The sequence below is a fragment of the Chelmon rostratus genome, chromosome 20 (assembly GCF_017976325.1).
Source record: "Chelmon rostratus isolate fCheRos1 chromosome 20, fCheRos1.pri, whole genome shotgun sequence".
NCBI lineage: Eukaryota > Metazoa > Chordata > Actinopteri > Chaetodontiformes > Chaetodontidae > Chelmon > Chelmon rostratus.
This window is the reverse complement of record NC_055677.1, coordinates 22,276,260-22,420,438: the sequence shown is the minus strand read 5'-3', so window position 1 is coordinate 22,420,438 and position 144,179 is coordinate 22,276,260. Positions and strand designations below refer to the sequence as shown.

Sequence of the window (144,179 nt, the reverse complement as noted above, 5' to 3'; positions counted from 1 at the left end):
GATCATCCCAACAGTGTACCTTGTTCCATAGCAAGTGACAGTGTTAGCTAACTGCACAGAAGACAGAAGCGGTGATTTTTCTCTTAAAGCTTCCTGTATGTCTGAATGCACCGATTAATAAAAATGTTACTCGAGTACAATTTAATTGTGAAACTAAATGCAGTAACTTTAAATAAAACTCCTAAGTTGATACTCACCACTGAGAGAAAGGTTTGTCCCTCCATCACAGTGTCGGCGCATGTTAGCTAGCTTGTTATGGTGGGGGAGGGGGAACTTGGGCTGAGGCCAGGAAACTAAGTTAAATAAAATACTAGCTTGTATTTTACGGCCATTAAGTAACGGTATTATATTATACTTGGGAAAGTCACATTAAATTGTGACATTGAGACTACCTTTTCAATCTTTGCAATGCTTTTAGTCGAATCAAAGGCAACGCAGACTGACTTTGAATCACTAACACTATAACTTCATTTTGCCTTATAATGCAGTAAAGTTGGCATGTGTGTTAATTTGCAGTAACGCAAAACAATGTTTAACTGATACAGATATACAGAATTGCTTGTCAACTAAGAACAATTAAACAGGTCTTACCTGCAAATGGTAGTCCGAGAGACGTGTGGGAGGCTTGATGTCCATGTGATGAAAAATGCCTTGGGCAGGAGGTGGTTAAAATTAGGACCTCCCAATGAGTAAAATTTATCAATTTTCTGCACTTTTGACTTTCCTGATGAACATAATCAAATTCTACTCAGTTTTTCTCAGCTGATTTTATTTAAAAAAAAAACTAAGTAAAATGCAATGAATAAATTATTCAAATTTGGTGAATTCAGCTCAGTGTGATTTGAAACTGCACACAGTCTTTTTTATTATGTATAGTTTACTCTTATTTATTTAGCAAATATTAATTAATCCTGATCACAGTTTTTACAGTGAACTTCTTGTCAGGGATGTGGGGTTTTTAAGGGAACTAAGGTTGAACCCAAATGCAGACACAAGGGGGCGCTGGTTCAATTTAACAAATTTAACTAAAGGAAACTAGAAACCAAAACTCAGGGAACTATGAAAAAACACTTAGGGTAAAGGGTCTTAAGACAGGGAAACACGAAACAAACACAACAAATGTGGCATGGAATGGACAAAGACGACACTAGAAAAACACTAACATGGACTGTGGCATGGCTTAAGACAAAAGCATTAGGAAACACAGTAAGTAAACAAAGCAAGCAAACAAAGAAACATAACATGAACCTTCAAAATAAAACAGGACGTGACAAAAACAGACTATGATAACACAAGGGAAGAATCTTCAACATAAATCGGACGTGACAAGCACGGACCAAAACACTTCTACCCAAAACCAAATGTCTCCAATGTATGAAAAGATAGCTGTGGTAAAAAGATAGCTTGTCTAGTCATAGTCTAATAAAAAAAAAATATGTCGAATCGGGACCTTAAAATCCAAAGTGAAATGGAATTGTGGATTTGTAAAAACATTACATCCCTATCAGACATCATCCAAGCAGCATGATCACAATATCCAGTAACATCTCATCCTGGATGCTTGAAACACAACAGCTGTTGAACACCTGCATGTGAATATGGGAATGACAAATAATCAATGATCAATATATTTCTTACATCCCCCCCTTATTCTCATCTTAAGATCAAGTGTGCACTACCTGGAGTGGAGCTCCTAAGACATCATCAGTATATTTTAAGCAAATAATGAAGGCGTCATCATTATCACAATCAGAGTACGATGATGTACGGAAAAACTTGTGAGGACGGTTTAGATTGAATTAAGTCAGGATAAGTCAAAAGTTATTAATATTCATTCCATTTAATAGCTGTTGAGATATTCCACTCCAGACCAAACTTGTTTATCTACTGACCCGACACAATGCTGTGGTTAACTTCCTGTTCGCAGCTTCGGTTTCGTTAGTTAAGGGAAACTTTGCACCACTACAACAGGGGTCAGGGGCAGATGCATAGAACTCCGCATAAACTGTAGATTAATGACTAAAAATGTGTGTATGCACAAAGAAGAAGATATGCATATGCATTCTGTATGGCTCCTGGTGTATCTTAAAAAAGCCTATATTTACTCCAAACCTTGACTTTATTAATGAGTAGACTCCACCAGTGTTTATTTAAGGAAAAACCTAAAAGGGAGACTTCTGGATGTCTAAATCAGTTGTTACCAACCTTTTTATCACCGCGGACCATTCAACGCTTGACAATATTACCACGGCCTGGGAGGGAGGGGTTGTATGTAGATTGTTTTTTTATTGTATAATAACATAAATCACTGTGTACTCGTATGCAAATTTATTAGCTTCCTCGTAACATTGCGCCAACAACATAACATGAGTATAACATCATAGTCTCTGGTAACATCCTCTCTGCCCCCTAAATCAATTAAAAAAAAATTGTGGAAAAATAAATAAATGACAAGAACCAGCAATTCCACATGCTCTCAGTGCAGTCCCATTTATTGATGTGGTGGCCCTCAGTATTTTCTTCTGTCCTTCGTGTTCCTGGTTTTTTTTTTTTTTTTTCAAAATACTCTGGGGGCTTGTCTTTTAATCCAGGGTGCTTGGTCTCCAAGTGGAGTTTTGAAGACTTCATTGCCTCATTAGAGAGCTGGTCGCCGCATATGATGCAGAGCGGGCTCACTGTGTGGGAATCACCTGTCGCGACAAATCCATAATTCCAGCAGGACTCCTGGTGTTGTCTGTTAAAAGCTTTCTTTTTCTTGGAAGTCGTCGCTCTTCTTCTGTCTCTTCACTGGGACGTCTGTCTTTTACTCATTTTGCTAGCTTGTGGGTTAAATTTGAGCGCTCAAGTGACCGAAATGTAACCGAGAGAATCCGGTCATTTTTCAAAATAAAAGATTTTTTAAAATTAAAAATCATTCAGACTCAGATAATAAATAAAGCAGAAATAATTAATTATTTCTTGTGCGGCCCGGTACCTGGGGGTTGGGAACCACTGTTCCAAATGAAAAACCACTATACTGCACCTACACTTGTCAAATCTGGTCTAGATTAACCCACAGAAGCTAAGCGCAAATATCTAACTGGATGATGTAAGGCCACTTCTTGAGGACTGGAATACAGCAAATTTTTTTCACAGTTGCAACCCTGACTCCCCACTCTCTACTGCTGACCCATGAGAAGGTAGGAAAGTGCTCTGCAAAGGTAGCAAGTGATGGAACAGTCCCCTCTCCCCTGACACAATCATGCCCTGCCCCTCGCAGCGGCATCAGCAGCATGTTTTCACAATCAGATGAAAATTTGCCTTCCATTCACTCCTACATGGAACAGGGCCAGAACAGGAACAGCAACAGGGTCTGACACTAACTTATGATTTGAGTTTTCAGTATCTTTGCTTGAATTACCATCACATACAAATGTTCTGCATTTGTGACTACAGCTGTACTGAATAATGCCATTGAACTTAATGCCTGAATCATTTTTCATTTTATTTAAATATGCTCTGTGGATGCAGTACAGGAATGGAGCCAGATTAGGTAAATCAGAGAGTTACTGTGTGTTTGTGTGAGCGTGTGTGTGTGTGTGTGTACGTGTGTGTGTGTGTAGTTTTCCACACAGCTGTACTTGGCTCCTGCTTCCTTCCAGAGTCTGACCACTAATTTTGGACTCAGTGCCCTCCAGGCCCAGCAAAAACAACAGTGCTTCCAATTAGAGAGGACCAAATGTTAAAGGTGAAGCCAGACTGGGAGCAGAGTTAGCCCTCTGTGGCTGAGTTACATATGCATGGACTTTTCACTGGCATCTATGCTAATGGGATCTAACCAGTACCAGTCTGACCACAGCGTCAGACTTCCTCTGCTTATTTTTTTTTTTCCATATTTTCCATTTGACTTTAGCATGCAAACAAATATCATGACATTCCTGCTTTTTCACACTGCATTTATGTGGTGACTCTTCTGTACTGTTCAATACAGTGTCTGCATTTAAATGCATGGATATATAGAGTAACTGACTCCAGTGCAGAGCTCCTTCTGGGTACAGTGTTTTAAGGACCAAAGGATCTCTTAATGCAGCTCAATTGTCTATGAAGATATGTTTGAAGGTGACTTAACAGAGGGGAGGTACCTAATAATAGCCAACAAGAGCAGTAGAGCTTTGATATCGACATTATGGAGTGCTGCATTTTCATTCATAGCATTTGCTGCTGATGTTTGCATACATGGATGGAGCAGATCATGCTTTTGACTGGAAAATGTTCAGTGAACAATCAAAACAGAAGGCAATATACAGTGTTGGGCAGGATACTTAGAAAATGTAGTGAACAAAGCTACCAGTGACTCTACATTAAATGAGGCCTCACTGAACTGAACCAATCCCCGAGAGCAAAGTAACAAACTAAGCTGCAGCAACAGGACATGAGCAGTGTATCTAAGCTACTTAAAAAAAAAAGAACTCCAAGTGAAGATCAATACGATGTTAAGGTCAGTTGCTTATTAAGATAAGAAAAAATAATTTTTAAATGTATTAATCCCATGGCAGGGAAATTACGATAAGAATGAAAGAGATACAAGAAGCTGTGCTGTCTGCTCTCACTGCTCATTCAAGCACTTGAGCACATAATTTGTCTCTGAGTTTTACTGATATGCATGTATATCTAGACTCCCTGTTATTCAAATTCTCTCCATCCTCACTCTCTGTCATGTTTCCATTGAGTAATCTCAAGCTCACGTGTCTGTATTCCCCTGCAGCAGAGACGTTGTAAGCACGAGCTCGAGGATCGGTACGTGATGTCATTGTCATATGGAAGTGCTTCTTTGCTACGTCTGTGTATGGCTGTGGCAGGTTGGGAACAGTTTTATATCAAACTGCAGCAGAAAGCTCCCCTGTGTTTGCTTGGGAAACTGGGGTTTGTGTGGACACTACCACACTACTTGCTCAATAGAAGAGCTAAGCTACTGAAAACAGCGATGCCACCGTCACCAACACTGGCAATATAACAAAATAACACCAACAACATCATGCTAACAGCATGGAGTAGTGTTAAGGTTTGGAAGGAAGGGTGCATATAAAGGGTGCATGTTTCATAAAATAATACTTGTAATTTTTTGATACACGTTGGAGAATTCATTGTTTGCCCTTGGCACAGCAAATTTAAGATTTTTGCGATTTTCATCTTGTACGATGTTGCATGATACCATGTTGAACAATGCAGTAAAACTTGACTATCAGAGACACATAGCACAGTCAGCACTGAGTCATCCTCACCTAAAAGTGTTCTTTATCAAAACAGTGCTGGTTTCCCTCATAGTCATCACACAGTATATTAGTGGCTGTGCTATCTTAAACCTCACAGGTGGTACTTAATGCAGTGATATTCAACACCTCCTCTGGTGGAAGCCCATTCAGGAGAGTTTGTGGTGAAGCAGACTCTGAAGAGAGGGGAGTAAATTTGATCCTTTGGCTTTTCCACTGGGGATAAGTCATCACCATTGAAGCTTATTTGCTTGTGTAGTTCTCTGTGCGTTTTCCTTTACCTGTCCTAGTTTCTCAGTCGAAGCAAATAGTTATGGCAGTCTGCCTGTGAAAAACCTCAAGCCGTAACCTTATTTACACAATATGGCCAAAAGCAGATGCATGAAATCCAACACATAGCCATGACATCTCCATAGAGAAACTTTTAGAATTTAAAAATGGTTCACAGACCTCTGCAACTTTACGTGTGGCACTGTCAGAGAATGTCACCTTTGCCTCAAGTCAGTTTGTGAAATTTCTGCCCTGCTAAATCTGCCTGAGGCAACTGGAAGTGCTATCATTGTGAAGTGGAAGCGAGCTGTTAAAGCGTAAGAACAGTTTTGTTTAACCGAAACAGCTGTGATACGGCTTATCACCGTCTCTAGACTGGTTGAAATAAACACTTAATTCATCATATTGGGAGAGGAGCGAGAGAGGCGGTGGACATCAGAAAGGCAGCCAAAATGTTGTGTAGAGCCTGCTATTATGACAGGAGAGACACCTAGATAAGCTAGGAGAGACAGGACAGGAGAGATGTGTTGCATGTTGGATTCAGCAGATTTTCCTGGTGCTGCTTTTTGTTCAACCATATTTATTTTCACAATTGTATGTATGGATTTTTTTTTACAATTGGAATATAAATTTGAGTTTAGAATATTCCTTGATAGCCCTACCTCCTACCAGAATGCATACTGCCTGCTGTTAAGTTTGGAGAGATAATGGTGTAATGCTGTTTTTCAGGCCTTGGGCTAGCCTGCTTAGTTCCAGTGAAGGTTCCTCTTGCAGGATATTCTTGATACAGGATATGAAGTCATTTTAGCCAACTGGGCGTTTCTAGCATTGTGGCAAGAGTTTGGGGAAGGCCCTTTGCTGTTCATGCATGACTGTGCCCCTGTGCACAAAGTGAGGTACATTTAAGACATGGTTAGACGAGTTTGGTGTGAAGGAACTCAATCAGCTTGCACAGAGCCCTGACAACAACAACCTCACTGAACACCTTTGGAAGGAATCAGACTGCTGATTGTAGCCAGTCCTCCTTGTGCAGCATCAGTGCTAAACCTCACAGATGCTCTTGTGGCTGAGTGGGCACAAATTCCCACAGACACACTGCAAAATTTTGTGGAAAGCTTTCCCAGAAATATCTGCAAAGGGGACACCAACTCCATATTAATGCCCATGGTTTTTAGAATTACATGTCCAACAAGCTTATCTCGGTGTGATGCTCAAATATCCAGGGACTTTTGTCCTTATAGTGTGTGCACCCCTGGTGATGTCATTTCTATGACTGACCAGCTATTAAAATTATCATCTCCACATATTCACTACAGACCTGTATACAGTAACAGTGCTGTGTTGAAATGTTTTTTTCTGTACACAGTTTGTGCCAGTAACAAACCTAACACATCTGAAAAGCTTATATGGTCACCAGGAGATCGCCTGATGGCCAGTCCAGGCCTGCCTCCCAAGAAAAATGACAGTGTCAGGCATTTCAGCAAATGCTCCAAAATGACGTGTCTACGTTAGTTTAGTAATTGTGTGTAGAGTTTCATCGTTGTCCAAGAACTATTGCATGAACACATGCACGCATAATTTATTTTGGCTCAATCCTGCATATGCCTTCATGTTGCAGCACTTTTTTTTGTGTGGCGGGAGATATCGCCATATTCTTTCAGCATGGTATATGTAACGGTAACGGTATACATCACTGCACAGTAATTGTGTCAGGCCGGGACTCAAATGAGGACTCTGGTGCAGATTTATTTCACAATAACCAAAGACCTCTTCGACAGGCGTGAAAACAATGGCTATAAAATTACTCTATAACTATGTCTCACTAGACAAGCTAGCGGTCAAAACACAAAAGGAAAAAAAACTTTAAATAACACAAAACGCTCAGATAGGAGGAAGCAGGGCTATAAAACTGACCAAAATGAACCAACAAAAGAAATTCACTATAAAGATATCCAAATAAACTCAATAATAATCGTAGTATATAAATAGAAAAGAAAACACTCACAAGGAGGATAATAAATTGGCTACCAAATATTTAAGAAAGAAAACAAAGGATCAGAACTAGACTATGAAATGTTAACAACAATAAACTCTCACAAGGAGGACTATGATTCAGTGATGAAAATAACAAAGGAATACAAAAACCCAGAACTAGAATATTAAATTCAAACAAACAGAAAACGCTCACAAAGAGGATCAAAGGCTTACTATGACAGTAGATCTGTGGCTGTGGAGCTATGACGGGCATGGGTGAAACGACCTTAGGACAAGACAAGGGAGACGCAGACTATTTAAACACGTGGAGGGTAACAGGTAACAGGTGGAGACAACAGGTAATCAGGCTGACACACCGGTGACACATGAGGAAGGGCAAGTGCTCTGAAACGAGAGAAGAGTTAGACTTTCAAAATAAAACAGGAAATGACAAGACAAATAAAACCCAAGACACTCATTTCACACGCACACTTTTCCACATGTAACATATTTGTCTGTGTCAGGCACGTTTTTGAGGCGAGGGGTGGCACCTGGGTAGAGCATGCAGGAAGAGGAGTACTGCATTTTTCCAATGCACCTACACTGTCAGTGAAAGAGTAGAAAGCAATATACAGACCAACAGAAATGAGTACGAAGCAACTACACTCAGTGCAGTGTCATCAACTGCTGCCCTTAGTGAGCTACACTCACTCACTGTGTAGCAGGGCAGCAGTGCTACACTGTGAATAAATATGGCTTCAGGGATTGCTCCTGCCGTGGAAACGGTATTGCCAAGTCTCTTCCGGTGGACATTTTTATACTGTGTACGTACCTGTTTGTGTGAGTGTGAGCCAGGGCTTTACTGTAGGACTGGCCAACCAAAATTCTTCCAGCAGCTGAGAATAGAGAGGAAGAGAAAGGGTCGGAAGGTAGACGAGCATCATGGAAAGGGGAGAGCCAAAGAAAGCATTCATCACACAGGAAAATGAAATGAGCCAGAGGGAGCGTAATGACTGACTTCTTTTTTGAGACCTGTGGTTTCTCTGCCTGGTCATTAGGTTTCTCTGGCCCTCCAGGCCCAACACAACAGATTTGTCTGTGTGTAAGAGAAAGACAGAGAGACACACAGAGAGAATAACTGGGAACAAGCATAACATGATTCCTTTACGTTATTTTGACAACAAGACTTTTCTGAGGACGATCCTGTCCACTGACTCCACTGACAGATCAGACGGGGGGGTCATTTCTCATGGTTTTGGAGGAACATAGAATTCTACACCATGTTAATGAGCTTTGCTCCACTGGCTCTCAGCTTGAGAGGTGCTTATCCCCTCACCACCCAGTTTCTCCTGACAGTGTCTCATACTCACTGTCAGCCATCATTAGAGCTCAGACCACACAGTCTGATCTGTTCAGAGAGCATGCAGACCAGCAGTCCCCACACCAGACGCCTCTGTCCTCTGATGTTGGCCAAGGATGTTTTAAACACTTTTGTCCCAGGTCAGGTGGACCTCAATCTGCAATCACATACAGCGCCCCAGGGCAGAGCTTGAGTGTCAATATACGTACATATATAAATGTATATTATATAAAAGGGACGTCTACTTTCTCCAAGCCTCTGAATGTAGAAGAGGAGCAACAGGTGCCCACCCATTCTCACACACACACACACACACACAGACAGGGACTCAGAGGGTGGCCTGTGTGACTTTAGGCTCTCAGTCTTACCTTTCCTTTTATTACAAGCCCTGATCAATTTTCTGGTTAAATGTAATAACATCACAACATGTTCCAGCATGTAACAGTGTCATTATCTACTCGAAACACTAAGTTACAATAATTGGAGTGATGACATGATGACACTATCATGTGCCATATGGCATGTTTGACAACATCAGTTTGGAATATTCTTTGAAATACGTTATTAGAGTTGAAGCAGGGGCTTTCACTAATGAAACTGTTTCCCCAAATCAACAATGTCACTAAAAATAGGTTTGTGTCAATTTCAACAAAATGGTGATCTGTGCTTTATAAAAATATCATATACTTAAGATCTTCACATAAGGAAACAGTTCCTGTTTGTTCAGGGGGGTTTATTGCCCCGCCTCCAAAGTTGGCATGTTAAAACTAAACTTTATACTTTACTGTTATGTGAATAATGAAACACACATATCAGTTGATGTACATTTAGTTCTGTGTAGGACAGTCTAATTCTTTGTCCTTTGTTCCCTGTGTGAGTCCTTGATGAAGTCCAGGTCATGAATATTGGCTGTGATCAGTGTAGAGCTGCTCTGTGACTCTGACCCACTGATTTCCTCCAGTGTCCCTCTCATCAATAATTCAGTTTGAGGAAGTAAAGCACATTGTTAAGTGGCCACTTGCAGTGAATGGAATTGGGAGAAAAGTGGAGGGGCTCTTTGCACAAGCAGCGACGCTCCTTTAGGTTCACAGAGTTGGCTGGGCCTCAGCAATGCTTGTTGTGCAAATGAAGGAGCGGATGCATGATGATGTCTCCCATGAGTGTTGGTTACCCAGGAGATATGGAGGGCCCTGTCACGGATCAGGTTCAGAGGCCCAAACGCGGACAAAGACACAGCAGACAGTAGCGTCCAAATGAAAATATTTATTTACAATCAAAATGTTAACACAGGGAGTGGTGGTCAAAACTACAAAACAAAGCTACCTGTGCTCACTAGCAACTAGGCGAAAAACTGCCAGAAAACAAAACTAAAATGGAGAACTGAACAGGTTAACAAGGCTAACAAACTAAGGATCCTATAAAGGCTGAACTGAAACAATCAACAAGAGATCAGAGCTTACTGACAGACAGAAATGGGGAATGAGAGGGAGTACACCCAGGGCTGGGTGGCGTGGCAGTGTGGCTGTTGCTGGCTTGTAATTGAAGGTGAGTGAAGGCAGTTTCCAGGCAGGTCAGCCAGAGGCAGATGAGTGTGGCAGGAGGGATCTTCAGGCGGCAGAGAGGGTCGGAACTAGGCAGAGAGAAAACAGGGTTACCAAACAGAATTTTCAGAACGCGAGTCAAAATTACCAACAGAGCCAGGGTGCACTGACTGGAGGTTGTTTACGGACTGGCGTCGAGTAGTGGTCTGCTGGAGTCTTTTATACAGGCTGGGATGAGCTGCACCTGCCCTCCACCAGCGTGGCAGTCATGCTCACACTGCCAGGGAAAGAAGGGAGGGAGAGGTACTGGCACTAGATGGTGCCAGAGGTGGAGGGCATGACAGTACCCCCCCCCCTCCCCCACGTGCACCTCCTGGCGCACGTTGGAATCGATCAGGCCGTCGTCTCCGTAGGTCCCGAATGAGACCAGGGTCCAGAATCTGACGTCTGGGAATCCAGCTTCTTTCTTCGGGTCCATATCCTTCCCAGTCGACTAGAAACTGGAGGCTGCGACCCCTGCGGCGTACATCTAATAGGCGGCTGTAAAGGCTGGAGCATCGTCCACCATTCTGGGAGGTGGAGGGGGCTGGACAGGGGGGGCAAGAGCAGAGTTCTTAACAGGTTTGACCTGTGAGACATGAAAGGTGGGGTGAATTTTCATGGTGGAAGGAAGTTTCAACCGAACTGCACTAGGGTTCACAATCTTTTCTATAGAAAAAGGACCCACAAATCGAGGAGCCAGCTTCCTAGATTCAACCTTAAGAGGAAGATCTTTAGTCTTTAACCAAACCTCTTGTCCCACAGAGTAAATAGGGGCAGGGGCACGGCAACGGTTGGCCTGGTGCTCCATCCTCAGGTTAGAGTGAAGTAGTGCTGCTCGAGCCTGTGTCCAGGTTCTTTTGCTTTGCCTGATGAAGGCTTCCACAGAGGGGACAGAGATGTCTTGCTCCTGTGAGGGAAACAGTGGGGGTTGATAACCCAGGGAACATTGGAAAGGGGATAGACCAGAAGAAGAATTAACCAACGAGTTATGTGCATATTCCACCCAGGATAATTGGTCACTCCAGACTGAGGGGTTTTCAGAGACTAGGCACCTGAGGAAAGTTTCAAGAGACTGGTTAGTGCGCTCAGTTTGACCATTAGACTGGGGATGAAAACCAGATGTTAGACTCACAGTAGCTCCCATAGCTGAACAGAAGGATTTCCAAACCTGAGAGGTGAACTGAGGTCCTCTGTCAGAGACAATATCTGAGGGAATTCCATGCAGCCTGAACACATGATGGATCAACAGGTCTGCAGTCTCTTTGGCTGATGGGAGCTTCGGCAGGGCAATGAAGTGGGCAGCCTTAGAAAAACGATCCACAATGGTTAAGATAGTGGTTTTACCTTTAGAGGCTGGGAGTCCATTGACGAAGTCCACAGCGATGTGGGACCAGGGCTGTGAGGGAACTAGCAAGGGCTGCAAAAAACCAGCACTAGGTTGGTTAGAGGTTTTGTTCCGGGCACAGGTGGGGCATGCAGCTACGCACTCCCGAGTGTCTTGCTCCAATGTGGGCCACCAGAATCTTTGTTTCAGAACATCCAGGGTCCGGGAGGCACCTGGATGGCAGGTGAGACGGGAGGCATGGGCCCATTGGAGGACCTGGGAACGGACAGAATCTGGAACAAACAGAGCATTATTAGGACCATTACCAGGATCAGGGTGTTGGTCTTGGCGAACCTTGTTCTCTATCTCCCATGTTAGGGAGGCAACCAGACAGGTTGGGGGCAGGATGGGTTCTGGGTCTCTGGAGAGTTCGTCACTAGAGAACTGGCGAGAAAGAGCATCAGGTTTAATATTACGTGAGCCCGGGCGGTATGTTAGTGTGAATCTGAATCTACCAAAGAACAAAGTCCACCAGGCCTGTCTGGTCTGTCCATACAATGAATGGTTGCTCTGCTCCCTCAAGCCAGTGACGCCATTCCTCTGAAGCTAGTTTTACAGCTAATAATTCTCGGTTTCCCACATCATAATTTTGTTCAGCCGGTGATAGGCGGCGGGAAAAGAAAGCGCAGGGATGAAGCTTATTGGCTGTGGGGGATTTCTGCGAGAGTACTGCTCCCACTCCTGTGTCAGAAGCATCTACCTCAACCACAAACTGAAGATGGGGATCTGGCTGAATCAGGATGGGGGCTGTGGTGAACCGCCCCTTAAGGGAGAGAAAGGCCTGGTTGGCTTCAGGAGTCCACTGGAAAGGACAGGATGTGGAAGTCAAGGCTGTGAGGGGAGCTGCGACCTTACTGTAGTCTCTGTTGAACCGGCGATAAAAGTTAGCGAAGCCCAAGAACCGTTGCAGCTGTTTCCGTGTCTCGGGTTGAGGCCATTCAGAGACGGCTGACAGCTTAGCAGGATCCATCTTGATTTGCCCCTGAGAGATGATGAATCCTAGAAAAGACACAGTGGACGCATGAAACTCACATTTCTCGGCCTTCACAAAAAGGCGGTTCTTAAGGAGGCGTTCCAAAACCTGATGGACATGTTGAACATGCTCCTCTTGATTCCTTGAATAGATTAGGATATCATCCAAGTACACAAACACAAAGCGGTTTATCATGTCTCAGAGTACATCGTTGATTAGGCTCTGAAAAACAGCAGGGGCATTAGTGAGTCCAAATGGCATGACAAGATGGGGTATTAAACGCAGTTTTCCACTCATCTCCCTCTTTGATCCGAATGAGATGGTAGGCATTTCTTAGGTCCAATTTGGAAAAAATGGTGGCACCGTGCAAAGATGTGAAAGCAGAGTTTATGAGAGGAAGTGGATAAGTGTTCTTTACCGTTATGTCGTTCAGTCCCCGGAAGTCGATACATGGCCGAAGAGTCTTATCCTTCTTGTCTACAAAAAAGAAACCGGCTCCAACAGGTAATGGGGATGGACGGATAATTCCTGCTGCTAGAGAGTCTTTAATGTAGGTTTCCATGGTGGCCTGTTCAGGTTTTGACAGATTATAGAGTTTACTACTTGGCAGAGTAGCTCCTGGTAATAATTCTATTGCACAATCGTAAGGTCGATGGGGGGGCAAGGATAAGGCATCTTCTCTGCTGAACACAGCAGCAAGATCATGATAAACATTCGGAACATTAGTCAGGTCAGTTGGTTGGGGAGGAGGTTTTGGGTTTTCAGAGGCTGGAGTTAGTGCAGAACGGAGGCAGTTAGCATGACAAAATGGACTCCAGGATTTAACCTCTGCTTTGCACCAGTCAATAGAGGGGTTGTGCTTAACTAGCCAAGGATAACCCACAACTACAAGAGGATGAGTATTTAAGCAAATGAAAAGAAAGTGTCTCTTGGTGATTACCTTCCATTACAAGATTGACTGGAACCGTCCTCCTCCGAACCATGGCTAGGGACAAACCGTTCAGAGACCGAGCCTCCAGAGGTGTCTCCAGGGGAACAGAAGGAATCTGAAGTTGTCTGGCAAGCTTGCAGTCTAAAAAGTTCTCCTCGGCCCCAGAATCAACCAAGACAGATACAGGAACAGAGTGGGCCTGAAAACAGAGAGAAGCAGCGAGTTGCAGCCGTTGAGGGGAGGTTGTAGAGGTTTGGCTCACCTGTATGCTCCCCGTTACAGGTGAGCCGGGTCTTTTACTGTCTTCTTGGGGCAGGAAGAGATGTAATGTCCCGCTGCTCCGCAGTAGAGACAGGAATTTGTGGCTCTCCTCTGGTCTCTCTCCTGCTGCGTAAGCCGTGCTCTGCCGATCTCCATGGGTTTAGGGGTGGACTCGGGTGGTTGCAGGACCAGGGGTTGCAAAGAGGTGGGACTGGGACGGCGAACTGGGGCTGGATCTGTTCGCTGGATGCGCTCCCGTCGTCTCTCCCTCAGACGATTATCCAGACAGATAGCTAGGGAGATCAGTTCATCCAGATCCTTTACCTCATCACAACTGGCGAGTTCATCTTTTAAAGTTTATGTTAACCCTCTGTAGAACGTTCCTTGGAGGGCTGTGTCGTTCCACCCACTCTCCGCCGCCAGGGTCCGGAACTCAACGGACTACTCCGCCACACTCCGTGCTCCCTGTTTCAGAGAGGTCAGACGATTCCCTGCATCACGTCCGCGAATTGGGTGGTCGAAAACCTTCTTCATCTCTGAGATGAACCGAGGATAGGCAGCACAAACGTCACCTTGTTTCTCCCACATAGCAGTGCCCCAATCTCTTGCAGATCTTTTCAGTAGCCCAATTAAATAAGCTATTTTTGCTTTTTCGGTGGCATACGATAAAGGCTGAAGCTCAAAAAACAGAGAAACCTGTGTTAAAAAGGCCTGGCAAGAGCCTAAATCTCCTGCGTAACGTTCAGGGACTGGAACAAAGGGTTCACGGAGTAGCTGAACTAAGGCCGGTGGGGCACCAGCAGCTGCTACGCCAGAGCTACTAGCGGTGGCGGGGGGATTAATTGGAGGAGAAGCTGAGGACGTTAAGGTGGACAATTAACCTGTTAATTGTGAGATTTGATTTATCATTGTGTTAGTAGTCGTGATGAGGTTTTTAATCAATTCATCGTGCTGACCTAGTAAGGCTCCATGACTATCCATAATGTGCTGAACCATCTCATTAGTGGACGCGCCGTCAGCGCTGGTCCCATTGTCCGCTGAGCTCATCATGGCCAGTCCGTACTGTCACGGATCAGGTTCAGAGGCCCAAACGCAGACAAAGACACAGCAGACAGTAGCGTCCAAATGAAAATATTTATTTACAATCAAAATGTTAACACAGGGAGTGGTGGTCAAAACTACAAAACAAAGCTACCTGTGCTCACTAGCAACTAGGCGAAAAACTGCCAGAAAACAAAACTAAAATGGAGAACTGAACAGGTTAATAAGGCTAACAAACTAAGGATCCTATAAAGGCTGAACTGAAACAATCAACAAGAGATCAGAGCTTACTGACAGACAGAAATGGGGAATGAGAGGGAGTACACCCAGGGCTGGGTGGCGTGGCTGTTGCTGGCTTGTAATTGAAGGTGAGTGAAGGCAGTTTCCAGGCAGGTCAGCCAGAGGCAGATGAGTGTGGCAGGAGGGATCTTCAGGCGGCAGAGAGGGTCGGAACTAGGCAGAGAGAAAACAGGGTTACCAAACAGAATTTTCAGAACGCGAGTCAAAATTACCAACAGAGCCAGGGTGCACTGACTGGAGGTTGTTTACGGACTGGCGTCGAGTAGTGGTCTGCTGGAGTCTTTTATACAGGCTGGAGAATGCTTCAATTGAGGTGACACTCCCCGCCGCGGCTGGAAACAATCTGGTGATTGGGATGAGCTGCACCTGCCCTCCACCAGCGTGGCAGTCATGCTCACACTGCCAGGGAAAGAAGGGAGGGAGAGGTACTGGCACTAGATGGTGCCAGAGGTGGAGGGCATGACAGGCCTGCTGTCTTTCATGCACTTGTGTAGAGAAAACTAGAGATTGGTGCTATTCTTATTTCTTTGGATTGAATTTTTATTAGCAGGGAAGTCTGGTGATTAGCTTTTGCCTAAAAATGTTTTGATCTAATTAGAAAAGAAAGAAAGAAAAAATAATATAGCATTTCAGTTTTGTACTTAATACTACAGAAATAACAGCTGGCATTTGGAACTCATAGATAGTGATTATGTACACATACATATTATAAAATGTTTGATGTCAGGGCCAAGATCATACCCGAGCTTCTGTATAGATACCAAACAGCATTTCTAAGAAATAGAAACACTTTTAACTTTTTTTTCCATTGAACACATTATGCCAAGCTGGTGTTTACGGTTCAGTCAGTTTTAAATAAACTTAAACTTTGTCTAAATAAAAGTAGTCTAGTTTTAGAAAAGGTTCTTGATTCAGATATATCTCATTTAAGATATATATCATTTATTGTTGAATTTGGTATTAAACAAGCTTTATTCATGAATTGATGAATTGGTTTTAATGTTTAAAAAAGCATTTTTTATTTGACCTGGTATACGATTAAAAGACAGATAATTTAAATCCAGTGAGGATGCAGTGAAAGATCAAGGGAACTGAGGGTCTGAGTGTTAGCACATTACGGTATGTTGCTGGCTTTTCATCTCATCACAGCCCTGATGCACCGAGCATGAGTGGGTTGTGCTTGAGAGTGTGTGGCAGACCATCGGTCATATAGTGTTGCCCCCATTGCTGGCTCTAACTTGACCTTACTGGTGGTTGTTTGGTCAATTTAAAACATTTTGTTGAAGAATTGTTGTAGATAGTTTGTGAGAGAGAGCTGTCCGATTGGCTGTTAAAGTAATCTGACCCATTTAGTGTTGTTTCCCTTTATGTTTCACCTCCACATTTTCATTCCTTGTACCACAAGCAAAAGACCTCAGACTGAGGTCAAAGCGAAGAAGAAGCTAAACCTCACAGTGCAAGATGCAACTTTTTATCTGGCATTTCCTCAATTGGAGTTCTGAGGTTTTCTGAAATAGAAATGCAGACTACTTAGATCAGGCATGTCCAAGCTATTCCATGAAGGGCCGTGTGGCTGCAGGTTTTTGTTCCAGCCAATCACGAGGTCACCTAATTATCAGCTGAAGACTGAGACCAGCTGATTAGATGAGTTCAGCCTGGTGTGCTCCTCCTTGGTTGGAATGAAAACCTGCAGCCACACAGTCCTTTATGGAATAGTTTGGACATGCCAGACTTAGATATTTACTCTCATGCAGGGGAGAAAAATAAAACAGCCACTTCATACCCTCTCCAACATCTCCACATTTGACTGTACTTTCACTCTCTAATAGTCTGCTTCTCTGCATTTCTGCATCACGTTCTGTCTCAGCGCTGCACATTTCATCATCAGGACTTCGACCTCTCAATCCCACTGAGAAAGCTCTAATAGGTCAGCTGTTTCTTCAGCTCGGGAAACAGCATCAAATGAGCACAACAATTTGAATAAGCAGGAAATAAGCATGAGAGTTTAGAGGTTCTGGGATCTGGGATACTGCAAAACATACATCTACCCTATGCTAATGAGGAGTGAGCTGTAGTCTCTGTAGAGTGTGTTCAAGTGCAATTTTTAACAGATCCTCTGAGGCAATGGACGTTTTTTTTTTTTTTATTTTAGTTTTTGAGAGGTCTTGATCCAACTGTATGGCCATTTTGGAGGGTGGAGTTTGTTGTGCTTTTGAACTGTGTTGCATTATACAGAGATATGTTATTTAGCCTGCCCTCATTGATAAGAATGGGGAGGTCAAAATATTAGAACCACCTATCTGCAGCAGCACCACAAATTGTAAATGTGTTGATGCGGTTGAATCAGTACCTCTCTGAATGTTTCAACAAAACTGAATGTTATATCCTTCATCAAAGTAGGATATACTGCAGTACTATTGTATTAGAATGGATTTGTTTAGGCTAGGTGTACCTAATAAAGCTGCAAATAAGTGATATGTCTTTCCCATTATTTGTTTCAGATGCTGTAAGTTACTGCAGAAAAATCACATTACAGCTCAAAACATGGCTGCATGTCATGTATACAGCTGATCGGCTAATCTCTGGAAATCAGGAAACAATGTTTCATCGTTGCCTCGATCACTGTGGGTTAAATGAGCTCTTCTCTCCTATCCTCTTTCATTAAAGGCTCATAGGAAGAGTCCATAGCCCTTGTTTTTCTGTTTGTGACAAGAAGCAGAGAAGAAGATTTGAAGTGTTTTCCTGTGCTCCACAGTCCATTAAGGTCCTGTTCCTTACTAGACACCAGCCTGTAGCAGTAAAACCTCCCAGTGTGCTCTATGCACCGTCCTCCACCTCTCTGCTCTGGGAGCCTGTGCTACAGTTCGAACATTTTCAGCATAGAGCCCCTCTTTTTCAAATGAATGACCTGATCCCTTGAGCTTAGCATGTTACCGCTGCACATGCATTGTCATGTAAATGTTAGGGGGCCACCATCTTGTCCACCATTGACAAATGTTCTAGAAAAACGGAGAGTATAATAGGTTCATGTGGTCCTTATAGCTGGCACACCTGCAGCAGCGTTGCTGCAGTGAAGATGAACCCATGATATCATGTGTTAACAGTTGCCTGAGCCTTGTACAGGGGCTTAACCTGTCATCTGTGGCTGCTTCGTGCGTGAGGTGACACCTTGTTTGGCAAATTCTTAAGTTCTTTAAGAAAATGGAGTGGAGTAGATTAAACATATGGCAGCACTTTAGTGGATGATCAGTGGTGTCCAATGCCAATATGTACAATACACAACATGAACACAGTAAAACAAATGTCAACCTCAATTCTTGAGACCTAGATACGACCTAGATACGAGCAATAACACATACACAGACAGCTATGAAAGGTACACTACTCTTACAGTGTTCTAAGCAAGGCAAAAGAGATTGAGTTTCAGTATCGGTGCATTAAGTATTTTCAGTAAAAGTATTAAGGACAAAGTCTTTGGTGGCCACTTTTGCAATAAGCCTGTCAGGCCAGAAAGAAAAAGTGAAAAAGCTTGGGAACATTTCCACCAAGCAGTCCAGTTCAGTTGAGTTCACTTCAGTTTGCTACACATTCAAACGTTATTTCCATGTCTCCCTTGTCGAAAGTGGTGGATGCTACCAATAGAACCACTCCATTCCATCTGTTTTGTTCATTACTCCTCTGTTGAGGTTTCTTGTCTCGTCAGCTGTGCTCTGATGCAGGGTTTCCCAACTCTCCTGTGTTTCTCAGCAGTCCTTTGTCTTGCTGCCTGCAGCATTTTCTCCAACCAAGCTCAGTAAGATCTACACACCAAGAAGAAAGAGCACAAAACATTCGCTGTCCTCCATTGTGTTGTTGTAATAAGAGTAGTGTGTAATGTGGGTGTGCATAGTGAGTATGTGGTTGAGCGAGTGAGACAGAGTGAGCAGCAGCAAAGTGACGGTTAATGTGAGCAGAGCAGAGGAAAAGGTTAGCAGTGTTTTAAATGAAGAGAACTGGTTACAGTGTGTCAGTTTTGTGGCTATAGTGACATACCTGTTGTCAGATGTTATCAGGACAGAAGATCAGTAAAATGAATTATTAAATGGAACACAAGGGTAACTTTTACTGTTGTCTCTTGACTTACTGACATACTGCATCTTTTGAGGAGCAGGTTATATTCCGACAGAAAAGTCATTTCAAATCATTTAAAGGTGGATGGTTAACCAAACCCCCAGGAATGGTGCCAGTCTGTGAAGTGATTTTCCTGTGCTACAGACCACTGGCCCCAGAGTATTTAGGCAAACCCAGTCATTACAAAAGAAACAGCTGTAAAACGAGTAGTCGATTTTTCAGAGTCACAAACACTCTCATGACCCTTTTGTGTAAAAAAGTATTATAACAATTTTAGCCATTAGTTCCAATAAAAGAGCAGCACCAATACCATTTTTCAGTCCAATGAAACACTCGGCTCACTCTCAGACTGTCAGCTAGAGAATGATACTGATCTATATGATCCTTAGGGCCAAAAACAAGGCTGAAACCTGAAGAAGGCTGACAACCTTTTTCATTGAAAAATCATGGAACATGATATTCAGTTATGTTAATACATCCATGGAAGCATCCGTGGTAGCTTCCTCAGCTTCCTCCATTATGAACTCTCCAAGTCTGTATTCCCTCACACGTCAGTATTGTTGTCAGTATTGTCAAGATAGTAGCGTATTCGTCTACTGTGATTCTTTCCTTTCACATAGATAGAATTGCTATCGATTGTCTCACCATGTCACTTTGACAGCAGTCGAATATATTTCCCAAAATCTTGATCTGTTTGTTTTAACTTGTGGCCATAGATTGACTCGTATGTCTTGACTCCCTTGTTCACTTTATTTGCGAGATATTGATTTAATTCTGTCAAGATCAATGAAATCTTTGCATTTTCATTGCTTTTCGAAATTCCTGGAAAGCCAGCCCCTTTCACCATATTTATTTCTTTCCCTCGGAAACAAAGCAACACTGAGAACAAGGCATTAACGTGTGAGCTAGCTGGCATGCTTCTGGTTGAAAAAGTCCAGTGGAGGCTGAGACGTTGTGGCAGGCACAGAGCACAGACAAAGCCTTAAGCTTGTTTTTTCTGAACTGTGCACCTGTGAGTTTCTTATGAAGCAATGACAGAAACACTTTTTTGGGATTAGGGACACTGTAACAAACTCATGGAGTATTTATTTAAGATCACAATGACTGCATAAACAAATCATCTATGTATGGCTGTCTGTTCTGTACCAGGACCAATAGAATACCTGTCGTATACAAAGTTTTACTAAAACTGTGCTTATTTCAGTGCAGGGCTGACTCGAGCCATGTTGCTGCCTTAAATGAGTTTGACATTTGCCATGTGGCTGTATCATAGTATGTTACTTTTCTGTGTAGTGAAGTTTCATTTGATGCAGAGTAACTGGTAGCTGAGCACACAACACTTTCCAAGTAGCTTCCCCCACACTGGGTCCAACTTTTAGTCTGCCATGTCTGTCAGCCAAGTCACAGAAGGACGATGTATATGTTAATCTTATCTCACACGGTGAAGATCTTCAAAGGCAAATCGTGTTGTGTGGTCTGATCCCAGCATAGGGCCCCATGAGATTAGTTACATTTTTTCCAAACGGCATGTTTTCTGTTCTAATATCTCTGACTGTTTTTTATGATTTAAGCCCATTTTGTCATCAGAAAGAGAGTCTAATCCCGTGCTGGATGAATAAAACTTCAGCAATTCAATAATATTTGAAATGTAACGAATATCAGTGAATTTGATGTAACAGAACTTTACTTTTAATCGAATGGATCCTCTGCAGGACAGCTTGAACACAAGTGATGTTCAGGCAACACTCGTCCCTGTTTTCAGTGCTCCACCAGAAACACTTTTTAACAGAATGTCTGACTCCACACATACACCACAAAGCCCTCAACCAACTTCCATCTGCAGATGTGGCTGCATGTCTGAGAGTTTGTTGAAATGATAAATTCTTGTTAATACACTGCCTCTCTCTGTCTCTCTCTCTCTCTCTCTCTCAGTACTTTTTTTTCATTCCACTTTAGCACTGTGAAAATAAAAATCACATTCCGCAATTCCATCCGTTTTCTGCATTGCAGAAATCATACAGCTCTATGCATAACAGTGTGACCAAGCATTTGTTTGCAACCTTCAGCACTTTTTCGTACTCAAGAACTCATTCGTCCTTGCAGGTCAAGCTGTGTTGGGAGGATGTGGATCACTGGTCAGCGGTGATCTTCAGGGATAGTGAGACGTGTTCTTGGTGGTTCAGGTCATTGTCATGCTGGAAGGTGAATGTGAGGTCATGTTTATTCAGGAGCAGGCCCAGCCCCTGCTGCTAAAACACTACATAGACTTCTACATAATGCTTTCTGAGTCTTCCCTCACCATGGTGATGCCATTAGCCAGTAGATGAGCCATAGTTATTTTTGTAGAACGTGTAGGCCTTGCTCAGTTTTTGTCTCTGTTTGGGACTGACTGCCCAGCAAAGGTTAGTCCAGCTGTTCACAGCTGAAACAAGAATCTTGCAAATTAGCAGTTTAATCTCTTGTGGTTTGAACATGTCTTTGATTATAATACTGTTATGTTGTCCAGCTGCTTGGTGAAATGAAGCACATCATTCCATCCCATTTTCAAAAACGTTTTCACTGCTGACCAACTGGTAACATCTGCTGAATATCTCATAGCCTGTCTAATCAGTCCAAACCTGTTCGGTTCTGTCCAGCTCTTCTGATGTGCCAAATGTCTAAATGGGACATCCATACCGCAACAACCCTCTGTAATCCTGACAGGCAGCCGATAGCCTGGCCAGAACACAGACATGTATTTCAAGCCTTCTGGGAAGCGAGCGTCTGGGCTGTCAGAGAATAGCCTGAGTCATGGCTGCAGCTCACTGGGGACTACTGCTTTTAGAGATGCAAAAGACACAAGGCAGCTGCACAACTTTAGATTAGCTTTATTTCATTCAAGGATCACCCTGTTAGTCTGTAAAGGACCTGATTCTCATCCAACATTCTGTTTGGAATCAGAAGATCGATCCCGTCAAAGTTTGAGTACTGAAAAAACATAGAAGTCGTATATGTGACAGAAAAATCACAGTATTTTCCTCTCAGGGGTCCTTTTATTAGGGAATACCAGCAGTGACTGTAAGGTGTTTGTGGTAAGTGCTGACTCCTTGTGACTTGTGTTGTGACAGTTCAGCCATCCCACTGCCCCTCTCTGTCTGTCAGGGTAAACAACCACTTACAGTTATATGAGTTATCATTGTTACTACATTTTTTAACAAGGTAGGTTAGCACACCCACAGCCTAACTGTACTTTCCTTTTTACCTGCCTCCCTTTAAGTGTGCTTGTCGGTGGCCTGTGTTGCGGGTTTGTTGTGAGAAGTGAGTCTCACCCAGTGGGTGGGACGGAATTACAGAACCCTCTTCAACAAACTCTCAGAATTACAACCGCATCAGCAAATAGAAGACACAAGTTCACTGAAGACTTTGTAGGGCTAAAAAAAAATGAAAAGCTCGAGCTGATCAGTCTAAACCTGTTCGGTTCTGTCCAACTTTTCTGATGTGCCAATGTCTAAATGGGACATCCATGGGCATTCCCAGACATCTATTATCTATTAGGCCTAAATTCACACTTACCAGGTCAAACACTTACCTGGAGTGTTGGAGCTGCATATGGAGGCTGTCCTGCAGAAGAGGCTTTGATAAAAATGAATGTTGTGTGACGTCAAATTGATATTCATTGATTTTGAATACGTTTTATTCATCCACCACGTGATTAGACAACCTTTCTGATGACAAAATGCACTTCATAAAACAGATTTCAGAAAAAGTTCAAGGGAAAACACTGGAGTTGGGAGAAAATAATATTCTCTGAGTGTGTGAGAGAGGCACCAGCATGCGTGTTCATACAACATTACTCTCTTCAGTTAGGTATTCTTCACACTAGAGTTGCGTGAAAAGCTACTTATTAGCTACGAGCAAGACTAAAGTCAATTGCTACCCTGATTCCTAAAAAGTTGGTGCGCTCTGTAAAACATAAAGCAGAATGTGTGGGATTTTTCTACATTTATTCTTATTCTGAATATGATGCAAGCACCACATTTCAAACAGGTTCAAACAAGTCAAAAGCACCTGTTTGGATCATTCCACAGGTAAACAGGTTCACAGGTAACAGGTGATAGTATCATGATTGGGTATGAAAGGAGCATCCTGGAAAGCTTCAGTCATTCACAAGTGAGGATGGAGCGAGCTTCACCACTTTGTGAACACAGGATTGGATGAAGGATTTTACTAAATGTAAGAACAGTTGGTGTTTACCAGCATATATTTACACAGTTGCAATAATTGCAGTCTATATTTTTATGCACGTTTTACACAGCGTCCCAGCTATTTAACTCAGAGTTCTCCCAACTACAGCTAATACAATAAGAAACTCATTGCAGAGTGTGTATGTAGTGTAGGTACCATGGGAACCGCACAGATGAATTTGTTCATTGTTTGATTGAAATTTAAGCCATTTTCCTGACAGTATTGATTAACTGAATCAGATTAGTGATTGGAGAATTTTTTTTTTTTTTGTTTAGCTATGAAGGCAAAGATTTTGGACCATCATTTTCAAAACACAACAGTTTAGTTAAGATTCGAGTAGTAGGGTTCATCTATTAGGCCTACATTCACTGTGTGGTATGAGTTGTATGAAGTTCAGAGAATGTTAAAGAAGTACTTCAGAATACCACACTAACAGGGAAAGTCTGGATGAAGGAAGTCAGTGAGATGTAGTCTCACACATTACATCACCCAAATCGCTGCTACTCAAACAGTACCAGTGGTTACAGGATAAGTGAGAATGATTGGAATGTGTCAAAGTGAAGTGCAGTGTTTAAAAAGTTGTGCTCAACTGTGTTTCTGTGGGCTCATCAAGAAAAATAACTTGTAGTTCTGTATTTGACACAGCAGGGGGCGTGATTTGTCTTGTAAATATAATTTCCATGATGCTGCTGGCTGTTATTGGGGCAGAGCCGTGGTTATGTATGCAATACTACTGCAGAGGTCACAGTGGCATGAGGAAGATTTCAAATATGGTAGAGAAAACATTAAATTCCAAAAGTTGAATTTGGTAGCTGGCCGAAGAGATCAGGTGGGAGTTGTACCCATGTATAAGGTTTTCTCTTCATTCCTGTGAAACAAAAAATGGAGTAAAAAGAGTCTTTGCTAACTGGGAGAACCTTTGAGAGGATTTTGCTGTCGTGAACCACATAGTTTAGTTGCATAATGGTGCGATGGAGCAGCACAGGCCCCACTGGCCTTTTGTTTTCACTCTAAGCCCTTGGTTACAGAACAGTGAAGTCATTGTTTTCTCTTCTTAACCGATGCATGTGTGAGGACCACGCTTGAGGTTTTGTTTGTTATACGTCTACATACGTTTTCCAAAATGTGTTTGTGCATTCTGTTGTAATACATTCATGATTCTCAGACCTGAGATCTGCTGCACAGTAGATGATGCATACATCTTCTCATGAATGCATGAAAGCAGCACTGTTTAGCAGACAGCTTTTAAAGCTGGAACAACTAATACATTTTGTTTACAACAGTCAATGGACTGGAGTGTTGTGAAATGGTAGGCGTGGATGGGGTGTGCACAAAGTGCAGGACTGTGAATCCAGACTCTGGTTAGGTAACAAAAGCACTTTGAAAAAGTTAGGGAAATATCATCATCGCTGCTGGCTTTTTCTATATTGAAACAGACCGTGATCTTTCCCTAACATGAACCAAGTGCTGTCAGTGCCTAAACATAACCATAAAGTGGATAATGCATTGCAAGATTGTCTCTGTTGGCAGGAAATAAATCAAATACGTTGTCAGTTAACATATGTTGTAACATTTCCTCATTATGTTAATACAAGACTTAACTTGGTTGGCATTATGTTTCCTTCAAAATATATTTGCTGTTGCTAATTAGTTAGATATAAGCGTAATTTCTAGGAGACAGGGCTCTCACCAATACACCTTGAGTTATGAGAATTGCTACATAACTCATGGTTTCTTCCCTAACCCAAAATAAACTCCTAGACTCATGGTTTAGTGGCTTTGATTGAAAACGTCTGATTTCCAGACGGTCAAAGAAATAAAAAGTGCGCATCCTGTCATGGTTCAGGAATAAAATGCTAGCACACTGTGGGGGTGTGGCTCCTGATAGCTCATTCAGCTGAAGTGGCGATTGCACTGGACGACTGTAGAACAAGAGGTACAGCATGTGGTTCATGGTATTGGCAGCTTGACTAGTATTCACCATTACAGATGAAAAAAGAGGAAACAGGGAATGCACTGTGCTGCTCTTGTCTCCAATAACTTGACTGTTTGCATCACAGTTTTGCAGTCAGGTCATTTTGAGAGACTTCTATGTTTGTAAAGCTTTAGACCTGTTTACTAGTCGGCTAGTAATTAGCCACATGGATGAGGTAAGCGTCGGTCAGCAGTTCAATAATGTTGGTCCCTGTAAAGGGCTAAATTACCCCCAACAATTTCTGTGAGGTGTGAAAAGATTGAAATTTCTTGATCCCCAGGGGGTTCATCCAGATGTTACAAGCAAAGGAGGTGTAAAAATACAAATATGAAATATACAGAACTATACATTTTGGTATAGTCAAATATAATATAATGACATTACATTAACAAATCCAACAGAAGGTGTATTTGTATTGCTTTGATCAGATTCAATTATTTTTCTAATAGAAATTGAAGTTGCCTTGGAGAGTGCAACTCCAGAAACTGACGTAACATTATGACATAGAGAGAAGATGCTGGATTGGAGACCACTCACTTGGGCTTGTGGGAACTACAGGCTGTATAGTAGTGCTACATCTGTGATTGAGTGCAGACACCAGCTTGCATAGAACACTCAAAAGTTTAATTTTGCCTTTGTCATGAAGTTCCTCATGTAATGAATGTTTTTTAGCAGATATGATTTTTCCTCATTCACGCACTATATGCAGTGAAATGCTCGAGCATGGCTGTAGTAAAGGACAGCACTGCAACACCAGCCGGCTGATAAACACAGTCGAACAAAGTAAACACCCATAACTTTATCTGCTTTATTTTAGCCGAATACCGGTGCATTAAATATGTCTGGACTGGCCCTGATCCTTGGGATCGGCTCAGGACATTTCTAATACTATAAGATCTGATCCAACAGGGCCTCGGAATTTCTTGTGCCCAGTCTGGGATTAAATGTCAAACCATCAGACCTGCTTCCATAGACAAGCTTTTTTTTATAGATTGAAGATATCCTGATATTTTTATGCTAATGTAGATGCGTAAAAAGCATTCTATCACCTGATGCCTTTAGTTGAGAGTGTGGCCTGACTCCTGCATGCAACAGTAAAGGCCTCCACCTGAGTGTGGCTCTGATTGTTAAAGGAACGTTTTGAGTCTGCCCTGGCTGAGAGCTTGGAGAACCATGAGATTGATGGTGCTTACACGGAGGGCAACGAAACTGAGTGCAGCAGCCTCCCAGTAACATGGACAGGAAACAGCATTCGAGGCCAGTCTGATGACACAGGAAATGGTACAGAAGTGATTGACAGTGGCTCCATTCAGGACTCTGACTCCATGGATGATGAAGACACTGAAGTTTTTTTTAAATCTAACCCAAAGAACCAGTTAATTTAAACACAAGATACTTGTGCTCAAAAAGAGGATTCATTCTCAGTGAAGAACCTTGGAGCTCTAATCTGCCTCTATACCTGCCAAAGAGCAGTGATTCCTAACACGTCTCTGGGGGTCATCAGGTGGAAACCTCCCTTCAACAGTGTTTCGCCTATTTAGTCCCACTACACCTCCAGGAGGTTAGGCAGTGAACTCCAGCGTCCCAGAGTCACCCCCCCTAGTGCCAGTTCACACTGCTCCTACACAATCCAAACAGCACCGCCACGTTCAACTGACCCAGAGATGCTCCAGGTAGTGGCCAGTACCGATGCTACCATTTAACTATTGCTAATGCTAATGCTAACCGCTAGGAAGAACAGAAGAAGACAATACAGTTCCGATGCTACCATTTAGCTAATGTTACGTGCTAACCGCTACCTGCTAAGAGGAACAGAAGAAGACAATAAAGCTAGATTCACCTATACTGTTAATGTTAATTGCTAGCTACCAATACTAACTGCTAAGATACTATCATACTCTCACCGCTTTAGCTATTGTTAGCTGCTACAATGCTACCACAGGCCTAGATGCCACATGTAACTGCCGATTGCCACACTACCATCATCTACCCCTGCCTCTCACCAACTGCACCAAGAAAAAGCGGGGTGGGAATACAAACCCTGGTTCGGGTAGGGGATAGAAAATAAAGAGGTAGAGTCAAAAGATGAAAGTAGGGATTGGATACAGACCCTTGTTCGGGTAGGGGGTGGAAAATTTAGAGGGTGCTGAAGGTGGAGGCCTAAACCACAGACTAGATTTAACAGCCTCTTCTAACATTTCCTTCAAGAAGCAGCAAACCCTACCATTTCCAAACCAGAGTTGGTGATTGTTGTAACAATGGGATGGCGAGATGTTTTTGGTGATTTTTATTTTGTTTCTGTTGAGTTTGAATGAAATGTCTTTTAAAATGACTTAACTTGGCAATTAAGTCCTCGTTTGATAAAAGAGGGAAAAATGAATTCCAGAAGGTGTTTGGCTGTGTTTTTCCTTTTCATAAGGAGGACAGGTGTAAGAGTATTTCCTTTCCTGACATTTCGTAACTTTATTTTGTGTATTCATTAGACTGGAAGAGCAAAGACAGCTTTTACATAGCAAACTCGCCACTTGCATATATCTCCCATCTGAAACTACTATTCTAAGAGACGAGCGTCTCTTGAGGTACAAAGTGGTATTAGGAGACAGGACAGGCTGCAGGTAGCTGGTTAGCATGCTAACTATAGTAGTTAATTTAAACATAAGATACTTGTGCTCAAAAAGAGGATTCATTCTCAGTGAAGAACCTTGGACCCTTAATCTGTCTCTATATATGCCAAAGAGCAGTGATTCCTAACACGTCTCTACGTCTCGTCTCTATAGTAGATATCTCATCTGCAACACATAGACGATCTTTGACATAACGTCAGAACTTCTACTTTTTCACATTCTGTTGATAGTGTGTGTTCATTTTTTTATGTTTTAAAGTAAAATTTTAGGAGCACATTGCTCCTTTAAACTCTCAGTATTATGTAAATCCTGCAGCAGGACTTTCTCCTCCCTCCCTCTTTCCCTCCTTCCTTCTCTCTGTCTGTGATCAAGATTAAGTCTGTTTAAAATAGTAACAGGTTGTGAAGCTGGAGCCTGTACAGACCCAGAGCCCTGGTACAGGAGCAGGGCAGAAGCAAACTACTGGGGAGGGGAGAGGAGAAGACTGCTGTATGTCAGTCTCTCTCTGACTGAATGCTTCAAGCATGCTAAGTGTCATGTACTTCCTCCGCACTATCTTCCAGGTAGGCTTTGCTTTCTGTCTGCTGAATAGAAAAGATGCAGCTCTTAGTTCTTCTGTGTGTAGTCTAACTTCACTGGCTGCCAGAGGGGCGTGATTCATTCTGTTAAGTGCATGTGTCACCATCATTGTTATCACTTTGCACACTTCCTGTCTAAGAACCAGACTCAGCTGTGGCAGGTTTGGATGTAGTGACGCACTGCTTGAATGATCATAACGTTCTGATAGGTGATGCTGGTCATTCCTGTCTACCTGCAGGAGTTGTTGTATACTGGCAGCTTGTTTTACTGGTGAGAACATTTTGGAATAGAAATAGTTGTTCCTAATGGTGGAGGTCGGGAGGATACGTCCACTGAACATGAGGGTATTATCAGCTTTTCTGGGCATGGAGGCTTTGACAGCAGTGTAAACACTTCAGCTCTTAGAGCATCTGCTACTTCCCATCTGCTGCACACTGAAAGATACAGGGACACTACATCAAACACTACCAACTATATCAACAGTACATTTAATCTATCATTTAATCTAATTGCTTTTCTAATTACTTTGTAAGTATAGTTGTGAGGCATTTCTACTATACTTGACTATTTAGATTTTCCTCTAATGTTTGCTGTCCTTCACACATACGTGTACAAAGTACAAATGTTGTACTTTATATGAACTCAAGTAATTGTATCTGGTTACCAGATGTAACTCATGGGAATGTAACATGGATGTACCCTGTCCTCAACCCAGTGGGACTCAGCACTTCTTAATGCCCCAAAGCTATTAAATATAGCTTATCCAGCATTTACAGTATATTGTGTAGATTGTACAGTGTAGAGGTATACAGTGTGTAGTTTGAAGCTTCATTCATAATGTTAACATTCTTTTTTATTTTTATTTTTTTTCTGCATTTCTATTCTTTCTGTTTGTTTAAACCCTGCAGATCTGTACAGTTGCAGATAAAGTATTATTACTAACTTGTAGAATTAGATTCCATTGGCAGCTGCGTATGATTGTTTCCAACTTGTGTGATTAATCCAATTTCCAGTAATTCCAGAGCAACTAGAAATCCCATTTCTTCTGTTATTTGCCCTCCTTTTGTTGGTGAGTCTCATCGAGAGTAGCCTCAGTCTCTCCTCTTTCTCAATCCTTCTCTCTCTCTCTCTCTCTGATGATCTCCACTGGCCCCTGAAACTTCTGGTGTAACTCCTCCATCCCTCCCAAAACTCGCCCATTTATTTAATGCCTGCATGTATTTCTGTTTTTCTGAATCTGATGAGTTTTATTTGTTAAAGAAAACTGATTTGATAAAAAAGACTAACTCATTTAATCCAGTGAATCACTCTATTCAAATTGAGGCTGTGATGACACACGTGATTCATTCAAAAACCTCAATAGAAGCTTCAGATGTAAAAATAAATCACATTTGGTTCAGCCCCATATATATATCAAGCTGATGCTGACATGTCCATTGTCCAGCATTAATTTGGAATGATGCATTTGAACACCTATAATCCATTAGCCATGTAAACAACGCTGTGTTTGTTTACTTGTCTTAAAATGGACACTATACAGTGGCCAGTGATCACATTGACTGCCCTGTCAGCCTAGTGGATAGTGCTGCTGAACTGGAAATGACGTAAACCAACTGTTTTGGTTGTTGGTCATGGAGAGAGCTGTATCAGCCCTCTGAGGTGTGGATAATAGACTCCGTGGACCCTGGGATTAATGAGATCCTGCTTAGAAAATAGTCACTGTAGCTCACAATAAGATTGTTAAAATGTGGACTTCTTATAGTCTGACCACCATTTTGTTCACAACTCTTATGTTGTTCACAGGGGTCCACCTGTGGAATGACATTATTAGTAATATATTTAATATTACTATTATTACTACAAGTGAGACATCAACAAGAGGTTTCTTTCAAACCACTATTTGCACTTCAGAAAATGATTTGTTCATTAGTAAAACCTTTACTGATGTAGCTAACACGTTGCCCCTTTAATGTGGTTTCAGAGACTTTTCCACCATCACTGTGGCACAGCTCTGCATTGTTTGAATGTTTAACCCTAACCCTTTTACACATGAAGATGAATTTACTAATCACAGTTGATTAATGTGTTCCGTGGCTCTGGAGACATTGGCATTTGCCAGGCAGGCAGGGCTTGTGATTCATGTGATTATATGCTTATTATAGCCCATGGACACAGGCAGATTCTGAAATCTGCTCCACGAGGGCCCTGTGCCATGTGGACTCTCTTGGCGATGTGAACGTAGAAGTTTAAGTCAAGGCATTCTGTGTATTTTATGACCTGTTAATAGATGGTACAGCCGAAAGGCTTAGTGGTAACTAAATCCCGTAGACCTAAGAAGAAGTCATTTTACCCATGGTGCCTCTGCTGTAACTCATAACAGTCAAGATACCTCAGCTGCTGCTGCTTTGACCATTCACTTTTTAATCTGTCTCTCATGACTCCCCCAACTTTATGGAAGTACAATACCAAATTGAAGTACAATTGTATTGCATAACAGTTTAACAGAATATGTTGTATATTAGTATCTGTGCATATCAAATGTCGACAAATGTTTCACCGAACGCTCCATCCAGCCTGGATGTGAAGTCCAGAAAGGTGACCTACCAGTGATCCGTATCGTGCAGTTCACACCAGAAGCCTGCATTGCATCCAGCATCACAGACTCTATATGAACGGTTGGGTGCTGATACAGTGTGATTCAGGCCTGAGGTATGTGAGTGGAGCTCGGATCGGGATTCCAGCAAGTGATCCACACCCTGTGCTTCTGTCCGCTGGGAGCCCAGCGGTTTATGCTGGGGCTTTACTGGAGAGGAAGAACGTGGACGTACCAGCAGGATTTATGACATCACAGCTAGTTTGGACACAAATTATGGTCCACTATGCAACTTACAGACAGTATGTGTGAGCATGTGCCCATTTTTCAACAATGAATGAGGCATCTGGCAGTTCCACTTCTAAAAGTAACAATATTTGCATATTCATATTCTGTGTTTTTCAGTGAGGGACAATGAAAACATGTAAATAATAATAAATAAGTAAAGCTTCATGTGGATCTACTCTGAAATAGCCACAAGTCACACCACACACCAGATTTGCCCTGGTAGACTTACACTCCAAGCTAAAACCATATTTGCACAGTCATCAAATTCCAGCATAGTGCTCTTATTATTATGAATCTGTCGTTCATACAGCAGTTGTCATTTAAGTCATCATGGATTTGTTTTTTAAAGGCTTTTTTTTAGATGATTGTATGTTGCTTATTGTTGAGCATAAAACATGTTGTTCCATCCAAACACGTATTAAGAGCCCAGCTATCATGGCTAGTGTTAAACAGCATCACTGACTGTTGGGACAGTGCGATGATGTGGCAGGATTTAAGTTGGATTTTGCAACAGGTATGTGCTGGGTGAACTCCATAAATTGAATCTATAGAATACTGAACTGGCTCATGTATAAAAGTTGTAGGAAAGCTGCTGAGAAGCTAAACAGTTAAAACAGGCCTCATCAGACTCCTGTGGTGAGTTCCCACAGTCTGGAAATGTAGGTGGCATCTCTGCATTATTAGTTACTCTGTGTGTACCTAATGTTGTGAAGCAGACTGGTTTTGGCAGTGAGAGTGTGTCAGGAGGGCAGGGCTCTCTCAGGCCCACGGACAGCTCATTTGTCATTGTGAGTGATTTTCTTGCAGGACGTGCTGCTCACACGGCAGTTATTAAATCTTTCCATTGTCAGAGAGCGTAAAGAAACCATCGGCAGCCTGGGGTTCACACCATCCCAGTTGTTAACACTGACTGATTAAAAACGTTTCAGGAGGCTCCAGCATGTCTGACAGCTTCTGGCAGACTCTCTCAGACATGCACTGCTTTACATTAATCTGTTGGCAATTTAATAAAATGATTATGCACCCTGGTCACTTTTACCTAAGAGTCATGACTGCAGTCTTTCTAGGATTGGACTTGTAACATTTCTGTATTACATTCAACATGGCAAGTCTGATTTAAATGCTGTCACATTAACATAAAGCCTGCAGCAGCAAAACAGTAAAACATGTACAGGGGGATTAAAACTCATCTTGATCCATCTTCTACCATCACTGTGATACCTAAATCTGCTCTCTTGATCATCATCTCTAATGCACAAATCAGTTTCATAAACTACTCAACGCTGAAGGAGCCAATTTTAAGCCATTGGTGATAGATTTTCTCAGATCAGTTTATAAAAACTGTTTCCCACCTGTGCTAGGTGAATAAAAACCACAATAAGACCAGCACGTCCTCTCCATCTTTTCATTTTCATTCATCAAACAAGATGTCTTACAAGCAGCATGTGAGCACAGAGGAACAAAAGGAGTTGCAACTTGACTTCCTGCCATTCAGTGCTTGTCAATGTTGGACTTGGGATGTATGAACAGGCTGCAGCATTTGCTATCTAAGAACATAGATGATGAATTGATGTGAAATTGTATCAGTGGATTCACTGTTAGAAGTGAGGTGAGCATCCCTTGCATCTTAAATAATAAATGTCCTGTCGTGTCTGGATCACCCGCTTATCGTGTCTAAGCCTCACACATATCAGATAAAGAAAAATGTCTTCAGTACTAAGATACCAGGATGGACGGATCTTTCACAAATCATGTCTGACATTAAACTGGACCCTGACCAGGAGATGAAGGGCGGGTCCTTTTTTCCAAAGTTTTTTGTCTGGTAGATCCTCACTAAGTGTTTTAAAGCACTTCCCCAGTCTGGCCTGTAGAAGTGCTTCCAAGGTCCTTTTCTTATTTGCTCAACATGTACATATCCACACACACTGTGCATCCGTGATCCCCAGAGGATTGAATTTTGAATAAAATCACCAGCAAAGCGTCCCTACAGAATTACACAGCCTCCTCCATGGCAGCCATACATGCACACCATCCATTGTCCTTCTGTGCATTGCACCAAAAATCTCATATCAAACCACAGTATAGATTTCCACTGGTCTAATGTCCATTCCTTGTGTTTCTTTACCCAAGAGGTTCTCTTCTGTCAGTCTACCTCAGTCGTGATTTCTTTGCAGCAATTCAACCATGGCCAAATTCACTCAGTCTTCTCTGAACGGTTGATGTGAAGTTGTGTCTGTCACTTGAACTCTGTGAAGCATTTATGTGGGCTCATAATCTGCTAATCTGAGGTGCTGTTAACTTGTGATTACTGAGACTGAATAGTGAAGTTATCATCAGAGGTAACTTGGCGTGAATTTCATGGGGTGGTTCTCGTGAGAGCCAGATTCATCATAGCATTTGATGGTTTTTTGACTGCACTTGAAGATACATTCAAAGTTCTTGAAATTTTCTGGACTGTCAGACCTCCATGTCAAAGTAACACTGGACTGTTTGTCTTTACTGAGGGAACGGTTCTCGCCATAAAATGGTTTACTATAGCAGTTGAATAAGGCTATATACTGTTTACCAACACGACCAGAGCCATCTTTCCTTTTTGGTTGCCAGAATCAAAAAACAAGAAACAAGAAAACCAAATTCATAAAAACAGTCCAGTTTTGGATTTTGCAAATTTCTTTTTTAATTGTTCTATTTTGAATTACAGAATGAATTAAGACACACAGTTGATGTGGAAGTAAAAGTGAATATCAAAATTAAAGCCAAGAGGATAGAATGGCCATTCTATAAAGTGTAGCATAATGCAAGCATAAAGTCTATACCAGAGTGATGTTAGAAGCTGGTTAGATTGTTTTGTTCTTTTCATTTTGACATGAAGTGTCTTTTACCGAAAAGAAAAAAACAAGTGTGTATATCGTATACATCCATCCATCCATCCATCCAGCCATCCATCCATCCATCCAGCCATCCATCCATCCAGCCATCCAGCCATCTTCTAAGGCTGTCTTGGCTTTCTTCATTCTTCAAAACAGAAAATGAATTCGATTTCTCTCTCTTTTTTTTTCAAATTATTGTTCTGATGACTAAAAAGTAAAAACAACTGTTTTTCTGTTTTTGGTTTAAAATGAAAATAAAGAAAAAACTTTGAAGGTGTGTCCAAATCTTTGACTGGTACTATACTAATGATATTTCCATCAGCATCAGCTGTACTGATAATCTTAAAATGCTAACAGGCTAAACTAAGATGGCAAACTAAATATTAAATGCTACACAGCAACAATCATGTTAATGTTAATGTTGATGTGTTCATTTCTGCTAATGCTCCTGCTGAGGAACTGTCTATCTAGCAGAGCTAAGCCAATAAACGTTCAGTCCACTTCACCAACCTCGATACTAAGGTTGAATTTATAGGTGCTTCTGCCGCCTTGTGGTACACAGGCTGTAGAGCTACTGGGGCACATTGTAAACATAGCTCTATGCAGTATGGGAGCGTGAGCCTGTGCTCAGGGCCAAAAAAAAAAAAAAAAAAGCCCTGCACGCATTGCCACAGACATTTGCAGATGAAGAAAAGTCACATGAAAAACAACAGCCAATTGAGCGCCATTCTGGTGGTAAATTATCTGTTTTTTCAAACTTTTGAAGCTAGATAGTGGTTTACTTAATTGTTATCACTCAGTAATAACATTCCATTTACAATGACTGAATACACACATTCAAAACATTTCAAATTCACATTGTGTACTCATTCACAATGCTGAGATTTTGACATGGGTCTTAACTCTTAACAGCATGTTATGGTAAAATGAATGAAGCTATCGTTTGTGTGTGTGAGGATGAAATACTGAAGGAAATAGTCTGCAGGGAATCACATGTAATTACTGGCTGCTGTTTTCCCACACTGTGATATTGGTATTCTAACCCAGATCTCTGAGGCCTGTTTTCACTGGTCCCTCCCTTTGTGCTGTGTTTCCATGGTGGTGTAGTCTCGAGGGGGGACAAGTAGGGTTAAGTGAAAGGGCTGTGTGTATTTGTGTGTGTGTGTGTGTGTGTGTGTGTGTGTGGACATGGATTAATCATGTTGTTGGGACCAAATCTGTTTACACAGTCCCATTGTGCGAACTTAACTTCCCAAGTCCCCATAACGCATCGTAAATCATGACAATTTATGGTGAAGACATCGGTTAAGGTGAAGGTAAGGGTTAGGTTATTAATGGTTAGGGTAAGTCTATGTAATGTCCCCAAAAGTGATAGAGACACAAACTATCCAAGTTTTGGTGGAGTTAGGACAGTTAGGAGAGTTTGACATGATAAATACAGTAAATGGCCTCAATATAAAGATATATAGCCTATGTATGAGTGAAATATACAAAATGATAGATCACCTAAATATATGTATATATGTTTAGCTAGATAAATATTATAAATGGCCTTTTTTGGAGAGCACCTGAACATAACATTAGAATAAAAAATGTAAAATATTCATTTTCTGTGGTATTGTCATCAGTTTTTGTTGAACTTGGAGTGCCCTTACACTCTCAGTGATTCTGACTGCTGGGGATAAAAGTTCACAATGTTACATTTCAGAAGAGACCAAAACCATGGATGTCCTCAACGTGGTTCAGAAACAGCTTTCAGCTTACTTTGGGTGTGCCTTGGATTGGTGTGAAAGGCTACTTGTAAAGGAATGTTAGGAGGCTTTTAATTGTACTGCATTTGCTTTGTTATGCATGTATTTGTTGTGCCTTAATGTCTGAACATGTTAAATGACAATTATTTAGTTTATAATAATAAACTGTATTTGTACAGCACTTTCCATACAGGAATTGCAGCTCAAAGAACTTTACAAGAAAAAAATCACATAAACCAAGTGAGTGCTTCACATAGAAAAGACGGAATGGATATAAAAACAGATAAAAAAATGAATGTAAAATAAGGTGGTGGATAAAACCCACTTGATAATGAAAATGAGGATGAAAATAAAAATAAAAATAAAGACTATGCAACAAAATGAAATCACAACATTGAAAACAAATCAATAGGTGTATTTCATTCCAGTGCTGTCCACCAGAGAGCGATGGTTTTCATAGTTTTCTGATGATAGCCGTGTTACAGTGGCTTGAGGAGGTGAAGCAGAGGCAGACGGTCATATATTCAGATTCTGATGACACAGACACGGCAGAGGGCAGCTCCACCACAAAGCAGACCTTGTGGTAGAGCTGTTGGTTCTGCTACATGAGACTGAGCAGGCTTGAGGCCCAGTGGGATTTCTTTGGGTGTCGGTCCTTAAGGGTGGAACAGATTGAAGCAGTAAAAAGGGCACTGCAAAGAGACATAAAGAAGATGTGAGAGTATGCACTAAGACATTGGAGTATAAATCTGTTATCAATAAAACATAACAGCTGTGTGGTGGACAGAGTGGGGAAATGAAAAGAAACCCCATGATTACTTCTGTGTTCAAGGTGGTGTAAAGAGATAACATGATCATTTAGGGAGAGAGAGATGATTAAAACTAAAACACTGACTAGCATGGGACCTGGCAAGGATGCCAAGCATGAGAGTAGACTGTGTGGGACCTGCAGAAAAACAGCAACAAACGTAAAACACATGTAAAGGAAAAAGGGCCCAAAATACTACAAAATAAATACAGTATGTTTTAAATTCATATGCAACCCTCATAACCTGATCATTGACTACATTGTAGAATTAGCTAATATTATTGTAATTCTGTGGGGTTGAATCCAAAATGTTTGCACACAGTACTTCTCCGATCGTGACATGATGCAGAGCGTGGAGCAGGGGTCAGATAGACATTGCTCTATCACCTCAAACATACCTGCTGTATTTATGTACTTTACTATCAATTCTTATTATTCTTAGAAATCGTAAAATTATGAGGCAACACCGATATATTTACCAGGCTGATTATTCTACTCTTTCATAGAAGCGTCCATATCAATGCTCTTTCTATCGATAGGGTTGTGAAGATAATGTGGATAAAAAATTCCACTATAAAATAAGTTCTTATAGTAACTTACTATTTAAAGGATGAGGTAGTAATTCAATGTAATTCCATTAGTTTGAAAAGAAAGTCAACCCACGGTTACTTCATTAGGTCAAATAATAGTGGGGATAAATCCACACATTACTCTTGTGTGCATGTATGTGGCTGCCATCATGTCGCCTGCGAGCAGCAGCTTGTGTGTCTTTTTCTCTCATGAATAATTGAGTGGCTGATGTAAACAGAGACAGATGGCTGCTGTAACTATGGACCCCCATTAAGTCAGTTTCCTCTGTACAGCCTAACAACATTCAACAAATTCACTCACCATCTATCATTCTTTAAACCTGCTAGGTTCTCTGGCACTGAGGTTGGACCAGGTTCACGGTCCTATGTCCTACTAGATATTACCTCAGTCATCTGAACTGATTACTACATTGCTTATTTTTCATACTTCAGGATGGAAGAACATATTTTGCAGCGCAACTTAAGCACAGATGATTGTAGTATTGATACTGGATCAGTGTTGTAGAATTAGTTGTAGTATTCATATACATATCATATACATATACGTATATCATATACCAACATTGTATACAGTTTACCCATTTCCAGTGCATTTATGGTTGCTCCAAGACCCAAAGGCCCCATTGTGCCTGGTCATCACTTCCTGTTCTGTCCTGGTCCTGAGTTGAGATGATGCACTTTGGACCTGCTGCTCCTCCATCTCTCTGTCCTCTTGTTCTGATTAGATATGCTCTGTGCAGGAGGTTCCTCACTACTGATCACTGAGTTGTTTTGCAATTGAAATACTTGGCCGTGTGAGTGGGTTTCACTTACACTGTGGTTTTTACGTTCTCTTATAGTTATTTCATTTCAGATGTTGGAGTGCTGGGCCGAAACAGCAAAAATGTCTTCAAGTCCAAATACATACGTACAGCAAAATACTACAACATGATACATAGTGAAATCTTTTCATGTCTCTGTTTCATGTCTTTTCATCTTGTTATTATTGTGCCCAATGTGCATTTGGCAGTGCCTATTAACTTCCCCTGTTTGGCTCTGCATGATAGTAAGGACAGTTGTTGCTTTTGAAATGGATGTGTATGGAAAAAAGGTGTCACGTGATCTCCAGTTCTGCCACAATGCCAAAGATACAGCTTCGTGCTCTTCCTTCTTGCTAAAGACATCTCAGCTTTCAAGCCCAAAATGATTTCTATCAAGGATGAAATATCCATAGAGCTTTAGCGTACATTGAGGTATCACATTCAACCCCAGGGACTACCACCACCTCCCCTTCCCTCCACTTCTTTACTCCAAGTAGCCGCCACAATAGAGATCAGGTTCCTCCTCCTCTATGCTGAGATGCAAGACAGTAGACAACAATTTGGGGGTGACCTCAGAGAGCAGGCAGAGGGAGGAGGAGCAGTGATGGTGGTGGGGTAGCAGTGGTAGACTGAGGTGAGACAGAAGAGAGAGGGGAGTGAGAAAGGAAGAGTAGTTCTCAGTCTGCTAACACTAACTCTACATCCACTGCTATAGGTAAGTTCTGCATATGGGTGTGTGTGTGTGTGTGTGGCTCACTGTAAAGCTTTGTAAAGTATGAGTATGAATAATTGATGCTGCTCTGATGTCAGTTATGTCAGCCGTTGTGTCAGTTACACAAAGAAAACAGACAGTGTTTTTTGTATCCAACCCCATGTGAACGGGTAGAGAAGAAGTCAGGTACAGCGCTGGGTGTGGTGAGTTGAAGGTGGTGTCGCAGTTGATGCAGCAGAACAAGGGTTATTGTGTCTTGTAGAAAAGAAAGATGAGCCTTGTGTGTGTGTGTGTGTAGGCAGTTGTAATGTATGTATGTGTGAACTCAGTGGAGCCCTGGTGACACAATAGCTAGCTGTCCCCAGCGTGGCTGCAGCACCCACTTCCACATTCCCTTCATCCTGAGTGTGGGTGGCGTCCCCAGGCTGTCAGAAACTCTGGCCCTGTAGACAGTTAGGATGCCCAGGCAACAGTTGGCTCTAGAGATAGAGACAAAGAAGAGAGATGGTGGAGTGGAAGATGAAAGCCTGGATCAAAGACTAATCTAAAGACAGGTATCCGGTGTCTGTGTGTGTTATTTACAGCAAGTCTTGTTTCTGACAGGAGTAAAGCCAGTCTGCGTGTTTTGTCCTGGCTTAATTATTCAAGAAATTTCATGTCTGGAGAGGAAGGGGAACTATTGCTGTGAGTTTCTCTGCTCTGAAGTTCTTCCTCGTCACTCTGTATCACCTCATGCTTTGTGGATGTGAAGTGTGGTGATGTGCACACTTTTTATTATTTTTTGTATGATCCTATAAAAAACTTAAACAAAGGTCATATTTGGATTTGAACAAACAACCGATGCTGTCACATTTCTAAGGAGGGTGATCTCATAAATGAATGCACTCTTATAATTCCAAACAAAAAGAATTGGGACTTTGTGATCATTAAACTGGATTTGTTGTTCATCAAGCCATTAATGCACCTCTGGAAACATTTTGGTTTTAATCAACACCTGGAGTACGATGACAATTTAAGACCACATGCTTGAGCACCGTTAAGCTTGTAAGCCTAGCTTCACCTGGCTAACCTAGCGTGGCGGTTTGACCTGGTTTTCAGACACTGGAATATAGTCTTGGATTCACCAGGATTGGATCTTTGGATTTGGATCTTGCTTGTTTTCAAGTGAGACATTGCTCCTTTGCCAGGCTACCTTAGCTCACATTAGGTTTGTTTTTTGCCTGTTCGCTGTTGCTAGCTGGCCTCTGAAACAGCTGGACAGCATCACGGCTGTGTGGACATTACCTGCTGGCATAGTCACGGTTACAACATGACATCAGATGGCTTGGGTGGGATTTTAAGGACAAGGATGAGCTAATACCGTTTTTTTTCAGAAATTACCAAGGGCCAAGCTGTTAAGTTTAGGGTAATAACGTTTTTACTAAACTCAGGATACAGTTTTGGTGTGGGCAAAACTGCAAATATTTGTCAAACTAGGCAATGTAAAAAGAGTTAGCATTAGTGGATGACATTTTGTAAGCAGTTTAAAGGTCAAGTGTGTAGGATTTAGGGAATATAATATTCATAATTGTTCAGAACTGTGGTTTCATTAGTGTTTAATCACTAATGAAACTCATCAGTGTTTACTATATGAGAAAGTTGAATGACAGTCAGTGAAATTAGAAGTGCATTCGATTTATTTATGAAGCACCTCTAGGTAAACTACCTAGGTATCTTTATATCTTTATCTTTATATAGCTGTAGAAAAAGTTAGCATTTTTCTTAATCCCAAGACTACCTGGTCCTTGAAAATCAACATATTATTACTTAGATTGGGTAACTGTGCTTTAAAATATTATGCATCACAAAAGTGGAACAATTTGCAGAAATGAGCAAGATTAGACAGACGGGTCCCTTTTGTGCAAGTTGGGACCCTTTTGACCTTTTTTACTACCAGTATGAATGTGTGTTTTCTTTGATTCTTGTGATGTTTGTTTGTATTGTATATGTACTATGTATGTTTTGTAGAGTATATATTAGGGTTGTATATCTCCACCACTAAGACCGATTCGGTATGCATCTCGATGCGCTGACACCGATACGATACAGTTACGATACACTGAAGCTCCCATCGATACAATGCGATATGATTCACTCCTGCTCACGATATGATGCGATTCAAAAATAATTTGATAACGATATGACTTAACTATAAAAGGATGTTTCGAAATGATGTGATCATTCAATACAGTAGTTGCAGTATGAGTAGCACAATAGCACAATTCTGCTTTACTCTCTGTATCGATTTGCGGGATGTATTTAATATTTGTTTTTTTATGGAGTAACCAATAAATCATATTTTAAAAAACTCCCAATTATGTTCTCTGTCTCTATAATTATACAAAATGTATAAAACTTCACAGTTAAACAGTTTCAGAAAGCACAGTATTAACCATGTGAATAGTGCAAATAACATGACCAGCAACACATACTACTGACTGCCAGAATGATGTGCTTGTTTCAGTAAGTTGACTGATTTCTTACAAACAATGAAAATCAAATAACAATGTTTTACAGAATCAAGTGTAAAAAAAATAAAACTATAACTGGCAGCCAGTAACAGCTGCTGTAAAGAATACTCTCACCAAGGGGCTCAAATAGAGGTATTTCTTTCCAAAGTGCAATGTCAATAGTGCTCCTGTGTATTAGGAGGAAAACGTATTGGTGTAATTTCTATAAGAAATTGAACATGTAAATCAATAACATTTCCTAACAAGTCTTTCTTAACTGCTCACAATGTAAGCAAAAAACATCAACTACTGGCAATCAAACAATGCCATTTACTGCAAACACCTCACTGATTTACCTCATATGGCTTAGTTTCAGGTTTTTCTTTAGAAATATTAACTGGTCAGCATGTTCTGGGAATAGCAAACTGCGCTGAGCAGTCACTATTTTTTTTTTTTTATTCTACTTGTATCTTGTGTTATTTGTGTTTTACCCGCTCTGTAAAGTGTCACTGAGTGTTCTGAAAGGCGCTTCCAAATAAAATGTATTATTATTATTATTATTACTATGTCACCAGCGGTACTGAACACTCGTTCAGAGGGAACGCTTGTTGCATCGTGCTGCCGATGTACTTGATAGCCGCACGGCATTGTTTGCAAATTTCGTGTCTTGTCTAGCTGACCCCCTCGCTTAAAAAACCCAAAATATTGCCACACGTTTGATTAATGTGTCTTTTTTGGTGCATAAAATATCTCGTCGCGGCTATCGTCTCTTTCTCGTTTGCCTCGTTTGTCTGTTGTGTACAACACCTGTTTGCGTCACTGCCTGGGGACGCGATGGTGCATTCAGGTTGCCTTGAAAATACTAGAACATGAAATAGTCGATTTAACAATGGGATTTGCCGGTGTAGACAGGCTAGAAGAGATGCATCGTGTATTCACCCGTAAATTATATCCGATGCACGTTCATTCTACCGGTGCAGTCGCATCGCAAACATTTATATCGGACCACCGATATGAATCGTTGAATCTCTACATCCCTAGTATATATATATGTGTGTTTGTGTGTGTGTGCGTGCATGTGTGTTTATATTTTACATTAACCTGGGCCTGTTAAGCAGCAGATGCAGTCATTGTCTAATTTCATGGCTGCAAATGAATTTCCAACTGAGACTAGAAGAACCTACAATACAGCACTGGCAAGATGGGAAGTGAAAATTCCTGCCTGACTCAATTGTCTCTTTGTTGCCTTGAAAGCACAGACTGCTTCTGTTGGGACAAGCTTATGAACTGGCAGCACGGAAAATGTCAGTGTTCTAAATGCATGGATGTATCTATACAACCAACAGCAAAAAATAAACATGATAAATAGTATTCTATGTTTACTTTTTGCATGATTTGAGCACTATACCCATGTGTGCCCCTTGTAATGAAGAAAACTGTAGGAGGTAAATAAGAAGAAGATTTAAAAAGTGAAATATAATGAACCAATTGCACTAGTCACCTTCCACAGCATATCAGTCCTTTCTGTCTGAGGTGATTTAGCAGGTTTTTTTCAGTTTTGCCATCCAAAATTGAAATCCTGGTGCAATGCCTGTGTCTCTTTGTTGGTGTGAGTCAGCTGGATGCTCAGTCAGAAGTATGGGCTCGGCTTGGTACAGGAGATAGTAACATGGACCATATGCATGCCTGGATAACTGTGGTGAAAAGTCAGAGTGTTGTGCTTCAGTTAGCCACTCCACTATCTGCTAGAAAGAGAGCTCTGCTAAGCCTTTAAGCTTCTTTAAAACACTCAACTCTGATTGATTGAAAGCAGGGGCGGCAGAAGCTCTGTCATCAAGGACTTGGCTTAGGGACTCTAGGGTGGCCGCTTTGAGTCCAGCATGGACTACAAAGGTGAACTGGTGTCTAGAGAGGTGAATAGGCTTTGCTAACATCATGCAACCCCGGTTCCAAAAAATAGAGCTAATCCTTTTTGACATATACTAAATTGAAAACAGTAGAAAGGCAAAATATTTAATGTTGTACCATGTCAATTTAATTGACTTTTTGTAAATATATGCTTACTCTGAATTTGATGCCAGCAACACGTTTCAAAAGTTGGGACAGGGGCAAATCATGGACGTCATGTCTTCTGGGCTAAAGAGGAAAAGGACCATCCAGATTGCGCGAAGTTCAAAAGCCAGCATCTGTGATTGTATGGAGGGGTGTTAGTGCCCATGTTGTGGGTAGCTTCCCCATCTGGGAAGGTTTTTTGTCTTTTACAAAAAACATTAAAATGTATCTTTTTGAACATTAAACATTTCGTCTTTGTTATGAACTCAATTGAAAATAGATGGGAAAGGATTTGCAAATGATTGCATTCTGTTTTTTTATTTACACATCAACTTGTTGGAGCAGTGACCCAGATACTGCTGGCAGAGCAGCAAATGTTCTGCTGCTGCAGCTTGCTCACTTTCTAATGGCTGATACAGATCAAACAAATACCCCTAACTGTATGACCAGATGAGATTTGTTTCAGCCTCACAGTTCATTCTTGGTGACAGCAGTTGACAAAACATTCTTCACTCAGGGTCCAATGAGCTCCATAACAAGTGCGTAAGTTGACCTTGAGTGGGGACCGTGTTGTCAAGTGTTTTTTACTGCACTCTGCTTTTATAATTGGCTAAAATGGGTTGCTGCAGATGCTCTAATTTGTGGCCCACAGTTTTAACAGTAACTTTTCTTTCTGGTATGCTTTGAATTCTTATAATGCCATGGTTTGTGTAATTCAGAATTCTGCAGGATTTACATTTGAATGCAGTTAGGATTTTAACAATCCATTTGGCCCACATAATAGGATACTGACATATCGGTCACAGTCTTTGACTGTATTTTAGGAGAGTAAAGATTTTCTCTTCAGTTCCTGCATGGTTTTTCAATCACGAAGACTGATTCTGATGTGGATGTGATGCAGTTTTTTATTAACACATTTTTAATAGAATTGTTTGCACACTGTCTTTGGAAAGCCCTCTTAATCTAAACTTTTAATTGATGTAGCAGGCTAAGACCACTGCTCCTATTCCACATGCAATTTGCAGTATATGACATTACAATAATTGATTTAGGACAGAAAGAGGAAACTATATGCCTGAACAGGTGGATAGTGACTGAATGAAGTTTGACAGTTTGACGGTCCTGTGCAGACCATGCTTCTTTTTATATACAATGGAGCCGTTTGCGTCCTAATGTGATTTGAGTGAGCTTGCATTAAGGTTACTTGTCCTTGACTTGAGTTGTCATGCACCCTGCACTGCCTGAAGTTGTAGCTCTGTATTTATAGCAGGGCTTCTTAATGTCTTTCCTTGTTATTGAGAGTCAGAGATCAGTGTGTACCTGCTGTTTTAAGGTTGGATTAAGTTGTGGCTGCTGTCAAAGGACCACATCTTTAACATGCAGTGAAAAGGGAAGTCCTGCTCTTAGCAAGCACAATTGATTATCATGGAAGATAGACACAGAGATAAAGGAGGAGGAATGCAAAGGGAAGCTACAGAAGTGTAGTATTGGTGAAGAGAAGACCCCGGTATGTGCATGAACTGTGTGGCCATATGTGAGGTACGCCATGGGAGCAGTGCTTAGCTGGTTTGCTGCCCGCGTTGCAGTGGTGCTGGATACAGTTGATGCATTGAAGCGCTGGAGAGTAAGTAAAACTGTGACTTTGTAGGATTGCATTGTACATGTACCAGAGACACTTTCTGTGTGTTTGGTTTTACCCGTGTGAATGTCCTTCTTTGTTTTGACTTGTGTACTCATTTGGTCAAAATTGTAAGTTCCAAAAAGAAAAAAAAGGTAAATTTTTCTGCAGTGGTTTTTGGCTCTGACTGACTATGTCGTTACTGTAATTTGATTGGTGCGTTAGCTGTGGGGCTGGATACTAAAAAAGGTTCATTAAAATGCTTAACTTAACAAGGAGATAATTGATTGTGAGGCCAATGTGGCGTCCCTCGTATGATCCTAGAACTCAACTCCACGACTCGATGTCACTGTTCAAATACGTTAACACAGAGGAAACAAACAAGGAGCTGCAGCTGTTTCTACAAACAATGGCCATCAAAATTTATCTTACTGTAGCGAAGCAAAGAAAAGATGACAGGAATTCCAAAAGCTATAAAGTCAAAGGTGATTCTTTAATATTTCAAGCAAGATTGTGTTTTAATAACATCTTTTACAGGTTCAAAAGAAAAGAGGAAAAGAGCCTGAGGCAAAAGTTTGGGCATCCTGTGTGGTCAGTACTTAGCAACCAGCCGATAGTCTCTCAGTTCGTGTTCAGGCTCTTTAGTTCTTGTTTTTACCCACTCCTTCGTGTAAAAGACTTCTAGTTCTGAGAGATTCTGGGGCTGTTTTACATGCACCACTCTTTTGAGGCCTATCTACTAATTTTCATTGATGTTTAGGTGAAGGGCCTGTGATGGCCATGGTGAAACCTTCAGCTCGAGTTATTTTGGATTTTGAAGCGTGTTTAAGATCATTATCCTGTTGTAGAGGCTATCGTCTTTTCTTCTTTTATCTTTTTTACAGTGGGATGTGCCTCCAGATTTTGCTGGTATTAAACTGAAACCATTCTTTCCTCAGTGAAATGTTCCTGTGCCACTGCCTGCAATTCAAGCCCAAAGCATGCTTGATCCATGCCCATGTTTAACAGTTAGAGATGTTTATTTCATGAAATTCTACAGCCTTTTTCTCCAAACATACCTTTGCTCATTGCAGCCACTTTATGTGTCTGTGTGTGTGTTTGGCATTGACATCATGGCAAAATATGGTCCTGGAAACACCTATTGTAGCAGGAAAGGAATTAGGGAAGGGGCCCAGTGCTCCCATATATACGTGTGTGTGTGTGTGTGTGTGTGTGTGTGTGTGTGTGTGTGTGGACACACTTGCTTGGCATATTGAACATATCTGATCCAGTTCACTTGTTTCGCCAAACTCACTTCCTCATGTCATGTGTTCTAGTTCACCATGGTATTTCGCCTGGTGTGATCCCATGCAAGAGGGTTTCTAGTTTCCAAAATGATCAGGCTTGTTTCATCTTTAGGCTTTTTGGAATTCAGTTATCAGGATCAGGAGTGTTCAAACTTTTGCATGCATATTAACTATACAACTATTTTATCCACTTTTGAAGAACGTTTTTTCTGCATAATAGCGACAGTATCATATATACTTTATATTCCCTCATACAAATTAAGAGAATTGTCATTTAAGCTTGACTTCAAACTATTTGATTTGCTGCACACATGTCTGAAATTATTTCACATCATTAACATTTTTGCTAGCTTTAGTAAAGGAAAGTCTGAACATTACATACAACACTAAATGATTTTACGAGGATACTGTGTACTTTTGAAAATGATAAATCTTTAGGTCTTGTTGATTCACTCATTTGGTTGACTGACTCTACAGGTTAAAATCAGTATTTTCCATGTTGTAATCTTAATGACTGCTCCTTATAGCTTGACAGTGGCTGTATGAGGATCAACTTTAACATTCCTGTTGCTACAGCACAGATTTCTATCTCACCTTTCTCTTCTTTACTGTGTCCACAGCCCCAGGAAGCCCTTGAAGACTCTGACCACCTCTCTGAAGGATTATGTTTAGAGAAGGGGGATTTGGGTCCTGACTCCCTGGAATGGTGCGAGAGAGGCATTGGAGGGGATGACACATCTGATGACTATTTTGACTCTCGCTCTTGGCAAAGCGACACCCTGTCAGGGTTGAGTCTGGATGGGGAGGACTCTCTGGATTCCCTGCTGGGACTGGAGAACACCTACGCTGGTCGGCGAACAACACGTAAAGCCTGGCAGGGAGAGTCAGTGACAGCCAAGGATGACCACAGAGACCTTAATGAGACTTATGTTGGAAGATCCACATGTTGCAGGAGGAAAAGCCCAGAGACCCATGTGGACCCTAATATTCCCTTGAAGCTGAAAACCAGCTCAGTTGAGATCCACACCTATCCTAGTACAGAGAAACAGAAACTAGACCTAAAACTGTCCAGTCTTCAGGCTGTTTGTACAGAAACTCCAGTCAAGGGAAACACGGAGCGATACAGTTTACATGAACAATGCCAATACAAAACAGACACCTTTGACACAAAGGTAACTAGTCCACCATACACTGAGAAGGTGAAGTTGGATGTGCAGCCTAAAGAAAGCTATCCCAACAGGCTGAATGAATCTACTGACTCAGAAACATGCATGATACATGTAGATACCACAGAGGACAAGACTGGGGAGACACAACAGCAAAGCACATATGAACATGAGACAAGGTTACAGACAAGGTTAGAGAAAAACACAGGTTTAAATAAATGCAGCAGTGACAGTAATGATCGACATCACAGGCCGAGAGAAAGTTTAGAGCAAAAAGGTGTAATCAATAAAGACAGAGATATACAGGATATAAAAGTGCACAATGAGGTCAAAAGGGACTTATGTGGACGTGTGGGGACATATTGCAATAGAGCAAGTCACAGAATAGAAAGTAACTGCACAGACAACACATGCACAGTAGATACACATTTCACTGATGTCATAAACGTACCAACATTTGACAGTACTTGTACACCAGCACACTCTAAATCTGACTTAATTACAGATTTTGTCGTAGAAAGTACAAATATTACAAAAGCATGTGGTACAACGTCAAATAATGTATCACATAACACAAAGCCAGAGCTCAGAGACTTATTGGATACACAAATCAATGTATTGGCACACAAGGTGGATATTTGCTGCTCACAAACTCCATTTGAGAAGGGCCCCAACAGAGGATTGTCAGAGATCCACCCCCAGGTTTGTACGAGTGTAACAAAGCCACAGGATAAGGCATGGTTGCCAACCGTGTGCTTCCAGGCAGAGCAGTTTGGGTGTGTTGGCACGGCAACAGAGGGGACTAAACCACCTGGGACAGTAAATGAAATCTGTTCCTCCATCACATTTTCCACAGAGACCACAGCCTGTTTTCCCTTGGATACCTGCACTGAGCTTACTGTGGTTCCAAAGGTTTCTGCTCTGGTCTCACCTGTGCTGTTGGCCGACTCCGACAGAGAGGAGCTTACTGGGAAGCAACCAGATCAACAACAACCCCAGGGCACAAGGTTACAACCATGGCAGGTTCCAGGTGGAATCCAGAATTTAATCACTGATCAGTTGGATCAGGGGGGTGCCACGGTAGAAATACCCACTAATAGGCAGCTCCATTCTGTCAAAAAGTTGTGGCTCTCAGGTCGTGTAGAACCAGGGCCTGACTCAACTCAAGTCCAATCTGAAGAATGTCTGCCTCAGCAACCGTTGTCAAATAATCTGTTTTTTTCTGGCAACCAAGGAGCAGAGGACAGCTCACCTCTGTTATCAGAGAACTTTGAAGGTGAGAGGAAGGGGGTAGGATCACCCTTCTCTCTTAAGGAGCAGGAGGTGGAGGGCAGTTATGTTTATCTTGCCCAGGAACAAATTGTGAAAGCAGTAAGCAAAGTAAATCTTTCACAATCACAACCTGTCACAACAGAGCTTCCTGAGTACATTGAGCTGAGAGTAACTCCCAAAGTAATTGCCAGTGATCCAGATGCCTGCTTAACTCAGCATGTGTCGTCTGGGATAGGAAAACCATCCACATGTCCTGCTACTACTGAGTCCATTGAGGACAGTGGCACCAAACACCCAGATGTAGCTCAAAGGACCATTAACCCAACAAACATACGAACTACTGTCAACACAATTTCTAGTCATTGTAAGCAAGTTCAGCTCGAGCTGAATATCCCTGAAGCTCCCTGTAACCTGCAAACCTCTCTTTCTCTGCTCTCAGACTCAAACAATAACACCAAGGCCAGTATAAAAGGGTTGGGGAGAGGGGAGGGTTTAGGCTGTTTCTTGGGAGAACCCCAGAGCAACTATAAAAGTAATGAGAGAATAATTTGCCCTCTGCTTGAGCCATCAACAAATGTGACCTCTGGCCCCTTCGAAGATGTAGACAAGCCTCAGGAAGATTCTGAGGTGTTCCTATCTTCACTGGACCATGGACCCAACTGGAGCAGTGAGGACTCTAAATCTATTCTAGGGAAAGACTATGGTAGCCACAACCATTTAAGACTGGGGCATGCAAATGAGCTAGAAAAACTAAAGACAGAAAAGAGTATTAAGGATAACACTGTTGAAGAAAGTCTAGAGTACAAGTATTCAAACTTGGAAAGAAATAAAGTGTCAAGTTCAGAGAGCAGAGACCTAATAGTGGACAGTGAATTTAAAGAAGAGAGCCACTATTGTAGCCAACCAGGGAATCACAGCTTATCTAATAAAAGAACCAGCATCTTATCGAAATCATGTGAGAAATATGCACCAGCTGAGGAGCACAGAGACCACACACAGGTCAGCTTGTCAGCCCCAGAGCAGGAGGAGAGGGTAGGCAGGTACTCACACCTTGATGTCAGTCTCAACCTGCTTGCTCTCAGTAGATTAGAGCCAATTGTGGAGACTCAGTGTTCAGTTGAAAATTGTGGCACAAAGAAAGAATATGAGGTCATGAGGCAAGCTAGGGCAAGGGATAATGTTAACCTTTCAAGGGACATCTCCAGTCCCAAGAGTCCCCACCAGCCAGAGCAGGAAAAGGAATCTTTAACCACTGCTAAGTTAGGACCTGAGGTGAACCCACCAACACCTGACCTATGTATTAGTAGTGAAAAGCGCAGTAGACCTATGACTGTCGCGTATGATGCTGTGTCTTACACCTCAGCTAGCAGCAACTGCGATGAATTGGAGGATCCTCATTTTTTTATTTCTGCCAGAAATGCCAACCCTGACAAAATGACCAAGAGAAGCAAAACAAAAGGCAACCAGACAGGAAATAAAGGTTCTAAGTTTTCTGTCTTTGCTAAAATGCCTTCTTTTAGAAAAACTAAAGGTTCAAAGGGTACCAAAAGTGAAGCGATACCCCAGGAGTCATTAGATGGAGGAGGTGAGGGCTTTTTGCCTGAGCAAGGGCCTCAGAAGGACAACTCGGATGATGAGGTTTTTGTCAAAGGTGACATCCTCAACCAAACAGTCCACCAAGCATTTTCCTCATTGCATTACGAGATTGAAGAAGAGGACTGTGGCTTTTTGTCTTCGACTCCCCACACTCGCCATGTCCGTCAGCTAGTCAGCCAAGGAGGTAGCAGGGAGGATAATGGAGCACCATGCCCAGACAACCCCCTCCTCAGGCAAGTTCAATCACCCAATGGTCAGATCTACAAGAGAAGCAAGAGCAACGACAGTTTAAACATCCGCATGCGCTTTGCACAAGCACACAAGTCCCTTTCCAGCCTCTTTGAGTCCCGTTCGATGGATAAGGAGAATGAAGATCAAGCCACTATTGGCCCTGATGTGGATTCAGGTAAAGCCAAACAATCCTGGAGGAAGCTGAAAAAGACCAAGGAGGCTGAGCTGCTAAAAAGAACTCATTCAATGCCAGATGGGGAATGTAGCACCATTGCTTCTGGGCAGGACCATACATACTTAATGTCCTCTCCACTCTTGGACAGGCTCAGCAGTCCAGGGTCACCATCCTCCCTCAGAGCCCTTCGCCACACTGATCCCATCTCCAAGCGGGGAGTTCCACAAGGGAGTGGAAAGGAAAACCTACATGGATGCAAATCTGACGGCCAGAGAAGAAAGTGCTCACCAGATGGTCTGCCTACCTCACTGTGTGTGTCTGGCCTACCTCCATTTTCCGATGACTCTGCAATCCCACTCCCCAATTACACCAGTCCAGTCTCACCTTCCACCCACTGCTCACTGGCCACCCTAACGCATCAGCTTTCACCGTCCTGTACCAGGTCCCAGCCAGCGGCCAGTGAGGGCTTGACTGCAAGCCCCCTACGGCCAATGAGCCCTAAACCTAACAGCCCTAGGCCAGCTGCTCAGCGCAAAGTTTTTGGTTACCCTTACTCAGCAAGGACCTGTTCTGTCTCTCCTATCTTTCTGGGCCAGTCGGTCAGCGTGGAGGGATTAACAGACCCCCCTGAGAGGCCAAAAACCCTAAAACCATCAGCTAGCCCACTGGGTCTCAGCCTCAGCCTCAGCCCCCTGGATGTAGCTGAGGGCAGAATAGACAGCCAGACACACATCAGCCTGTGTGCCATTGGCTGCATCAACGAATTAGAGGTGAGTCAAAATCTGCACAGGGCAGATTTTTGTAAAATGTGCTGTAAAAAAATGTAACATCTTCCTAAAAAAAGTATAATCTGAATCAAGAATATTTTTTGAATGTCTTATTCAGATATCCGGTATGTATTTGTAAATGTCGTAAATACCCTTCCTATTTGGATGTCAAAAATCACTATAAAGCTGTATAGATAAAAACTCAAAGGCCTCAATTAAGATGCTACTGGGGTTCCAGCTCTCTGGGAAAAGTGTTCCGTCCCTGCCTCCCTGTCACACAAAGAAACTCTGGCTTGGAATTAAAAGAAAAAAAAGCCAACCACCAGTAAAGCGCTTGCTCTGCAGTCAGTGGTGTTTGTGTTTGTTAATGTGTCTCAGGGTGGTTGCCCTGTCAGTATTTGGGTTGGGAAAGAGAACAAGTCCCTCTTTCTTTGTGTTTCTCTGTGAACGAGATGAAGAGGAGTAGAGAAAGGGCAGAGTCCATTTTCTTTCTCTTGGCCCCAAGTAGTGTGGTAGATTTCCATTCTGTGAGTTAGCTGCTTGTTTGAAATGTGCTGCTGGAATCAAATACATAATAAGCATATATTTACAAAAATGTCTTAGATTGTTAAATATTCAATGTTTTGGTATCTGTTACTGTTTTCAACTCAGTATATGTCAGGAAGTATTAGCAAATTACCACACTCTGTTTTATGTTTTACACAGCATCCCAGCTTTTTTGGAATTAGAGTTGTACCTTCCTGCTTTTTCCAACAAATGTCCAGTTATGCATATCTAGACCAGGATAACTTGAGGACTAGCCCCCCCTTGTGGCTTCCTTCGTTTTTAATTTTAACCTTTATTTTACCAGGAATGTCCCCACTGAGATTCTGAATTTACAAGGGGGTCATCGCCAAGACAGTGGTATCAGTGTTTCATGGCACAAAGAACAAACGACAGACCTAAAACAAGATAAAACAACCAGCATGTGTTTTTTCATCAAGGAAACAAGCAGCAGACCTCAAACACTGAAGCACCAGACAAAAATGAAGTGGCAGTGTTCAGCAGGTGCATTCAGTGGTTAAATAATCCTTAATCCTGTTTTGTTACCTTTGATGCTCATGAAATAATCTAGTTTAAGGTGACTCTGTATCTCATAACATGATGAGGGACCAAAAGCACTGTCACCAAAGACAGTGTGAGTTTGAGGAAGTACTTAAAGAGTTTGTCTGCATGACCCAAGGTTGCAACCACTGAGTCCCTAAAGTGCATAAATAAGGAGGCAGTAATGTGGCCGTATTAAGAAAAATGCACCAATGTTCCATTCTACAGTTGTATAAGGAAGATAAATTGCAACACAGCATGGTATACTGAATCTAACATTTTCAAAGAAGACGAATTTGCATCCATAACTGCTGAAAAACATTAATTGTTTCTATAATAGAAAGCCAACTTCACCCTGGCTTTTTTTTCATAAGATACTTGATCTGATGTTTAAAAGACAGTTTTTCTTCTAGGAAACACAAGAAATTTGTAAATTGAGACTCCTTTAACCACTTTATTATTTTGAGTGAGAATCTGATATGCACCCTCAGCTGTCCTCTTCACATAATTTTGTTTTTTTCAGCATTTAATAGTCCAGTCTAAATTCACAGAGTTCTCTCAGCAGCATTAAAAGCTGATTGCAGTTCCGTACTTGCACTCGCTAAAGATGAGGCAGAACTATACAGAATTGTCTCATCCACTGAAAAATGAAATTCTGGATGAATAAAATTTCAACACAAATTACTGACATGAATTGTAAACAAAATAGGACCCAGAGTGGGTCTGAAATTGTTAGGGTTGGATGAATTCCTTCTGGAATCAGACATACCTTTTCCCAGTTGCGTAAGACCACAGATTGTGTAAAAACGCTATAGTTCACAAAAAGACTTGAAATTTCTTTTGCTTCTAGTAGCTGGTATTATATTCTGTTCTAACCATATCAATTATCACAGTTCTCACATTCACTCAAAACCAATATACCATCCCATATGTATTTAAGAAGTCAGCAGGAGTTAATTGACAGGCCCTGGATCAGGCTGCACATTCCCACATGACAGTGAAGGAAGAGTGATGATACATTTCAGTGTGTGTACAGTGAGAGTGGTTTGGGATTTTCTTACAATCAGTTCTCTTCATGAATACAAGACAAGAGAGCTCAGTTCCTCCCACATTATACAAAATAGAATGAGATTATAAAGCATTTACTTCTCACTGAATGTTCCCCAAGTCAGATACCCACTCAGGACACAATGCCCTTAAGCCTTCCCAACTGCAGACTAATCACATGATCAGAACAGTTTGTGTGGGTGTTTTACTCTCACTTGTTCCTTTGTTCTCTTCTCCTGCCTAGTTGGACACTAATGGTGTTAGCTGCCCTATTGACCCGACACACATAAGCAATGAGGAATAGGCAGTACTCACAAGTCTCACACCTACTTAACTTTCAGTCTGATGAAATTTCCCTGGCAAAAAAGAACACTATTAAAGCTTTTTAATTACTGTTGGCTGATTTTGACATCAGCTAGGGCAGTTCATTTTGTCTGTCTCTGAGTAAACTAGTATAATTTTCTATATCTAATCACTATTTAAAGCCATAATAAGAGGCTTTTCTGATTATAGCATTATTTGTAATACATTCTTGTTGAAAGGAAAGAGAAGATCCTGTTCGGTGCAGTTGATGCTTTTTCTGCAGTTGGATATAGCTCGTCTGCCACAGTCTTTTTTCATTCTGCCATTGAGGATCACAAACTACAGAATTTAAAAAAATCTACTCATTGATTTATTTCAGTGTTTTTTGTGTTTGTTATCGAGCCCATCAGAATTAAAAGTAGCTTCGGTCATACTCTGTACACAGAGGACTTAAAGGGAGTGAAGTTGGTTGAAGGGGATGTTGTCTAACCAGTTAACTGTGCACTCAAAAGGGCACAAAAAATGGTGGTCAGCCTGCCAGCCAGTCCAGAACAAGAAAGCTGTTGGAGGTGAAGGCCAAGGGGAAGGCCTCTGTGGTTCCTGGTGGGCTGAGGACTGGCTGTCTGGTGGATGTGGGCCATGATGGAGGTGGCCAGCAGCAAAGGCGAAACTGTTCAGATGACCTCTGGATCGAAGAGCAAAGGAAATGCAAACGCAAACTGGCCAGAGCCATCAGGGGGAGTCTGGACCATCTCAGCACACTGTTATCTGAAGACATGGAGAAAGTAAGATGTTGCCACAGCGTGGTGAGCTGTAAACACAAAGATCCAAACCTTGGACCTCATCTTCCTTCTCTGCCTTACTTCTGCATTTCCATTCTTCCTGGACAGTCTGTCTCTCTCTGGGGGCGTCAGGCAGTATTTGTTGGACATGTAGCCTGGGTGTCTCTATCATCACTACTTTCTGTTTCAGGCATGGCCCTACTGAACTTTTCTCCACTCTTCTGCACTTTCATCCATGCATGCTCATTCATCTTGTATTCTTTTTTTTGCATATCATTTATATCCAATAATTATTCACAGTCAGTTCATCATTAGCAGACAAATGAATGTCAGTGACAATATCAGTGATATGAATCAATCCTCATCCATTTCCACAGGCTGATACTGGGGTTACCTTGGGGCCGATTGAGGCCCTCCAGGGGATGCCTCTCAAGGCCCACTGCTTCTCTCAGAGCACTCCCATTGGTCTTGACTGCCTGGGCTGGAGAAGATGCATCTCCTACTCTTGTAAGTACTCGCTCTGCTTCAGTCTTCTGCACTCTTATTCAGATTCACCTGGGGTTGTTGAATGGTGCACTGGCTGTTGGAACATTTGAACCTGTGACATTTTAGTTACTAGATGATGTCTTCAACCATGTTTATTCATTTCATCAATGTGTAGTGTGTTGCCCAAGTTGCTCCTGATGGGCAGGGCACCGCCTTGGATGGCAGCTTCACCATTAGTGGTGTGTGTGTGTGTGTGGGTGGGTGAACTCGTGAATGAGCGGCAACTTGTAAAGCAGTTTGTCTGTTCAGATGGCAAAGTGCTGTATTAGTGCAGTACATTTGCTGTTCAGGGTTTGGTGCTGAACCGTGCAGCGCAGCTGGCTGACAGTAGACCATTCAGAGCTCATTATCGCATTGTGTTTTGCTTAAAGTGGTGTTAAAAACAAAAGAGAAATGACTGAACTTACTTTTGAGACCTAGTCCAACTTTCCACCTTGTTTTATTGTTTTGATTTCATGGCCTTCAAATGAATCTAACTTTAGCAGCAACAGCCATGTGGAGAGGTTGATTGTTGTTTGAACTCCTGCTTGAGTCTACTCCCCTACATTTGTGACAGGAATAATCAGCTGTCGTATGTCCATTTTAACTGAGTCGATGGTGAGATGCAGTCAGCAGTATGCTGTGTTTTCTATTGAGAACACTGAAATAGTGTATCCTACTCTCCGAGTGTCATTATGCTTTATAATAGTGTGCACATCACCTCATTAACAATGTTGACGGTTTAAAAAAGTGTAATTACAATGTGGTAATGCAAATACCAACAAAGTGGGAATAAGCCAAATTTGATAGATATCAGTATGCAGTACACCTTAAGTACAATGCACCATTTTTTTTCTTTTTTCCCCAGTGCATGTTCACAGTTCACTTGTGCTATAGCCACAGACATATTGTATACACACACATTTCATTGCTTGAAGTGTTGCTCGAGACACATGAGTAGTGGACTTGTCAATGTGCCCGGTTGAGGCTGACTGTCTCATTAACACAGAACCAGTGCAGTTCCTTATTGAACCTGCTGGCTGCAGCAAGGTCTAACTGAAACCCAAAGCTCTGAATGTCCCTTTGACCAAATACAGAGTCATACAAACAACTGACCATCAGATACTCCGGGGAGGCAATAACAGTTGTTGGTTTTGTTTTGTTTGTTTTTTTCAATTTTATGCTTGTTTTGTGGGGTCCTTGTGACAAAGATAGGAAAGACATTTCTGCATTTATCAACAAAATGCATTTTAGCCCATCTCACTGAAACACATCAGCTTTGTAAATCATGTGACCAAACACATATTTAGGGCAGGGTGTTGTTTCAGATTCGTCAGTACTGGCTTGTATGTTGTCTGAGTTTTAGTGCCACAACCAAAACAATAATTTCTGGATACGTTTCTGAGTATGTGCACATTGTCTTGAATACTGACTGTTTAATGTCTTACCAGGCAATCAAGAACTTTGCCTAATCCTTCATCTTCACTTATCCTTCCTGTTATCCACCATCCCTTTTACTGACTGTTTTATTCTTTTCCTTCAAAAAACTTGTAAAGGTCTGCCCGTGCAATGTGAGTATTTCAACCTGCTTCCACTTCAGACCACTCAGTTTTAAGAATTTTCTTTTTAAAACATGTGTTTGTATGTTGAAAGAAGAATTTCTTGAAACCAGTTGATGTGTATTGCTCAGGTTGAAATCTCACCACACTGTCAGATTGGTAGATTGATACTTTATTAATCTCCAAAGAGAAATATACAGGTGATTCTGTTCACTTGTATAAAAAAGTACTTAGTAAAATGGGTGTTTTACATGATTAAGTTATCATGTCCAGTGTTTGTTGAAACGGTTTTCGAGAGGCATTGATTCAATCTCATGGCCTTTTTTGCCACAGATGTCCTCAGTATAATTAGATTAACTGGACTAAATTGAATTTTAAGATGAATCAGAAGTTAAGTGCCACCTCACTCACAGAGTGGGACAGCACTCACACCATAAAGCCACTTTGATCTTTTCCACAATGCTAGGTGTGATCCCCAGTAGAGCAGAGTAATCTGTACAGTGGTTTATCTCTTTTTCTCTTGTAATCTTCTTAAAGGTGGTTTCATTAGGCCAAAGTCCCCTAATAATGGGGCCTGATCTAGAAAAGTCAGACAGTCAAGGCTTTAGTCACATGCTTTTTTATTTAGCCATTGCTTATTCGTTGAACATGACTGGCTTTGGACTCCATATTCAATATTGCACAATTAAAGCTGTATAGAAGGGATTTAGATGTATGCAAGGTAAACTATTTGATTAAGGAAGTTAGGAAATCTACTGATTTACGTGAGCCCTGTTCCAAATACATGTACATGTACATGTATGTGTTGTCTGTTTTTTTGGTGTCAACACACACATTCTCAGCATTCGGACGGGTGTGGTATGCTATCACCATATAATAAATATCATTACCCCAGTTCTGTATTTTTCCTGGTGAAGTGTTCCCTAGATTTTCAGTTTCTGCTTGAAGGGCTGATGAATTTCTTTGTTTATGTGTACAAGTACATTTCTTCAGTATGTGTGGGTGTATCCACAGATAATATCTTATAGCTCTGTCTTGGTGTCACAATCAGCCTTCTTTGGCTTCACTCCATCTGCCGATGTTCCTATCACTGTGACATTTTCAGTCCTGGTTCCCTGTATTGTGTGTGTGGGCTGACTGAGCAAAACACTGAAGTCAGAGCTGTGATACACGATCACCGGATCACTGTTTGGTAGATTCAATGGCAGGAAACACACTGGAATACCTAAGTGAGTTATTAAGGGATTATCACTAAGGGGTCAGTTTTCACTTTAGTCTTGTTTTCAGTGGAAGATAAAGGGTTGTTCCATCCAAGTTTAAAAAAAACCCCTCTCACTTACCTCTTGTGGTATCTTTCCTTGCAGATGGTTTGGAGATACCACAGAACCATTCCAGATAATTATCCAGATACTGACTCTACAATAATGCTTTTGAAAATTCCCATGTTTCAAAACTGTAAGCAATGCAAACTAAGTCCCATCACCACCATTGTCTTGGGGTGGAGGCAGATAGCCATTTAATAGAGCCTGTTTTTGCTGACTTTGTGTGGCTTAATTAAGAGCTGCAGTGATCAATAATCAACAAAAAATGTAGCTATTTTAGTATAACATTAGCACAAGCAAAATGTCTATAATTCACCGGTCCTAGCTTCTCAAATGTGAATATTGACACTGAAAAGTATTTTGTCTATAAATAGTATCCACCTCACACCGGCACCCAGCTCTCTCCCCACAGGTGTTTTTCTGTTCCCCAGAAACCAGTCTGCCTTCCCAAGTCCTCCTCGCCACAGTGATCTCTGATTGGCTTAGAGTGCCAGTCCCCAGAAACCATGTTAGTTTTGAATTATATCACTCAAACAAACTGGAAATACATTGGCCTAGTAAATAAGATATGGGAATTCACAAGAAACAAAGCATCATGGTAAATGTATTTTTCATTAAATCCACACATATTGAAATAAAACACACTCTTTTCTCTATTTATCCAGGATTTTGTAAGCCTCTACATGTGGGTGAGACAGTATTGTATTGTGTTGGTGACACTGCTTAGCTCACTGTGGAAAACTTGCAACATTCCTTTAACATTCTCCAAGTGGCACTCAATGATCTTAGCACTCAAACTAAGCTTATGTTGTTTTGTAGAGAGATAATAGTGGCAAAAACTTTCTTTTTTCCACTTTACAAGGACATTGAGGGAGTTACTGATTAGAACTTTAATATATATATATATTAGTTACTTTATTATATTTGGATTAATGACAAACTCACATTTAAATATCATACAGACAATCTTGTTAACAAGTTAAAAAATGTTTTTTTTTATATAGAAGTAAAACAACTTCCCGAGGTTTTGTTGGAAAAGAGTTGTCGAAGTTCTGCGTTATGGATTGTGGTGATGTGTTTTAGATGCCTCTGCATCTACTCTTAAATCTGTTCATCATTCTGCTCTTAGATATATTATTGCTGATGTTTATAGCACTCATCATTGCATCTTCTCTGTCCGTGAGACTTGATAGGCATATGTATTTGTTTATCTATAAGTACCTTATTTTGAAGATGTCACTGTACATCACATCTATGCTGGTTTGGTCCTGTGAACCACATCAGACCCAGTTGAATGGATTGAAACAAACAATGCATCCTGTATGCTTTTCATGAGTATGTTTAAAATCAGTTAAAGATATTGAATATTGCTACTGTATATAAATCAGACACTGGCGGTTTAGTTTAACAAATATGGCACCAGCCTCCAAAGCTGGTATGTATTAGAGATTCTCATCTTGGACAGCAACTACATAATACAAATAATATATGCCTCAGTCAGTACCATTACAGACACCCAGTCTGAATTTGAATCTTAATCTGAAAATTTGTTGTGTTACTAACTGTACATTTGAAAACAGAGTGTGGAGTGTGTGTGTGTGTGTGTGCCCACATGTGTTTGGTCTTGTGTGTTTGGGAGGGTGGAGGGGGTGGACTGAGGGAGGGTTAGCGGTTTTCAGTCTCCACCTAAATGGATCCTGCACCATTCGTGAGCTACTCACTCTGTCGCTCGTGGGCAAATGACACAGTTGAGCTGCAGAAATCCCCCTGCAGGACCCCTACTGATGTCAGCCTAGAGAGAGAGAGGAGGCAGAGAGAGAGAGAGAGAGAGAGGCAGAGAGAGAGAGAGAGATGGACTGTGTGAGTTAATGTGAGGAAATGAAGCAGTGTGCAAATGGGTAGAGAGACCCAGAGAAACAGGAGCAGAGAGAGAGGAGGCTGCCACTGCACGAGAAGCGATCCAGAGCAGAGAGGAGCGCTGCTACAGCTCTCCTTTTCTGTGCGCAGAAAGAGGAAGCAGCAAGTTGACAGCTGAAGCTTACCTCAGCGAATAGTGCAGCAGATATCAACCAGGAGGCCACCTCCTCCTCCCTTTCCTCCTCCTCCTCTGCGCTGTCTCCCTGCTGGGAGAATAAACCACCTGCTCAGCCGCCTCGCCTGCTCTTTATTTCCACTCACTACTTCACTGCCCACTTCCATTTCCCCTCTTGTTGTTGACATCACAATTGGGATGCGGACCCAGCAGGGCTCGGAGGGGGGCGTGCCTCTGCCTGGGGGCAGCTGTGGCAGCAGTGGCAGCGGCAGCTCGGGGCTGTCGCCTGGGTCCGATTCGGACGGAGGAAGCCCGACAGGCGGAGGGGTGGACAGCATGGTGGACGGAGGTCTCGGGGTGGGTGGATGTATGGGTGGAGGCGGAGGAGGAGGTAGCTTGGGCGGCACTCTGAGGGGGGTCCTGTCTCGCTATTGGAGCTTGGAGAGTCTGCATTCCACCACAGGTAAGTGCCCTGCACACACGATGCAGGTCTGTGCAGACCTCCCTCAACATCACTAAACTGCAGTATGCAGTTTGCAACTTGCAAATATAAGCTGTCCTTTTTCATGCACATGGATGCATACACTGCACTGTATGTGACCACACGTGCACAGCAGCAGAGTGACACAATGCCAGGAGGTTAGTGTTATTCAGGTTGGATTGGAAGTACTGTGTGTGCGCGTGTGTGCGTCATGCCAGCCGTTCAGCTGACACCCGTTGACAGGGTAGGTGCTGTGTTGATGTGTTTGGGTGGGCCGGCTGCTTGCTTTTCCAGTCAAGCAGAAAGAGACAGACTATACCCGTAGCTTTGCCTTTCACAGCTGTTTCTGATGGTCTCTTTTTCACTGATTTAATAGTATGTGCTTTTCTGCTACACTCGTAGGTTATGTACTGTGTCTGTATGTGCTTCTTTGCTAAGATTGCTCTCATGGTGGCCCTCAGGTAGCACATAAAGAATCTGACTCACCATCCTCAACTGTCAGGGCTTGAGCTAGATGTCATTGGTGAGCTTTTTTAAATTATAGCTTCAAGGATTTGGCTTGGTTATTTGAAAGTGACAGCACAGAGATGACAGGAGAAAGAGGAAGAATGACATACATCAAAGATTCACACACAGACCTAAACCAGCAATATTGGATTACATGGTCAGTGCTTGAACCCCACAGGCCACCAGGATGCCCCAAGAAGCTTTTATTTGTATCTTATTTTGTGAAATATAAATATTGGACATTCTTTTTTAACAAAACCCTTCCGCAAGCATTCAATTTCTGTACTCAAGCAGCTGTCAAAGAAGTTAAAACTAACGTTAAAGGCTAAAATTTGCAAAATTTGACATTGATTTGATTTTGGAACTGATCAAAGATCATGAACAAGATAGACAACAGACAACAGTGGATGTGCTCCTGGGTGCCACGGAGAGGACAGTATGGGCACCGAACTTTCACTCTGTTTTGTTGTCCCACCTGACAGCAGCAACCTCAGCATCCCTCCTCCTCCACTTTGTCATGTTTGTTACCTGATGGTGCTCTGGAGAGAGCACCTGATTGGTCGACGCTAAGGGGCACATTGTGAGAGATGTCGTACGAGGCCAATCATGACAAAAAAAAATCTGACATACTAGTCTTCCCAGATGCTGCACAGCCGGTTGTTTAGCATGTTAAGCTACATGGATATCAATGCCCAAACGTCGTTCCTAATCGGCCATGACTCTGGTAATTCTTCGGCTATGACAAGATCATCTCAAGATCAGGCGAGATGTGTTCAGTCTGATCCCAGCCACAGAGATGTAAAACAGAAAATTCTTACATTTAAGAAACTAAAGAAAATATGTAATCCTTTATTTATTTATTTATTTATTTTTTTTACTTAAGGACTAGCTGCAGGCCCAGTTGTGTTGTCTTATCATGGTGTCTCTTATATACCTTTGCATCTCATAATTTATGTGCATGCCTTTCACTCATCAACCTTAACTGCAAGCCTATTTTCCCGCTGTTGTCATGGGACTGCATTCACTGCAGCTCAGGACTTGGTACAGTTGTGACATGCAAAGCTGGGACAAGCAATATCAGTGTAGCGGTGACAAATTAGCACATAACACTGTGCCATTTAGCCAGGATCTGCCTCGTTCAGATGGCGTCACATTTGCTTTGTTGTGACTCACAGTTGTTGTCACTACGGCTCTGTTGGTCAGGCTATGTGTATGTGTCTTTGTGTGTGTTTGTGTGATGAGCTTCTAAGTTGTAAAGAATACAGTGTGTACATTTCAGAGAGAAGGGGGGAGGGATGAAGATGTAGAGTAGAGTGGGAGGAGGGTCAGTTACAGCACTGTTTGTTGCTCAGTAGGAGGTGGACGAATAAGCATCTGTGCTGGCATGCTTTTGTATTAGCACACATTACACACACTTGGAAGAGTACAGTGCATGAAGAGAAATGTTCTTACGTACAGTATGGCAGACAGTGTATAAACATATGGACATGTGCTTGGCCTAATGCTGTTTCCACTTTCTGTTTTTAATCTGCCACTTTAATCTAAGCCGCCACAGCCTCTCTTTCTCTCACATACACATTCACTAACACAGTTGTGGCCACATAGCACACACAGCCTTTATCTACCTTATAAACGTATATATTCTATCTATCTGCAAACATTGACTGAGAGTTGTTTTTTTTTTTTTTTTGAAGCAGTAGTACTCTGGTTCATGAGTTCTGTTTCTGTAGGATTGTGACCTGTCCTCACCACAAAAACATTTGGTTCAAACATGTTTTGGTAAGCAACCTCTTGTGGCCATGAAAATGGTGTCTGTGGTCTGTCAGGAGCAAAGCAAGGAGTACCATGATTTTGGGGCATGATAAAACCCCAGGGGGAGGGGGTCAGAGTGGCTGGTTGGGTCGAGCAGGAACAGACCTTTGGTAAAGTAGGTACTGCAAGTGGATGCTTGTTGGCTCTCTGTGTCTTTTGACCACTATAATGTTGTTTCCCAAATCATAACCAAGTAGTTTTAAGAAGTCAGCATGCTCGAAATTAAGAAATTGTTTGAAAGATGTGTCATCCAACCATGTCGAAAGGCAACAGTGGCTATACCGAATCCAAATGGTCACACTTGAGGGGGGCGGCGTTTCAAGTCATATTAGATGGTTCAACAAACACTGTGTTTGAAGCAGACACAAACCCTAAATTTAACTAAACTTTACTCATAGTGGTGGCGGAACAGGAACCCCTCATGGATTAATACTGCCAAATGATGTCCTGCTATTAGATGATAGATTGAAAACATTGTTCATATGCATCATTTTGGAAGGCACTGACTTTCGTTTGAAAGACTTTTTGGTCAAAATACAAGTAACTAACACTCTTTTTCTTTGTTGCTTTTGGCCCTCACAGATAGGAGAGGGAGTGAAGGGGAGTTAGGGGTTGAGAGTTCCAGGGAGATTAGAAGAGAAGTTTAATCTGATTTAGTCTGGAAGATGTTGTTTTCTCTTTTTTAAGAGGGAGCTGGGCCAAATGAGAAGTTCCTCCATTTAGTGCTGGCAGAGTGACAGGAGGAGTCAGCCTGTCTCCTGCACAACACTGAACCCCCATGACAGATAGGAACACATATGTACACACACACACACACGCACACACACACACACAATTTCCCCCTCTGAGTTCAGGAACTAAGTTATTTATGTTATGTTATTTTGTGTTCTCGGGCCATCAGTAAGTAAAATTGCTTTAGTCTTTCAGATCTTTCTTGTTAATCCTAGGGTCCCATGTTGAATTCAAATCAGCACCAAATGGTGTATAAGCTGTAGGTGTAACATTCCTGTCATGTTTCCTGTTTTATTTTTGTAACTCTACCTCTTGTGTCATTCCAGTTTCCTGTGTTTTCCCGCCTCTCATCAACCCCACCTGAGGTCACTTACTCACCTGCCCCTGATTAGCCTCCCTCCCTTCCCTTTGTGTATATATCCCCACCAGTTCCACATGTCTCTGCCAGATCGTCTTTGTTCCTAGTGATATTTCCTTGTGCTTAGCTACGTTTGGCTTCCAGTGTTTGTTGAATTTCCCTGCCTTAGTTTTTGAAGAGTTTTGCCTTTTTCCTGTCTGTATTGTTTGCCTTCGTGGACTCCTTGTGTTTGGCTTTTTTTTGATAACTCAGTAAAGACAGTGATTTTTGTTTCAACTTCCACCTGCCTCCTGTGCTTTTCTCTGCGTCTGGGTCTGAGCTCACCAGGGCCATTACAGTAGGAGAAGGAGCTGCACAATTATCAACAGAACTTCTCTTCTGCTACCCCTACCACTGAATGCAACACCCAAAAAAGAAATCTTGACTGCCCAACTGCAGTTGTCATGCTCAGTCACATCAGAAAGTAGCACAGCAAAATTCATGTGCAAATCCCAGAAGAAGAAGGAAGTTCTCCTGGCATTGGTCCTTGTGTGGCAAAGCAGAATTCTAAAAAAATGCATGGTGCAAAACAGCCAGTATGATGTGTTGTTCCACTGAGCGCTCGCCCTGGAGGTCTGGAGAACTTCCCTTATGTTGACTGGATCTGCAGCGTTTTATTGTTGCATTTGTTTTTGGGGTTTGTGTGTTTTAGACTTTGTATCAGTTCGGTTTTTGCAGCGTTTGCCGTCAATGTATTTGTTTTGGCTTTCTTCAGCACACTTTCATTTGCCGTGTGTTTCTGTTGTATTTTTATACCTGTTTTTGAATCGGCACCATTTGGCCGATGCAGCACGTTCCTCCTGATAGAAGGGTTTTGCGGTGCTCTTGCCCTCGTCAGCCACCATAGGCTCGGCCCACATGAAGCAACTTATCCGTGCGTTCATTTTTGTGTTCACAGTTTGCAGCAGCTCATGAATATAATTCTGCTTAGCATCTGAATCTTCTTCTCTGTAGACCATGAACACACCACCGGCAGACTTTTCAACTCCAGCCAAGCTTTCAGCTGAGTTTACACACCATAAAAATGTAACATTGATTAAATGTGTTCGCTGTGGTGGAAAATTGTATGTGTCTTTATGATGGTTTTTGAGTAGACCCAGACCAAGCGTACAGTTTAGTGGGCCCCCTGGACAGGGGGCCCACATACTGTACTTTTGCCATAAAGTGTAAGTGGAATTCTGTCCTTAACTTTGAGCATGTTTCCTTTCTCCTTGTTAGGATTCATTCTCTTCCATTACCATCATACAGCATGATGCTGCTCACTCCCACTAATGGTGATTTCCATCCCCTGCAGGACTTTGTCATGCGTGACCCCAAACCACCATTACTCATGTTTTGTCCTCCCTTTGCATGGCCCCACAATACAATTTGTCAAAATGATGCTCCAGAGGTCAAATGTTTAAGCATGTCTGTGACTGGGCTGTGCTTGTGCTAATGTTTGCCTCTGTGTGGGCCTTTGAATTAAAGCAAGGCCAGCTGGCAACTGTGCAGTACACTGTGCCACCCAAATACACACATACACACACACACACACACACACACACACACACACACACTGCCAACTGTCCTCATGGCCATTCAGCCCGAGGCATCTTTGTGTTCTACCTCTGCTGAAGTTACTTAGTGATGGGGACAGGGGAAACAAAGATAGAACTACTGCAATGATTTCCTTAGTTTTATCCATTTGTCAGCTAGTCCATCACTACGCCATCAAATTGAATTGGTAGGACATGACCAAATAAACAGCTTCATGTCGCTGTTGTCTGGGGAGGAAAACATGTTCACTGCTGATAAAGTGGTGTATAATTCAGGAAACTCATAATATCAAAATTAGCTTCTGAATCATTTTTCTTGATATGGTTTCTGTGGAAGCCATGATCACACACCACTGAGTCAAGCTGAAAAGTTCAACCACAATCAACTCAACAGCAAATAGCCAACCAGGAGCACAGCCACTTGCTATCATCATATTTGCTTTGGAAACAAAGGAAAGCGCTATGCTAGCATGTTAGCACGCTAGCACGTCCCTTCATGCAATAAAACATTTGAATTTTGCATGGTTGGTAGAAAATTTGAGTTTTTTACAAAAACAAAGCTTTTTGTTTTTGCTGTCAACATATTTTTGTTTCTTTTTGGACTCCAATTACATGACATGAGTCAGACCAAGGAGTATGAAGCAATAAGATCTCAAATACACAACCCTCGTTCAGATGGGTTCAGATAGCTGGTTTCACTTTGGATCCACTTCCCAGCTGAGAACTGGATATGCTAACTAATCTGTTAGTGAACCTTTCAGTTCTCCTTTCTCATTTTTATGAGCAAATAACAATATTGAATATATTTAGGTAGTGTTAGCAGGCCAGTGTCGCTGGCAGCAAAATATATCAGCTGGAGCTAATTACCATTAATTCTGTAACAACTACTTTTGCCTGCTGTATGGTTAATGTGCTCTTAGTGGACCAAATACTGTTGAAGAAATAATGAAAGAAACCTGACTTTGTAACCTCAGTCTATAACCACTGTGTGAAACCATCAGCTAATCCAATGTTCATTCATATATTATAAATAATTTAAGATAATGAGCTTAATAGTTGTGAATCAGGGCCTCCAGTATTATGATCAAGTAGTTTGAGAAAATGGTCAGTAGGCTACAGCTGTTATTCAGTCAGATACATATTTAAATCATTTTTAATATGTTTTCATTTTCAGAGCTACAGATTGTGAACATTAAACAGGCAACACTCAAAACTGTTTCTGCCTCCTCAACCAACAAAAGATCATTACGAACAAAAGATGATTCTTTGAATATTTATTATAACTTTGGTTGCAAATCTTAAAAGTTACTGGATCAGCTTAGCTATGGGACTAAAAATTCACCTTCAATACTGGATTAGAATTTGATAATGTGCTGTAGGGCATCAACCACTGACTTGCTTACACAGAGAATCACTCCAAAAACCAATGAGACAACATACTGCACAAATTGTTCCTTTCAAAGTCTGACAGTGATCAACATAAAACAGGATTGAAGTTGTCCCAACAGTCAACCCCAGTGTCAAAATGGAAGGAGTATCTAAAGTGCTGGGAGCAATTAGCTCTGCTTAATGGCATCATTGTCTCCAAACAGCCCATTACATCATGTCAGAGGAGCACAGCGTGTTCCATAAAAGAGATGGACTGCTGTGGTGCTTGTTCTTCAGGGGCACATGATGTCATGTACTATAGCAACCAAATTGAGAGGTTTTTCCACAAATCAATGGTCTCCAGCGGTTGTTCTTTCAGTGATGATTGATTTAACAGTAAATTAGAACTGAAATATTGGCTTTGGTTTTACGTTTTGAAACATATGAATAATTTGTCGAAAGTGGATGTGTGAAGGGGTGAAAGTGCCTAAATGGGTGGAGGTCCTCGATGTCCTCGATTTGTAGTTAACAACATTATTCAGTTTGCTTCTCCTAGCTCCTGTCCCCTTTTAATTTTGTGTTGGGACAAATTTAGATACATTTTGATGTGCTTGCTTGTGCCTATGTGGAGTGAATTTGAGTGATCATGTAAGGTTTTATGTTACAGGCCAGCCTTAGTTTGCTATTCATTTTAAAATGGTTAGGACTCAGGTTTCCATTCTGGGCGAGTATATACTGTATATCACCATTGGAGAGTACCAGCGACAGGCCAGTACCTCTGTTGTCACATCTTAACGTTGTGAATGGGCCGCAGTTTGCTAAATCAAAATAACTTAAGAGGACGTGACTTTGGAACATAAACTGGTTTTACCAGCTGCACTTTTTAGCCAGCTGAGCTTTTATCTAGTATTTCAACACCTCGATTGAAATGTAGTTGATCTTTGTAACTTTTGATGTAGTGCTGTCATCAAGTCAAAATTTGCCCAGTACTTTGGTTCACATACCTGCAAATATACTTGCATCAGTTTTTTAGTGTACTTTGTGTGTAGTGCTAATTAGCTAATGTCAGCATGCTCGTGAAATGTAAGATGTGTGTAAGTAGTCATGGTAACAATGTTTTTGCTAAACATCAGCATATGTCATCGTGAACATGTTAGTACGCTAATATCACTGATATTTAGTGAAGCCCCACAGATCTGCTAGTGTTCTTGTTATGATTTCATTCCATTTTTGAACTATGTGAACCTGAAACCTTTTTTTCTCCATCTTCTTTCCATCTGTTCTTAAGTAGAAATTATTGTCAAGATTTATATTGCAGTATGATGTCATCGTATAGGCTACAGAAACGCTCCTTTACAACTTCGATTGTCTTCCCATGTGCCATGGTTTTCATGCTTTTACAATGACTACCACTGAAAGTTTAACCAGAGTTATGTTTATCAGATCAAATCACAGCTTTGTACTGCACAAAACACCACTTGATGGTGTCTTTAGACTAATGCTGTCTTTACACATAATAGATTTTCTTCTTTCTGTTGATGTCATTTGGTTCTCCTCAGTGTAAAATTTACTAATAGGCACATAACAGCCTCCATATATCTAAAACAGCATTACAATGCTTAATTTAACATGGAATGTGTAATCAACCGCCTCCCTGCGGCTGGCTTGGCAGCACCTCAACTACACAGAAAGCTAAAATTATTTCTTTGTCTTCGCTGGAGAAAGAGGAGAGGAGGAAGAAAAGATTGCTTCCCTGTATCTGCTCTCTCATTGGCAGGCAGATAGTGAGAAGTCTTTCTCCTTTAAATAGATTTTTCTCTGATGGCAAGGCATGCCGACCACCCCCCCCTCCCCGGGCTTAGAAGAACTAAGGCAGAAACTCGTTCTTTCTCTTTCTGTGGCCCTCTTCATCGCATCCATCGCGCTCGCCCGGTACCATTACTCTGCCGGGAAGGGCAGAGCAGGGTGAGCAGGGTTGACGTGAGGTTTGATACAGCTGCTGCATGCTGGGTGCTCACACCGATGTTGATCGACAGGCAGGCAGAGACTCAGACAGGGTCACGGATGTATGGGAAGATATAGGGAGGCTGGCAATTAAATAACTGGTTGACAAACATCTATAGCTGCCATCGCATCACTTCAGGTCACATGGACCTTTTGCACGCCCACACGTGATCTACAGCAGACATGATGGCTTCTTCTTTGTCTGTGACCCTTTTTGTTTTTTCCATATGAATTACAGTCTCTGAAAAAATGAATGAGCCATTAGGGGCAGTCATTTGTGTACTTTTTGTTGTATTTTTAAATCCCAACAATCTTGTTCCCAGCATAGCAACGGCCAGGGGTGGGCTATATGGCCCCAATCTTCTATCACAATGGTAATGGTATATATCACAGTACAGTAATTGGTCTGTAAATTTAATTAAGAAATGGTTTAAAATAAGCATATTTTTATGTATAGATAACCATTTATTTGGAACTTCCAGCTGCCTCACAGGAGACACAGAGAAGGCTCAAGCAAAAGCTCAAAACAGTAAAACTTACATTCTGTCAAAATGGAAGCTTTGAGGTTCCAAATGAGTACAACAGCGATGCAATGCAAACACAGAAGTCCACAGAATCAGGTCTGCGCATTGCCCAGAGTGCCCTTTCGTCTGAAATGCAACACATTTGTCTGTGGTTGTGGCGTTCACACTTACTGGAAATACTCCTTTTGGTTTAGGTGAGGGTGATGCCTGGAGGAGGAGGAGGAGGACTCATCTGTAACGATTAAGTTTTATGTGTATTTGGACCTATATACAACAGTAATAAAGATTGGAAAGCAATATACAGGGGAACAGTAAAGAGTACGAAGCAGCTCCACTCTACGCTGTCTTCAACATACCCACTCACTCACTGTGTTGCATACGTGTATATGCCGTCATATCGCCAAACCCGGTATCGACACATCTGTATGAATCAAGTCTTCCCATCTGCTATAACAGGTCAGAGCTCCAGTTTACACCTATAATTGATGTTTAAGAGGTTTCAGCACAGCAAACCTAACAACCCATTAGCCAACCCGACATTAGATGCTGCACGCAACGGTTCAGACCCAACTCACAGAACAAATGTTAAGTCTGTACCAATTCTGTAAAGTCAGGGTGTTCATTCAAGACGTAAATGAATCCTGAACCATATTTGATCACACCATGCAGTTGAACTCTCAGTAATTACCCCTGGTTCCTAAAAGAAGAGGTGATGTAACACTGTAGTAAACATTTCTCTGCCCAAAGTCTGCCGGAAGCTGCTGCAGGTATCAAATTCTGAATGAGTGTATATTAAAAAGTCAATTAAAATTATTGAATATTTTGTCTTTGTGCTGTGTTCAGCAAATCAATGCACCCTGCTGTTATTTATGTATTATTACAAAGTGTTACAACCCTTTGGAATCAGGTTTTTATAAGTCTTGATGTACCATTGGCCCTGGCAATATGATGCTAATAATAAACATCCCTTTGGCATTCTAGCTAGATGCTATGTCCTTCTTCCCTGTCTGTACTTTATTCAATGTCTTTTCTATGTGATCTTTATTTTCATGCATCACTGCATTCAGAGCATTCAGACTTCTCCACTGTGAAGCATGATTTGACAAATTAGCATGAATTTGAAGTGCTGTCTTAGCTAATTCATGTTTGTTAGTAACATTCACTGTCTTCCTCTGTGCTACCAGCCAAATGTTCAGTTCTTCCATTACCTTCTGTCTCATCATCAGAGCTACGACGACAATTGTCACCTTCTTGCTGATGCTAAGTAACTTTCTTGGCTCCCGTTGCCTTCAGCCATCTCTGTGAATGCATAGACACAACAATGTGCTCAGGCACATCTATTTTTTTTCTCATGTATCGCCTTTCAGTCTGTGGAACTGTTTACAGATTTGTCATAATTTACCCATGTCTCTGTCTGTTTGTCTTTCTTGTCGTTAGTTGCTTCACTCTCTCGACCCTGTTTCAGTTCTAATGCCTGCTTCACTCACAGCAGTATTGATACCATGAACTCTATGTCGCTATCACTCTCAGCTGTTGAATGTTCTTGCTTTCTGCAAGCCACAAGGGCAGCTTCAATTCCATTCTTTCTCAGGCTTTCAGCAATGTGCTCTCCCTGTTCCTGCTGGAACTGGTTCACCTCCTCTTCCTTTCTTATCACAGCTTTGTAGCTGCTTAGCCCACTGACCTGAAATGGCCCAAGTAAGATGTATTTAGATGTTTTTTTTCCGTAGTTGTCAGCCACTCTGTTCACAGCAGATACATTTATAGCCAATAATAAGGCCGGCATATTATTCAAGCATCTACTTTGTACAAAGTGACATCTACATCTAAAGGCAGCATTGTTATAAAAGTGTCGCCTGTTCCAAAAGGCAACAGTCAAGGGAAGAGTGAAAAGCCTGCTGTTGAAGCTGAGATGCAGTCAGTCTTACAAATGGTTACTGTCCACAGACTTTCATACAGGCTCTTCTGAAAGGCATTGGTACTGGACACTGTTGTAAAAGTGGTATAGGTTGTGTGTGGAATGAAAAAGAGAGCTTGAGAGAGAAGTTCAAATCCTGAGGCCATATATTGAGGCCATTTGCTATATGTATCACTTGTCATCTATCACAAAATATGCACTTATTGTGCGTAATAGCACTATTATCGCTGAAATCCTTGTTAGAAGGCGCTGGAGCTGTGAATAACCCACTGAAGTGGCATATCGGCATGTTCAGAATTTCATTGGCTGTGTGAAACATCATTCATTTGACAAGCACTTAGTTTAAGGCATGCTGCCATTTGACTAAGGTGACTGCAGCCTGTTTTGCAGAAGCAGGTTGACAGGGGTTTACCCTAAATTTTCAAAGTAATTGAGTGACCTTGTAAATCAATGGCTTTACAATAGAGTGAAATCTCTCAGAGCAAAATGACATGTTTGAGAACCTGCCCTGTTTAATTTAAGACATCATTTTGTGTTTGGCCATTGTTTTTTTGTTTGTTTGTTTGTTTTTTGCTCTTTCATTCTTAATATTTCTGAATTGTTTGACCATGTACTGGTGCTTCTTCACAGAGTGCTGGACTCTTCCCCTAAACATTTTATCTCGAGTGTCTTGCCTAAAAACAGAAGGCAGACTTTGGGAATGCTTCGTATGTAAGATAAGACCCTTGTGCTATCAGACTCAGAAAGATCACACCTTAAGGTGCTGACCCTAATTGAATGAGAAAGGAGTCACTGACATTTCTCAGCAGAATGGTTGGGTCTTAGTGCGGCCATTGCCTTTTGTTTGTGGCTCCAATAAGCTTGGCTTGAGATCTTTTGTTTACAAATGTTGACTGAACTCAACATGGAGATCAGTTTACTGGTCATGAGAAGCCTACAACTCCTGCATAATGTCTTCTCTGCTCTGGAGGAGCTTACACTGATGATGTCAAAGGGATGTCATCAAAGTCATCTTCCTGGAGTTTTGACTTAAAGATAATTTCTAATAGAAAGCCAGTGTTATAAACTGGAAGCATTGAGTTTCAAAGGCTTGAATCTTGCCTCACTCATTCATCATTTGACGTCAGTGGAGAGGGAAAGTCCAACAGTGCACAAGAAAAGGATGTGAAGTTGGGATTCTCAAAAAATTCTGCTCACATACTGGATGTGAAGCAATTGAGAGAATAAAGTGAATATAGTGATCTCAGAAGATGAAGCATTATAGAAAAGGGATGAACATTTCTGTCTCTCTCTCTCATGGCATGCAGTTCAGACTGGTCATGTTGATAGTGTTACACCAAGCCCGACCCAGGAAGACTGGGCATTTATTCATGTTAACACAACGGGGCACATGTCTGAAAGGGTCTTCTCTCACTCTCCCTCTCATTTCCTGTCTGTATATATATGTTTGCATATATAATGAAGCACACATGTGTGTTTGAAAGACAAAAAGCCATCGCTCTAACAGACAGATGTAGACATTGATGCTACATATTCCTGAAAAGAGCTTTAGTCTACCTTTCTTTCCTGCTCTTGTCTTTCATTTGCCCATCCCCCCGCCTTCACTCCTCCCTTCCTGGCCTCACTCCTTTTCTCCTATAATAATGCAAGCGAAGGTGTGCAGCTGCAGCAGGAGGAGCAATGTTGAGGTTTTTACAGTCCTTATGAAAGGGGAGTGCGAGTTTGTGTGTGTGTCACATTCCATTTAGTGTGTTTGTGTCCTTGTACTGCATATTTGCTGGCTTTCATATACTGCCCACGTATTTGCTGGAAACACAGAGCCAGAGGAATACCTCTGCTCAGCCTGGCACTTCCTCGCATGCTCTCTATACTTCCCCCCTCCTCCATCTACCATCCCCGCTCTTTCTTTCACTGTGTCATTTCTTTTCACTTCACTTGGTCAGAGCCTGGGAGTTCTCATCAGAGAAGATCAGTCATGAGTCCACGCTCCTCCTTGTGCACTTAACAGTGAAACTATAAACTTGGACCTGTAAACTTTGCTCTCATTCTCTTTGTGAGGAGGTGTACCTTTCAGAGACCAGAGTGTTGAACTGTTGAACTGTTTGTGTTATATATATTTATTTCTATGGATATGGAATATGGAACATTTTTTGTTGCTGTTTCTTCTGCATGTCTGTATATTCTTATACATAGAAAAAAAAATGAAATGCAGTGTTTTATGAGCAACACTAAGCTCCAAATGCTACCTAACTACAACACACACACACACACACACACACACACACACACACACACACACACACACACACAGGAACTGGAACATTTCATACATATTTCTTTGAACAATGCCCAGACATTTTGATACATGTACAAATTCTCTTCAGCACAGCAGCGTCTTGTCTGTTCTCTACTGATTAAGCTGTTGTAACATTAAGAGGTTAAGCGGTGAGGGGTGGTAAGAGACTGTAGATATGTCGTGTGTTTGGAGAGCTTACCTGCTTCAGCCTGTAGCCTGCAAGATAATGCCCTTTACTGGCTGCAATTACTCCTCTTTGACCTGTTAATCCCAGGAAATGTGAACATTTGTGTACACACACACGCGCACACACACACACACACACACACACACACACACACACAAACAATTAGACCAGCAAAGAGGTTAAGGTGAGCGTGGATGAAATCCGCTCCACTCTAATAACCCAGCAGGTCGAAAACTCCAACCTGCCACATGCTCCACTCATTCATTTCACCATCCACTCACATAATAATCATATAATCCTCACGTCAGATAGACACAATCACAATCAAATTCATTTTTTTCTCCTTGTTTTGAAAACAGTATAGTCCATCAGTTCACTCTGGAAGCCATGCAGAGCCCCTTTCCACCTGACACAACAGGGGTTACACGAGGGGTGTAAATGAATACAAATACTTTATTTGGATGTATATAGATAATGGTGGATGCAAAAACCCTCCAAAATTTGATATTCCTCCAACATAGATATTTTTTGTTCTGTTTTGATTTTTTAAAGGTGGGGTTCAAATACAAATGATCTTTTCTTATTTGATCAATTCATGTTGAAAGTAGAAATGCTCTGTTATTTCATTGTTTCTGTATGAGGAGTATACAGTGAGAGAATTAAATGCAGAAAATTAAGCAGACTGGGTCGTTTTTTTAACATTCTTTAACATTTTTGACATACAGATATTTTTGTGACTTTCACAGAGAAAAATTAAGATGCTAACTGGAACCAAAAATGTTGTTAATGATGCCACAGAAGAACCATTTTCAGTTCCACAAAGAACTGTTAAAACATTTCTGCAAAGGGTTCTTTACAGAAGAAAATTTGTGGATCCATACTAAAAATCAAAAAACACTGAATCCATTTAACAGCTATACACACACTGTCATACATTGTTATACATTCTGTTCAAAGCTTGGAAACTTTCCAGCAGCCAGAGATTTCTGCAGGTTTCCAAGACGTTTAATTTCATACCAATTTCATGCCCATCACAGGAGCTGAAGCATGAACATATGATAAAAAACAAAACAACAGAAAACAGGAAAGATGTTACTTATTTATTGATCATTATATAATAACAAGTAGTGACAGTGTTGAGGTCTAATGAAACTGCTTTTGTAAACTCTCACTATGTACTTTGTTACTATGTCTAGTAAATCTTTCATCCTCAGTGATCTAATTACATCCCATAACCAAGAGTTCCTATTCCTTACTGAGACCTGACTTAAACCTGTGGGGTGCTTCCCTTTCTCTCTCCACCAGTTCTCAGCCCACCCATTTGCAATGTTCTACCCCTATGTTAACAGGCTGTGGTGGAGGTATTGCACCTGTTTTTAAGAATCCTTTCACTTGTGTGCCTATATCAACTGCCAATACAGACTGGGTTCTACCCAGTTCTACTTCTTATAGCAAGTATATTACTATACACTGTTGTTCCAAGTGTCTACTTTCCAACAGAAAAAGGTACAGTTTAATTCATCTCATCACAACTAGGATGACGACCTCTTCATTAGTCTGTTGATGAATGATGTGTGTCTATACTTCTGTAGTTTTTAGATGTGTTGACAAATGACCTTTACATTGGGCCTCATCTTTTGGAACTCTCCATTTATCAATATTCCTGTGGTCTTCTTCTTCATCCATTATATTAGTTTGCTGGGCAGCAAATGATGTCAATGGCAAATTTTGGTAAATATGTCAATATATATATCTGTGCATACCTCTGTGCTCTATAACAGTGGTTTATCACTGCGGACCGGTCAACGCTTGACAATTTTACCGCAGCCTGGAGGGGTGTACATAGCAGTTTTGAAGGCTTCATTGCCTCATTAGAAAGCCGGTTGTCAATATTATGCCGAGCGGGCTCTGTGTGTGTTTCTCTTCCTCTGTCTCTTCACTGGGCCTTTTCCCCTTCGCAAGAAACTTTCCAAACACCTCTGTTTTTATTTATTTTGCTAACTTGTGGGTTAAACTTGAACGCGAGTTGTGACCGAGATGTACCGAGAAAATCTGGTCATTTTTCAAAATAAAAGATTTTTTCAGAATAAAAGATTGTTCAGACTCAGAAAATAAATAAAACAGAAATAATTCATTATTTCTGGTGCAAGTTTCTGCTTCTCTTATAGTCATCCTCTTTGCTTATGCATTGTGTGTGTTTGTGTGCACTGTGTTTCTTGACATGTCACAACCACCTCTAGATAAGGGGACTAGTGTGAAAGCATTGGCAGGCATGTGTATCACATCTCCTGTGTGTACCCTCACACGTATGCACAAGAGCAATCCACTTCTAAAAACATTACTTCTGAGTATGTCTAGTGCTCAAAAGCTCCACAGGGTACCTTTAAGTCTCTAGCATTACAATGTCCTATCACTTTCTTTCTTACATTTTTGGCTGGACTGCAGCAAAGTGGGGCCAGCCCTATAAAGCTCTTGAGTTACGTCCTCAGGAGGCTTTAACAACAAGGCATGAACAGTACTCAATTACGCCCTCAGGAAGCTTTTAAGCTTTGTTTATATACTCACGTGAGACAACGTTGGCATTGGCCTCTGCAGACGACACGTGAGCCACGAGCAAGCACAGTGCTCTTCAACAATTGGAATATTTTCTGAAATGTCATGGGGGGTAAAACAACAGATTCTGTGAGGACATAAGAAGTTAACACCAGAAGAACGTCATAGACCGACCATGACTGCACGCTTTGCTGTACAGCTCCTCATTTCTGAGGAAGAATTGTAATTCATCGTAAATCCATATGTATTCATGGACATGCTGTGCTTCATCACTGTTATACAATCCCCGTAAAAAAGAAGTCCAGTATTATAACTACAGATGTATTCAAATGAAGCAGAAGTTGAATCGTCAGTAAAAAATTTCATTCTGCTGTCAAATGTCGATTTCTAAGATCTGCTTTTCAAACATCTGAAGGTGAATTAGCCAGCTTTTTAAAATCGGTGATATATAGTAAAAATTCATAGTAAGAATTATACTATATTATAGTAAGTTACTTGTTTACTTCCTATTGCTTTTATCAGTAATTGTGGCAGTCATGTTGCCTGTTGTATTGTAATGAACTAATGTCATATTCTACAGATGGCTGTTTAAATTTCAATCATGTTGAAATGAAGCCCCACATGTGCAGTGGGTGTCCGGTGTCAAAAATTGGGAGAGCGACTTTGCAGAGGCACAATGATCTCACTTTTGTTGCATGTGCCCTTCTGCCAGGGAAAATTCATCAAGCATAAACAGAAGCCTCAGGAGCACATCGATCATACCGAGTCCAGCCATATCACTTTCACACTGTCTCTAAAGAGCCTCTGAAAGTCTTTTTGATCAGTGTGCATGACATTTTGTTCTTAGGTTAAAAACTGCTGGATCATGTCAAAGGTATGATATCAAAGACCTAAAGGCTGCAGTGAATGTTGCTCACAGTGTTTATTGCTATAGAGGCTCAAGCAGTGCTTTTGTAACAAACCTGGAAGATGAATCAGAGAGCTGATATTTCTCCCAGAACAGGTTTTTTGTTATTTTGCTGTCAATATGATCATGATTTATTATTGTATAGTTAATTTAAAAAAATGTGCATTATTGATTTGTCTTTAACTGTAGTCCACACCTGTCAACATTGGGATTTGAAAATAATGGACATTTTCTTGCACCCTACACTGGGCCGTCCCACCACCCTTACCACAGTTCACTGACCACTTACATTTAGATAAGACTACACACAGTGAATCCTAAAATCAAACTCCCACTTGTTTTAAAATATTAGAGCACCAAGGATTGGTTTAACAAGTTCCTACGTTAAGTGACCACAGTTAGGTGGTCAGAATCAGACAAGTGAAACGCTGTGAACATCCCTGTGTCATAAAAATCAAAGCTCAGAAGGGCAGATAAACTCAGGATATGTACACATCACTTCCAGATTATGCGTCACGAGTGATTTTGAGAGAGGCTACTGACAAGAGAGACAATTGGTAGCAGAGGGTGATTATGAAAATGCATTTCAGAGATAGTATAAATACAGTTATTGATGGAGCATGTTTCTCTACCTCTTGGGCGTGCTTATCCTTGGTAGATGTGTTGCTTTTCCCTCTGTGTGATACACTAAAATCTGTGTGGCATATTATAAAAAAGCAGGACTTTGACTAAAAAAAGTCAGCCAAAAGTTGTTTTCCTGTGAAAATGTATTAGTTCAGCACTTTACACTCGTCAGTGTAGGTAGAGGGCACAGTGCAGAGGTAAAGTGTGATGTAGGTTTCCTAAAAAGTTCCCTAATCTTCACCCCTATTACTTTCAAATGTGCATGTTCTTTTTTAAAGACTGCCATGCTTACATGTTCTGCATTTTGACTCATTCTGCTCATTTCTTTATATTCCACGAAACCAGACTGCACCAGTCTAAAACTGGGTTGGATGATTGTGGGCCCTGGGGGTAGGGGACAGTAAAAGGGTCATCCCAGGCCCCTGTTTCCCACCAGTTGTTCTGCCCCTGGCTGGATTTTTCAGGGCTGACAGAGTTGGGGGTTGTAAACTGTTACTATTTATAAAAGCAGAAAAACACAGCACTACAGGGACTGCTCCCTCCCCACCAGCACACATCTGTGTCATCTGTGCTCCATTCACTGCTTTGCTGGGTTTGTCTGTACTGTGTGAATGTGTGTATCTTATGAGAACCAGATACATGTGGAAGGTTCTTACATCTTCTCTCTTCCGACTCTGATTCCAGAAACAGAACATCCAGAATTACATGTTATGATCTAACTTATGGTCTGACCTTCTCAATTGGTTTATTGATTTGCACTTGGACAGTAGCCTGTTTTCTTTCCCTTAGTATTGTGGATGTTCACTGGATTATTGAGCTATTTATTGATAATATGAGAATTACATTTTCTATAAGTATTGCATGGTGTCCAGTGCATTACTTCACTTAAGTTTTTCATCTACATTTATGTTGTTTTTCATGTATTCTGCATATTGTTTATATTATTTAGCTTGTTTTGTTGCTCCTCTTTTCCATCTTTTGACTTCAATTTAAGATTAGGATTTGGATTGGGGGTTTTAAGAGTGAAATTAGACTCCCATTTAGAATAAGGCTATAGGAAATGAAATAATTCAAGGGAAGGTTCTTGTAAGTAGAGAAATATAAACTTGAGAGGTTGGCTAATCAGTGCCATTGTGTTAGAAGGATGCTCTGCTTCTGTGTTTATGTCTGTGTGCTACTGACTCATCATGTAAGGCATTGAGACCTGGAAATAATCACTTGTCAGCCTTATCATTTATTAGCTGGAATGTTTCCACTGACAGGCTGATAGGAAGTAGCCTCCTCTCTCCTTTCTAAGACTGATGAACACCAGCTCTGCAAATGTTTGGATTGAGTGAGTTTGTGAGTGTACATGAAGTTAAACCTGATATAAGCCACACAGCAACTGAGGAGAGCTGGTAAGTAGTGAATAGTGTACTGTATCCCGGTCTCCTAGGAAGAGAAGCAGCTCTGACTTTGAGTTTAAAAACTCTCTATGATGAGTAATGTAATTATATATATATGTGTGTGTGTGTGTGTGTGTGTGTGTGTGTGTGTGTGTGTGTGTGTTTTGCTTAGACTAGCGTCTAGTATATACCAACTCCTATAAAAACAACCTCCAAATGTGCTAAAATCAGTGATCTATGATGTCTTTAACATTTATCTATGTAATGCAGCTTTGCACAGCAATCCAATGGAACAGCTCTGTTATGAATGTTACATTTACTCACTTAAAATGCTACATTGTTGACACTATCTGTAACAACAATGATGTATAATGTGCTGTCTGCTGTACTGAACTGCAGCACATCACAGGGTTCTTTAGGCACTGAGTCTATACACAGTAGTCATGTCTCTGCAGGGTCCTGTGGACAGTAACAGGTTCAGACCACTGAGCTTTATGTACACATTGCCTATCAAACATTGCACAGTTGAATGGGGATTTCACTTCTTCATTGACATAACAGATGACGTACATCCCTATTGTAGATTTTCCAGTAGTGTCTGGGGCCTTTATGCACCTCAACTGCAGAGGGAACTAGGTCCTTAGAGTAGAGTTAGAGTTATGGACTTATGTTAGACATAGTTTAGACACAGATTGTTGGTCATTAGTCCTAATGTAGCCTGTTTTATCAGTGTATTTTATCATACATGAAGTAATACAGTGCATCACCATATGAAGCTCAATTTTCATCATAAAGGTCATAAAGGTGCTGTTTCACTCTCTAGTCATTTCCAGGATGTACTTTTGTTGTTTCTTTTATTGGACATTATGTCATGTTTTTAGCTGTTCCTGTTTTTTAGTCCACCCTCTCCCTGTGTAGAAAAGTAATATTTTTTATAACAAGAAGAATTTAGTTAGAGCACAGGCCCAAAAGAATTATATAATGTATATCAATGCAAAATATTTTGTCATTTTTTTCTGGTCTCAGAACCAAATGTTAAAATGTGAGCTGAGTGCTCAGAACACAGCTCTCCATTTCAAGAAACTACAATTGTCAAAGGTAGTGGCAGTGGTGGGATGTTTCCAAAATGGTGTGCACACACAGAAGAAGACACAGAGGCAGAGGATTGAGGGTCAGCGTAGAGGGAGGGTGGAGAATAAATTTTCAGGGGCCGTCAGGTCTGGAGGTGGACTGAGTAATCCCAGCAATATGTAGTTAATCCAGATCTGCCATGCGAAGCTTACAGGATCAAGAGCTGTCCCTCTTACTGCAGCCATGTATGGTCATCAGCTGGTTTGTTGTCCAGCAAAGGAAATGAGGGAGCCACAAAACAAGTGAGGATGACATGAGAGGAATTCAGTAAACCTGTCGACTGGTATTATTCCTGTTGCCTTTTTGATGTTTGTTTCCAAGTACATCAGGAGTCAGAAGGAAGCTCTAATGAGGCAGAGAAAATGCTGCTTGCATTTGTCATTCTGTTGTTCATGGCAGAAAAGAGGCCGTCTCTCCATCTTCAGACTCCCACCTAGATTTTCTTAATCATGTATTACTGTCAACATTTTCATGGAGTGTTTGCAGCGTCACTGCCCTTTGTGATGGACAACCGCTCAGCATGTCCCACAGGGATGGACGTGCTAAGCGGTTGTCCATCTTTTTTCCATTCTCCAATCACAATCTGACCTTTGCAGCTGTGTTTGTCAATCTTTGGTTCAGTGGAGCAACCATGGGAATGCTAAAACACAAAGGAAAAGCTAAATATATAACTTAACAGGAAGGTTTTTGAAGGTTTATGCCATTTTCAAGTTTCAGTATCTTTTGCACCATATTCAGTACTTCAGTGTCTGTGTATTAATACCCCCAAAGCTGATGGTAAAGTTGGTGGTACTGTGAAGTTTAGTTAATTATATTATACATATATATCATGGGTTTGAGATCAGGAGACGCTCTTCACCAGGAAAAAGACAACACTGGTTGTTTGTTTAAATGCTTCAAATTAGATTAGATTAGATTAGACCAGGGGTCAGCAACCCGCGGCTCCGGAGCCACATGCGGCTCTTTCATCCCTCTGATGCGGCTCCTGAAAATAATTAATGAGCATTTATTTAAAATGTATTTTATTTTAGTTCAAATCGCTCGCGCTCACAGATGACAGTTTATCCTGCATAAAGATTATATTTTAATTGCCTATTATTTAGCACATATTCTTATTTTTTCATTGTTCAGTGAAATAGTCCTTTTATTATTCAGGTTGACAGCAGACAGCACGCGCCAGTAAAAGGATGAGGGCACACAGAGAGTGGACGCATTTTTACCTTGCTGCCGGGGGAGAATTTAAGTTTGGTGTTTTTTTCATAAATGCAAGAAGCACTCCAATAGACATTGAGAAGTTTTTAAAATTAACTTACCTTCAACCCAATGTCTTTTTGTCGGACTTCAAAATGTTGTTGTTGCTCACAGAAATGTACTTTCGTTTTCTCTGCAGTCGTTCAGTGATTTCATAAATGCAACACATGATAGTTTGTTTGTACATTGTATAAAGGCGAAAAAAAAAAATGTTATATGCAACATTATTTTATTTTAAATGTCAAAGGGTTTTGTGGCTCCCAGTGTTTTCTTTACTGTGGGCTCTTTGAGTGGTAAAGGTTGCCGACCCTGGATTAGACAGACACTTTATTAATCTCACAGTGGAGAACTTTACTGTTACATAAGATCTTTAGAACACCTGTTAAGGTTTGATGGGGAATAAACTGAGAAGGAATGTCAGGATGGCATCATAAGTGACTCGTAGGCGTTTTTTCAAACTGTGAATGAGTCCATACTGTCAGCATCCCGAGTTAAAACGTAGGTGGTTCTTCTAGATTTCTGGCTGTCCTGACATATTTTCTCACTATTCCAAAACTGTTCATTGCAAACTGTCTAACAATATGTCTGTGAAAATCTTCATTCATCCAGGTCATATGATACTAGAGGCCAGATTCTTCTTTAATATCTCCACCAGCCCTTAAAAGAGACTAGACTTAAAGAGATTATTGACAGGTGATTACATCACACACTATTGTGATAATTGTTGTCTAGAACACTGTGTGTTTCATCATTCTCAGATTACTTCCATCTCAAGTCTCATTTTTCTCTTTTTTTAATTTTCAGGGTGTTAAGAAGACTTTTAGTACCACATTATATAATTTTTTCTGTTGGTAATTTCCTGGTGAAACTTCAGCATTTAGCAGTGAGACCACATCATGTATACTTCCTTCCAGTGACACCTTCATACCTGTCAAAACTGCAGAATGAGTGTTTTCTCCCCTCACATCTCGGTCCGTCATCCTCCCCCAGGCCTGGCTGGCTCAATTCTTCCAAACACAATTCATAAAAAGTCCATCTCTAATATCAGTGTGCACCACTTTGACACATTGAGTCAGGCTCCTGAGCTGCACCACGTGGTTACAGAGGCGCTGCTATAATAAATGTAGCCTCTTCTCATTATGCCTACAAAAGGACCAACCCCAAACATGATTGGTGTGTGATCTCAGTCCTGGTTGTATATTCAGTGCACACAGTGACCGTAAAGCCAGATAACCTCACAGTGCTGTCGGTGCTGTATGCTGCATGTCCAAAACTCATTTTGGTGCAGATCAATATACAGAGAAACTGGTGCCTGTGCTGATGATCCTCATTGACCCCCCCCTCTCTGATTCAGGACTTTTTTGATGTAGCCAGCCACAACAGACAAGCTCTTAACTGTCCTCCATTGCGCCAGACATCTGCCAAAATGCACGATGAACCATGGCTGAGGCCTTCTGTGCCTGTAGTATTACCATCCAGATCACAGAATTTTGAGAGAAACAACTTGCTGTCTGTTCGTGATGTGTTACTTTGCTGCGTAGCGTACAGTATGTATGCTTTCAACCAGGCAACAGTGATGAGACATTACACTGCCTGTAATTCTTTGAATCCAGTTTACAGTATCAACAATTACTGGACAGTCTTTCTGGACCGTTTTGTTGTCCATCTCCTGTTTGAAAGTCTATTTTTGACTGCTGTTGATTACCTGTTTGCTACCAATAGTCAAGGTTGTGTGCTTTTCATCATGGCTGTGATTGTTCCCTGAACCTCCTACATTTCCTGTGGTGCGTTAGAACAAGATTAACGTCTGTTTCCCTCAGAGTAACAGACCACAACCCAGCTTTAGCAGCTTTACTTGTTGCTAAGTGAGCTAACTGCTAACTGTGAGCTGTACCAGGCACGGCAGCCTCCAAGTGAACATGGCTGGACTGGGACAGAACAAGCCTCTGTGACCGATGAAGGCATTTAGTATGCACATGATCACAGAGTTCACTAATGAACAGATAGCTAAAAATTGCAATGTAAGCCAACTGCTGGCTATTGCTGCCATTAGCCAGTTAGCTCGGTTAGCCATCCAGATAGCTGACTCAGCCTTGGAGTGCCTTGGCACTGCATTCCCTGTTGTCAAAATGGCCTCTGTTGGTCTTGGAGGTCTGTGTTTGGCTGTAAATTTGCTGGGATGTAGCAGAATGCTATTCATTCTGCATATTACGTATTTCCTGTTACAATGTAAACGGCAATCATCTGCAACAAGTCCCTACCTGTTCTTGTATTTCATAGCACCCTCTGTCTAACTAATCTAGGCTATTGCAAGTAGCTGTTTCTGTACATAATCAGAGGTTATGTGGTGTAGACATGCAAGAAATTTGTTTTGAATTATTTTATTTCTGGGAGATGACCCCCAGATCCTCCACCATACGCATCTCTCAAAATTTGCCCTCAATTTTGAATTACAAACAGGCCCCATGCTTATGACCAAATACAGTGCCTGCAAAACTGATGACATTCCCATCACCCTCACTGTACTTTTGTGCTCAGTAGCAAATGTTAGTGTGGTAATACACTAGTCTGTGGTAAATGTCACCTGCAGAACATCATGTTAGTATTCTCATTGTTAACATGCTTGCTGTAACTTTACTTAAGTACAGCTTCACAAAGCCGTTAGCAGGGTTGACGACTCATGCTTTCACCATCCAAAGGATGTGTGTCTGTTTGTGTTTGTGTGTGTGTGGGTGTGTGTGGGTGCGAGAGAGAGAGAGAGAGAGATTTCTGTACATTTTCTGCTAGTTCATGCTTACATTCAGCACAAGGGAGATTCCTCCCCATCCATATCTCTTCAATTAGTTTAATTATTCATTTAGATCTCAGGCCAAATATGCCACTCAAGTCCAGTGTGGGACGATTTTACCCAACATTTAGAAAAATCTATCTATCTATCTATCTATCTATCTATCTATCTATCTATCTATCTTTTCTGCATTTCATCTTATTTTCCAATTCCAAACTACTTTACCATTTGTATAGTTTGTATATAGTATTTTTGTCCACATTGGCAGGGGTGGGTTTGATGGCACAGCAGGGTCCCAGTGGAGAGCTGAACTTAAAAAATTCTCATCCCCATCCATTAGCTGAGGCTTGAGATTAAAACCCTGAGGTATCAAAGAAGCCTCTTTCCCTTTTCCTCAAAGAGCAAATCCATCTATCTACAGAGAGGGGAAAAGTTCATCTATGAATGTGTGTGTGTGTGTGTGTGTGTGTGTGTGTGTGTGTGTGTGTGTGTGTGTGTGTGAGTGAATGCGTGAGCTGTAGGGAAGTGGCAGTTGAGGCGCTGGCCGGCGGGCATCTCTGTCACCTTGAAGGAGCATTTGGCAAGGTGCCCGAATCCAATCCGTCACTTCCTATAACGGAGGAGAGGGGCAGTGATGGTGTCACACTGTGCTGGGGGAAGGACACATGTAACACTTTACCCAGTTTCACTGATGAGCTGTTTCCTAAAAAATCACATTCAGTGTATTCCCCACAATAAACTGTTTGTTGTTCATGGTGAAAAGAACAAAAGAGATTTTCAAAGTCTAGGTTAGCACATGGACACCAGGGTGCATGTGCATATCATATACAATTCAAGTACAAGTACATATGTATATATATATATATATATATGAATATGAAAGTCTGTACTTGTACTTGGCATGAGTAATGTATGGTATCTGTGTTATAAAAGGCTCATTTTGACTATTCCACACTAATTTTAACATTCTAACCATGTGTGGATATAACACTTTTTGCATGTTATCATCATGCATTTTGGCAGCACATGCTGTTTTCGTGTTCAGATTATAATCGGGCCTACAAAAATAAAACCCAAATTGTGATGCACCACAATGATCCTTTAAGGTTTCAAACCAAACCAGTTTAGATGATTATAATCAGCAACTATTGCTTTAGATGCAGAAGCATGTAATGGTGGCCCTGTTTTCCGAGATCATTCACATCCATGATGCAACATTTCCAAAGCTGTTTTGCTGATCCTGTCTGAAACAGCAACATTGTGCACTAGGAATGCTCCCAGAACGACCCCCCACTTCTTCCACTCACTAAATATTCAGGATGTGCCAGACAACATTGATTAAATACCAGCGTTTTGACAACCATCCAGCCCATTTTCCACAGGTTTTCAGTTAAATCAAAAGACGTGTAAAGAGCATGATCAAAAGAAATGGAATGCATTTGTGATGGCCAGAGTGAGGCAATAAGACATTGAGAGGATTGATACCATTCATTTTTGTTTATGTACAGATAAGACACAAGAAATGCGTGTTAATTCATGATTTTTAGAGGTGTTGGTAGGTTTTGAACCCACACAGAGGGTGTTTCCTTCTAGTCTTTATGCTCAGTCATGCTGATGACGTCCTGACTCCAGCTGCTCAACACAGACATCAATGTCTTCTCTTCTCCTGTACATTTCCTAAAACAGGTTCTGAGGATCTAAAGATTTACTGAAAAAGGATTTCCTAAAGAGGATAAACCTGGTGTTATACACGACCAAACTATACGTTCTGCCTTCTGACTCTGTCTGTAGCCCATTGAGTCCCACTGTTGATGGAAATCTTTAAAAACAGCTCAGTAGTGATCACTGTGGTTTTTATATAATGTTACTCAGACAGGACAAGATTTGCATCTGGTGGGGACTATTTTCAGGGATTGAGTCAAAATAAACTACCTTGTGTGTGTGTGTGTGTGTATGGGTGCGCGTGTGTGTGTGGGTGCGCGTGTGTGATTATGTCACTCAGGGCAACAAATATATGGAAAATTGCTAGCCTCATCCTTTAAGGTGCAGATACAAAAACAAGAAAAAGTTATTAAAGTCTTTAGTCTAACGTGTAGCCCTGTGATCAGTCCATCCAGCCCCCCGATCCCGGTAGGCAGACCAAGTGGTTGAGGGCAGTCAGTCATATAAGGCTGTCCAGTCACGCGCTGCTCTTAATCACGTGCCGTGCTGCAGCTAGCAGCACACACATCTAATGAAAATGCAACCATTACGCTTGACTTCCTCTGCCAACAACAAACACGCACACACAAAGACACATCTGAGCCAGAGACGATGACTGTTCTCTACGCAGACAAATCTGACCCACTAATACAGCTAACCCACATCAAGAGGCTCAGGATGATTAAATGGTACAGTCCAAACTCACACACGCTTTTGCCGCAGCCCCAGCTTCCTGTGGTTGCACACAAACAGACACAAACCCATTTAAATCAATGTTCTGTTCTGTGATCCCATCAGCAGCTCAGTCATAACACACACACATACAGTATTTCTCAAGGACAGGCTGCGCAGCCAAGCGAGATGCAAACAGCAAACAGTGCAATTTAGTTCTCCATCCCTGCTGAGTGACACAGCGGCCTGCATGAAGCTGCTGCTGTTCAGGCGGTGACACTGATTGCTTTTGTTCTCTGTGGATGGTAGAGCGACAGAGGAAGCATTCTCTTGTCGCTGTTACATCCACAGTGTGTTTATCAGTTTTCTATTCATCAAATTGTTTACAACGCCAATTCCAAAAAAGTTGGGACGCTATGTGAAACCTGAATGCAACGATGTGCAAATCCTTTTTGGCCTAAATTCAACTGAATACAGTACAAAGACAAAATATTTTGATTTTTTTTTTTTTTTTAAATATAAACTCATTCTAAATTTGATGCTTGCAACACATTCTAAACAGTTGGGGCAGAGGCCTGTTTACCACTGTGTTACATCACCTTTTCTTTTAACAACATTCAGTGAGTTTTTGGGAACTGAGAATGCTAATATTTCTTCTTTCCCATTCTTGCTTGATATACAGCTTCAGTTACTCAACAGTCAGGGTCTCTGTTGACATATTTTGCACTTCATATCCATCACACATTTTCAATGAGAGACAGGTCTGGACTGCAGGCAGGTCAGTCTAGTACCTGCACTCTTATTACGAAGCTGACAAAGCAGTCTGGCAGAGTAAAGTTAAAATGCACACCGTTCCCCAATCGTTGTGGGGACATTCCATCACATTTCCATCAAAAATAAAGTTCATCTACTGGGTTCTGGGTTTTGACATCCTTAGATGGTGGGAGTGGATGACAACTTTGTGTGGTATTTGCAGCCAACAACGGAGAAATTGGCTGCTTTGCTCAAAACTTTAGCTACCACATCTTCATATAGCAGGAGCAGACAGCGAGGTATGTGTTACATAGTGATGTAAACAAGTAACAGAGGAAAAGGCTGGACTGCTGACAAGACGCTTTAGGCTGTTCTGCAGCAGTGTTTTCTGGCTTCCAGCTTTGTAGCTCTGCAGACGTTTTACATGCACAACAAAGCTATGTATCACATTAAAGGACGAACATATGGCTATGGCTACATGGCTTCTTTAAATTATTTGAATTTGTGTGAGCATCATGAGAAGAAGTGTTTTCATTCATTCAATAGATTGGTGGACAGCAGATGGAACACCAACCATCATCCATGCTTCATGAGATGGGATGGGATGGTTGGGAGAAAGAGGAAATCTTAATGATAATATTAAACTCATGTAGTGTGGTCAGTTGGGGCCCAGCAGTGAATTTTTGCTGTGGGTTGGCTTTAGGGCATTCAATCGTTCGCAACTGGACCTCGTCAGTTTGTCTTAGAAGACGTTTCGCCTCTCATCCGAGCAGGCTTCATCAGTTCGTACGCAGTTGCGAACGATTGAATGCCCTAAAGCTTACAATGACCTGGATGAATGAGAATATTCACAGGCTTGCTGTGGGTTTAATCCAGCTATGATGGTGAGCCACTGTTGTCAAGATCCACTGTGATGACAGATGATTTTTTAAAGAATTCTTTGGATGAGCCTAATTTTGCTATTAGCTGCGCGATAGGCCAATCTTGCATTTTTATTTTATTGTGGGTGTAAACGTTCATTATCATATTCCGTTGGAAAATCTTATGCTTCATGTGAGTACATTTTACTGGTGTCATTAATCACCCGTTTTGCTCTGGCTATAGTAACTTCAAACTGTCTGAAATCTATGCTTTGAATGGGGTGTTGCAATATTATATGAAATTCAGCCAGGGTGGGGTAGCTTTTGATGTAGGCATTGTTGTTTGGCCACCCCCAGTTAACAGTGTAGAGCCGTGCCTCGTTGGAGAATTCACATGGTGTCACTCGCTTCATATGCTGCTGTAAGCCAGACTGCAGGAGCTCCCCGCCCATAAATAAAGGCCGTTCAATACCTGGAGCTCCTCCATCTCTCTACAGCATCACACATCACCAGTCAGGGTGTCCAACACTGCCCCCAAGAGGGCAGCACACAATATACATACAGTGCTGTGATGTGTAAGATGCTGTTATATGTATTCATTGAGGACTGTGCAATGTCCCTGCTCAGTGAGATAGAAAAAAACGTCCCACTGACTTTTACTGCACTGCCCCCCAACTGCATCTTATTGTGGGTTCTTTAATATCTTAGTTTCCAAGTGCATCTTTTCCACAATGCCCATGGGTCTCTACGTGCTCTTTCATTATATGCATCTCTCTCTGTCTCCACGGTGATGTGTCACTACTGATACATCCTCCATGGCAACAGCTGTCAGCGAGACATTCGAGAAGACTCCTATGATAAGGTGTGGCAGCAAGTGTATTTTACACTTGCACTACACTACACTTGCTGGGGTTGATCAAGATAATCGTACTGCTTGTGCACCTTGTGCACCATAGTATGTTTTGGGATGCTATGGATAATGTTGTGTTCCTATAGGACGGAAAGCTGCATGGCAATGATCTCCATGAATACGACTTACCAGCATTCACATTAGTCATTGATAGGGTGCTGTTACCCCTGGGTGCTCTGAGACCTCTGATAACAGTTTAACAAATGCTCTAAGATTGTGAATGTCAGTAATCCCTGGCAGGATGGAGGAGAGTTGGTTGCAGCAGCTGTTCAAAGTTCAAACTTAGCCGAAATATAACAAAGAGAAGATTTCTGCATCACTAATCACAAATGAAACAGTTTGCACCACCTAAACTAATTCTTATGTAGAGATTAGTTGTTACTAATTATCAAGGCCAGCTACCTGTGGGTGGAGATTCTGTGTAGCTGACTGAACCACCTGATAAAACTAGCTTGCTAATGAGCCCATTAGGGTGTAGAGTTAAAGAGTTCATATGGAAAATGGCTGAATATTGCTAATCATGCAAATAGTGTTGATTTTACTGACACTAAACGGGTCAATCAGAGCCTCGAATCTGTCCAATTGCTTTTTTGTTAATTGTTAATTTTGTTTTGTTTTGTTTTGCCCATCCGACCTATGAATATATGCATTAAAAATGTGTTTGTCGCAGATATGCTTGCATCTAGACTACAGTTAAGATTTAACCTTAGTTACAAAATGAAACATTTTATCAGTAGTTGACATTATGGGTTTTTTTCTAGCCTCTGTCAGTGGTGGGTGGTGTACTGAAAATCTATTGTCAAGTAAAAGTTCTCAAAACATAATATATTATGATTATACTAACTTCTGAAAGTAACATTAACGTTGAAGCTGAAATATGAATGAAATACACAAAGCCCACTAGCTGCAAGATAAGTTAATGTTATAGCATCAAGGAATAACTTCACACAAGAAAAATTAACATAGCTAACATTAGCTAGTTAACTACATTTTCACCTACAGTGCATGTCAAGTACAACTTCAATGTTCTTGTGGGGTCAGAAGAGAAGTTTTTAAATGCAGAGATGTCAGTCTTTTTCTGGAGTCACAGCAAGCACTTCATCCTGTCACTGTAACTGTTGTCTTTTTTAGGTTTTAGCATAAAAAGTGTGGCCAGATGTGGCCTGATGTGGCCAGGGATTGTTGCTGGAAGCTTCCTCTTGTTCTGGGTTTTGCTCCGTCATCATGTCTCCATCAAGTCTTTTGGATAATATTAATTGTAAAAGGTCTTCACTTATATGAATAGATGTAAGCTTAGAGCTACAACTTTGTAACCTACTAATAATTTGAATGGGCCTCGTTGTAAGGACCTTAAATATGCATTTGTTGGTCATCTGTTATCCGTCATTGCATGAGCCTACCAAACTCTGATCAGGTTACATCATACCTGGGTTTATTTGAGGCAGGGCTGATTTATTGGAATGGCTAAAATAAAAATAGTTTCCAAAATGATCAAATCCACCCAAAACAATGGCTGCCATCAGTTTCATTTCTATCTCTGAGAACATGTAGGGAAGGTTGCAGGTCTGCTGATGCTCCAAGGAATTGTGATTGATGATGTTCAATAAGAAGAAAGTCTTGAAGTAAAAATAGCTCTGTGTTTTCTTTCCTAGTAAGAAGTAAGAGGATCTATCTAGGTGTGTGTGTGATTTTAAAATGCTGTGCAGCCACAGAGGGGTTGTCAGATGGTGGGCTGAACACAGAGCTGTGTTAGAGGCCTCTGTGCTCTGGTTATTTGGTGACACAGTAACATGCAGTCACAGCAGTGCCTATTCTCATTCTCACAGCTCATCTTCCAGCCAGTGAGGGACAGTAATGACACACTATTTCCTGAGCTCACGAGGGCACATTTTTCAGAAGGCCTTTATTGAATTATTCAAGCTACAAAGTAAGGTTTTTGTTTGAGGTCAAATAGGAACGATAACAAAGGTCAGTTTAAAACCATGTAAACCATCCAGCTCCCTCTGATTTGATAAAAGCGCCCTTTGGTCCCTGCTAATCTGAATCTTTTTATTGAGGGTTACAGCTACCAAACATTTTAACACTGATGTTGATTTTTTTAATGGTTAATTACTTACTATAGATAAATGTCATAAATAATTACAATTTCCCCTTACATTGATACAAATAGTAACAGCATGTGATCACATCAAACCAAACCCTCAAATCTACGCTCATGAGATGGGCTGGAATGGAAGGAGACATCTGATGGGCTACAGATAACTCACTTTTGAAAAAAAATGCATTTGTGAATGGAGCCATGTCAGTGAAGTTCACACGTCGAAGTAGTTTAGAAATGTTGGACCAGCTGTTCTTCCAATTATGGTTTTCTTTTAGAAAAACCTTAAGAATACTTTCAGATTGACAATTTGTTGATTTTCTATTACATCTGTCCAAAAATAGAAATATTTGTACGTGTATCAGAATGACATTTGTGAACCTTCTTTGTGCATTCATTAATATTGAGACCCATCTGATTCCATATCTACCTGCTAATTTATTTGCTGATATCCTCCATTGATGAATGTCAACCCGTGTAGCTCCCACAGTTTCAGGCTGGATTAACTCAGTTAATTGTAACTTCATTAATCAGTGATTTGTTGCCTTTGTCTCTCATTTGTCCCCCTTCTTCCCCCTTCTCTCTCTGACTCAGCGGTGGTTGTTCCTGACGGAGCGTCAGACAAGGTGGGGCTTGGGGACGAACTGGGCAGCGAAGAGGATCTACTGTATGAAGAGTTTCGCAGTTCTGGACATCGTTTTGGACACCCAGGAGGAGGCGGAGGAGAGCAGCTAGCCATCAATGAGGTAGGCAACGTGGAGATGCTGTCTCTAACACTGCATGATGGATTTCACAGGGATTGTGGTTTGAAGCACTGTGTTTGGCCCAAAAGAAGTGTGTTATGGTTGAAGATTAAAAGAGCTACATGCATGGTTATTTAGTGATTGTATCATCCTCCTAATCATTAATCATATTCCTAATGATGGAATAGGTTGTGTGTGGTGTTTTTGCCACAGTGTCATTTTTGATTCTACCACTGGGGGCAGTGATAGAATAGTTGTGGCATTATTGTTTCGGTTTCAGCCTTGATATAAATAATGAAAATGGTTCATATAAGGTTAAGATGTCTTTACACCAAATGATATGCAGCAGCGATGACGATGTAGAAGCCGTCTCCCTGTTAAGTGTCTATAATTGTTTATGAATAGGTTCCAAGGTTCCAGTGTATTGCCTTTGAGTCCAATTTCAGCCTCTCCAGACTCTTTCCCCTTTGTTAGAAAAAAAACATACAAAGAAAAAAAAAACAATTTGGGGGCTCTGCAGAGATAGTGGGGGCAGAACTGAGGAGTCAGCCCCTCCAGGGAATGAAGGAAATTGGTTCATTGCTGTAACTAAATGCCATAAATTCTTAGAAACCCTTCCCCAATTGTAGGGGAACAAAGCGTCTGTAAGCCCACCCAGTGTTAAAAAGACCTCAAACCACCACTGCCATCTCTGAAACTTATTCTAATGAAACCACTTTCACAGTAGCTCCCAGGTGAAAATGCAATGTCAGGATGGTAGCAAGTGAAACAGAGCCTGGTCTCAGCAAAGGACTAGGAATGGCTCTCACTGCCTTTTAGTTAAGAGGGGTGGCAAAAACAAGCTCTGAGGTTGCTGGGTTGTTTGGTTGTCATGGATACCTGGTCTGGATTCTGATGATGCACAAGCTCAGTGATTTACTGAGTGGATACACGCACTCTCACAGCACCAGGTGGAGTCTCACAGTGTGACACTGGAAATGAGGGAGCAAGGGTGTAAATTCCACTAGTGATCAGAGTGACATTTTCCCCTTATTTTAATAGTTTAAGGTTTCTTTGTCTCACTGTCTCTGAACATTACTATCTTACTGTTCAGCCAACAGTAAAAATGAGGGAAGATCTGAGTTGATGAAAATGCTGATTCACCCATTACCTTAGTTACTGGTGGATCGTATCAGAGCTATATCATGTCTGAAAGGACCGCCCTTCTAGATACTACTCAGGGCTGGAAAAATGTATTTCAAAAGACATTTCATGGGTCAGAAATCATGTAATGTGTATTTACAGTCTGCATGTAAATACAGTACAGCATTCTCTGTCAGAAAGTAATGAAAACTAAAAAATGATTTGAAAAAAAATTACAATCTAGACTTTTGCATAGTGTGTCTATTTTTTATAGACACAATATACTAGCGTTATTATGGAAAGGACATTAACCTGTTTCATTATGTGTTATTTCCCAGTGGATTTAGGTAATAAATAAATATATATATATTTAGAAATACAGGTATGAAAGTTCAAATCTTTTTAACTTTGACCCAAGTAGCACTGATGTTTGTGGGTGCAGCTAATATTTTACAAAATTGTTTGTGTTCTGACTTCCCAGAACTGTGCAATTACAAATTGCCCTCATAATGAAACCAGACAAAGCTATTCCCTATTATAATGCAGATGTAGCTACCAGGCTTATTACAAACATACTGTTCGAGCCTCTGAAATGTAATGTCATCCACTGCTAGCAACTTTAGCGTTGTTACTAAGGTGCTGGAACGCAGGATGCACACAGCCAGTCCCTTGTTTTTCAGCTGTAATATGAATATGCCATAAGGGACAACCGTGTGAAGGTCCTTGTTGATGATTGGCTCGCTGGTCTGTGGGAACCCTGGCCCAGTCACTTCTACTTGTATCTACTTCAGAAACACACCAATAATCATATAACCAACATATCTACATACAAAGACAAAGAAGAACAAGGATGCAAGCAGAAAACAACACACATGGCAGCATATTGTACCAATAGAAATGAAAAAGAAACCCATCACGCACAGCATTTCTTGCTTTCTTCTTCTACAGTGGCCTTCCCATGTGCTCCTGTACATGTGTACATGTGCTCCTTCCTTCACACAACTACCACGTCACTGTGCACAACCAGGTGCAATACCATGAATGAAAAAAATTAGTGAATACCATTCTCCCCAGTTGAACAGTTGAGATAACTGTCCACCTTGCTTTCATGTGTGGCCTTCATTAGATCTTTCAAGCATACCCTGGCCTTAATAGTTACTGTTACCAAATTGATTTTACTTAATTACACTATGAGTGTAGCATCTATAATATTCTGTCTATTAACAGAAATAGGAAAAGTCATAAAGTCATTACAGGAAAGAAGACATTTATCAAAGGTTTTCCTCGCAGAAATTGTACTGAATGTGACATTATGAACTAAGTTACTTTACAAATGTCATTATAAGGGAAGAAAATGGTATCAAGTCATTAATAACCTGCCATACAAAGAATTAAGTTTAGAGCAAGAATCTCAGCACATAAATCAGGCATTAGCTTACATTAGCTCTCCGTTTCCATCTGCACTTTAGACCAAGGCATTGTCATTCCTTCCAACGCAGGTGTGTTGGTATAGAAAGAGTGATCCAACAAAATACATCTTGAAAGACCACAGCTTCAACATGAAGCTTTCATGTGAAAAGCCATGTTACCAACTGATTCAAATGAGAGCTTTGACCTGTCGCCTTTCCTGTAACTAGCTGTAGAACATTATCATTTCTCTGAACAGTGATTTATCTTCTACAACAATGACCCATGATGGATGCCCTGATATTTTTATTGCAGTGTTGTGCAGATGTCTGCTCATTATATTGGTGCTTTGCTTCTTTTTTTGTTGTCCAGATTGGTTGAAAATTGTTTAAAGGATAACTTTTGTTTTTTACAACCTGGACTTTATTTGTAGCATTAAATACGACCATTTAGACACCCCGACAACTTTGGTGGCATTTGGAGTCGTTTTGAAGAAATTAGCCCCAGAAGAGCGGCGCGTATATCCGTATAATGCGAGTAATTGGGGCACCCGTGCGTAGCCTCTATAAACGCATAATCTGCGGCGAAACTCGTTCATATTCCAATATTTTGTTATGATATGCTGGCGCTATTCCCTCTGAGCCCGTGGTGGCATGTTATCAACTTCCAGTGTCTCTAGACAACTACTTCTGACGTGGATGACGTCATTTTCGAGCGCCGCGCGCTGCGAGCAACCAGCCACAACACGGCTAACTCTGCGGCGGTCGGCTAGTTTAGCTGTAGTTTGCAACTGTTATTTTTCACAAAATGGATGAATATAATGGAGGATTTCACAAAACAAACAAAACCAAGGCAAATAAACAATCTATACATGTGTGTAAGCTACTTACTCAATCGAAAGTTGTCCATTTGGTCCTGCAGGCTTTGGCTGGGTCTTCCAGTTCACTTTAGGGACACGAAAAAATGTCTCCACCACAGCCCGGTTTATCATTGCGCGGAAATCCTCCAGTGTTGTGATACAGACGTTTATTGACACATCCTCCTCTGTTGTCATCGATGAACATATCCTCCTCTGTTGTCATCGATGAACATTGTCCACAAGAACACCACCAGTTACCGTCTACTCGTGGACGCGCAGCCGTTTGTTGTTGCTTGACCAGCTGTTCCTCTCTCTGCCTCCGCGTCCTCCTTTCAACGAGCTCCTCGTCCGTGTACTCTGGCTCAAACGGTAAGGACGTCCATCGTAAACAAAGTCATGATCCACCACCTCAGAGTCGGAAAAATATTCATTCATTTTGTGAAAAATAACAGTCGCAAACTACAGCTAAACTAGCCGACCGCCGCAGAGTTAGCCGTGTTGTGGCTGGTTGCTCGCAGTGCGCGGCGCTCGAAAATGACGTCATCCATGTCAGAAGTAGTTGTCTAGAGACGCTGGATGTTGATAACATGCCACCACGGGCTCAGAGGGGAATAGCACCAGCATATCATGACAAAATATTGGAATATGAACGAGTTTCGCCGCAGATTATGCGTTCATAGAGGCTACGCACGGGTGCCCCAATTACTCGCATTATACGGATATATGCGCCGCTCTTCTGGGGCTAATTTCTTCAAAACGACTCCAAATGCCACCAAAGTTGTCTGGGTGTCTATATGGTCGTATTTAATGCTACAAATAAAGTCCAGGTTGTAAAAAACGAAAGTTATCCTTTAAGATAAGATAGATAAGACATTATTCATCCCCAGCCAAGGAAATTCAAGGGTTAGAGACAGCAGGCAATAGCAGTAGGAATAACAACAGAATAGAAAAATACAAACTAAAAAACAATATAAAAGTTGACTATAGGTGTAACTAGCTGCCACTCATGCAGCACCATCATGTTTTGACCACATATAAACAGTGTCAAACTTGTACAAATGGGGAAAACATAGATGCAAGGGGTTGGACTCATTTAAAAAGTCAGCCTTTGTAGCCTACATTTGGGTCAGGTGCAGTTCAAGTAACGCAATAACAAAAGGCTTATGGGAATGGTGAAGCAGGAACAGGCAAATCCAAAGAAATATTTCCAAACAGGCAAAAAATCTCCAAAAGAAAAGCAAAGGGTCCAGGGGAAAAACAAAGCAGTAGTCCAAAAAACACAGCGAACACTGGAACTGTACAAAATGTACAAGGACGAACTGGCCCAGACTGAGGGAAAACACTGGCTGAAATACACTGAGAGGGAGGACTAACGGGTGACAGGTGAAACAAGTCAATAATTACAAAGGCGGAAAACACAGGAAGTAAAGCAAAAGATAACACATGAGGACAACTTTCAACATAAAACAAGAAATACCAAAACCATCACATACAGATATCTACAGATATACTGCTCAAAAAAATAAAGGGATCACTAAAATAACACATCCTAGATCTGAATGAGTGAAATATTCTTATTAGATACTTTGTTCTTTACATAGTTGAATGTGCTGGCAACGAAATCACACAAAATTATAGATGGAAATAAAATGTATTAATCCATGGAGGTCTGGATTTGGAGTCACCCTCAAAATTAAAGTAGAAACACACTACAGGCTGATCCAAGTTTGATGTTATGTCCCTATAACAAGTCAAAATGAGGCTCAGTAGTGTGTGTGGCCTCCACCTGTCTGTATGACCTCCCTACAATGTCTGGGCATGCTCCTGATGAGGTGGCGGATGGTCTCCTGAGGGGAGTCCAGGTCTGGAGATCCTCCCAGACCTGGACTAAAGCATCCACCTACTCCTGGACAGTCCGTGGTGCAATGTGGCGTTGGTGGATGGAGCGAGACATGATGGCCAGATGTGCTCAGTTGGATTCAGGTCTGGGGAACCGGAGGGGGGGGGGGGGGGGGGGGGGCAGTCCATAGCATCAATGTCTTTGTCTTGCAGGAACTTCTGACACACTCCAGCCACATGAGGTGTAGCATTGTCTTGCATTAGGAGGAACCCAGGGCCAACCGCACCAGCATATGGTTTCACAAGGGGTCTGAGGATCTCATCTCGGTACCTCATGGCAGTCAGGCTACCTCTGGTGAGCACATGGAGGGCTGTGTGGCCCCCCAAAGAAATGCCACCCCACACCATTACTGACCCACTGCCAAACTGGTCATGCTGGAGGATGTTGCAGGCAGCAGAACGTTCTCCACGGAGTCTCCAGACTCTGTCACGTCTGTCACGTGTGCTCAGTGTGAACCTGCTTTCATCTGTGAAGAGCACAGGGCGCCAGTGACGAATTTGCCAATCTTGGTGTTCTCTGGCAAATGCCAAACGTCCTGCACGGTGTTGGGCTGTAAGCACAACCCCCACCTGTGGACGTTGGGCCCTCATACCGCCCTCATGGAGTCTGTTTCTGACCGTTTGAGCAGACACATGCACATTTGTGGCCTGCTGGAGGTCATGTTGCAGGGCTCTGGCAGTTCTCCTCCTGTTCCTCCTTGCACAAAGGTGGAGGTAGCGGTCCTGCTGCTGGGTTGTTGCCCTCCTACGGCCTCCTCCACGTCTCCTAATGTACTGGCCTGTCTCCTAGTAATGCCTCCATGCTCTGGACACTACGCTGACAGACACAGCAAACCTTCTTGCCACAGCTCGGATTGATGTGCCATCCTGGATGAGCTGCATTACCTGAGCCACTTGTGTGGGTTGTAGACTCCGTCTCATGCTGCCACTAGAGTGAAAGCACCACCAGCATTCAAAAGTGACCAAAACATCAGCCAGAAAGCACAGGAACTGAGAAGTGGTCTGTGGTCACCACCTGCAGAACCACTCCTTTATAGGGGGTGTCTTGCTAATTACCTATAATTTCCACCTGTTGTCTATTCCATTTGCACAACATATGAAATTGATTGTCAATCAGTGTTGCTTGATTTCACAGAAGTGTGACTGACTTGGAGTTACATTGTGTTGTTTAAGTGTTCGCTTTATTTTTTGGAGCAGTGTATCTATACTACAATTTATATATACACACATATATAAATTGTAGTTTTTGAACACCTGTCCGGCACATAGCCTAGCAGTGCTAATCAGATGTAAACTAACCAGTAGTCCATTCTGCTGATGTCTGTGATGACATCATTGTTTCCTCAAACACTCTGCTTCACATGCACACAGGGAGGCACAGAAACTTTGTTAAGATGAATTCTTAATTTAGTGACCTGCGTGTGAATTTGGGCTAAACATGTGAATGTTGTCCTCTTGTTGCATGTTAACAAGCAAGCCCAGTGGAAAATGTATGTGAGGTTTGTCAGGTCTTGTGAGGTTTTGTTATTAAGGCAGGTCTGAGTTTTTATTCTTTTATAGTAGCAATGAAAAAAACAAACAAACCCAGACAATTTAATAGTGCTGATAATAATCTGTCACGAACATCAGGTATGAAATCAGTTTCTTAGAGTAATTGTCTTCTGCTCCTCATCCTGCTGCATTGAGTGCTCTCTCTGTTTTATTGGCTGATAGTGATAACCAATCAAAACAGACCGCCAGGCAACCAGCTGCGTGTCACACACAGTTTTCTTCTTCTTCCTGAGTATCAGACAGTCAGTGCTTTGCTGCCATCCTGTGGGTCGCTGATGTCTTTTGTCTTGGAACGGAAGGAGTTAAAGTGTGTGTGTGTGTGTATGTGTGTGCCTGTGTGTGAGTGCATACGTACATGCTTGTGTGTATGTGTGTGTGGGGGGGGGGCTGTGTGGTTTCTGGCAGTCTTTGCTGCTCAGAAGAGCACTCAGTTAATGGAGACTCATAAAGGTTGGATGAAATGTGAGATGGCTGTGAGGAGATCTGGCCAGGAGGCTGCTGTGTATGTGTTTGTTTGATACTTATTTACGGTTGGTCCCAGCTTCTAGCTTCGCCCATGTGAGGATCTGCTTCTTTTCTGTTTTAGATCATGGTAAACTCAGTATCTTTCTTTCTGACTGCTGATTGCTGATTGGACAAATCTGATGATTTAAATGCATCACCTATCATCATTTTTCAGTATTTTCTTATCATTTATCTGTCAGCATTACGTTGCCCTGGCCTTGTGTGGAAATGACTGAGAGGAGCATGTTGTAGGTTTGATGTGGTGATTCCAGTTTTCCAGTTGCATATTGAGGTCAGGTCTGTGGAGAGGTAGAACCAGGGAAAAGAACAGCTCACTGACTTTTCCTGGTCAGTTCATACAATGTCATTAGCTAAAACACAGGTAGGATATGGGAATGCTACTGCTAGGCCTCTGGTAGCGTCACTCTGAAGGTCAGGTGATAGAGGAGATTGAGAGGAAACAATAATATACATAAATACTGTATATCCATTCATTTGTGTCTCAACATGTATGATTTGCTGCTGACACTCAAGTACACGTGCAAATATTAATTTCCACCATTTCTATCACCCCACTTTACAGTTTTGCTTTGGTTTCCTTGCTAAAATGTCTCTAAACAGTGCCCTCTAAATGTCCAGCCGTCATAATACAAGCTGGATAGAAGAGATGAGTTGATAACTGTTGATGAGCTTCTTTAAAACCTGAAGAACACTCACAAAAAATCAGATGTCAACCAAATTAGAATAAAGGTCACAATGTTTGACACAGGCCATGAGAAATTAGGACCCTACTGTGCTTAGAGGTTTAACATAAATATGCAGCATCTCAATATTGCCAAGTACTTCCCCTTTTATTCATCCATTTTAAAGTAACATCCATGCAACAGTGCAGCCTTTGCTCACACTTGATGATATAGATAGAATATGGCATAATCCCAGAAATAGTCCCCAACAAATGCACTATTTCCTCCTGGTCTTGTTGAGTTGAGAGCTACAGACAGGATAGGGAAGTCAGAGAGTATTGAGAGATGGACTGTTGGTTTTGTTTTTTCATGAGACTTTCTGAAAAATATAGCATAACATCAGATTCGGTCAAACCTGATGCGATTTTAAGCACTTAAAATCAATAAAACTAAATGTGATGGTAAGTAGCATTAGTGCATCAACAACATAGATTTTGCAAAAAAAAAAAAAAACTCATTTGAAACAACTATCAAATTATAATCAGTTATTTCCTCAATCAGTGCAAATGTATATGAATACAGCAAACAGCACTCACCCGTAAACCCCTGCACCTGGGCACACACACATAGACGCACACACATACGTTTCCCTTGAGATCTGTCTATTATTCTGCATGGCCTCCACCATACCCCTCCCTCTGTCCCTCTCATCCTAACACCCAACCCCCTCCTCATCCTCCTAGGGGTTGCTATGGCCCTGCCTCAACTGCTCTGGTATCCAGGATACATTGACACACTCTGCATCCTGATTGGCTGCCAGCTATGCAAGGGTGGGCACACAAAAAAGAAGGGAAGGAAGGGGGAAAAAAGAAAAGAGGGTGATCCTGGTAGTTAGATGGATGGCTGAGGCAGCACAGCTCCAGGCAGAGCACCGAACACCATTTTAGCAGGAGCTGTTAACGGAGAGAAGAGGTGGGCAGAGACGGAAAGAGAGGAGAGGAAGAAAATAAGCCAGATAGAGAATAAATGGCCAGTTGGTTTGAGAGATAGAAACAGCTGAACGTATGTAGGCTACGGTAATAAGAGAACAAGCTGGAAAAGAGGACAGAGGGGTAAAAAGAAGAGGAAGGAATAGACAAGGAGACATGAGCATCAGCAGGAGAGATGCAGCATCCTGTCGTCTGTCTTTTATCCTGACATCCTGACTGGAAGAGAGACAAGAGGAACCAAAAAGAAAAGAAAGACTAAATTGCTGGAAATATAAAGAAAAAAGAGAGGGGCGGTGCCTATTCCTCAAAGAGAAGAAAAGGAGTAAAGGAGGACGGGGGGATGTTCAGCACGTAATACTCAAATAGCTTCACAGAGCACGGATTCACACACACGCTGACACAGATAGGCGCCCAGCCTCCACCGGCAGGCCGGGGCAACACCGGGCATCGGCAAAGTGGCAGGAGAAGCAGAGGAGGCGACCGCCGGAGCCGAGCGGAGGAGGAGAGCAGCGCTAGAGGACAGCGACGGAGATAGCCGAGGAGGAGGACGAAGTGACGCGGTGTGGTGTGGAGGCTCGGCGCTGAGGGAAAGGCGACGGGGGAGGGCCAGCGGTGCTGAGGAGGAGGAAGAGGAGGAGGCCAGGGGACTAATGGCTCGTGGCAGCGGCTCAGGGAGGTGGAGCAGGCAGAGGATGGGATTCTTCAGCGCCATGCTGCGCTGCAACCTCCCCCCAGAGACTCAGAAGGTGGTGGTGTTCCTCATCATGATGCTTCTCATCATCATCAATGTGGTACTCATGTTCCTGCTGGCCTTCCAGTAGAACGTACACACAGACCACCACTCTCTCTCACGCACGCACAAAACACATACACACATGCATACACACACACACATGCTTCAAGATGGAGGAAAAGAGCAGATAAACTGAAACACAGAGGCACCAGGGAGCAGAGGACTGCCCTGTTGATGAGAGGGACTGCTGGGATTGATGGGTGTCCAACATGGCAGCACAAGAACACAGGTACAACCAGGAGGAGAGGGAAAATCCTTTTGTGTGAGAATGATGATGTGTGTACATTTGTGTCGTGGGAAACATGTAAACAAGAGGAATCTGCTGTATATGAGCATAGGAGCCTGTAAAGGGAGGCTTTTTTTTTCCCGTACCTCTAGTAATGACTGTGATTTGTCCAGGCTTTGACATACCTGTCTCGATGACTTCAGTCTCCACCCCATTACAAGGGTGCTGATGGTGTTCAGATTGTGCTATTTGAAGGATAAGGCTTATGCTTTTCTATTATTGTCAACAAATTCCATAAAATGATCCAAACTAACTGTGTGTTAGTCTGTCTCTCAATACTGTGTGACTTTCCTACCCTGTCTGTGGCTCTCAGCCCTAAGCCCCTTGGTTCCAACTGAAAACATGAATCTTTAAAAGCATCTCACGAATACATGCTTTCATTTTAAGAAAGGTTCAGTCATTTCCTTATACAGCTGGCCAACACTTGGACGTGGGATTTGTTGACTTAAAAAAGAATATTGCCAACCTTACCCGTTAAAGTACAACACCAACATATCCTATGCTGCTGTGGATAATTCACAGAACACACTGTTTTTTTCATCTGGAGTGTTTATTTGGTATAAAGTAGTTTGCAGTACCAAATCAGTCCTTTCAAAGCAACAGTAGTATAACAGAGTACTTTCAGGTGATGTAACACACTCTGCGGTGACCCTGTTACTGCTCCTCAGCTCTTAGATAACTATGGCTGATTGTGTTCAGAATATAACGTGGCAGTTTGAACAGAACTGAGTAGACAGCTTTCATTTGTGTGCTGATCTGATCTGCCCATGTTATTACTGATTTGGTGCCATATTATGATTTAATATTATGATCAATGTAATATAATATCATAAAAATATAAACCTGTTAGTGGTGTGTTAGCACCCAGACAGCTAACCATTTCTGGTAGAAACTAGTGTTTTGAGTGACTGTACTCAGACATTAGCTGCTGTTGCCATATTGCTAGATTAGCTTGTTGTACAGCAGTTTGTCCAGGTAAACCGAGATGACATCTCAGGAAGCAGTATTTGAAGAGAGGGACTAGAACAAAAGGGAACAGTCTACTGTCATAGTAACTTTCATTTGGAAATAAAGAGATGGCATTATTGACAATCTCCTCACATCAACTTCTTCCAGCCTGGTTTGTCAAACAGATGTAATTGATACTGTAAAGACATTTCACATAACCAATATGTCTTCTGATATAAAGCTCTGGACTCTGGCACCATATCATAGCAGAAATCCACCCACAATTTTAAAAAATTACTGCAAAAACTTTTACATATCACAAAAATTATTTAAAAAAATCTCCTGATAGTCATCATCAACTAACCTGCCAGTGTGTCTGCATCATTAGCAAGAACAATGATACTGTATCATCGGACAAATGGATACTGCTGCATTTCATTTCAGTGATAGTAGATTAATGCTTAGTGCTTCATAAAACAGCAAAGCAGATGGACATGGAAGTGAATTTCTGAGAGCAGCAAAGCGGAAATAGACATAACATGTGACTTGCATTTGTCTGTGCAATTAGCTATTATCTAAAAAACATTTTTATTTTTTTTCACATTCTACAGTATCTTAAATGTAGGTTAAGCCTCTGTTATGGCACAACTCTGACAGAGGTGTTAATTGTTCTAAAGGAATTTGCCAAGGTTACACTGCAAGGACAGGATAGTAGCAATAGCAGATCTGACACCTTCAAAAAAATCAGGTGTTTCAAACTCTGATTTCTTGACGGGGTTGCTTTAACACAAAGGGTGATTTTTACAACATGAATATGAACTGTATACACTGTCGAGGTGAACAACTTGTCTTTCCCTCTCTTGTTGCTACACATGTTCAAAGTAGTATTGTTGCTTGTTGTTATATTCCTGGAGAATAGCAGCTTTTACAAGTGAACAAGGAAGCTTTACTTTAAAATCCACAAAAACAACAACAATAAAAAATCAATTGTCCACCTTTCTTTGCACCAGGTGTGACTGCTGCTATTCCCGCCTTAAGTGTCTATGTTGACAAGTTGCACAGTTGCACACGTATCTTGCTAAATGTGAAATGGGAAAAGTCTAAAAGGGAAATAATTAAACACACAAACTGCTAGAGATAAAAGAACAGTGAACGTCAGAACTTCATTAAATAGATTAAACTGAAATATGCAATGTTCAAGTTACCTGTGTCTGCAGGAAACTGTCAGCCATCAGAATACAATAAGTCAATGGTATGTTGTTTGGATTGCCCTCGTGTTAATAAATAACTTATTTCAGCCTTAAAAATGGATGGAAATTTACACACTTTACATTTTCTTTGAGTAAGTGGCTGCAGAAGAAACACCAAGTTGCTTCCTGTTGCTGAGCTCTTTACCCCAACACAGTGGCTCCTCACATCGGGACACCTATACATCGTCACTAATTTAGAGCTTTTTCAGAGTATCACTTAAATACATCAGTTGAATTTACATGACTCAGATATGAAGTAAACGTGTTGCATGAATTAAATCAAATACACAGTATTTTTCAGGTATAATTCAGGTCCAAAATGTGTGTATGTATATGTGCCCAAAAAAGCTTATGTCTGAGCCACAAGCCCCTCAGAGCCAGACAAAACCTGTTTATGCCCTGCTCAGCTGCTCACATTAAAATCAGGGGGAAAGGTGACAAGGGTGCAGCTGCTTGTGTGAGTGTGTGTGTGTGCATATTAACCATCGCTGTTGTCATAGTGACCCTTAGACCAGGGCTATATGCGCTGTCATGATGCTCAACCTGCGTACGAGAAGCTGAAAGTAGCTGTTTACTATCATAACATTTAGTAAGAGAATATTGTGGTGTCATGCAGCCAAAGAGGAATCTGGAGAGAAAGGCAGAAGAGAGGCAAGATGGTGTGGGTGTGTTGCTTAGCAACGTCCACTGCTGTTTTCCTCATCGCTATGATGGATCAGTGGAGCTAAGAAGAATAACATGACTGTGTCTTTAACACCACTAGTGAGGTAGTGTGAAACACCATCTCTGAAAGAGGCGTGCAAAGACGAGGGATGGTGGGCTGATGTGGCCCAGCAGAATTTGTGTTGCCTCTGCAGGAATGAGAGGCTGAGCAGGATAATGGATGGCCCCTGTGGAGCCTGGGGTCATATGACCACTGCAGTGCCTTCATCAATAACACTGGTTCTGTCTCCTTCTGGTATCACTCTGTCTCTGTCTCCCTGTATCTCACACTCCTTTTCTCTCCACTGTATTCGTCTTCTTCCACCTTAGCGCCTCACTGATTTCTCGCTCTGCACTCGACGTCAGTGTGTTTATGTGTACTGAATTTTGGGCCTGCTTTTAACCTCATGACATCAAAGTAGAATGCAGGGAACACACCTTTGTGTCCAAAGGTGTCCCAAACTAGGGATGTCAGCCTAACACAGATGATTGCCTGTATATTCGTGCAGGTGTGGGGCCGCAGGGATGACATGAGAAGACCAGTTATCCATTACATTTTGTTCACCTGCCACAAGCAACCGACTCATGAAGGACCCGCCCCCATATTTTTCTTATCAAACAGAAAAATACACCTTCTGAATTCAAGTTACTCTTTTTCATTAAACTAAGATGAGCTTAATTGCCTTGTTAACTCATTGTGAAACATACTTCATTCAAACTTGACAGAAACAAAATAAAACTGTCTTGGTTAGTCTTTCCACTGTTCCAACAATCACCAGCTTTGATCTGGTTGAGATAAACCTCTTGATTCACAGAGTTAGATGTGAAATCTTTCCCTGCTGCCTCTCTCTGTCATTGCTGGCCTCTTTGTGCTGAGTGAGAGTCTGTTGCTGAGCAGCGGCTCTCACTCATTCTTCAGTGGCAGACCATTAAATCAGCAAAATAAACGACAAAATTCATCCCCAACAAACAGCTAGTGATGGACTCAGCCAGTCGCCGAGAGCCAATATGTTCATCCAGTCACACAACCTTTTCCCAAACCCATATTTGACACTTGTACTGTCAAGTACACAATGTACTCATGTTGAAAGTGCATATTTCTGGCAGTTATAAGGCTAACTGATACTACTAACACTAATACTTCTTCCTCTAAGAAGTGTGTAAGTGGTTTGAAGAGTGCACTGAGATAGTGTAATGTTACATCAGTAAACCACATTCTTTGTCATTTTAGTGACTGGTAGTTGTGCCGAAACAAGTAATAAACTTAATAGAAGGCTGACCTCTCTTTCCTCTGTGGTGCTTCCTCTGCAGCTGATCAGTGATGGCAGCGTGGTGTATGCTGAGGCCCTCTGGGACCACGTCACCATGGACGACCAGGAGCTGGGCTTCAAGGCCGGTGATGTCATCGAAGTAGTGGATGCCACCAACAAGGAGTGGTGGTGGGGTCGCATCATGGACAGCGAGGGCTGGTTCCCTGCCAGCTTCGTACGGGTGAGACAAACTCTGTCCAGACTACGGGAAGAGACAGGAATTACTCACCATACAGCTTTTAATTACACTGATTACACTGACAGACTGAGTATATGATGCCTCCTCCTGTTATCAATATTTGTGTAATCAGCAAAATTAGGGTTCTGTTTAGTTTTTTGTTTGTTTTTTGTGAATCCTTCGAGGATCAGTCTGTATTTAGATCCCCATTATCTTACAGAAAGTGGTCTCTGGTGTACCCGGGGTCCTTACAAAAAAAAAAAAAAACAATAAAAAGACTCAAAGTCACATAGTGTCAACAAAAAAGCTCAATACAAGTCAAATACATAGATCAGAAATCAAGAACAAAATTGGCACACACCCACCGCACCAAAAAATAAAGAAAGACAAGCAAACAGCTTCCAAAAACAGCAACAATAAAATAACACCAAGGTAAGACTCATCAATTTCTGCTTCTGTAACTTTTTGAAAAAGGATCTGTTTTTAATCTGTCTGATGTTGGGAAGTTATTCTTCTTAAAAATCCAGCTGGCCTAAGCCATTTTGCAGGCTTACCAACGTCACCCGCACAAATCTGTATTGCCAAATCATTGTCGTGGTCCAGGCATTGGTCAAAACCAAAATATATCCAGAGGCAGATAGTCCATAGTCCGAAAACAAAAATCTGTTGTCTTAAAGATAAAGATTAGTCGAAAACGCGAATACACATCACCGTTTCCACAGATACACAGCGGAAGGTCTGACCATGAAGACGTGGCCTACGATAAAAAATTGAGATCGCCCATTAAATCACTTTAGCATAGCTGTAAACCAGAAGCCATTACAATATGAGAACTGCATTTCCTATTCATGTGATTTTTGTGAAGAGAGAGTTGACAATGAAAGACATGCAGAGTTAATTGTTGGGGAAAATCAATATTCTTCCTGCCGTTTTAACTTACCTGTGTCCTCCTTAGTTGCGTGTGAACCAGGACGAGCCCATGGAGGAGTATCTGGCCCACCTTGAGGAGTCTCAGGCTGGAGAGGAGGACCGGGCAGGTCTGGGCTTGTTGCTGGGACCTGGTTTACCCTGCAAAGAGCAGATGAGGGCCAATGTCATCAATGAGATCATGAGCACAGAGAGAGACTACATAAAGCACCTGAAAGACATCTGTGAGGTCTGGATTAGATTGGATTAAAAGTCTAACATTTGTGATTTATTGTCTTGTTCAAATACTATTATACACCAGCTCCAATAAGCCCATTTCCTTACCATGACCTTTTCTGTTTAAGCCAGGTTCTAGTGTCTAGACTAGTCACCACTGTTCTGAACACTAGAACTCATGTTATTAAAGACCCAGAACCATGAACCAGAATCTATCAGAAATGTGCTGGCATGGGTGTAGTGAGGTTGGCACACTCATGCACTTGTAATGGCCTTGATGTGAAAAGGTGCTACTGCTGCTGCTTTATTCTCATCCATGTAAATCTATTAGATTATTGTTGTACAATATAGGTACTTATATATAAAACTATTTCAGAATATAAATCACAAACAAACACACTTACTATATTCAATTTTCAATTCAATTCAATTTTATTTATTTAGTGCCAAAATACAACTGAAGTTGTCTCAGTAGACTTTCCATATAGAGCAGGTACAGACCAAACTCTTTATCTACAGAGACCAACAATTCCCTCATGAGCAAGCACTTGGCGACACTTCCTTTCTACTATATACACTTCAGCTGCCCTCCAACAACATTATAGTGTATGTTTGCATTATGTTGTGTGTTTGTTTCCCCCAGGGTTACATCAAACAGTGCCGCAAGAGGACAGACATGTTCAATGAAGAGCAGCTTCGCACCATCTTTGGCAATATTGAAGAGATCTACCGATTCCAGAGGAAGTTCCTGAAAGGGCTGGAAAAGCAGTTCAACAAGGAGCAGCCGCACCTCAGCGAGATCGGCTGCTGCTTCCTCGAACACGTAAGCTGAGTCACAAAAGTCATCCAGAAAGCTTGCAGAAAGCCCATGAATTACTGCGGCAGTGTTTCAACATTCAACATTCTATCAGAGAGATGTTACTGTATGGAAAAAATGGCACAAAAAAGTTAGTCTTAAACCTTCCTTTCTTCTTAATGTCAGAACTCTCTTCTAAGTTGTTCCACGTCATATTTCCTCTTTATTGCACCTCTTTCATTTAGTTTTCTAAAACCCTCAAGCTATTATTGATATAGTTTGTAAACAATTTCCTCAGAGTAAATGTGAGTTCATACCTTTTGACCCTGGGGTCTGCATTCTACCCAGATTGTTTTTCTTGCTTCTAACCCTTTCTCTTGCTGTGTTTAATATGCAGCAAACAGATTTCCAGATCTATTCAGAGTATTGCAACAACCATCCCAACGCCTGCGTTCAGCTCTCTAAGCTCATGAAGGTCAACAAATACGTGTTCTTCTTTGAGGCCTGCCGACTGCTCCAGAAGATGATCGACATTTCCTTGGATGGTTTCCTGCTTACCCCAGTTCAGAAGATCTGCAAGTACCCACTGCAACTGGCTGAGCTGCTCAAGTATACCAACCCACAGCACAGGTAAATGCTAACTCCTTACGCGTGTTATAGAGGGAAGCATTGCAGGAGATTCAAGATTCAAGAGTCTTTATTGTCATTGAGCATGTCAATGAAATTTTCATTGCAACCCCCATGTAAGAAACAGATAATAAGAAAGATAAGAAGATTAGAAAGAATAATATTAAGATAACTACAATAAAATAAAATAAACCAACATGCAATAAAAATATTCGTAAAGCAATTAAAAATATACCAGAATGAAAATATACCAAGGCAATAAAATATACTAAACAATAAACAATAAAATATGGAAGTGAAAGTGAAGTGAATCCAGTGGAGCATGTGCTGATGTCAAAATGATCCATTGCGTTTATTCTAGAGAGAGATGAGAAGCTGGCTGGAGCTTGAGATTCAGCTCTGGGAGGTACTTGGTAATGTTCACCATGAAGGTCGAATCACATCGACACTTGCTATTACTGAGCTCCACAACAGGTTTTTCCCTCATCTCTATAAATTCTTCCAGACAAACTGACACTTTTTACTTTGGTGCAGCAACAAGCAACACCTCCACAAATTCTCCTTCTGAATGAGGTTTCAGTTTCTTAGCTTTTCAAGTGCATTTGTCCTTGCAGCTCATCCAGTTTAGCATGTTTCAAGCTGTAATGACTGTAATGACTCTGGAGATTCCCTTAGTTCATCACCTCACAAACTACCTTTGGCAAACTGGCTTGCCTTTTACTTCAACAAGAAAATAAGTGTTTCTTTTGGAAAGCGCAACACTCTGGACTCTCAACTGCCATGTGCATGTTGCTTTCACTGACCACTCGGTAGAACGTGTTAGTCTACTATTTTACGTTACTCTCTTTATCACTAAAAAAGGAATTGCTTTTTAACACATGCCATACAATGCCATACCACCCTGAACACGGACGATCTCATCCGATCTCGGAAGCTTAGCAGGGTTGGGCTTGGTTAGTACTTATCTGGGAGACCGCCTGGGAATATCAGGTGCTGTAAGCTTGGGGGGATTGTGGCTTAGGAGGTAGAACGGTCTTCATTTATCAGAGGGTTGGTGGTTTGATCCTTGGCCTCGGCAGTCTGCGTGTCAAAGTATCCTTGGGCAAGATACTGAACCCCAAATTGCCCCCGATGCTGTGAGTGTGTTAATGCTCGTAAAGAGCAGGTGGCCTAGCTACCACGTGTGAATGCAGCCTCGTGTTGTAAAAGCGCTTTGAGTGGTCGGCAGACTTTATAAGAGCTTTATATATACACATCCATTTATCTTTCTCCTTCTACTTTGCTCCATGTAGCTATGTATAGTTGCATTATGCATAATTCTGTAAATTCCAACAAATGTCCTTAATTAATAAATCGTCTTATGGCATCCCATGTTTGTGTTGGGTCAGATTCTGTTCTTATGTGGGAGCACCGCCATTAGAGTATAGACGTGGTGTTTCTTTTATTCTCTTACTTACTTCCTACTGTCAACAAATTACATAACTGACTTTACTAAACTGTCTGTGGTGCATTTGTGGGGACTACTTTCAAAGGCACATTAATCCACATTTGGTGCTCTCTGGAGTATTTGGGGCGACAGGACGGTATGTGGGGATTGAGTCAAAATAAACTAGTGCCCAACCACTGCATGTCACTCTTTTCTTTAGGGACTACAAAGATGTGGAGGCAGCCTTAAATGCCATGAAGAATGTGGCCAGGCTGATTAACGAAAGGAAACGGCGCCTTGAGAACATTGACAAGATCGCCCATTGGCAGAGCTCCATAGAGGACTGGGAGGTATGGCAAGGAGCGTCTTTCTTCTGAAATATGGTCTCTCACTTAATACTGTTCAGTGCAACTGCAACAGGACTGGGTAGCAAGTAAAAGCTCTGTGTGTGTGTATCTGTGTGTGTGTGTGTGTGTGTGTGTGTGTGTGTGTGTGTGTGTGGGTGTGTGTGTGTGTGTGTGTGTGTGTGTGTGCGTGCGTGCGTGCGTGCGTGCATGCGTGTGTGTTCGCGCACGTTTTGACCAATGCAGGGTGAAGACGTCCTCAGCAGGAGCTCTGACCTCATCTTTTCGGGGGAGTTGACCAAGCTGTCCCAGCCTCAGGCCAAGAGTCAGCAGAGAATGTTTTTCCTGTTTGATCATCAGATGGTTTACTGCAAAAAGGTGCCTCAGCAGTTTATATTGTATTTTCCACTTTTATGCAGGAAGAATCATCCTTAAAGGGTAGAAAAAGTGAACTTGTGGTATCTCTAGTGTTGGATATTGAGTTATTTTTAATGCCAGTATTTCTCAGTTTGTGGCTGCATTGTTGTCATTAGAGGGCTTTGCTTCCATAAAGTGGTATAGAGCTTAAATGATGGAGAAACAGGTTCAAATGAAAATATCCCAAATAATAAAATGATCTGCCTTGCGGTGCCCTTGTGGTGCACAAATGGTTGATTTGTCTTTGTATATGAGAAATATGCAAATAAAGTAATTCTCACATATTAAGTAGTATTGTGCAGTGACCATTGATTTTCATGTCAACATTTAAGCCAAAAAAGAGAAAACAATGACAGTTTCCAAGGCCTACAACGTGGTGTCCTGACATCTCTTTGTTTGAGTAGCAGCACTCAAATGCAAAATGCCAAGTGGTGCAAAATGTTTTTTTTTTACTAAAATACCTGTGCAGTTCTGAAGAACACAACAACATGTCAACATGTCAGTGATGGTCTCTGACTCCAGAGCTTTGCTCTCTTACCGAGACCACACATTCATTTTTCATAAGTTGTGCATGCTTTCTTTTGTACCTTACTGACAGCCACATTAATCCTGGATGAATTAGCAAAGGATGTGCAATAATGAGCCCTGAGCCCTTCCCACTTTCTGTCTACTGTGTATGCATTACCTGCTGATTGTAGTTTGAGATAACTTGATTAAGCACTAAAAATGCACCACAGTTGTAGGTACTTTGACAATGCTGGCCAATTTCAATAATTTTCTCCAGTGGAAAAGTTTGCAGCACAACTATTAATGTCATACTGGGATGACAATAATCTCTTGCATCCAAATGACTGTCAATCTTGATATTCTGGTTAAAACATGTCCAGAAGCGTAATCACCAGCTAATTGTTTGTGTGCTAGTGTCCATACTTTAAATGTTTTGCGTTTTTGTGTTTCGTTTGTTTTATTTATCTGTTTGTATATTTGTTTCTGTGCTGTCATGCATGATTGTTCTTGTGGTTGATGATTATATGATTAGATCCTCAGATTTGTGAGGCCTGATCATGAATGATGGGGCCAGTCTTTCGTCCCCTGACTGCACTCATTAAAGAACTGCTTTAAAATTGTGTAGCCTGCTCATAAATGATGGGACCTGAGCAAATTAAAATATTGAGTTCAATTGACTACCTGTTCACCATGTCAGATAATGTACAGTTAAGGAACAGTAACTAATGTAGGAACATCTTAATTAATAATAAATTTCAAATATGGAATGTACTAAAATTATCGGAGCAGAAGAATTCAGATTATTCTTCTGTTGGTTCATACGTGTGACAGGAAACACACCATTTATCAATCAGTCAGCCATATTCGCTCTTGCTGGTTCTGTAGATTACTTGAGTATTCTTCAAAAGAATTGTTGACTGAATTCAACATCCTCATTATTGCAGGACCTCCTGCGCCGAGACATGCTATACTACAAGGGTCGGATGGACATGGACCACATGGAGGTGATAGATGTGGAGGATGGCAAGGAGAAGGACTTCAACATCAGCGTAAAGAATGCTGTGAAGCTTCGATCAGTGGCTGGTGACGAGGTCCACCTCCTGTGTGCCAAGAAGCCTGAGCACAAACAGCGCTGGCTCCGAGCCTTTGCGGACGAAAGGATTCAGGTCCAGCATGACCGTGAGACAGGTCAGATTCATCACAGTTCTTAAAATTTGCCCTTTTAATCGAATTATCTGTTCTGTAACCAGAAAATACTGAGATTACTACCACCAAACCTGTGATCATCTGGTTAGCTGGGCTGTCTCCATGACCTCTCAGCCAAACTTCCTCCTCTGCAAACCTGTTTCCTTGGACTATCATGTGGCCAATATCCTCCTTTCTTCTCCCTCCACTGCATCTGCATTAATACTTTAGCTCACCACTTGGCAGTGTGTCAAGAAATGTGGGGCCGCCAGCCGTAAATGGATTTCTATGATGGTGATCCAAAGAATAGACAACCAGAATATCAGAGATTCCACCTCATCTCCCTCCATTATACACAGCCAGCCTTCTTTCCTGAGATATTTGATCTGTATTATCTGGTTACTCCAGATGATCATCATGACATGAATGATAAGAAATGTGTGTTTTTCTTGTTTTGGACTGATGCTGATTCCTGCACATTTCTATCCATTAAATGCATGTTGCGTGAGACAGGTGTGAGTCATCCTGCCTCAGACGTGTGCTGTATTTATCAAACAGACTGCCCCAAACTGCAGACAGTCAATCACGAATGTAACTAAATATACAGTGCAGTCAGTCAGGCCCCTGCAGAGCACTGGACAACAGGATGGTGTTTTAATGTGAAAGTGTGTGTATGTCATATACGTCATAATTATAGCAGTAATTCTAACTGTAGACAGTAGTGGTGTTTTTGCTGCTGAACCTCACGGTGGACTGTGCGTAATTTGCATCAGCTATTACTCACCAAAGATGCAGATTCTTGATAAAACATTTGCAAAGATGATTTTTCTGAGGAACCTGCATTGTTACAATTAATCTTGACCACCGTGCAGTCTTCTGTGTCGCCTTTTTGGCACATTAGAGTGTTTCTTGGCATGTCAGTGTGCTGCTGAGCTTGGACACTTTTTGTCTGTCACTCTTTCAGTTTTCAATCATACTTTCCAAATTTCCCCCCTGAAAAAATGACTCTGTTTATGTAGAAAGCTTCATAGTGATGTTGTTTATTCTTTTCCTCTCAGGCTTCTCTCTCACAGAGGTCCAGAAGAAACAGGCCATTCTCAATGCCTGCAAAAGCCATCCAGCCGGGAAACCCAAAGGTACGCACCCAAGGATTCAGACAAAGCCAGATCACTAACAAGCACCTGGAACTGAGTCTCAGTGTAGTGTTTGTATCATCTTCTTTAAGTTTTATTTCCTTTTGTCAGGGAATATACTGCCCCTTAGATCATCTTAAGTCTCAGTGTTCTCTCAGTCTTAAGATGTTCTCCTTTCTCCCTGTGCTCGGACATGGGCTATCTCACTATGTATAATATATAAGCACCGATCTATAATGCATACAGCAGCACTTTTTATTGAAATCATATGTCACTGGGGCCTTTATTCTTGAAGCATCTCAGAATCCCTTTCAGGAACAACAGTTAAGGTTTGCTGGGACTAAAAATTCTCCTCCTCCTCCTCCAGAAGATTCCTACACTCATGCTCTCAACAAGACAGAGAGAGATTCCACTCGCTTCCACCTTCCTGTTCTTTATTGGTGTTTAAGCTTCTGTCTTCCTGCAATGCTGTTTTCACATTGAAAGATTCACCTAGCTCAAAGGAAATAATGGTAGTAATATGGAACATCCACAGCAAGACTTGTGTTTCATCGGCGGTGTCTGAACTGCGCTTGAAGAAACAGCGAAGTCGAAGCAGTGGGAATAATTAGTGAATGAAAGCAGTGTTTGTGTTAACAAGAGAAACTATGAGCAGGCATTTGTGTTGTTATGACATTTCACCAACTCTAAAATGAAATGATGATGACTCAAGCCAAAATTATCTTTGGAATGCACAGATGTGATTGGCTGAGTAGTGGCTACTGGTCTGAGAGCGTCCTGGGTCGATGAACACATGATTTAAATGGGAGAAACGTTGTGCCAGTTAAAATAGAAGCACTCAGTCCAAATTGAATAGTTCTCAGTAATTTATTGGTTATTGGTCCGGATCCAGACCTGGACTGTTGTCCATCCATTGAGAACCACTGGGGTGAAGCAGCAGAAGCTCAAGGTCAATCCTGCCCTCCTCTGGTCGGCTGTTAATGTGAGATCTCTGAAGGAAGTGTTGAGTTTCATAGACAGTGGCATAACATCAAACAAAAACGGCTAAGTCAGGTAAAAGAAATGACTTAGTGAATGGAAACTAATGAAGCATCTTTCTTCTCTAATCATGTTTGAATTTTCTGTTGATGCTTTTCGTGGCAAACTCAGTTCCTCAAAACCTGTTCTCTTGATACATTCACCGTCAATTCCACACAGTAGTATCATACCTCCCGCTAATGCAAAATCACCATTCTCTGACAGAATATTGTTTCTGTTTCCACTTCTACTTTGCTGTTCTTTGGATGGAGTCAAGCTAAAGTCAATGAACTCAACAACCTGCAGTTTTGCTTTACATTTAAAGCAGTCCCTCAGCTCCAAATAGAATAGCTTCCCCTTTGCATAATAGAATATTATAAACTGTTGAAAATCTTGAAAAATGAAATCAGGAAGTTGTGAATTTCATTGATGTTATAGCTTAATGTCAGACAAAGAAACAGCAAAATGTAATAAAAATAACAATCATAGTAATAATTGGAATTAATTAGAGACAGAAAACAGTATTTGTGTTGAGCTGATGGAATCAGTGCTGTGGAAATGTGAGCCAGGTAATTCTGCCACTGCTCAATGTTTTTTACAGACCTTTAATAGCAACTGACCTTTCTGACCTAATGCTGGATCAGTCGTTGATTAGCCACTTTTATTTTAGAGATAACAGTATCCATCACTGTGGGACCTCTAGGCCTCTGAGACACTTGATAAACTCAGTCCTGGATTATGTAATGAATGCCTCCCGTCAGCTTTTGTCTGCTGTGCATGATATCTGATGAGAATGTCATGAGAAATGATATTTTCTGTTTATCTCCTCCTCCTCAGCAGTGACCAGACCCTACTATGACTTCCTGCTGCGACAGAAACACCCCTCTCTCCCTACTGCTTTGCCCCAGCAGCAGGTCTTCATGCTGGCTGAGCCGAAGCGCAAAACCTCCACCTTCTGGCACAACATCGGCAGACTGACGCCTTTCAAGAAGTAAAAAAGAAATCAGAAAGGAAAAGAAAAGCTGTGGAAAGAAGGAACTGAGGAGGAAAAAGAGAAGAGCTCTTTGCTCGTGCCTGAATAGACCCTTTTTAATTCTTCCTCTCTCCTCTTTCCCACTCGTAACATTGCTCTTATTGACATACTGATAAGTTGTAAAGATGTGGATGAATATGATGAGGAGATTATTTTTGAAAGCACTTTATAGGTTGGCTAACAATCAGACTTGAGAATGGTCTCCTGGAGACACCGAGTCAAACAAGGAGAGTGGCCTCTTGCTTAACTTACAACTTCTACACCTTCAATCACATACCGACTGATACTAGTACTACTACTGTACTGCTGCGAGTGAGTGTGGGTCTCTTGACTATGCTGCCTCTGTGAAGATGTTGGCTGTCAACAAAAATTGTGTTTTTTTCCACTGTTCTGTTGTTTTAGGATTTGACAGATGCCAAGTGTTCACAGTGCCAGATGATTTGTTTTTGTATTTGTTTGTTCTGTGTCTGCTTTCGAAAAAAAAAAGGGAAAATTGGGAGGGTGTGTATGTGTGTGTGTGTGTGGGAGGGGGGTTCTGTATGTCTCTGGTGCATTTGTGGTATTGTGCAAAACTTGATCAAAGTCATCAAATGCAGCCTAAAGAAGATTCAGCCCATTGCAGATGAGGAGCTTTTTATTCAAACAAACAGACACTGCGGCAACACACATTCCTCGAATCTGATCCTCTCCTCCTCCTACCTGCCATGTCCATGAAAGTGAAAATACTGTTCTTTTTTCATTCTTTTTCTTTTTTTAAGTGCCATTTCAAGTGTGTCATGGATGACTTACAATGACATGCATGGATGTGATGAAAAAATACTGTGAAGAATATTTTTTTATCTCTGAAGAACCCTGCTATATTTAGCCAGATTCAGGAACTGAAGTTTCATTGTGCTACTAGGCTGACAGCTTCACACACACACTCACTGACATTCTGATATCCAGTATCCTTGCTCTGTGTATCTGGTCTCCAGTATAATCTCATTTCTGATCAATGCAGCCCAGTGATATCGCTCTGTAAGTGCATTCAGTGAAATGTACTCTTTTAACCTTTATGTTCAAATATTTTAGCTTCTGACGATATGGAATATTAAACATTCCTAAGCTGACAAATGTGGCCATCAGTTATTTATTATTTCACACTGAAGCGTTGCACAGTCTGTCTGTCATTTACAGTTCACAGAGTTCAGTACAGACCGCATTCTATGATAAAGGTTTTTTGTGGTGTTGATACAAAAAGCGCCTTCTGATTTTAGATCTGTGATGGGATGCAAACTCCAGTTTCCAGCATGAAAGATCTTAACCTTCACAGCTGTTCTTTCTGTATTTCTAAAAAATGACACACTTACACACACACTTCCTGCATTGGCACTGAATTTTGGCATTGGACCCTGGACATATACTGTGAGGTGCACAATCATCCATATGGACCCAATCATGCTGGGAATTATGTTCATAGGAACTCACAAACAGGGCACTGACTGCAAAGTGTCTACAGCACAGATCAAAAACAGTTAAATATTGAATATTGGCATGAATTGCATATTTACTTCTTCTTTGATCTGATATTTTATTATTTAAATGATAATGTTACTATTTATCAGACTTTACATTTAACATACAGTACATTTTATGGGAAAAAAAGTTCTTGCATGGCTGCTGTCAAGTCAGAATTAAAAACTGATGAGCATCACATGTTTGGCTTATTTTGTTAAAACAGGTTAAAAACATTTTTATATTCCTCTATGAAGGAATAGTTATCCGAACCTAAAGTATTGTGTTGACAATAGTATATGAACATTTTAATATACCAGACCTACTGGCACAATGGCACTAGCATCCTGTGATTCAATGAGTCCACTGCAACTGCAGTATCAACAACCTACACTGCCAGTCAAAGGTTTGGACACACCTTCTCACTTAATGGTTTTTCTTTATTTTTATTACTTTCTACATTGTAGACTCATACTGATGACATCAAAACTATGAAGGAACACATATGGAACTATGCAGTAAACAAAAAAGGGTTCAACAAACCACAATATGTTTTGTATTTTAGACTCTTAGCTGTCTTTTGCTTTGAAAAGCTTTGCACGCTCTTGGCATTCCCTCAATCAGCATCACCTCAAATGTTTCCAACAGTCTTGACGGAGCTCCCAGAGGTGCTGAGCACTTGTTGGCTCTTTTGCCTTCACTCTGCCGTCCAACTCATCCCAAACCTTCTCAGCTGGGTTCAGGTCCGGTGACTGTGGAGGCCAGGTCATCTGCAGCACTCCATCACTCTCCTTCTTGGCCCTTACACAGCCTGGAGGTGTGTTTGTGATTGTCCTTTGAAAAATAAATGATTGTCCAACTAAACACAAACCCGATGGGATGGCATGTCGCTGCAGGATGCTGTGGTAGCCATGCTGGTCCAGTGTGCCTTCAATTTTAATAAACCACCAACAGTGTCACCAGCAAAGCACCCCCACACCATCACACCTCCTCCTCCATGCTTCATGGTGGGGACCAGACATGTTGAACAATCCACTCACCTTTTCTACGTCTCACAAAGACATGGGTGGAACCAATGATCTCAAATTTGGACTCATCAGACCAAAGCACAGATTTCCGCTGGTCTGTCCATTCCTTTTGTTTCTTGGCCCAAAAAAGTCTCTTTTTCTTGTTGTTCTTCCTCGGTAGTGGTTTCTTTGCAGCTATTGGACCGTGAAGGCTCTAATCTGAGGTGCTGTTAATTTACAGTTTCTGAGGCTGGTAACTCTGATGAAGGTCTTGAAATCTTCTGGATGGACGTGAGTGATTGACTGTCGTTTCTCTTTACTTAGCTGAGTGGTTCTTGCCATAATGTGGATTATAACAGTACTCAAATAGAGCAATTAACTGTGTACCAACCCTACATCAACACAACTGATGGTTTCAAACACATTAAGAAAGCAAGAAATTCTACAAATTAACTCTTGAAATGGCACACTTGTAAATTAAAAACCATTCAGGTGACTGCCTCATGAAGCTGAGTGAAAGAAAAGAGTGTGCAAAGCTGCATCAAAGCACTTGGCTACTTAAAAAAATCTAAAATATAAAACATATTGTGGGTTGTTGAACCCTTTTTTGTTTACTACATAGTTCCATATGTGTTGCTTCATGGTTTTGATGTCTTCAGTATGAATCTACCATTTAGAAAATAATAGAAATTTGAAAAACCATTGAGTGAGAAGGTGTGTCCAAACTTTTGACTGATCTTGTGAATCCAGCTGCCTCACAAGGTAAATCTATCTCGCCAGGCTTCAAGTTTTGCTTTTGTTGCCAAACCAGACCAGATAGCGTCCTCTGAGGAACTACTGCCCATGGTTTAGGAGTGACAACAGCAAAAGAAGTGACAGCTCGTTGGAAAACAACAGTGGTGGTTCTTAAAGAGGTTAACGTAGATGCTGTTATCAGTTACATCAGAACAGAGCATTTCTTCATTGAAAGAACAGCAAATATTTTCTTGATGGAAAAGATGTTTTTGCTCTTCTTCCAACTGGCTTCACTACGTCATACTACGTCAGGTGGTTTGCTGATCTGATTGTCTGTGGCTGACAGTGATAGACAGATGTCTCATCCAATCCTCTGCCAGGTACTTTTTTTTTTAAAGTGCCTGCCCTTTTCCAAACAGTTTCCAAGGACAGCTTTTTTACACAAGCAGTAGGGGCCCATTACAAAGCTTTTACAGGAATCTTCATGCACTGTGAATGTTTCTATACTTGGATAGATTATATTAGATTTGTTCCAACTTTATTGCTATTGCACAGAGTGCAAGCACTAGAGGATGACTTTTTTTTGAATGAATCATCCAAATTCACTCTTCAAACTCAAACAACTAGATAAATGTTGTTTATAGAAGTGTGGCAGGCTTAAAGGGACATTTCATACCAAAATCCACAACCCTTTTTTTGCCTCTGACCTGAAGTTGCATGCTGAGAGCACCCAGGTGAAAAAAAATATTCTACTTAAATTATACTTTTTCAAGAATGTGTACACTTTTGCTGTTTTTGTCACCTTCAAATATACTTAAGTGTACTCCAGTAATCCTTCACTACCACTTCAGTATTGCTTGAGTACTAATACTAAATCAGATACTCAACTGGCTCAACTTTTTATAAACTTTATGTGTACTCCAGTGAAAAAAAATTAAAAAAAAAAAAATCCTGAAATTAAAGTACACTTTAATTAAGCTAAATAATTAAATTAAATTTTCTCTTTGGAGATTAATAAGGTATCTATCTATCCATCAAATATTTCGTAAAATATTTAGACTTTTCAAAAGTAAACTCGTAGTATAGTTAGTATATTTATTGGAATTACAATGAAGTTCAATTTACAATACACTGAGAATTAAGTACACTTTTTATAGGTATTGTATAGTTAGTATATTCATTTTGAATTCATTTAAGTAGAACTTTAATGACATCAATTTATGAGTACACTTTTCAAAAGTATATGTCAAACATAATTAAAAAGTGTAATGTAACTTTTCTACTCTTAAATTATAATTATTCTACACTAATTAATTTTGGACCTTCGTATGGTTCATCAACACTGAAACACCAGCCCAGCATCCCAGAATTCATGTACTATCTGTACCAATTTATGTCAGTGCTAAAACAGGAAGTGTTTTGTCCTTTCTGAAGTGAGCTACAAAATAAGAGTGTAGAGGTCTGGGTGGTGGAGGAATGTGTAGCATATGTAACTTTTATGCAAGACACTGGAGGTCAGTCCTGCAGGACTAACCTTAACCATGTTATACTTAAATATATTGCGGAAAGCCAAAATTTGAAAAAATTAATTGTCACTGGATTTATCAATAATGTTGGCATTGAACGTAATCCATGAAAACCACCAATGTCTGCCAATATGGTTGTGAAATAAAAAGTAGAAAAACATCAGATGCTTGCTTTCAAATGAAGCAGTATATCTACAAAATAATAAAAATATACATCTGAGTTCCACAGTTTTTAAGTGTAAAATTATCCGTTAAGCAAAGACAGCTAAAAAATCCTTTCAGACAATTTGTAAAATAAATAAATAAATGTATAATATCAAGAATCAAGCATTTGGGCTGTCCATTTGTGTTTATGTATCCCAGCATGACATGTCTGATATTTCAGAAGCAAACCCATTAAAAATGGAATTGGAGCCTGTACAGAAAATTATGATGTTGGAGGCCTTTCTTGGCTACAGATGATATCTTGATTTAAGTCAGAGTTCATCTGGAATTAAACAGTGACTTAAAGCATATGTCAGTCAGACAATTGCTGGCTTTTATCTCTATTAATTGTTGACGTCTTGAACTGAAAACAAAATACTGCCTTTGTGTTATGAGTTTGCTCTTTCCCCCTCACCTAAAAGGTGGGACTTTGCCTTCCTTTACATCACTTCTCTATGAGACATGTGTTAAAAATGAAATATGGTAAGATTAAGTTGATGCATCAAGGTTTGTTTTGGGACCTTTTTCTCATCTGAACTAACTGCAACAGAAAATATAATCAAATAGAGCAGTCACTAACATCCCTAAACAAAGCATACCCTTCAATGCACTCAGTGTTATATTGTATAAACATAATTTGTGAAGTCTGCACCTTCATAACACCAATATTGAACAGAAGTGCTGATGGAAAGGTACATTAATAACACATCTTTCTCAGCATGAAAGAAACCACACGCTGTGTCTATGGATGTGTTTCTATGCACAGGTTGTTACTTTTGCCATCTGCGCATCTTAGCATATTGAGCAGCATAAGACTGTCTGCTGGTGTGCTGAACCTCCTCTTTCTCTGATTCATACATCTCCTCCTCCTCCTCTTCCTCTTCCTCTTCATCTTCCTCTTCTTCACCCTCCAGCTCTTCCTCCTCATCTATGCCTCTCTGGCGTTGTAAGGTGCTGCGAGACTGCCAATGAAAAAAGGTGAATTTTCAGGGTCACTGAGTGATGGCCTTTAGGACAGCAGTGCAGAATTGATCGGTTTAAGTGACGTTTCTGTCTTCAACAAGCACTCTCATTTTGTCACTATGGTAACAAAAACATTAGGGCTCACCTTCCTGGCTGTGGCTGGGTACAGACTGTGTTGTTGTCTGTGGTTTTGACCTGTGGTCGAGGCCAACGTTGACCAGAGGCTTTGGCTTTTTGGGGAGGCCACAGGAGGAATGGGATAGCGGTTCATGAGGGGAGAAGAGTAGCTGCTCAGTGGGGTGTCCAGGCGCCCAGCCAGAGAGTCCGACATCTTGATCCGTCCATTGAACAGCTGTGGAGTCAGGAAGAAAGTGTCATGCCTACTTCATTATCACGACAGCAAGAGGAAGTGTATTGGGGACACCTTCTACAAAGACCACATCTATAGTGTGTTATGGGGGCATTCATAATGAATTCTAATGCATTCATAATGCTTCATGATTTTAGGTTACATTATCATAAAACACATATAATGCTTTTTGATGCACTATTTTAACAGTTAACATTCTAGATGGGACTTTAATGAAACAGTGGGTTTATCTTACATCAGTCACTGCACATTTTTGTGTCAGGTGTTATCAGCTGTATCATTAGCATAAGCTACCTCCAGATCCTTTTGAGTGTCCATTGCCTCCAGGTTGTGGTATGTGTGTGTATAGACCTCCAGGGCTTTAGCATGGAAGAGCATCTCCACGGTGATAAAGTCTGTAAAAATCCTCTGCCAAAAAACAAATTAAGCAAGTGAAGCGTTATTAATAAACCACCTTTTAAAACACACGGTTACAAAGTGCTTCACTTCCACGAAAAAATGATGCAGAAATACAATAAAATATAAAACAAATCACAATGGTAGACAGACCAGACAATATCTATAAAAAGGCTTGCCTAAAAATGTGTTTTCAGAAGCAGCATGAAACAGTCCAAAGATTCAGCAAATCTGATGATTCCAGACAGCACGATCACCTTTTGTTTTGTAGTTGGAGTGGGGGACGGATAAAAGGCCGAGATTAGAGGATCAGAGTGGCCAAGAAGTAAAATAGGAGATCAGAAATGTAACTGGGGGCAAGGTCATGCAGAGCCTTATATGTTATCAACAGGATCTTGTAGTTTATTCTGAATTTAACAGAAAGCCAATGGAAGGAAGAAGAAAAATGAGAAGAATGTGGGACCATCAGCTAGTTCTAGTTAATAGCCTTGCAACTGCATTCTTAACTATCTTTATGGTTTACAGCAACTTGACTGAGACACATCTGGAGGAAATTACATTAATCAAGGCAGGAGAAAATGAAAGTGTGAATCAATAGTTCAAGATCTGTAGAAGACAAGATACATCAGATTTTTGTGATTGGCTGAAGGAAACTGGAATGAACAAGCTTAGTGATATCTCAGCAAAAAGTCATAATAAAAGAAGGATTACCAGATTCTTAGCTGTAGATTTGATATGCCAGTGAAATGGACCAATAAACTGATGTACTGCAGAATTTCAGGACCAATTCAAAAAATTTCTGTTTCATCAGGGTTTAGGTGGAGGAAATTAAGAGACATCCACTCTTTGCTGACAGCTAAGCAATCATGGCAGGAGGACAGTTTATGCAGGTTAATGAGTTTAGCAGAGAAATAGATGTTTATCTGTTTATCATTAGCATAGCACAGTGATAGCACAGTGATATGACACTTCTTGAATGTGGCTGAACAAACGACCAGGAGGAAGCAAGTACAATGAAAAAGGGACTGGTCCGAGGTGTGACCCCTGAGGGACTCCAGACAGCAGGGGAACTGAGGACAGTTCATATGGACAGTAAAATATCTATTTGTCAAGTAGGAATGAAAGCATTTTAAAGCTGTGCCAACACAGTTATAGTTACGCAGTCTATAAAGTAAAATGGCATGATCGATGCTGTCAAAGGCAGCAGTCAAATCAAGCAGGATGAGAATGGAGTTTTCACCTTTGTCTGCACGTGTAAGTATATCTTAGATTACTCTGTGTAAGGTGGTCTCGCAACTGTGCGTGTGACGAAAGCCAGATTGAAATTTTTGTTTTATGACCTTCATCTAACTTGAGATGGTCGTGACAATTTTTTCAAGGATTTTGAATAAAAAGCATAGCATGGAGATTGATCTGTAATTCAATCTTGCCCACAAAAAATATAAGAAATTTTCAGTCTAGGAGAGTGTCAGGAAGCCTCCTTCCTCTTCCCTTCCCCTGTTTCCTGTTTTTCCCCTACCCCTCTCTGTCATGCCAGTCTTTCTCGGTGTCTGTCCTTGAGTGTGTGTGTGTGTGTGTGTGTGTGTTCGTGTCTGGACTGGGCGTTACCCTGCAATCTCAGTTCACCTACACCTGCTCCTAGCACAATCATCTAAACAGGAACCCTGGGTTTTATGAAGCCTGAAAAGTAGACAGCTCACAAATCTGAAATAGTTTGGTTCAGTTTAAACAACAGCTCCTTCATATGAAGGTGATGAACATTCAGCCTTCCTATATTCTTTTCTTTGTTGTCTGATATCATTGTTGATCCAAACGGTTGTATTAATAACTGGGACAACCCTGGAAGTGTATGGAGCAGAAGAGTCAGTGGCTGATGTACACAAATCATGAAACCAACTAACCTGGTCATTAACATTAGTGAAGTGAGTCAGACATTTGTCCAGATCAGAAAAGTAGCTGGAAAATGTGGCTACAGACTGCTCATTAAAGATGTGAGGGTAAGTTCTAGGTTATTGTAGTAGCTAGTAAAGATGCATTAAAGGTAATACATTTGTGGTCAGAGACAAAGTGAATCTTATTCAGGGAATTCAGAGGCATCCCCAGAGTATAAACTAAGTCAAAGGTGTTCCAGTGGTTATGTCTGGGTCCAGAGACGTGCTGCACGAGGGTAAAACTTAGAAATTCTTTAGAAATCTGTGCCAAATGAGTGAGAGGGTTGAAGCAGTGGTATGTGTACAGTGTGCATGCATGTGTCAGACTGACTTTGATATCTTCCAGCTTCTGTCTCTGGAAGTCTGTGATGGTCTCCTCCAGTTGCTTTACACTGCGCTGGGCATTGTTGGAAGCCTTCTGAGCATTTACTTCTGCCTGTCAAAAAACACATACATACATTACACAAAGCTTTACCTCACAGTCTGTACAGGCTGCTCGCAGGGTCAGTGTGATGATATTCATGAAGTAGGCTAATCATAAAATCATGTACATTACCTGAGACTGAGAGGTTTGTCAAGAAAAAAATTCACAATGTAATTGTGTATTACATCATTGGCATGTAATATGTGATACATTACATGTGACAGTATGGCAAAATATTATATTGTCCTATACAAAAACATGCTATATATGACGATAGAGAGATCAAATGCATACTGTCTATCACATATTTTTCAAATAATAGCAAAACAGTCAGTTTTACATATGATGTAGATTGACAATATAATACAGACATATAACAAAATGAACGATATATGCTAATATATATGAAGTTGAAGGCGTTGGACCATATACAAATCAAACATCCATCCAGCTGTCTGAACAGCTAACCACTGCACCAACATGCAGCTAAGTTAAACAAATATCCCAAAATAAAAAACATTCTTTGTATATATATGTATGTACATATGTGTATTTAAAATGGCATTACTCATTACTTTTGATAAAATAAAGTTGACATAATGAAATACTTTTGCATACCTTTTGATTTTTTCTTTTGTCTCTGTTATGAAAATGTCAGATAGAGATAATCATATTTTCACTGTGGACTACATACTGCAGGTGCAGCTGATATTGTACATACATATTATTAAGTAATATATTATATATGTGTTGGCAATGTTGTCTTCCCTTTTCTCTTTTTTATCCAGGGGGTTGTGGTTGTGGCTTATAAAGGTGTTTTTTTTTAATTAAGATAACAATTTGTCAGCTGGATCAGAACCTCCTCTACCTCCTCCCCAAAAGTCTGAACACCTCAGTGAGATATTTAAACCTGACTTTTTATAACCCCTTTGGAAACTTTAGCATCTCTACTCATTTCTGAGTTTGATGGGTTTCAACAATGTTTGGCGGCACAGAAGAAGTTTACACTAATTGATCCACTGGCAGTTCATTGAGGTTTAATAAGTAAATAAAGCAAATTTCTTATGAGTGTGTGGTGATGAAAAAAGTCCATATTCAGTATATGAAGGATACAATGCTTTGTCGATCTGCGGGGTTCCTCAGTCGGATTTTCTCCAGTTTCTGCAACTCCTTCATGTCTCTGTTAAGATCAGTGTTGAACTTCTTCAGATCTGCCTGAATGGTAGATAGACTGTCAGCTCTTTTTAAAAAAAAAATGTATTTTTATTTGGAAAAGACAATATTGCAAAATGTATCTATATTTTTACATAATCCCATTTCACAGAAAAAGTTTGCAGTACTCCTCGCCATAACTCAGTCCTCAGGAAAACTTCCAGTCCTCTACCTTCACCTCCACGCACACCCTTCCACATATAATGCTGCTCATGATTCAGCAGAAAAGGGGAAAGTTAAGGCAAACTTAATTTACAGTGTGGTCAACCGATCCTAATTTTTTCACAGTCTACTCCAGATATTACCAGTCTAAGTATAGTGGCTTTTAGATCAGGCCAATGTGGTCTGCGAAAAAAGCATTTTCACAAATCGAGAATCTTTACTCTTCCGGGGATACTCTAGTCCAGATTTGACCAGTCAAAGTAGTCGTAGTGGTTTTTGCTTTGGGTCCATAATTTGCTTGTAATGATTTTAAATTGGCTTTTGTTAGAATTACTCAAAAATATTTTGAGGCTTCATCGTCCAGCTGGAGGCTGTATTTGTCCTGCAGGTCCTTCGGGGCAGTAAAGTTTCAGAGTCATTACTGGTTTTAAAAAGGCTGATCTTATGCCTGATAGTTTCCCAAAATTAGCCAATAGTGTCATCAATCCCATAAATTATTTTTTTAGATCCTCCAAATTACCCAGAACCACACCTGTCAACACTGGGATTTGAAAATAAGGGAAATTTTCCGATGCCCTGCTCTGGGCTGTCCCACCATGTTTACCACGGTCCGTATACCACTTACATTTAGACAGGGCTACACACGGTGAATCCTAAAATCACCACCAGGAAACCACTTGCTTTAAAATATCAGCAAGAAGGATTGCGTGAACTAGTAACTACATTAAGTGACTACAGTTAATAAATCCAGCATTGTTTATTTATGTAGTACTTGAAGATATGTAGATGTAGATTGTAAATGCAGTCACTGGTGGAGCAGGTTTCAGTGCCTCTTGGACCTGCTAATGTTTCGTAGATTTCTACCTTTTCCCTCTGTGTGATACACTAAAATGTGTGTGGCAAAAAGCCAGAGTTTGACAGAAGTTGCTCTTCATTAAGTGTGGGTAAGCCTCCTCCTGTTGGGTGAGATACTTGCACAGACTTTTTGCCTTTTTGGCAGATACTCAGTCCCTCTCACATCCAACCTTCATCTTCTTCTTCTGCTTCTTATTGCTGCTGATACTTCCCCAGAATCATTAAGGACTCGATAGTTTTGATGTGGCCCTTTAGTCTCTCCTTTATTTTTGGATCACTGACCATATTTGAAATTTCAACAATGTTTTTCTTGTTTCCTTTCTATATTTAGAGACATAGAAATCGAGCTATGGCCTGAAAGATCAATCATTGCAATATTACAATCCCTGATCTTGAATCCATCTGTGCTAAATATAAATAGGCAGACAGTCCTTGAATAAAAAAGTATGCGGGAAAGAATAGTGTGTGTGGTCTTATTAGATGGATGCAGTTCCACCCATCTATGGTCAAAGATGAGTCTGTAAAATAACAGTTCACTTCCTGGTGGAGTGTAAGCATGCAATAATGTTTTTTTTGTCCCTTCTATTCTCCCTGAGGTCTTGGCAAATCTTCTTCCTTCATCCTTACTCAGATATGTGTTCAGAAATAAATTACACATTATATTACATTATATCAGAGTAGCATCTCCTCTTTTGTGGCCTGATTGATGAAGAAAACAAGTGCCTGAAACTCAGCCTTTTTCATTTTGACTTACGTTACGACAGCTATCTTTGCCTTCCCTTTTTTTTCATTTTTGATACAATCTTTCTTAACTGGATTCAACAAACCCCACTGACATTAAAAGATGTCATTTTCACAGATCTACCTTGGATTTTGTTCTAGAGTAAAATAATCACTATTCACTTCTGGACAAATAGTTTTTGATTAGATTCTGGTTGTGTGATTACTTTTAGCGGCAAGCCCTGGTACACTAGGTCTGAAGCTACCCTCTGTGTCTCCGTCTGTCTGACGAGGATTCCCAGTACATAGTCATGGTTGAGGCTAATTTAGCAGTTTTCTCCATTTTAAGCCATGTTTTTGCCATGACAGTGTAAGTTCTTCTTCCTTCATTCTGAAACTGAGGAGTCTAACTGGATCTGTGGCGCTAACGCCTGGTGGCTCTTTCTATCTGTCTGTCCTTCATGCCAGGCATGTCAACGTTCTCTATAAGCTGTCTTCCAGTTTCAATATTATCCCACAAATCCTTTTAACCTTTCTAACAGGCTTGCTGTAACGTTAACTGACGTAACCGCCTCTTTGATGCAACAGGTGGCAGAATGTTTAACCTTAGTGGTTACATCTATTGACAAGGAGTCATTCTCTCAAATGGCACCTGTCAATAAAACAAGAACAGGACAAAATAAAGGAAGAAGCAGAAGGATGAACATGAGAGGGATGGGGCACTTGCAAAAAGGCAAAAACTTTGTGCAAGCCTCTCACGAAATGGGAGGAGTACCCATACTTAATGTAAGCACAAAGTCATGCTTTGTGTAAAATATGCCTGACTGATTTATCACGTGGAGGGAAAATCGATGTGAGCCACCACGACAAATCTGCCAACCATAAGTGTCCCCAAGAGGCGCAGAAACATGCTCTGCCAATGACAGTATTTCTACTCTGCCCTCGGTTTATCTTATACTGCCAAATTGGTTTTGTTCCTACACCATCATAATCCATGTTGCTTCAGGACCATCACTGCAACTGACCAAAAAGCAACAAAGTTCACATCAGGAGCAGGTCATGGTGTGTCCTTTTTTTTAGGACACTGGCGTTCATGTCCTTGTGAAAGTAAGTTGAGTTATTTTTTTAGACTTTGTTCATTCATTGTTTTCTGTTTCTGTTTTCTTTTGCAGCTTGGTTAGTTTAACAAAACTACCTGCTACTAGGTTTAGGATAGTGTCACAAGGCTAACTTTTTCCATGTCAGTTTTTTTCCTTTTCTTTTCCACCTAGTCGTAGAGTTTTGACATCCAAACTGTGTGACTGTTGCAATGATGGTCCTGAAGCAACCTAATTATGACGAGGTGATGTCTGTCTTCAAGCAGTACATAAATAAACCTTGCTGAATTGATCTGCCCTTTTGTGTTTTATTTATTTAATGCAGGGATGTTAACCAAAAGGTTAACTGTTAGAGAAAATAATTTTGACCTCTTCCAAGAGACAAGACAGAAAGTTGAGAAGTTACACAAATATGGGATTTACATTCTGCTGAAGAATTCCTGTTTCACTTTTTCTTTTCTTTTTCTTCTTCTTATCTTTTTCAAGATAAGTCTAAAAATGTTTTGGTGTTGGAAAAGAAATATTATCTTCTAATCAGGTTCGTCTTAATTTAGGACAATGTGGTAATCAACTGAGGTATATCTTGCAGGTATATCAGTATGTGAAGCACACATCTGTATTCAAACTCACCTTTTTATTTTTGACTATGTCTCCATAGGCTTTTAGAGGAGCAACAATCCTTGTCTCCAGTCTCTCGACCTGCAACAATAAAGCGTTCATCATGACAACATGTTGAAAACAAAGCACACTGATGCATGATAACTACAGACCTGAGCCTGTCTGTAGTCCTGCACCATGGCCAGGTCTTCAGCCAGGTTTTTCAGGCCGATCTGCAGCTCAGGGTCCTCTGTGCTGGAGAAGTCCAAGAGCTGAGCCACCAGCAGGTCCGCCTTGTCTCTGAGCTTGGCTGTCTTCCTAGTATAAGAGGCCAGCAGGGTGCAAATCTCACCGAGGTACTTCTCAGCATGTTTTAACATCTGCTCCATGCTCTTCACCGGGACATCTCTGCTGGGATCAAGAGGAAAATGGGCAATTGGGTATGTTTTATTGTAACATATTGGTAATAAGCTAGCTTGTTAACATTTTGGCCAAAGCTCATCAGGTTACAGGGAAGCTTTTGAAACTTCATGTTATCGTCTTCCTGTATAATGTGAAACATTAAAGCAGTGACTCCTACCTGCTGAAGAGGCCGTTCATATTTGTTCTGTTGTCCTCCCCACAGCTCCTCTGCCCTGCTGTTTGCCAAGGCTGGTTCTCACCTGCACCAGGTAACAGAAGTTGCCATAGAAACACCAACAACAGATGGTGTGGCATAGCTGGGGTTTGGATGCAAGGTATACTCTTTGCCACATGATGGCAGCAGAGCACTATTAAAACCATCCACTGGACCTGAGGACTAATGAGTCTTTCTTTCTCTCCTGGAAAGGATTACGAAAGAAGTGCTGCACATTACAAAGGAAAAATAATCTTTTCACCACATTATTCATCTTCTGTAGTATGTTACATAACAGTGTCTTTCCATGCCACTACCACTGGGGGCACCAGAGCTGCTCTTCCTCTCAGATTCCCTGTCAGTGCTTCTCTAGTGCCCAAAGGCAGTTTAACCTGTATGTTCAAAAAGAGTAACTCATGTAAATGAGGAAATAAATGCAGACTGATAATGTTATTGTATTAAAATGACATTTAACATTAGTTTTTATGACCTGTCCAGGGTGTCCCCTGCCTTCGCCCGAGATGGCTGGGATAGGCTCCAGGCCCCCCGTGACCCTGCAGAGGATTAAGCGGTGTATAGATAATGGATGGATGGATTAGTTTTTATGCCTTCATAGGACATAACCAGTGGCAGAAGAAGTACTGAGAATCTTAGCTTGAGTCAAAATATCAATACAACAATGTACAAATACTCCATTACAAGTTAAAGTTCTACTTTCAAAATCTAACTTACAAAAGTATTTTCAACTCCTGTGGTTCGATATGTAGGGGATGGGCCCCCTCTAAAGGATAACGAGGTAAATCTGAGGGATTGTGAGATAATTAATGGGGTAGGAAAGAAGAAGTAAAACAAAGCTCTGCTACATGCGTTTAGATCCATGGTTTGGAATATTCTTTAGTCCTTGCTTATTTCAAGAAATTTTGGAACACTTGTCCTCCTTGGCCCTCAAACAGAATGAAACCATCTGAGGTTTAGAAGGAAAATGCCTCTTTGGTGGAACTCCTAACAACTCAGACATCTGAAACATAACAAGGGCCCCAACAAGACACTACTTTCAAGGAGTCAAAGGGCCCAGACAGTATGGAAATATTTAACAGTGCACTGTATTTTGTAAATTTAAAATATGCTTTCTGTAAAATAATCTCAAAAGTATCTAATGACTGCAGCTGTAAGATAAATGCAGTGAAGTTAAAAGTACTATATTTGCCTCTTTTGTACTCTATTGGGCACTCTATTGGAAAGGTTGCACTTCAAAAATGGATTCTCAGTGCAGTGCTGAATCCAAAATCCAATGAGCATATCCCAAAAAATATAAAACGGTAGCACATTCCAAGTTATCACATTTGGCTTGTTTATTTAGCTCACATCATGATTTTCCACCTTTTATATCTTTTGGAATATACTGTTGTACTCGCTTTTGCAAAGTAACAGTACTTTTACTTGAGTACAGTTATTGGCTACTCTACCCACTTCTGCACAATGTTACATTATATTATACTCCACTACCATGTGAAGACATTTTTTAAATAACATTCATTGCTTATTGTATCCTATATTATCTTATGAGTTGGCAAATGAATCAGAAAATCAGATATGTATGACCCATGTCCATTATGTCAAAAAGTCAATTTACAGAGTGATAACCTGTTACAGTGTCCTTAAACTTTATTTCCTGTATAGACATTCCAGTCCCAGCTCCCATCACAGCTCCATGAAATGCATTCACATATTCTTTGTAGCAGTCGTCTTTGTTTGTTTCTAGTTTGTGTTGTGTGCACAATTTGCTCTCGACTTTCCTCTCTTCACCAGGCTTCATGGCTGAGCACAGACACAAATACACACAGTGTTGGCTCCAGTGGGACAGACAGGGGGAGCAGAAGGCCTAGTTTTGAAACATAATGTACTGTGTACATTATTAAATGGATTAGCATCAACACAACACACATACTGACTGCACTCTGTCAGCTCACTGTCAGCACAGTTCTCTGTACTGACCTCAGACCAGCATTCACAACCAGAAACAGGCTGTTCTCTGAGGTGTGGTCTGTTAATATGAGCTGCAAGTCAGAAAAGTCAGACCGAGGATGTTTCTTCTCATCTGCATGTCTCCTGCATAAATGAATAAAAGTAGCACAGAAATATGTGCAAGACATTCAACAGCTGAAAACTCTCTAAAATGGATTTGAAGACATTTTAACCATTCGATCAAGTTATTAATCAGAGTGAAAATACAGGAATAGTAATTCAGGCTAGGGCTCGTCATCGAAGGCCAGTCTCATGCATTTTCTTAACAGAGGACATACAGTATAGCAGCCCACTGTAACTGTGAAGTTGAAGTATTTTTCCTCCTTACTGTTTGTTGCCAGTCACACATCCTTTAGTTTTCTTGCTACACACACAATGCTAGCCTCATTCCTCTTCCTATGTTCGTGTGTACTGGACACGCACTGTTTTTTGAAACAACACTTGAAAAACCTGAAGGAGACTTCCGTGTTATAATCCTCCACAGATGTAAAGGAAATATCACACACTCACCATGGGCAGGCCTGACAGGTGGCCATACGGGGTTTGCACTTTCCTTATTGAGCTTAGCTTGGATTTAATGTGGCTGTCATGGACTTCAGTGGTGAACTTGTCACAGCAGACAACCCCCCCACAAAAAATATTACCATGCCTCCAATGTATACTTCAATATACAATTTATTCTATGAGGAGGGCAGCAGTGCGACGTATGTAGCCATACTTTGGAGGCAGAGAAGCTGATTGTGGTGCAGCACTGGTTTGAAAAGCTTCACAGAACATTTTTCTACGTTTTTCACAGTTGTAAATGGGTCACCATTAGATTTAATTTTACCTGAGTGTCACGAAGGCAGATGATATCCATCTGTCAGGAATGTTTTATATACAGTATATCCCTGTGGGTCAGGATTCCTGAACAGCCAGTGCATTCATCCATAGCTGTAGTGGCACATATTTCTCGTCAACAGTGTGTGCATGTTATCCACACAGCAATACCTCCACCTGCTGGTGCTTTACTCGTACTACAAACTAGAAAATTTCCCAAATGAACACATTTTCTGATTAACTGGAGGAGATGCATGATTTTTTGCAGCATACATATTACATTGTGTATGATATGTTAGAAATGTCACGTCCATGAATTTGATGTTACATGTTAAAACTTTAATCAGTTCACAAGAGGGGTCAAGAAGTCCTCCATCCCACTTCTGACAGCTGCTGTTTTAGTTATCTTAATTTTATTCTTTCTAATCTTTCTTATCTTTCTTATTATCTGTTTCTAACATGGGGGTTGCAATGAAAATTTCATTGACATGTCATGCTCAATGACAATAAAGACTCTTGAATCTTGAATCTTGAAAATTAACTGACAAAACAGGTAATCAGTAATTGCCTTCCAAAGCAACCCATCTAAAGCTTCTCTGGTCGCCCTCCTCTATGGTTCAGGTTTGGTTAAAATTAGAAACACAACTGCACACTGCAGTCTCATTCCCAATTCTTTAGTTCTCAGTCCAATTCTCAGTATTTACATAAAATACAATAATAAAAATGTGCTCTTAACTTCAGTTTAAGAGCAAACAATGAAAAAGGTCACAGATATGTTACACAGTATGGAGAAGGAAGAAATACAACAATAGGCATCTTACATTAGACAGCTCTAGATATTTGAAATACAGTAAAGCACATTAACTGATCAGATTTTAAATGATAAACAAAACACTAACAGGCCACTAAACTTTACTTCAAGCCACTTAGATGTTCCCAAATCCCAAACCCCAAAATTCAGCCACAGAAACCCCCAAGGGCACTATCAACAGTCATCCCTATGACACAACTCCACACCCACAATCAGGGCAATATGTTGTAATCATTGTGGCAGCAGGCAACAGCACACCCACCAGGACTCCTGATCAAGCACTGGGATATATCAGGCTCCTCACACTGTCGTCATAGTCTTCAATAACATGAGGACAAAAATATTGTTAACATGTATTTTAAAATAGTTCATTCCCCCCTCCAGCCAAAATGTGTTTTGCTTATTCTTCCCTGACTGTGATATTTGAGCTCCACTCTGCAGAATAATGGATGCACAGAGTCTGTTTCTTTGTGTTCACCTCAAATCTCAGTTCAAAACGTAAATGTATGAGCAGGACTTATCCTAATACAACTGGATTCGAAGTCAGTCATGGTCTAATTCACACATGTGTGCTGTGGATACCTCCAGACTTTACAGTGAAGTAGGGGACAGCTTGTGTCAACTTAAACTTTTGCTTCTTTTAGAAATCTTTCACCAAATCATCTGAAGTATAAAATGCTGCTGTCACATCCTTATTGTACTTATTACTTACTGTATGTAAACATGACCTAAGGCTGCCAGCTCAATATGGATGACCAGTATGTGTTTAATGAGGTTGTTTTCTGTGTGTGGTCCTGCAAATCCCTGGAATATGAAGGGATCTGAGGTGAGCCATAGGAGAAGCACAAAAAAGACTCATGTTCAGGGAGTGTGGGAATCTCCAAAAAAACCCATTACACTTCAGCTCAATGCCAAGTTTCAGTACATGATGGAGCTTAAACACAAATAGAGACACCACCATTGTATTGGAAGATGCAATCTGTAATTCAATATAGGGGTTGTCCAATAAAAATAATTTAAAACACATGATTGGGATCAGTTGTCGCTCCCAAGGTCTTGTGAAGATGGAGAAGCAGTTGGAGTAATCACAGTTTGTTTTTTTCTTCTATGGTTTATTTTCCCTCACCATGCCAGTAAAAATGAGCCTAAAACGCCTATCAGAGACACACCCTAAATTGCTAGCTGTCCTTGACCCATTTGGGGGTACATGCATGGTTTTGTTCTCTTTTGATAGGTAACACATTTTGAACGCAGTCAGATTCACTGTCAGTGCTGCTGGCATTGAGTAAAAGAAGTTTGAACACACTGATGCAGGAGGGTTTTTTTTCACATGAATATTTTTTGCAAATAGATGGTTGTAGATGACTATATGTGGGACTTACTAGCTGGAAAACACAATGAGCCACAGCATGAAGTCTTAGTCCAAGTTCAATAAAAACTGAAATCAATACCACAGAAACTGAATATTTTCATGTTTTCTCTGATGGTGTATTTATTTTCTTGAAAAAGCCAATTTGCTATTTTGTTTTTTATCTACATGAATATCTATATTCATGAAATCTAAATGTTGGCCATCTATATTCATATTTATGATATCTATACATATATTTTGGATATATATCTTTATATTGAGGCCATGTATTTCTCACTTCATTTATCACACATTGAGAAAAATATTGATATTGTCACTGAAATCCTTGATTTGAGGTGCCAGGACTGTAAATAACCCACTGAAGTGGCATACACATGTTCAGGATTACATTGACTATTCGAAGTGTCAGTCATCTTCAAAACTCAGACTGAACTTTCTCTAAGCTAGGCTCTGTGTGCCAGATCGTGATTAGTCAAGTGAGGTGGAATTTGAAACCTGAGACTCAGAGTGTAACTGAAGTTTACTGAAGTTGTAACTGGGAAAACACAGAAGACAAGCGACAGAGAAGCATATCGCCTGCTAAGTGGGAAGGAGAAGAAAAGCTCCCTGTTGATTACTATCTTGTTTTGGACTAAATATTTTTCCTACAGTGGATGGTGTTGACCTTTGTTGATGTTTCCAGGCTGTTTTTGTCAGTGTTGTCCATCTGTGCATCACTGAGAGAGTAATTCTTGAGTTGCCTTAATGTTGCATTCATTGTAAACGTGGTTAATATTTGGCTGCTGGAGTTTATTGTCCTCATGTTTGATTGTATCTTGAAGTGGTTTGCATTAATTCACAGGAATCTAAGCTCTCTAACGGTGTATAGTATGGGTATAATGTGAATATAGCATTTGTCTCAACAGACGGAAAGAAACATAAACAAGAAATGATGGGATGGCCAGCGGGCCATAGGAATTTGACACAGCAACACTCTGACATTGACATTTTACACAGTTTCATACTTTGGTACCTCAAGCTGTGTTTTATTTGCTGTCGGTGTCCTGGGTGGGAATTGCAGGTCCTGTGGTGTCACTTAGAGGAGTGACTGCTAATCCATCCACTGTTGTTTCTGCTCAAACTACAAGACCCTCTGCTCTGTAAAGTCCAGTTCATGTCTGACAGCACAGAGGACCGATAATGATGATTAGAGAAGTTTTAGAACCATTTTTAGCTCCATCACAGTTTTTGAAACTGTGATGGAGCTGGCGAGCATCCCTCACTAAGGCGAAGACACCACACACATGCATATTGACTGTAAAGTGACTGAATGTAGACTAAAAAAAGGCCGTTTGTTTTTGTTATGTTGTGCTTTTATTTGAGTGAACCCTACTGACCACTCTTTTCACGGGAGCCACAGGAGTCCAGCAGCTGCGGCTGAGTGGAGTGATCAGGGAAGAGAGAGGGGAGGTGGTACAGGAGTTTTGGCTCTTGTTTGGCAGTTTATCACGAGTTGTCTTTAGCCTGTATTAGTTTGTAGTCATTTGCATTGTGGGGGAGTGTCTTTCTGCTTTCACTGGGTAATGGTGGGTGAAGACTGCAGGGAAGGTCAGGTGAGAGATCAGTTGAGGTGGGCTGCAGAAACCTGTGAGGGTTCTTTGTTAACCAGGCCTCTGCTGCCTGTTCATGTGGGGATTTTGTGCACTTGGTGCTTGGACTCAAATGAAAAAAAATTCAGAGCTCTGGAAAAAGCCTGTGTGATGCTCCTCATTTTACCACCACGCTTTACACCTCCATGCCGCTGGTTTACATCCTGTTTGCAGAGGTTTACCACCATCCAAACCCTACAGAGACAAATAGAACAGTGCTGTGAGCTTGTCAGTCTATCCAACGTCTACACTGCCTTTTAGTAGTGATGTAAGTGTAACAGGCTCTGGGTGTTAAGTCAGACTACTATTTTGTTCTGTAAAGGACAGTGAATTGATGAGACAGGCAGCAGGCAATGTGCTTCCTTCCCTCGCTCACTCTCTCACTGAAAATGAGAGTCAGCTATCAGCCACATCAAGCTGTATATTAGGAATGCAAAGCTTACTTGTGGCACAATTGAGGACTCAGGCCCCAATATAAATGGACATAAAATTAAAAAAGGAAACAACAATAAACTACTAAACTACTGAAGTGCCACTGCAAGAGAAGTTGAACAATGTTGAGTCCAAAACTCAACAAAAGTCCTAACTGAATCACTGGTATCTGTTTGTGGTATGAATGCAAGATTGAATGAGGCTCTACGCAAAAGCTGCAGTTTCATTGACGCTTTATAATGCTGGGGGGTGTTATAAAGCTGAGAAAGCAAGAAAGGAAGCCTTGAAGGGTGGTCGCCATCAACTTTACCTTCGATACTGTATCTCGTGAACACATTTTGGGAGAGTCTGAGAGCTAATATGAGTACTCATCGAGGACTTTTACAATGGTTGTTAAACATGTAAGAACCATGATGGGCAGAACGAGAGGGATCAGGTTGCAAAATGTGTGTGCGGGTGTGTGCGGATTTGTGCGTGTGTGCTTTTACCCCTTCCATGCTTATCCACCTGTCCCTCCATCTGTCTAACTGGCTCCTGCAGTCTCTAAATCCTTTGTTGTGTGTCTGTGTCTGTGTCAGTCCCACACCCACATCTCCACAACAGCTCATTGTGTCATCATGGCCTGCTCTTGTGTTGATAGATCTCAGACTGTGCGTGCGTGTGTAGAAAAAAAAAACTTGCAAAACATGAAACAGCTCTTAATAATAAGGAAGCCTCTTAATGTTCATGATGCAATGTGTGACCTCCAGCCATTTCTTGCAGAGCCCTTCGCAGAACAAAATGTCTGCTTTGTACACAGGATATCTCATTATATAATAGATAGACTTTTAATCTTACTGACCCCAATGGCCTCTCCCGTTGATCACAAGACAGAGGCTGAACAGTAAGTTACATATTCGGCTCTCTGGTTATTTTCTCTAATTGCCACTGTACTGAACTACAATGAAGTTATTTTCCTGGGGGATGTGTTTTCGTGATGTGTGGATGCAGTATGACATTAGCTAAAACAGTGGCTCCTAAGCTGTGGAGTGATAAACTCTAAGTTGGGAGGAAATGTAGATCACATGAAAAGTTGAATGAGCAAAATGACATGTTAAGTAGAAGATTAGAGATTTTCAGAGAAGAGACACAGTGCTTATCAAGCAAAGGATCCCTTTGTAACTTATTTCCACAATTATTAATTTTAGAAATGTTCTTTTTCTTCTCTCAGAAAGGCAGCTCAAGAACAGCAATAATACATGTTTGCTTGATTTCCAAATAACTTAATTTGTTGCATGAATTGGGATATTTTAATACTTAATACTAAAAAAGTTTAGTCCTTTTAAAATCTTGCAAGAAACAAGAATACGCCCCATTAGCAGCTCTGTGAGGTTGTGAAGTGGCATTACTGTAATATAAATACATCAGCACGCTAACATGCTCACACTGATAATGCTAACATGCTGATGTTTAGAAGGGAAAATGTTTACCATGTTTCATCCTAAGTGGAACGTGAACGTCTGTATCAAATTTCATGGCAATCCAGACCAATATTCTAGACCAAAATGCTGAATGGACTGACATTTCCATCTCCACAACTGCAGGAAAACTACTGCTCTCATCTCAAGCATTTCTCTGTTTCTACTAAAGCAACTCACCTCTATAATGTTAACACAATCTGTGTCTCAGTACGTGTCTCATGTATGTTTCATAGCTCTAATGTCTAAGGAACAGGTTTAAGTTCATATTTGGTTTGTGTGAGGTATTTTTTCTGTTATGACAATGCAGGTCTTTATTATGATGACATCTGATTATCATCTTTGACGGGTTAGCCAGAGTGTAGTCTTTTCATCAGTAAATCAAACTTTCGAGCTTGTTATGCTGTGAACTAACTTGTAGCTAAAACTATTGTGTTTGTGTGTGTTCCTCGAGCTTCACTGTGGTGTGTACATGTGCGAATGACTCAGCCGTGTTAGTCACACGCTGCACTGTGGTGTGAATGACACACTAAATCCATCCAAGCATTTGTTCATTCTGACTCAGCACAGAGGCTGAGATCTGAGAATCGAGCTGCAGGTTTATCCGCTGGCTGAACGGCTCCATCATAAGGGTGGTGAAAGTGCTTTGGGTATGGAGGCCTAGGCTGCTTCCTAGCATGAATACAGACTTTGAAGAATCCCAGTTATAAAGGCAGTTATACAGAAGGGTCACATCAAGTTGAATTCAAGCTTTAGTTTTGAATTATAGGTTTGTAGCTTGGTAGTTTCGAGATACTGAGTGTGACATATTAGACTGCTTTGTGCATCCTGCACAAAAAAAAAAATCCTCAAAGAAATATTTCAGCCCAAATTTTCACGTTTTTTACAGCTGCAAGACTCAATCAGTGTTGTTCTAGATTAATCGACAATGTTATATATTTTAACAATATCTTATCTAATATAGAAATACGGATGAAATTCTAGGAAATTGACTGAAATGGAAACAAACAAACAAAAGCGGGGAGGAAATTCTGCTTCTGACATCAGAGAAAACCCTGAAAAAAGGAATGTGCAGTAAAGCTGGCAATAAAAGTGCAGACGATGAGATGATGAAAATGGAATTGTCTTTGCAAACAAATCTAGAGGCAGCTTTATTCTTGTTGCTAGATAACAGTTGAAGAAAAGGGAGCAGGTGCAAACAGGCTAGAACTACTCTTTGTAATTATACGCTTGCTTGCTTCAGCTTGAACACTGTCTCCAAGACCATTGATATATCGTACATTTCACAACATGTCTCAGTGGGTCTTGCCTCTGTTTCTGTATTGAGACCTCTGGACCTCTTTTAAGTCAAAGAGTATTTTTAAGAGAAATTCAATGATTTTTTTTCTAAGTACGAGTACAAGTAGATGCTCTTCCTAACCTCTCTGACAGTTTTTTAAAGTGGGCTCTAGGTTTCTGCCTCTCCTCATGACATACCATCAGGACGTCCTGACTGACTCTAGCACCAATAAATCATAAACTGTAATTCTAGCAGGTTAAATTCTTGGAAAGAGAACATTCAGTAGGTGATCTGTAAGCACAGATGTTGCTCTTCACTCATGTTAGTGCTGTATCACTCTGATTCAATATAAACACATGCAATGTATGGACAAAGTGCCTACTTGCATTACTTATTTCTGGTGTTCACCAACAGTCATTATGTGGCCTGTTTTGCTGTCTCTGGAGCTCAGATTTTAACTTTAAAATATTACTTTAATGTGTACTGTACTGTGTGTTTCAAACGGACGACAGGCTGTTATTTGGTCCTAACTGGCACTGCCTGCAGTATTAAGTACTTATGACCATAAGGGTCTACTGAGGCAGTTTAGACTTACTTCACTCAAACTCTGATCTTGTCTCCTCTGTCATGACTTGCCTCTGATTCTGGTGTGACACTGTGTGATGTTCACATACCACCTGCTGCCTCTCTCCCTGCTGTGACTACTGCTCCTCATAGAGCTTTTTAAACTAATTAACACTGAAAAAAATGTCCCTTCCACTGAATAAGTGGCCTCAGGTCATTCTGCTTTTAATAATATCCAGTCTAAAAATATCACTGCTAAGATGCATTTTTCTAAAATAGTGTGTTTCCTGCTCTGCTTTGCTTACATTCTTTTGCTGATATCCTTGTTTTGTTATGCCAAAAGCCACGGAAAGTGGATCCTGGATATGTATAAATCACCGGGGCTTAAATTTATGAAAGACACAGAATTCATTAACAAGAAATAGACCCAAAGCCACTGCTAGGCCAAGGGCAAGAAGAAATATTGCTCATTCCACACCTGACAAGTTGAGGATGAGAAGAAATACTGGTAACCCCACACCCAATAAGCCAGACAACATTCTGACAGGGGTCTCAGTAAGCTTGCATATATAAGAAAGAAGAAGACTGAAAATCTAGCTATGAATGACACATCTGCCAGGCAGCTAACAGAGCTGTTGCCAGTTATCCTCTCTACACATTCAAGTATGAGTTCAGCTGCTAAACAGTTCAGGGTTGTTTTTTTTTCATTTCATAATGTGCCAAACATTTTCAATGGGTGACAAGTCGGACCTACAGTTTAGCAGCTGCACTCTTTTACTACAGAGCTGTTGGAATACATGCAGAATGTGGTTTGACATTGAAATAAGCAAAGCCATCCTGAAAAAAATGTGTGCTTGGAAGCATATGTTGCTCCAAAACCTGTATATATCATCCAGCATTAATGGTGCCTTCACAAACGTGCATTTTAGCCATGCCATGTGCACTAATGCACCCACAGACCGTCCTGGAGGCTGGCTTTTTAACTGCGCACTGATAAAAGGCACAGATAGTCCTTCTCCTCTTTAGCCCAAAGGACGTGGTGTTCGTGATTTCCAAAAAGAATTTCAAATTTTCAGGCCACAGAACAGTTTTCCTCTTCGCCTCGGCCCATCTATATACTGTTTCCTCTTTGCATGGTGGAGTTTCAACTTGCGTTTGTGGATGCACTGACGAGCTGTGTTCACAGACAATGGTTTTTGGAACTGTTCCTGAGCCCATGCAGTGTCCACCACAGAATCATGTTGGTTTTCAAAGCAGTGCCATCTGCACTCTGACTGCGATGGGAATATATGTACAGAGCCAATTCAAGGATTTCAACTAAAGGAGGATTGCTTTCAAGGATGCGGTTGGTGTTATTCTGCACCATTTTTCTGTCAACATTTCCCATGAAAGGACCAAAATCATGGTCCATTTCTCTACACTCTGTCTTCCTAACCCTGTCTGTGACTCTCAGCTCCAAACTCATTTTTTTGCCATTGAAGATGCAAATCTTTGAAAACAACTCAGAAATTCATGGTTTCATTTTTAGAATGGCTCAATACTTTCTAACAGCTGGTCACTTTTATCAAAAGGTACGCAACTAGGAGAAAATAATGCATTTGTTAGGGACTATTTTCAGGGGTGAATTGATCCACATTTAGTACTCTGGTGAATATATCTGGCAGCAGTACTGTGCATGTGAGATTGATTCAACAGTGATGCTCTATGGCACAGATAATATCAGGCTTTGGATACAAACACAATAAATACATTTAGATGATGGTTAGTGTTTTAAAAAAAATAACCTCTGAATGACGCAAGATGTAAATGTGTACAGTGCAGAATGATGTATAGTGTGTGCGATGATCCAAGTATTCTCCTCCAACCCTGCTGAGATTGAAATTCCCCATCAGCCACAGACTGGTCCTCTCTCTCTACAAGCGGTGTACATGTTCCTCTGTGCTGCTCAGCAGCTGCTGTTCTTACCCAGGCCCTGGTCCACTGCAGTGCTGGCTGGCTGGATGCTCTGGATCATGCTTGCAGACCTGCTGCTATTCAAAGTTCATCTATTTTACACAGATCACATCTGCTCTCTGTAAGCATCCTGATCAGTGCTAGTGCAGTGGTATGTATTCACTGGCTTCCCACCCTTGAACGCTACCGGCAGTGTTCACTGAATGCACCCATGCTGCCAGTGCACTCTTCAATATAGCCTCTGCTTTAATTTTCTTCCTTGTTAGCTGTGGATTACTTCCTACTGCCTGGAGTAAACAGTTGGTATTACTTGTTTATTTCAATCAGTGATGAGTGCTGCTGCTGCCTGCAGTGACAAAATCAATAGTTTTGTTCCAATGCATTATGACTAAAGCCAGAAATGATTGTGCTGTGTATGTGTGTCAGAGGTGGGTGTATTTATGTGGGTGTGTGTGAGTGAGAATGCTAAATAGCTTGGAAATGTCAACCCTCCATACTAGTCTTTTAATGACAGACCTACTATAAACTATTCCATCATTTAAGAGGACAGCAGAGCATTGTGTTCTTTCACTAAGCAGTGATGTACAGGTTTTCTGCATTACAATGTTCCTGAAATGGATTTATTTGAACTAAGCCATATTGTGTTGTTCTTGTTCATCTCACCTAACATTGCATGTGTATCCACAGAAAACAGCATCAGTGACGAAAAAGTATTTTCTTTGCTGAGTT

General features: G+C 41.2%; 2 protein-coding genes and 1 pseudogene across 3 annotated transcripts; 2 read left to right on the top strand and 1 right to left on the bottom strand.

The window, feature by feature from the left end:
* Nucleotides 1-49,921: 49,921 nt before the first annotated feature.
* On the top strand, nt 49,922-117,886 carry arhgef4 (Rho guanine nucleotide exchange factor (GEF) 4). 2 transcript variants are annotated; one of them, XM_041961279.1, is made up of 13 exons: nt 49,922-51,905; nt 54,848-55,120; nt 55,495-55,624; nt 92,544-92,695; nt 106,997-107,176; nt 108,129-108,329; nt 108,960-109,139; nt 109,510-109,742; nt 111,386-111,515; nt 111,756-111,887; nt 113,378-113,621; nt 114,677-114,754; nt 116,609-117,886. In XM_041961279.1, the coding sequence occupies exons 1-13, from the start codon at nt 50,286-50,288 to the stop codon at nt 116,761-116,763; spliced, it is 3,708 nt and encodes a 1,235-aa protein (XP_041817213.1). In that variant the 5' UTR covers nt 49,922-50,285; the 3' UTR covers nt 116,764-117,886. The 2 variants fall into 2 exon arrangements, with proteins under 2 accessions (XP_041817213.1, XP_041817212.1); XM_041961278.1 differs by having other exon boundaries at nt 116,606-117,886.
* On the top strand, nt 110,621-110,741 carry LOC121624317 (annotated as a pseudogene).
* A 4,651-nt stretch (nt 117,887-122,537) lies between the features above and the next one.
* LOC121624206 (CBY1-interacting BAR domain-containing protein 2-like) lies at nt 122,538-131,094 on the bottom strand. The gene is made up of 9 exons (XM_041961845.1): nt 131,075-131,094; nt 130,668-130,902; nt 130,528-130,596; nt 126,965-127,066; nt 125,984-125,989; nt 125,759-125,863; nt 123,395-123,508; nt 122,876-123,082; nt 122,538-122,729 (listed from the first exon to the last, which is right to left on the bottom strand). The coding sequence occupies exons 1-9, from the start codon at nt 131,092-131,094 to the stop codon at nt 122,538-122,540; spliced, it is 1,050 nt and encodes a 349-aa protein (XP_041817779.1).
* Between the last annotated feature and the right edge of the window lie 13,085 nt (nt 131,095-144,179).

Excerpts from the sequence above, each read along its gene's own strand:
- arhgef4 (XM_041961278.1), top strand. The coding sequence starts at position 50,286 with ATGAGGCAAGCTAGGGCAAGGGATAATGTTAACCTTTCAAGGGACATC. Across the intron at positions 92,696-106,996 it reads AGCAGCTAGCCATCAATGAG|CTGATCAGTGATGGCAGCGT; the intron begins GTAGGCAACGTG and ends CTTCCTCTGCAG. Across the intron at positions 109,743-111,385 it reads TATACCAACCCACAGCACAG|GGACTACAAAGATGTGGAGG; the intron begins GTAAATGCTAAC and ends TCTTTTCTTTAG.
- LOC121624206 (XM_041961845.1), bottom strand. The coding sequence starts at position 131,094 with ATGAACGGCCTCTTCAGCAG. Across the intron at positions 123,509-125,758 it reads AGAAGCTGGAAGATATCAAA|AGGATTTTTACAGACTTTAT; the intron begins GTCAGTCTGACA and ends GTTTTTTGGCAG. Across the intron at positions 122,730-122,875 it reads ACCCAGCCACAGCCAGGAAG|TCTCGCAGCACCTTACAACG; the intron begins GTGAGCCCTAAT and ends TTTCATTGGCAG.